General features: G+C 40.7%; 3 protein-coding genes across 18 annotated transcripts; 1 reads left to right on the plus strand and 2 right to left on the minus strand.

Moving 5' to 3' along the window:
- Positions 1–25,418: 25,418 nt before the first annotated feature.
- Positions 25,419–50,439, minus strand: CASP3 (caspase 3). The gene is made up of 7 exons (XM_036838741.1): positions 50,336–50,439; positions 36,282–36,349; positions 34,090–34,214; positions 30,464–30,592; positions 29,958–30,133; positions 29,496–29,616; positions 25,419–27,874 (listed from the first exon to the last, which is right to left on the minus strand). The coding sequence occupies exons 2-7, from the start codon at positions 36,332–36,334 to the stop codon at positions 27,651–27,653; spliced, it is 828 nt and encodes a 275-aa protein (XP_036694636.1). The 5' UTR covers positions 36,335–36,349; positions 50,336–50,439; the 3' UTR covers positions 25,419–27,650.
- Positions 50,440–50,550: 111 nt separating this feature from the next.
- PRIMPOL (primase and DNA directed polymerase) lies at positions 50,551–90,032 on the plus strand. Of its 11 annotated transcripts, none has more exons than XM_036838613.1 (15): positions 50,581–50,680; positions 50,812–50,906; positions 52,181–52,239; positions 56,513–56,751; positions 58,706–58,803; positions 59,690–59,819; positions 65,731–65,878; positions 69,531–69,818; positions 78,017–78,179; positions 79,969–80,057; positions 82,151–82,240; positions 82,318–82,426; positions 86,849–86,931; positions 87,011–87,057; positions 89,634–90,032. In XM_036838613.1, the coding sequence occupies exons 4-15, from the start codon at positions 56,572–56,574 to the stop codon at positions 89,877–89,879; spliced, it is 1,671 nt and encodes a 556-aa protein (XP_036694508.1). In that variant the 5' UTR covers positions 50,581–50,680; positions 50,812–50,906; positions 52,181–52,239; positions 56,513–56,571; the 3' UTR covers positions 89,880–90,032. The 11 variants fall into 11 exon arrangements, with proteins under 11 accessions (XP_036694510.1, XP_036694508.1, XP_036694507.1 ...); XM_036838612.1 differs by having other exon boundaries at positions 50,587–50,680; positions 50,766–50,906; XM_036838616.1 differs by lacking the exon at positions 50,812–50,906 and adding an exon at positions 51,160–51,243 and having other exon boundaries at positions 50,588–50,680.
- On the minus strand, positions 87,429–120,218 carry CENPU (centromere protein U). Of its 6 annotated transcripts, none has more exons than XM_036838624.1 (14): positions 119,889–120,106; positions 116,982–117,030; positions 115,097–115,214; positions 110,451–110,556; positions 109,395–109,446; positions 106,391–106,451; positions 105,777–105,947; positions 102,529–102,595; positions 101,201–101,309; positions 98,800–98,878; positions 98,527–98,574; positions 97,358–97,419; positions 95,139–95,295; positions 87,429–90,633 (listed from the first exon to the last, which is right to left on the minus strand). In XM_036838624.1, coding segments are annotated over exons 2-14 (1,146 nt in total). In that variant the 5' UTR covers positions 116,984–117,030; positions 119,889–120,106; the 3' UTR covers positions 87,429–90,519. The 6 variants fall into 6 exon arrangements, with proteins under 6 accessions (XP_036694519.1, XP_036694518.1, XP_036694520.1 ...); XM_036838625.1 differs by lacking the exon at positions 119,889–120,106 and adding an exon at positions 120,138–120,218 and having other exon boundaries at positions 90,403–90,633; XM_036838626.1 differs by lacking the exon at positions 119,889–120,106 and adding an exon at positions 120,193–120,211 and having other exon boundaries at positions 90,403–90,633.
- Between the last annotated feature and the right edge of the window lie 10,058 nt (positions 120,219–130,276).

A 130,276-nucleotide genomic window follows, 5' to 3' on the forward strand; every position in this document is an offset into this window, starting at 1 on the left:
AGGGACAAATCCAGGAAACAGGAGGACCAGCCCCTTCCAAGAACAGCCGCATCGTCAACACAGTCTCACTGGTGACCTGTATCAACGATCATGTAAGCACGTTTCCTAAGGGGAAAGTGTCCTCGACATTTAAATTACAACCTAAACTCTTATTAAAGAGATCTTTGGTTTGGTTTTATTTTTCTTGGAGGGGGCGGTCCCTTTGCCCTTTCCTCTACTTCAGTGTCTAAATTCCTCCTGTGACGCCTCACTTTCCTGGTTAAAATTTCCCCGAATTGACTGTGGCCTGTTGGGAGACAGGATGGAGGGAGCTGCTTATGGAAAATGAACAAGAAGGGGGAGCAGACCAGAGGCGAAAAGCTGCGACTAATTTTGACATCAAAGATGACAATGAACATGACAAAGTGCAAACAGCCCTTTTTACAGCTGACCATCATGCTGAAGACTGGGGACTCCAGATTTTCCTGGACAGTCCCATTTCACGTTTTTGACATGAGATTTGGGAACACATCCTTCTGGTCAGACCATTGTCCAGATTTAAGCTTCAGAAAATAGGGTCCCAGACCATCCACGGCTATGGCCAGGCCAGGGGCTACTTGTGTCGCCTGGGCACCTTGTGTGAATCCGGGGCCTCCTATGGGGCACATAGCACCCAGGTCCTGGGCGCCCATGAGAAGGGGCTCTTTGACAAGGCCAATCAACACCTCTTCTTGCACAGCCTGGCCCTGTTAGGGGTGCGCCACTGCAGAAAGCCCCTCTGGGCCGGGTTATTACCAGCCTCTAGAACCACCTTATTCTGCACCAGCTTTTACTAATGGCTCTGAGTGGAGACCCCTTTGCCCAGACTTTGGCCCCCGTGGGAGGGAGCCTGCTACCTGGGGCTGGCTTGCCTTGACTCTTTGACAGCTTTCTCCTGTTTAATTTCCGGCAATTTTTTGAGTTGGAGCAGGCAGAGGATTAAAAGAGAAAAGCAAATTTAAAAAAAAGAAAAAGAAAAAGAAAATAGGGTCACCATGCAATGGGAGGCCTAGTTCGGGTCATGGGGCTCTTCTTCCTCACAGCCTGATTCTGCCCTGAGGCCTTCAGCCACTCCTGACCTGAAGGTGAACCTGATCACCTCCTATTTCCCTCCACATTTCAAAACCAAAACTGGGGTGGGTGGCAGAGAGATCAGCCTGGGAAACCAATCGTCTTAGAGCTGGAAGCAACCTTAGACTAATCCCTCACTTAAAACATGAGATTCTGTCATAGGATTATAGTCTAAGGTATTGTATTGGAGTTTTCTATAGATTTGGAGAAAAGAATCCTAAAACCTGAAATGGTTGCACATTGCTATTTAATAACGTTTTCTACAAGCAAGGGGCTATTTTGTACAGACTGGTGTGGAGGGATCCTGCAAGGTGTAAACGGAGGGAATTGATTTCATTACCTGTGCTGCCCCCTAGTGGTGGAGGTAAAAAGGCACACCCAGGACAGGGCACAGGCATTAGGGCCTCCAGGAAACAGACATGAGAATAGACAATTACCCATCATTAGAAACAATGCTACAATAACCTAGGTTTTGTCCTCCTCTTCAGAAATTAGAATAGCATCCATATGATTATGAATAAACACCTTTTATGTACAAGCACTGGAAAATCACATTTTAACCTTCAACACAAGACCATGGAAAGATGTTTTAAATATTCCAAGTATTATTCAGCAAACATTTATTGAAATGAGCAATGAGCCAGGCACTGTTCTAGGCTCTTGGGATAGAAAGGTGAATAATACAGAGTTTTTGACTAAAAGAACTCACAGTTCTTGCCCCAGAATGGACAATCAACAAATCATTACACAGTGTGATGTGCACGATAATAGTATAATATTTTTCATATTTTCCCTCTAAACAACAGCAATTCAACAAAATGTAAATGGAGGAGTACAGGGATACTCTCTTCCCTCTCCTAATATCTGAAACAAACCTTCCATATCTGCCACTCCAGGCTCCTCTTTTAAGATGCAAACACCCAAGAAGGCTGATGTCCTTGTCAAAGCCTGAAGTCAGCCTGAGGTCACAAGATGCAACTTTCAGCAGATAATTTTCCCCATCTTCCATAAACTTTTAAATGTAGTCTTTGAAGACAAAACAAAACAAAAAACAGCAACCAAAAAAAAAACCCAAAAACCCCCACTTGCCTACTAGTCACATTTTAAAAAAACACCTATTAACTTTATCACTTTATTATTTTTCCAGTATCAGTGTAGAAGCAACAAATTGTCTTTTTACAGTAATATTATTAACAGCATCAAACATGAGAGATATCAGGGAAGAAAAACTAACTTGTTAGATATCGGATTGCCAGAACAAAACAATGGAAAGGCAAAACTTTTAAAATAGGCCAAATTACAAATTAAATAGAAAATAGTTGGAAGTGTGGTAATGAAGCAAACAGAAAAAACTTGGCAAGCAGTATTGGGAAAAGAAAATAGTGTCCAGAGCTTTGGGTGTCTTTGTCATCAAAATGGAAGATGGAAAAGAGGCAATATGCATTGATCCAACTGTGTTAACAAATTTCAGTAAAAAGCAAGTTGAGGGACTTCCCTGGTGGCACAGTTGTTAAGAAACCACCAGCCAATTCAGGGGACACGGGTTCGAGCCCTGGTCCGGGAGGATTCCACATGCCCAGGAACAACTAAGCCCGTGTGCCACAGCTACTGAGCCTGCGTCTAGAGCCTACATGCCATAACTACTGAAGCCTGCGTGCCTAGAGCCCGTGCTCCACAACAAGAGAAGCCACCGCAATGAGAAGCCCGCGCACCTCAACGAAAAGTAGCCCTGCTCGCCGCAACTAGAGAAAGCCCGCGCGCAGCAGTGAAGACCCAGTGCAGCCAAAAATAAATAAATAAATATTTTTTTTAAAGTAAAAAAAAAGAAAAAAGTTCATTGAAATATATTCATCCTCAGTAGGTAAACAAAAGGAATAATGCTTTAGATTTGGGCAAATTTGGTTAAAAATATGGAAGCAATTTTGAACCATTTAAAAAGAAAGAATCAGGCCAAAATTTAGGATTAATTTAATTGGGATTTAATTAGTAATTTAGGGGGAAATGTTACCTAAACAAGTGATAACCAACGAATGACAGGCACATTCTAAAATATCAAAAGCTAACAATGTCTTCTTGTCGGTGTCTCTGAGAAAGGACTAAAAATGATAGTTTTCACTTTTAAAGAAGGTTGAATGAAGTTGGATCACAGAATCTACCTCCCTCAATACCTAATGATATAAATCACCCCAAAAGAAACAGCATAATTTCCTGGGAGTAACCAACATGGAAAAGGGTATAATGCCATGCTATAAACTTCAGAAGGAGATGTTGGTTAATGATAGAGAAAAAACTTTTTGACAAGGCTCTGCCAGGTATCAAACCTACTCTCATCAACAAAATGAGTCCAGAGCCATTGGACAGCACAGGTGCAGAGTCTAGGACCGCAAAACCATAAGGACTTCCAAGAATGTTCACTGTTGTCTCAAAATGAAAAAAAAAAAAAAAAAGAAAATTAATAAAAATTTCATTGCTGTATTATTAAAATCCCTTCAAATATTTTTATAGGGAAATTATATGTAATGTGAAATATTTGATCCTTTTAACATGTTTGATATAGTAAAGAACAAGAGTGTCTCCAAAATCAAAGACCTGCCGTAATTTCTAAGAGGCCCTGCTGCTATTTTCTGTATTGAGAAGAAGGGAGCTGAGGGAATAGCTTTATCTTGTCATGGAGTGAAAAAAAATTGTTCTAAAGGTCAGCATTGACTTCACTTTTGCTTCAGTTATTTTTTTTCTGTTACATTCAAACAAAATATGACAACTCAAAAAAATTTTTTTTTAAATCTTGCTGGATAGGCTCAACAGGAGAGTGGAAATGACAGAAGATTAAAAACTTAAGAACAGTGACTAGAAATTACTCAATCTGAAAAACAGAGAGAAAATATACTGGGGAAAAAAAAAATGAACAGAGCCTCAGGGACCTGTGGAACAATAATAAAAGTTATACTACTTGTGTCATTGGAGTCCCAGAAGGAGAGAGAAAGAATCGGGAACTGAAAAAAACATTTGAAGAAATAATGACTGAAAGATGTAAACATATTGATTCACAGAACTGAATGAAATCCAAATCAAAGAAATCCATGCCAAGACACATTGTAATCAAACATTTGAAAACTAAAGACAAAGAAAAAAATCTAAATTCAATCAGAGAAAAATGACACATTTACTATAGGGGAACGGCAATTCAAATAACAGCAGATTACTCATCTGAAACCATGAACCATGGAGGTTGGCAGGAAGTGGCACAACATTTTTCAAGTAATAAAAGAAAGGAATAGGTGATGTGAATTCTGTGTCCAGAGAAACTGTCCTCAGGAAGGAAAAAGAAATAGACATCCTCAGATGAAAGAAAACTAAGACAATGTGTCATCACCAGACCTACCCTTAAAGAATGGTGAAAGGAAATTCTCCAGATAGAAAATGATAACAGAAGAAGGCCTGGGATTTCAGAAAGAAAAAAACAACAGCAAGGGGATGGGTAAAAATATGGGTAAATGTAGTAAGCTATCTTTCTCATGAGTTTCTGAAGTCATATTTGATGGCTGAAGCAAAAATTAAAACAGCACCTGTTTGGTGCTCAATATATGTAAAAGAAACACTTGAAAGAATTATGTTTTAAAAGTAGGGGGTAAAAAGGACCTAAATGGAAGTAAGTTTTCAATACTTCACTTGTAGTTAAACATCAAAATCAATAGATTGTGATGTCATGTATGTATATTGTAATACCTAGAGCAACCACAAAGAAAGGTATACAAAGCAATATGCTCAAAAAAAGTGAAAATTAAACAAGATGGAATCCTAAAAAAAGAGGCCAGGCACCCCACAAAAAAGCAAGAAAAGAGAAATAGGCAACAAACAGAAAACAAATAATAAAGTAGCAGACTTCAGCTCTGACATTTCAAGAATTGCTTTAAAGGGAAAGGGTCTACACATACTAATTAAAGGGCAGAGATTAGTAGAATAGATTTTTAAAAAGAAAAAGTGTAATCCAGCTACTTGCTGTCTACAAGAAACTCACTTCAAACACAATGACATAGGTAATTTGAAAGTAAAAGGATAAAAAAAGATTTGTCAAGCTAACATGAATAATAGTAAAAGCAAGAGCGGTGCTATATTGATAACAGAAAAAAATTAAAGGGACTTCCCTGGTGGTGCAGTGGTTAAGAATCCACCTGCCAATGCAGGGGACACGGGTTGGAGCCCTGGTCCGGGAAGATCCCACATGCCACGGAGCAACTAAGCCTGTGCACCACAACTACTGAGCCCACGTGCCACAACTACTGAAGCCTGCGTGCCTAGAGCCTGTGCTCCGCAATAAGAGAAAAGCCACTGCGATGAGAAGCCTGCGCACCGCCAATGAAGACTAGCCCCCGCTTGCTGCAGCTAGAGAAAAGCCCGCGCACAGCAACAAGGACCCAACGCAGCCAAAAATAAATAAATAAAATAAATAAATTTATTTAAAAAAAAAATTTTAAAGGATAAAGAGGGTTATTATATAATGATTTTAAAAAATCCACCAAGGAGACATATAGACACTAAATGTGTATGTACTAAACAACAGAGCTTTAAAATTCAATTAAATGTAAAACTTTTAATCAAAATTAGCATTATAGTGATACCATTTATTCAGAATTACTTTAGTCTATCCACCCTTCCGTCATCTATCTTTCAGTCTTCCTATTGATCCGTCTATGAGCCCAGAGGGTGAACGGCATGTATTTTCCAGTATTAACGATGGTTGTTTGTAGGCTGTGGGGTTGGGAATGGTTCTTTACCATCTTTTTTGTCCTTGCTATGATCGTTGATTTTTTATTAGATGGGCACTTTTTAGAACAGTAAAGTCATAGAAATAAGTAACTAAATTAAAGTAAAATAATATGTAAATTAATTTGTTCAGTGTTTAAACTTTTTATTGACATTCTGTTAGATTCAAATTAGATTTTGGAATAGTATCTCACAGAAGACAGATGTGCTCAACTTATGTTAACGCTGCCTTTGCCTGTGGTTTAATTTAAGTAATTTGCTTTTGTAAAGGGACACAGATCCAACCTATTTTAAATATATGTAAATGCTTATTTATTCAATTAAAATGAAATAGTGTCAACTACTCATTTGAATAACGCAGAGCATCTTGATCTGTGTTCTGGGGGACCGTGTGTTATACGTGTGTGGAGATTACTGATGCTCTCAGCCATCAGGAGGGCTCAGTGGGGCCTGGGGCCCTGGGCATTTATCTTAGGCCACAAGCATTGTTGTCCATTAACCCCCATCTGCTATAGAAATGTTATTTTCTGTGCGTGCTATGATTAAAAAAAAAAGGAGCTGGGAGATTTATTACACCCTAATGCATAAGTCATGTTGGTCAATGAAGGTGAAGCTTCTTCTGAATTAACAAGAAACCTCACTAATATTTATGCCAATTTAAATATAATTAAACAGAGCAATTGATTATTAAGTAAAACAACCCATTTGAATTGCAGAATTGTAAGGTCATAGGTTACATTTCATAGATCATAGCAATAATCTATCATTAAGACAAGAGCCAAGAACATCCAAGACATTATTAAAGAGGAAAGAGAAGAAATTTACCCTGCCAAACATCCGAACTTTTATGAAGCTACAGCAATTAAGACAGTGTGGTATTGCTACAAAGATAAACAAACTGACCAATGAAACTGGCCCATGAAGGAGAATACAGAACTCCCAAACAGTCCTCACATATTTAATCTTTGATATATGATACAGATGGCATGGCAGATCAGCAAGGAAAGGAGGGATTTTTCAATAAGCACAACTAGAAAAAAATGGTTATTGGTATAGGGAAAAAATAAAATTATAGTTCTAACTCCCTCTATATACAAAAATTAATTCCAGAGGATCATTCTTTTTTTTTTAACATCTTTATTGGAGTATAATTGCTTACAGTGTTTTGTTAGTTGCTGCTGTATAACAAAGTGAATCAGCCATATGTATACATATATTCCCATATCTCCTCCCTCTTGCATCTCCCTCCCAATCCTACCCCTTTAGGTGGACACAAAGCACCGAGCTGAGCTCCCTGTGCTATGAGGCTGCTTCCCACTAGCCATCTCTTTTACATTTGGTAGTGTGTATATGTCCATGCCACTCTCTCACTTTGTCCCAGCTTACCCTTCCCCCTCCCCGTGTCCTCAAGTCCATTCTCTACGTCTTTGTCTTTATTCCTGTCCTGCCCCTAGCTTCTTCAGAACCTTTTTTTTAATTTTTATATTCCATATATATGTGTTAGCATACGGTACTCGTTTTTCTCTTTCTGACTTACTTCACTCTGTGTGACAGTCTCTAGGTCCATCCACAGAGGATCATTCTTAAATGTCAGAAGCAAAATGTTAAAATGTTTAGTAGAAAGTAGAAGCAAGTGAGATGCAAAAATGCATTTAACCATTAAAGGAGATTAAAATTTTGGACTATAGCAAAATTAAGAAATTCTTTCATCAAACGGTGAAAAGAGAAACTATAAAATGGAAAAAGATATTTGCAGCACATAAAACCTTCAAAGCGTTAACATATCAGCACAGTTTAAGGAGCTCTTACAAATTAATGAAAAACAACAATAGAAAATTGGCAAAAGACATTAATAGGAATTTCACAGAAGAGGAAACATCTGGCCAATAAACACATAAAAATTGCTCAATCTCAGTAATTAGGAAAATGAACAGTGAGACGTTTTGTGTCTATTCTATTGGCAAATATTAAGAAGTTTGACAATACCAAATATGGAGAGATTGTGGATCAAATATGAAGAGAAAACTATTTATTATTTGGTCAGAGTTTAAATTAGAACCACCACTTTGGAAAACAATTTGGATTATCTCATGAAGTTGAGCATTCTTATACTTTACGACAGAAAAATTCCTCTAAGTATAAGCTGTAGGGAAACTTGCCCATGTGTACCAGAAGACAAAAAAAAAAAAAAAAAACCCTCACATAGTGCCATTCATAATAGCAAAAATCTGGAAATAAACCAAATGTTCATTCATAAGAGAATGGGTAAATTAACAGGAGAATGGATATAAGTTATACATTTAAAAAAGAAAAACAACCAAGCAATATGTTGCTTAAGCAATCATATATATACGATAAAACATTTTTTTGAAAGCCCAGGAATCATAAGCATAAATTCAGGGCAGTGGTTACCCCTGGGCTGGAGGGTATGAAGCAAGGAGAAGAACAGGGGTAGAACAGATGTTAGTAGATGTTAGGCCAGAGTTCTCGTTCTTGGGTTGTGTAGTGGGTTCACAGGTGATCACTGGTTTATTCAAATACACTCAAATATATTTACATAGAGGCCCAGGAACAGTCAAGGATGACCTATGAACCAAGATGTGCCATGAACCAAGGATTATGATTAATCCATTTAAGTCATTTTAAAAACAGAGAAAAGTAAACCAACAGAAAAGAATTTTTAACAAATGGAATATTGGACTTCTTGTCATTTTCTTATTCTACAATTCTTCATTGCCTCTTTAGCAAGGTTTTATTTTAAATTTGATTCCTCGTAAGATTTCTTACATTTGGTTCTTCAGATTTCTTTTACAAGTCTATTCTTAAATATATAGCGTTCACTATTTGTTAGTATCCAGGTGAGAAAATTCAGAATATGTGCTTTTATTTATTTTTAAAAATATTTATTTATTTATTTGTCTGTGCCGGGTCTTAGTTGTGGCATGTGGGATCCTTTAGTTGCGGCATGCGGGATCTTTAGCTGCAGCATGTGAACTCTAAGCTGCAGCTTGTGGGATCTAGTTCCCTGACCAGGGATCAAACCCGCTGCATTGGGAGTGCAGAGTCTTAGCCACTGGACCACCAGGGAAGTCCCCAGAATATGTGCTTTTAAAGGTTCAGTTCCTGCAACATGTTCTAAGTATTCATGTTTCATGTAAACTATTATTTCCTTTCCAATTGTAACTGTCGTCTAGAACACAGTGGCACTACACTTACTCTACAAGTGTTTGGGTGGATTTTTAAAGTAGCCTAAGGTAGGATTAAATGCTAGTTTCTAACGATACAGATTCATCAGTGGCCTAGCACACTAGTCTTCAGTTGCTAGTTATCTCTGTTTTTTTCCACTGAGTTGGAAAGGGAAAGTACAAACTCTGTGAAGTTAGACTATTTGTGTTACCCATAACATCTGGAGGGCTTTGTTCTTTCAGCCTTTTGCTGTTCAACTGTCACACGCAGCATCTTAGGTGAAAAGGTCCTCTTGTATGGGGATTTTCCCATAGTGCCTTGTGATGCATGAGCGCAGACCCTGCATTTAGAAGCATTTAAGTATTTTGTATATCAGTGTGACAATTAAAGGAACAAATTGTTATTGTATGTTTAGTTCCTGAAGATAAGACCACAGTGACAGTAATGAGGTCAAGACATGGTATCCAGAGAGGGTGAGACTTGGTCTTTAAGAGTGAATTCCCTCTACCTCTCTGCCATGACTCATTGACCAGAAAGTTTAGATGGAGCAATGCAGCAAATAACAGACATCCTGGTGTGTAATCACTATCGTGTGCTGCTGATACACGTGATGGTCACTAGACCTGTCTTCCTGTTGTGACAACAGGTAGGTTGAAAAAAAATGTCTCCTTGGGGATTTTCTTGAGTCTTTAAATTGTATCAGAATGAACTTAGAGTTCAGGAAGCTTGGAACACAGGTTGAATTTTAGTCTCTGGCAGATGTAGGTTAGAGTTACGGGCCTGTCCTTTGTCCTTGTAGCCTCAGGTCACCCTTGGGAAAACATCATGATGCCACTACTGATTTTGAACTTGATGGAGAGTAGGTTGCTAACCCCTGTGTCTAGGGAGAAAAAGAGACATTAATGTCAAGAGTTATGAAACGAGTGGGACTGACATCTGCTTATTATGGGAGGTAGGGGTTTAAGATATAAGAACTTAGGACTTGACAGCTATATTCGTTCGTGGGGCTTGAAAAAACCCTGTCCAGTGACCTTTAGGCAGTGTGAAAACTGATGAACCCAAATGTGAAACCAATGTAATTTCATGATCATCCAGATCAATTGGTAGAGCTCTCTTACTTGTGAATGAAATATCACACCTCAGAGGTATTGTTATAATCCAACACAGCACCATTCAGCTCATGTCTATTCTTCCAGAAGTGCCTGAAATACCCAAAATCCTACAAATTAATATTTCATATGGCGAGAGTGCCTGTCTTTTTTAAGCTATAGATTTCATGTTAAAAGAGCTACGGGTAGGGCCAGTTTTTTGGGGTTTTTAAAATTTATTTATTTTTGGCTGCGTTGGGTCTTCATTGTTGCACGCGGGCTTTCTCTAGTTGCGACGAGCGGGGGCTACTCTTCGTTGCGGTGCACAGGCTTCTCATTGCGGTGGCTTCTCTTGTTTCGGAGCCCGGGCTCTAGGTGCGCGGGCTTCAGTAGTTGTGACACGCAGGCTCAGTAGTTGTGGCTCGCGGGCTCTAGAGCGCAGGCTCAGTAGTTGCGGCGCACGGGCTTAGTCGCTCCGTGGCATGTGGGATCTTCCCGGACCAGGGCTCGAACCCGTGTCCTCTGCCTTAGCAGGCAGATTCTTAACCACTGCGCCACCAGGGAAGTACAGGGCCAGTTTTAACACAGATCATGGCAAGTTTATTTTTCAAAATGCAATTTTGATATTTTACTATTCCTGTTAGGTAGTGGAGGCATTGTTGATGTATAGGGCTTTACAAACTGTTTACACCATCCCATAAAAAGCCCACTCGCTCTTTATGGACAAGGTGTTTCAAATGTTGGAATAAAGTCTTTTAAAACTTGCTGATAGGGCTTCCCTGGTGGCGCAGTGGTTGAGAATCTGCCTGCCAATGCAGGGGACACGGGTTCGAGCCCTGGTCTGGGAAGATCCCACATGCCGCGGAGCAACTGGGCCCGTGAGCCACAATTACTGAGCCTGCGCGTCTGAAGCCTGTGCTCCGCAAGAAGAGAGGCCGCGATAGTGAGAGGCCTGCGCACCGCAATGAAGAGTGGCCCCCGCTTGCCACAACTGGAGAAAGCCCTCGCACAGAAACGAAGACCCAACACAGCCATAAATTAAAAAAAAATAAAAATAAAAAATAAAAAAAACAAAACAAAAAAAAAAAACTTGCTGATAGGTATTTGAATGTGAGCTGCTTCTACCCATCCTGAAAAGATACTAGAGCATATATCTATAAGGATAACATTTTATTTACTAGAGCATATATCTATAAGGATAACATTTTATTTACTAGAGCATATATCTATAAGGATAACATTTTATTTACTAGAGCATATATCTATAAGGATAACATTTTATTTACTAGAGCATATATCTATAAGGATAACATTTTATTTACTAGAGCATATATCTATAAGGATAACATTTTATTTACTAGAGCATATATCTATAAGGATAACATTTTATTTACTAGAGCATATATCTATAAGGATAACATTTTATTTACTAGAGCATATATCTATAAGGATAACATTTTATTTACTAGAGCATATATCTATAAGGATAACATTTTATTTACTAGAGCATATATCTATAAGGATAACATTTTATTTACTAGAGCATATATCTATAAGGATAACATTTTATTTACTAGAGCATATATCTATAAGGATAACATTTTATTTACTAGAGCATATATCTATAAGGATAACATTTTATTTGAATAGATTGTCTGAATAATTACAAATATCCTTCCAGGAGAAGGACGAGCTACCTTCTTTGTCTTTAAGGTTTTTCTCTTTTGTGAGCTTGAAAAATAGGGCGGTTCTGACAGCCCTGGTGAGCTCCACTGGCACAACTGTGGAGCATGTTACTCACAGCTAATTATTCACAGAAGCCCTTCTTTGTTCCTGTGTGCCAAGCTGTGAGTTAGGTTAGTGGGAGATGGAAGTAATTTTTTGGCAATACCGAGTAACCATCGAGGGAGTGCCAAAGATAATTGGGTGCAAAGTCACCCTAACAGGCTCCTGAGTATTTTCCCCCACTGAATTCAGTGTTGTCCGAGAAGACTGGTCATTGTTTTAAAATCCAGGGTCCAATCTGGGGACAAGGAATAGCAATGACTTGTGTTAGCGACCTAGCAATTTAATCATCACAGAGGTGGTCACAGAAGGACCATTTGGACCTCACCTCCTGCGCAAGTGAGACACCCTTGTGGTTTTATAACCATCATTAGCCATGAATTACCTCAAAGCATAGCCAGTGCCGTTGAAAATGTTAACAGGTTTTTTTTTAAAGAGGAAACAGTACTCACTTGAGGAAGAAGAGGTTCTGCTGCCTGGGTGCCCTTGGTGATCGGGTGGGTGTGGAGCGAGGTTTTTCCCTGTCGTGTTGGCTTGAGCGGGCTGGTTATTGTCTAAAAGTTTTCTGTCTTCCTAGGCTGCCCCTTTCTTTGGAAGCTTTTTTTTTTTTTTGGTTTGCACCCACTGCCCTTTCTGTATTGCCAGCTTCTCTGTTATTCAATCCAGGATGCATGAGACAATAAGAAAACTCAGGGAACTCACTGCCACATCACTCCCTGTGTTCTGAGGTCACTTCCCCGTCTTCCTCCTCCTCTCCCCTTTCAGAGTTTTCTATATTTGCTTTATAATATCCAGGCTTTCTAGCAGAAGGAATAGGAAGAGTGAATTGACTCCACCTTGGTCTCTATAGTATTTTTATATCAGTTAAATAGGAATTCCACTGGAATTGAGACACACAGCATAAATTTCAGAGGTCTCTAGGGATGCACAGAGTGATCTTCATCAGAGTTTTCTCCAGTAGAAACCCTGCACCTGGGTCATTCTTTAAAAATCAACTTTTGGGAATTCCCTGGTGGTCCAGGGGTTAGGACTCCTCGCTTTCATTGCCGAAGGAGCGGGTTTGATCCCTGGTCAGGGAACTAAGATCCCACAAGCTGCATGGTGCAGCCAAAAAACAAAAAATCAACTTTTGGTTGGTCTACTATTTGTATAACAGCGAATATTTTATACACAATTGAATGCACTTAAGACTCTGCACTTCGATGTGTTTCGACAAATACATACACCCATGTAGCCATCACCACCATCAAGATATCGCATATTCCCATTACCTCCTAAAATCTTCCTTCTGACCCTTTGCAGTTTCTAGAGTCCTAATCTCTTCCCCAGGCAAGTACTAATATGATTTTTCTCACTGAGAGCTTGGTTTTTTGCCTGTTCTCATCCCTTATGTAAATGGAACCTTATAGTATGTACTCCTGTCTGGCTTCTTTCACTCAGCAAGATGCGTCTAAGATTCAACCATGTTGTGTGTATTGGTAGTTTGTTACTTTTTACTGGTGATGACTATTCCATGGTACAACTATACCTCAGTTTGTGTATCCATTCACCTCCTGATGGACATCTGTGTGGTTTCCATTTGGGGCCCTTATGAATAAAGGTGCTATGAACATTCACGTACAAGTCTTTTGGTGGACATGTATCTCTATTTCTCTTGAGTAAACACCTAGAAGTGGAACGAGCGGCTCATATAATAAGTGTATATTTAACTTTTAAGAAAGTGCCAAACTGATTTCACAAGTGGCTGTCCAAGTTTGCATTACCAACAGCGGGGCATGAGAATCTGATTACTTCACATCACATCCTTGGGCTCTGGCGCGGGTCCCTGCCGCCAACATTGATGAGGATCCCTCCAAAGCCAGTATGGTTTCGGTGCGACGATCAGCCGATGGCACTTCTCCGTAAAGCTAGTCCATGCCCGCTCCCCACGGCCCCCCATCTTGGCTCTTTAAATTCCCTTCACTGGAGTGCTGGGTTAGGACAGACTCTGGGATCTTCTCTTGCACAACCCAGAACCACTCTTCCCATTTGACTTTTGACTCTGAGAGGTCTTTCTCAAATCTAACCCCACATTTTTTTCAGCACAGGGGAATCCTTTTTTTTTTTTTTTTTTAAACATCTTTATTGGAGTATAATTGCTTTACAGTGGTGTGTTAGTTTCTGCTTTATAACAAAGTGAATCAGCTATACATATACATACATCCCCATATCTCCTCCCTCTTGCGTCTCCCTCCCACCCTCCTTATCCCACCCGGGGAATCCTTCTTTAAGGGAAAACTAATACTGTCAGGTGTTGTTAAGAAGCTCAGCCTGAAAGAGATGTAAAAATCATTTGGAGGGGTACTAGAGACTGGTAAACCAATCAGGTTTCAGTGATCTGGATAGGAGGTAATGAACAAGATAACTTTGTAGCTGTTTTAATCCCAGTAGACCTGGAAAGATTTGCAAGCTACTTACTTTCAAAATGTGGTTTGTCTCCTGAAGCCTATTAATATTAATACAAAATTTTTTTCATTGCAAATGAGGAAAAAAGACTTTATGCAAAAGAAATATTCCTCAGTTAATTCCAATAATTCAGTTTCAATTAATTTGAAAATAACTTTTACCACCTCTTTCTCTTTATAGTGGTAGTCATCAGGACATTAAATTTTATTTGGAAAATCCCTCAACCCACCCCACACTGGCTAGTATTTTTTCCATTTTCTGGTGGTCACCTACTCATTAGACCACCTACTAGGAATCCTACTCAATTGATACGTCTCTCCTTAAACAGCAGGGACATTTTGGTCAGGACATCACTGCAAGAGGCCCAGAGCAGGGGGCCAGGTGAATTTAGTCCTGTATGGGCCTTAGTTTCCCCATATTTAGATTGAGAGTATTTTAAAAAGTATATCTCAGGCCATGTGACCTGAATTCTTATGAATGTACATTACAGCCTCAAGAAGTCTGCAGAACAGAATGGAAAGTGTCTGAGATGGTAAGAGATGCTTCCTCCAGGGCAAAACATTTCCCAAAAGGACAATTTTCTTTCAGGGTGTGGTATCCGGAATTTTTTTGCTGTAATTCTGTAGAATACGTTAATCTAGCAAGAAGAAAAATCACCTGGTGAACTTCCAACTGAATCAAAGCTGATTCACAAGGTGTCTACCAAGTGTTACTTCCGTGCTCAGCCCTCAGCCCTCACTTGGAGCTGGGCATGACCAGGCAGGCATAGTGGGTAGAATTCTCAGATGCCCCCCCCAATTCCTGCCCCCTGGTGTCCATGCCCTGTATGATTCTCGCCCCTTGAGCGCAGGCGAGACCTGGGAATATGGTGGGATTTCACTCCTATCATAGGTTAGGTTACATGGCAGAAGTGAAGGGATTTTGCAGATGTAAACTAAGGTCTCCAACTGGTTGCCTGTGAATAATCAAAAGGGAGATGATCCTGGCTGAGCCTGACCTGAGCAAGTGAACCCCTCAAAAGGGGGCCTGGGCCTTCTCTGGAGGGAGGAGATATTTGAAGTGAGAGATCCTCCTGCTGGCCTAAAAGCAAACAGCATGTCATGAACCTCCTGTAAAGGGGCCCTCGAGGCGAGGACCCAAGGGTGGCTCGTAGTTGCTGAGGGTGGTGTCCGGCTGACAGTCAGCAAGAAAACAGCCATAAGGAACTGAGTTCTACCAATAACTTTAATGAGCCTGGAAATGGTTTCTTCCTGAGTCAAACTTCCAGATGAGAACACAGCCCACTGGCACCTTGATTTCAGCTTGGTTGGCCCCTGACCTGAGGACCTAGCTCCACTGTGCCTGGACTCCAGACCACAGAAACCGTACGAGAATAAACATGTTGTTTTAAGATGCTGAGTGTGTGGTAAATGGTTTTGCATCAGTAGAAAATGAAAGCAGCAGGGACCAATCCATATTCACATTTCTGCAGCTTTCTGCAGAAGCTGCTTGCACCTTGAATTCACAGCACTAGCACAGCCGCCTTGCACGTACATACGTGCAGTGAATTCAACCTATTATGAGCTCTAGGAATCTGAGGGGAGCCATGGACGATCCCTTAGGAAATACATGAGCCTTAATGTAGGACAGAACTGATTGCTCGTGAAGTCCTAAGCTGTGTGCTTTATATGCATCCTCTAATCTTCCCAACCACACTGCAAGGATGATGTTATGGTTATAATTATTTTACGAATAAGAAAACTGAGGTTCACGGAGGTGAACGAAAATGCCCAAGGTCATGTAGTAAACGAGCAGAGACATCGGGCTTCGTGACTGGATCTTGCTGACCCCAAAGCCAGTGAACTTTCAATTTCACAATGCTCCTTCCTGTTTCTCACCTCCACTTTGTTTTTGAGTTCCTAAAAGCCACATCATCATTCGGCTTCCCAGTTGCCCGACTCTGTGGCATGCTCACGCAGTTACTCCTGCTTGGAGCCATTCTTGGAGCCCAAACTCTCCTTGTTGGTCTTCTTGCTCATGTATGTTTGCTGCTACCCACACACAACACCATGGACAGATGCTCCCGACTTCATTCCGTCAGCTATAGCAGCTGCTGCTGCTTTGCTTTCTGGATCCTAAGGCAACAGATGGGTGAAAGAAGAATGGAGTTGGATAGAAAATCGAAAAGGAAAGTAAAAAGAAAATTATGGTGTTTTAAATGCATTGCCAAGAGACTTCGAAATTTTTTAGTTAAGAAAACCAGTGTATACATCACAGGATAGGGGTCTGCCCATTTTCAACCAAATTTGACTCCAAATCTGTAGTGTTCCGGCTCTATCCTGAGGCTTGTTTACCCTCCTTTAAGGCGGCTTCTTTAAGTGATGCACTAAAGTATAGTTGTGGGCCATCTTGAGGGCAGGTTCTGGAAAAGTGAGTCTCTGCCATTTGTTCACATTGTTCATAAGGATCTGAGATCTTGTATTCTTCTGCTCTCTCCTCCAGCTACTCCTCCCCGCCCCACCAAGAAAAGATCCTTTCTGATCGTCTATCCCTTTGACCAACTCTCCATACACATGCTGCTTCAGCATCTCACAAGGACAAAGCTCTAAGGATCAGGTGTAAGGTGTTTTCCCATCTGTTTTACAGACACATGCTCTCTGCTAGATTCCAGGTGCATGCTTCGGCGTGTGTTTTTCATTTGGTGTCCTTTAAAGAAGTGAGTAGTCGGGGGATTGTAGAAAGAGCAACGACCTGGGAAGCAGAAATACCTGGATTCATGTTCAGGCACTACCAACCACGGGCTGTGTGACCTTAGGCCAGTTGTTTAACCTCTGAGATTTCAATTACAAAATTTCAACTTCAGTTAGCAAATTGAGATGATTATGCTACTTCCTAAGATTCTTGTGAGAATTAAGGGAGATACTGTTTGTGAAGAGCTTGGCATAGAGAAATTGCATAAGGGTAACTACTGTCATAAGCACATGTGGCAAAATCTGCATCCTCACTTCCTTTCACCCTGTCACAACCTCCTGTTCCCGCACTGTCGATTTGGCTGTGAGGCACAAGGCCTTCCTGGCCCCAAGGAGACTTGTCGCGTTAAGTTCTTGTGTTTTGATGTTTAACAGCTGAAGGCCAGGTGTGACACGGACAGAGAAGGCTCATCTGCCTCTTCCCTCTCTGTCCTCCCCGCCACCAGGTCGAAATCCTCTGAGCTGGGGAAGGGAGGAGACCTGGTAAGGAAAGAGCCGGGGTGAGTCAATGCTGAGGGCCTCACAGAAGGAGCCCTGCTGTGCAGCCCCTTAGATTTGGGGTTCTGCAACTTAGAACGGACTGGCACCCCATTTCCTGCTTGGATCCCTGAAGGAGAAGCTCCCGCCGTGCCCTCCCCATCATGGTAGCTGTAGAAAAGGCATAAGCTGTAGAAAGGGCTTAAGTAGGTGGGCTGAGGGCAGCCTCCCAGACACCCTGCTTGTCCCGCCAGGGCTCAAGAAACAGCTCAATAACCTTCCTCTGTGGTCTGAGATGCAGCTGACTTTGACAGGTGAAGGGCAGCAGCAGAATGTGCCGCCCTAAAAAGTACCTCTTTGGCATAGGATTCGTTTGAGAAACTACAGACACAGGAGAAGCTCTGAAAACAAAGGAGAAATTACTCTTTTGCAAGAGAAATGTACATTTACAAGGGAAATTTCCACTTGTAGGGTTATCTCCCTCTCCGTACCAGGAAGGGAAAGAAAACCCTTAATCACAAGGGACCTATCCACGGAGGAGGTACAGACTGAAATCTGTGTAACGAACTTACCCTTGTTTACCTTGCTCTTCCTGGTAACCGTCCCCATAACTGAGCTTCCCTCTCTTTTCTTTCTTTTGTCTTTAGTGAAGAGGTTATTCAAGCCAGAGGTTTAGGTCATGTTGGGGAGTTACTCAGTTTTGCTGGGTGTCTCCCATGTACACACAGGTTCATAAACTTCTGTTCGTTTATTGTCTTGTGAATCTGTCTTTTATTACAGGGACCTCAGCCAAGAACTCAGAAGGGTAGAGGGAAAATTATTTTTCCTCCCCAACAAGGGCCTCGTGACTGGGAATGAGAGGACGCAGAGTGGCCGCAGAGTACACCGTGAGAGCAGAAACCCCACGGGAACGCAAGTGTCCTGAGGGATGCCAGAGAGAGGAGGGGAGGAGGACAGCCAAACAGAATGACATTCATCTCAGCAGGACCCACGGGGCACCTGTGACACTGGAAGACCAGATACCTCCAACCTCCTCCTCCCTCGTGTCATGATGCTTCACAAACTTGCAGGCAGGGAGTGAGCCCCAAGTTGGATGGTTTAACTCTGAGTGGATTGGGTTTGCCCTAAACCGATGAGTTCTCCACTACCAAGCAGAATTGAGGTTCAAGTAACTTGACATAGTAACAGAGTGATAAAAACAGTTCACGTATGGGGAGCCTCAAAATGGAGGCCGCCCCAGTGACCCCATGTCTGTGACCCACGTCACAGATCTAAGCCTAAATCAGCCTGCTTTTACCAGAAACTCCTGCCAAGGAAACCTGACATACACCACTCACAATCCTCCAACTCAGCTTTAGCTAGTTTACCTTACCCTGGAGAACAGGACCTGCTAGTTTTGTAAGGAAATCCCCACCCTCCTACCCAGGCGTGCTGTTTCCACGTGGCCTCTTCTCTCTGTAAGCCTCCTTCTTGCTCAAAATCCCTCCAGGAGCGGGTTCCACTGCTTGCAAGACGCTGTGCACCCCAAATCCTTGAATAAGGGACATCAAACTCATTACTAACTCATTTTCGTTTTGTCATTAAATGAGAAAGTTGTGAGGGGAAACAGAATATGCCACCCCCAAATAGCCACTTTGACATGTGGATGTTTTGGCCTGAAGGCAATGAAGACCCAGCAGTCTCTGGAAAAGCTTTTTGCCTCTCCCTTAACTGCCTAAAGGAATTTAGATAAAGGGCTTGTTGCAGGAAAAGAGCTATTACTAGAGATAACTTTTATATCAGAAAGACTTATCTGCAAGGCAAGGCAAACATTTGTTCACCAGACATTTTTTTTCTTCTCCTCTTCCTGTGATTTGTCTTCCTCCCCTTTGAAGCCCAGACCCCTACCCCCTTCTTCTTGGCTCAGGATGGTTATGTAAGCCTCACTTAGAGTAGAAGGGGCACAAAGTTGAGAGCTATAAGTACAGATAAGTCAAGAAAGTAGTTTCCCTAGTTCTACTGTCATTTCCAACAACAGCAAACTCATGGATACGTAGACTAACCTGCCATGGTTCTCTAGAGCTTTACTCTGTCAAGACAACTTTTCCATCGTTATCTTTTAAAAAATTCTCATGTCACTACTACTGGAAGGAAGATATTATTGCCCCCATTTTAGAGAAAGAGAAACGAGTTCAGACTGGGGAAGAGGCAGCTAGTGAGCGGATTCCAGAGGTGGTACTACCCAAACTACGCGAAACCAACCCAGCGGAGGAAGTGGGCACGTGGGCGGTGAAGCGGGGCCGGGCGGTGGGGGGGGGGGGACTCTGAGCTGAAATGAACTGTGGCTGTATTTAGTGAAAAACATTTCTTAGTCATAGTTTACCTGTAAGTTTCACATGCTGAAAAAAATGGGCTGCCCAACATAAGACCTTCAAAGATAGTGCAGATGTCAACTAGGAATTTCCCAGAATTTACTTGATGCGATTCAAAATTATGCTCCTGTCCAACTAAGCAAGTTGATATCAGTGCAGTGGTTTGAAGGGACTTTTACTTCAGGGCTTGAACACAGAGTAGATGCCTGCAAGGCTCATAGATAAACTTTCACAATAAGCTTCCATCGGTGACTTGATGACTTTCAAGGAGAAAACCGTAAAGAGAATCTCTAACACTTTTAGTGGTTAACTTTAAGGATGTGACTGTGTTATAGTGGCTCTGAGTCTAGCCTATCTTTTTTGTTTTCCTTGGGCAAACCAAACCACTGTTCTGGTTCAACTATTTCAACCTATTAATTCTGCTCTATGCTTGAGGGCATGTGAGGAGATGAGGAGAGAACCCAGGGGGTAAATCAGGTTCTAATTTTGTCCCATTTTGTACTTACATGAGAAATTCAAATGAAATATAAAGGATATTTGATTACTTTTAATATCAGAGAGATATACCCAGAGTTCATATTAAATTTCTCACATTAAAGGTTTTTTGAAAAGAATTTGTTTAGAAGGTACCAAGGGTACCTTCAACAGGGATAAACTGAAACGAAAATAGGCAGATGGAATCTGTCCTTAATGGACAGACTTTTAATATTTAGATCATTTAATTCTGTATCAGCCTGGGTTGGGTCAAGGGTGTGATGATAAATCAGACCAGAGTTGATACACACAAGCCAGACAAATCTGATTTGTTTGTCAGTGCAAGGTCCCAAGCTCATAGCTGGGGACGGAGAGCCACGAGGAGGGGGAGCAGGAGATGGGGAGAGCAGGGTGAGGTGTGGGTGCAGAACAAGATTTTGGTACCCAGACTGCCTCCATCACTTACCCCCGCAGGAGTTCAACTCATTCTCACAGATTTACAAATAATTGAAACTCTCAACAGGCACCACTTGCAAATTTTACTGCTCAGTCTCTTCCGTCTGAATTTGCATCAGCAACAGTAGCTCTGGAAGCAAATGTTCAGAACAGAGACCCAGCAGCATTGGCTGGAAACAGGCAACTACAATTTCTACCTGGTGCTTTTGTCTATTTTATGTTCCAATTACAAATTGGAAACAAAAAAATATATTTTTTAAGGTTTTGAGCAGAATCATCGGTTATTTTTTCTAAGCTTTAAAAATGAGCAGGGACCTTGGAAAATGTGAGATTATGTCCCTCCTTATTTTGGGAGTTGAGGAGGAAAGGAAGGAGGTGGGAGTTAAAATGCCCTTTCTTTTATGAATGGTGATAACAGGTGGTAGTTTTAAACAGTGTTATTTGGCAAAAACAGAAGGTGGATTTTTAAAAGTTCCCTAAAAGCAAAGGTTTATAAACAAAACTACATTTTATCACATTATCTTATACTATACTCCTGCACATGGAATCTCATTTCAGCAAAACAGTGCCCATAGGGAGGAGGACACATCCAGCATTCTCACCCCTTAGTTCCATGACCTCAGTTCCAAAATGGTCTTTCGTACTACTTCATTCTTCAACTTAATCAGTCACATCTTTTTCATGATTGAATTTGCCCCACGTCCCATCCATTCTCTGACTACAATCTGCTTATTGTTCCACTACTTGTACGATGAGGGTTCTTCAAATTCATCAGGACCATCAGGCCACGGACCACTCTTCTTATTCCCTAAAATTACCCCCCTTCTGTGTTCATTGCCCTGTCTCTCCAGCTTAGCTTCCATGGTCCATCAGTTGAGTAGTAACTCATTTTGCAGTCTCCTGAAATCCGTGGCTCCTCTTTTTTTTTTTATAAATGTGGGCAAATACCCAAAGTTGGATGAAGCCAACACATACCAAGCAGCTGAATGTTCCTAGATAAAACCCCACAACAGGGCAGGCTGGTACCACTGTGATTCACCATTGCTGGTTTCAACTGGGTCCTAAACACTGCCCAGCGATCTCACTAAACTTCTCCAGTCAACTCACTCTCCAGCTCTTGACGATGATGGTTTCAAAGCTTCCTTATCCTTCTAACCCTTTGAACAGTTAACTTTGAGCAGAGTCATTGTCTTCTACTTCTTAAAAATTAGAGAGTATTATAACCTCCTGCTACAAAACTTACAAGCCTAGCTTTATTCACACCCAGCTTCTCATATTTCCTCCTGTTAAAAACAAACAAAAAGCACACCTCCTCTCTGCATCCCCACAATTAGCTCAGATTTAACCCTCTCTCATTTCTTAGGAACCCTACACTGTCAATTACTTTTCCCTCCAGTATTTTCAGTCTTTTTCCTGACTGGATTCTTGCCATCAGCATTTAAACATGCTCAAATCTCTCACACAACACAACATTTCAACTCACTTCCCCCTCTAGCTACTTCTTCCCCCCAATCCTGCCCTTCCTTCGAAGCCAATTTCTCAAGTTTTCTATACTTTTAATTTCCGTTTCCTCACTTGGCACTCATATATCAATCCTCTGTAAGCTGGCTTCTGCCTCAATATTTGCACAGAATCCCCTTTGTCAAGATCACCTGTAACCTCCTGTCACAAATCCAATGCATATTTCAAATGTTCATTTTCTCTGAATTTTCAGTAGTTCGTCCCAGCAGGCCACTTCCTTGGGAAGCAGTTTCTTCCCTTGGCTTTCTCACCCTATACTCTCCTGTTTTCCCACCTTCAGCCCTGGCAGTCCTTTTCAGTCTCCTTTCCTGGGTCCCTAGATGCTGGAGCCTCTTCCCGTTGCACCAGTACTCTGTCCCTAGGCGGGACCTGTAGGTACAGCACCCTCAAGGCCCCGCTCTGCTCCACCTCCCCGTCAGCCTCACCTGCTCTCCTGCCGACTCCCCTCCACCCACAGTGGCCTCCTCAATGCTCCTTAAACCTGCCAGGCAGAAATGAGTCTTTGGAAATATTTCAGTAAAATCAGTGAATTGGCCAAACATGCTTCCCACTTGGGAAACTGTATATGAGGCTGTTAGGTCCCTGAGCTGACATTTAAGTCACCTAAAACCAAAGCATAAGGTGTAGATCAGACATTGGCCTCTTAGCTCAAACACGCTACTTAATAGCTTTTGCACCAACTTTAAATCTGGAAGAACATTTTCTTGAAAGGGAGATGCTTTCTTTTTCTGAACATCCCTAAGCATGTCAGTTCCTCAGTTCTTTCAATTATCAATGTAGCAGACGGTAGAGATTCTGTGCACAAAAATTCTTTGATGGATATTTCTTGGTCTGCCTCATCATGTGATAATGTATTACAATCGTATTGCAAAGGATATGGATGGAACACCTAGAGAGTGAATTAAGAAACGAATGTGAATAGTCTAGTTTGCTCCTTGAGCTATAAAAAGCTGATGCTGAGTATTACTTTAGGCTCAAGTTCTAATATCAAGCATGTTACGATTTCTCAACTAATACCTACAGAGGTTGAAGCAAAGAAGAAAATAAACAAAATCCTGCAACATGGCTATGGACGGCTGTGGCATCCCTTCCAGCCCTACCCCCGTACGGATCCACGTCCTCATTCCTGAAAGTTTTGTGCCATCCCCATCCCCCCTTGATTTGATTCCATTTTTGAAGCCAGGTAATACATTGACATGATTCCAAAAAGTCAAAATGATATAGAAAAGTCAACACAAAAGAAATTTCACTTCCATCCCTGTCCCCATCCACCATTTACATTTGTATTAGTTTCCTTTATCCTCCTGGTGTTACTTTATGCATATTCTTATACTCTCCCCGCCTCCTAGTCCTTTTTTACACAAATTACAGCATACTGTCTATAGCGTTCTGTGTTTCATCCTTTCCCACCTGATCATACATGCTGGAGATCTTTATCAGTTCAAGAGGGTCCTCCTCATTCTGTTACAGCAAGTCATGTTCCACTGTGTGGATGTATCAGTGTATCTAACCTATCTTTTTTACAGCTGGGTTGCTGTATTAAAACAATGCTGAGGGGCTTCCCTGTTGGTGCAGTGGTTAAGAATCTGCCTGCCAATGCAGAGGACATGGGTTCGAGCCCTGGTCCAGGAAGATCCCACATGCCACGGAGCAACTAAGCCCGTACGCCGCAACTACTGAGCCTACGCTCTAGAGCTCACGAGCCACAACTACTGAGCCTGTGTGTCACAACTACTGAAGCCCGGGCACCTAGAGCCTGTGCTCCGCAACAAGAGAAGCCACCGCAATAAGAAGCCCGCGCACCGCAAGGAAGAGTAGCCCCCGCTCGCCGCAACTAGACAAAGCCCGCACACAGCAACGAAGACCCAACACAGCCAAAAATAAATAAATAAAATAAAATAAAAAAACCCAAAAAAACCAAAAAACAATGCTGAGGTGAATAATTGTGTATATACTTTTGTACATGTACGGGTGTATGGGTAGTTTGAGCTCCAAGGCCTGAGATTGACACTTCAAGAGTAAATAATCGGATATATATTGCTGGATTCTCCTCCACACACCGTTGTGCGCTCCCACCAACAGGGGATACATTTCCCCACAGCTCAGCCAACAGAATGTTGTCAAATGAGGTCTTTTGTCCGTCTGCTAGATGACAGATGACACCTTAGTTTAATCTGCATTTCTCTTGTGATGATTAAGATTTTCATCTGAGGTGTAAGGGACATTTGGTTTTTTTCTGTGAACTGTCTGTTCATGGCCCTTAGTCCATTTTTCTATTGGGTTCTTGTCCTTGGTATTTTTCTTTTTAATATTGAAGACTTCTTTATTTAGCAGAGATTAGAATGGGCTCTACTGTCAACATACTACAGAACTATAGCTTTAAAAGGGTCTTAAAGGAGTTATTCATGTCACCCTCTACTCCTTGGAAACAGGAATCCCCTAGTCCCATTTAGGAGAATTTTATTAGTTTTCTGACTTAAAAGTAATGTACATTCACTATAGAAATACTGGAAGAAATGTAAACCACTCATGTTTGCACTTTCTCATATTTCTTTTCTAAGTACATAAAACACAAAGGGGACTTCTTCCCCTGTCACAGCTCCTCTCCCAGAGCTGACCATCTGGGAACATCATAGGTTTTTTCCATCCCCCCCACCGCCCCAGTTCTTCCACCCACCCTCTGTTCGCCCTACTAAAAATTTATGGGTTGAAAATGATTAATTTCAGCAATATCCTTTATACTGTGCTACTCCCCATTCCTCAAAGCAAGGAAACAAACAAAAGTATGGTCATATTTAGGGGCTGTGATCTCTGCAAACTTAGTATCCTTCCTGGCACCATGGTAACTTTAGAAATGGTCTTCTGAGAGGGACCTGGGAGAAAAGGAAGGCTGCTTATCCTATTCGGTAACTGGCCACCATCTCAAAGTATTTGATTAAAGGGTCCTGTTGCATCTTCTCTGGCCCTTCCAAATCAAACGCTTGGTTAAAAATATTTTAATTTCAGTGAGTAGCACATCAGAAACAACAACAAGAAAAACTTGAATGTGATGGTAATTTTAAGTTAGAATTTATATTTGGAAATAAAAATTCATAATAACAAATTTTTTATAAAATTGTCACGCAGGAACACACTTTAAGATACTTCATTGACTTAGAAAAAGTTATAGACATAGCCAAAACAAATAGCTCCCATTTATAAATGTGAGTTCCTTTCTTGTAGCAAAAGAAAGCTCACGGGAAATGGGAGACTGAAAACCAGCGGGACACAGTGATGCAGGGACAGCCGAGCACCTCCTGAGCTAGGGGGCTCCTTGCCTGCTCCCCCCGGCTCGGGGCGGTGCTGCTGCTCCCCTCTGGCCTTCAGTTTCCCTGGGCACCAAAGGGGGGAAGACTGGATGACTGCTAACATCCTGGGTGCCATGGTCCTTTCATTCCAGAGAACCGTATATGATCATAACAGTATCATTCTCCTTTGATTATAAATGTCAACAAAATACCACTTAACATGCTCAAAAATTTTACCACAAAGAGTGCTATGATTTTTCCCATCCATGGCAAAGGATGGTTGAGGGCCCATATTATTAGGCCACACTCACCGCTTATATTGGAAAATGAGGAAATGCTAATGAAATTGCTTTTATGGGCTGACACTCATGGATGGCAGAAAGGGACATTCCAGAAGGAGTCCCGGATTTGCTCTTCAGGAGTACTTCAGCTCCCAAAGCTTGGTGGCCACGTGCACACGTGGCCACACCCATGTCTGCGTGCAGTCTGTCAAGGTCACTGAGCACTTGTTAACGCTGAAGGGGAATGAGAGACCTCAGGATTTTCCCCCAACAACACTCCGAGCCTCTTGTAAATCATACTCATATTCATACACTTAAGCATTAATTTACATACTTAATTTCTGACAGGCTGACAACTGCTGCAGCCCTTCTCCCCCTCGGTGTAAAGTGAGAAGTGAACTGTTATTCAGTGTATCCGGTACAGTGGTAATGGTGCTAGCTGTATTTTATATAATGTGCTATCTGCAGAAAGGCAGATAAGAATTTGATTTAACATCCAATTAAAAGCTGTCAAAAAAAAAAAAAGCTGTCATTGAAAAAATTGAAAAAAAAAAAGTGCTACAATTTTTATTATGACTCTCACCATCTTTTGAAAATTTCCGTTTCAGAAGTTTGATTTGGTTCAGTTTCTTGGAGCTTCTTGCCTGGGGAGCATCGTCCACGCACACCAGTACCTATGAAGATAATTAGCCAGCATTCCTTTTCCTGAAGCCGTAGTCTAGGGCTCTGCCTTCATCACATAGGCTGCGCTGTGTCCCTGTTCAGGCTCAAGCCATCTTCTACTTACGAGTGCCCAGCTGATTGACTTACTGTTTCTTCCTCACACCTCGCTGTGTATTCTGTAAGTTGTATTTTAGTATGTTCCTATAGAATTTCTTCAATTCACGCTGCTATCAGTGTGATCAAAGTTTGAGGTTTTGCATAAGGGCCCTTCAGCTATTCTGTGGGTATGCGAGGCCCAGCAGCTGGTGGGAAGAGTTGCATTTCAGCACCTTATAGTCCTAACTCTGTCTCCCTCTATTAATGTTGCATTTAACCTGAGAGAGTCAACTTAGTTTTCTTGCATATTCTCAAGTAAAACATTTAGTTCCTTTTTCAATACTAAAGATGATTTTTTCTTTTTTTTTTAAACAACAAAGACATGCTCGGGACAGACATCACAACACCATGTGCTCAGATGAGTGATGTAAAAATACCATTGTCTTGTCTCCAAATACTAATTCTAAGATCAAGGTCTTCAAGCATTTGACTGTGCACATGGACCACCAAGTTCGAGGATACATTATTCCACATCGTCATGTCTACAGTTTGACAAAAACCAGAACATGTTCTCTGAAACAAGAGCATTGTCAATATCACTGAAACACATTACAGCAATGTTTAAATTCTTCCATAATTCCTTGAAAATTTGTAGCACAGCATAATCACTTAAAACTTGCTAATTATGAGAGCTGTTAATTTACAATCATTTCCTCTCATAATGACTGTACCATTATCCATTTTTATTTATTCTTAATTAAATTCAATTTCAACTACCTGATTGTGTTTGAGGTAGCTTCACAGTAGTTTTATTGCTATGAAAGTGACATGTTTCCATGTATCAGCTGGGGGATTAGATTAGATTTAAATGAGAGAGGAAAATATGGTTTATCAGTCACACCATTTCCTCACTTGGCATACAGATTAAAAAAAAAAAAATCATCCATTTCTTCAGTGATTAAAAATACAGTTCTTTTGTGAGCATAGACACAATACAAGGAATCTGTTTCTTTGCATGAAAAGTAGAATCAGTGGAAAAGGACTCGAATTCTATTGCTACCTTGCGGTTAACACGAGTGAGGATATGCATGAGCTCAAGCTTGTGAGCGCACTGCTTCAGCACCGCACAAAGTGCCTGGATGAACCAGGATCCGTCCTTGGAGTTTCGCCAGGAATAGTAACCTACAAGGCAAAACGTAACCAAAATATCATGCCTATCCAGTGTCAGCTGATGTAGTAAATTACGACATAATCATGAAGGTAAAAACAAGCACAAACATCCATAGGTCTTATCAGCCATAAAAAGGAAATAATAAATAAATGACACCTTTGATTCCAGGGGAAAACAAAACAAAAACCAAATGGGTGCTTTATGTATACCTCTGCTTTGACAAGGAAAAGAGTTGTGGACTAACTTCACCACTGAGTTACTGAGAATTTTACTTCCTGGGCTTCCCTTCCAATAGGGAACAACAGGGTAACGTGCAGAAGATGCAAAAGCGAAGAAATAAAAAGGATCATTATAAGTAGCATCGTGTTGCAATCAGATTATTGGCTTATCCAAGAAATAACCTGCTTACATATGCACACACATTTGAGTGTCCTAAATTTGTCTACAGGGCATCTGAATAGAGTATAATAAACACATTATAGTATATTCAAAAGTCCAAAAAGGGGAAACAGTGTATTTATTGTTCTTTTCCCAGATTAACTATTGGATCCATTCCTTTTTTTCAGCTGTGCCGCGCGGCTTGTGGGACCTTAGTTCCCCGACCAGGGATCGAACCCGGGCCCGTGGCAGTGAAAGCACTGAGTCCTAACCACTGGACCGCCGGGGAATTCCCTGGATCCATTGCTTTTAATTTGAAATTACTTTATCTGGAAAGATGCCTGGAGGTTAAAAGAAATCACATTGACTATATTTTAAAATGTAATACTGTTTAAAAATACATTTGCCCTATATTTCCAAACTTTGCGACACCCTGAGTTAGTTGTATAAGTAAACAACTGTATGATCAATAAATATTTATTTATATGATGACGCGTATAATACAACCACAAAAAAGTGGAGGTTGATAACCTCTTCATAAATCATTTTTAACTCTATTTTCCCTCATTCCATTTCTACCTGCGCATATGCTATTCATGCTTATCCTTTCAATTTCCTATCTTCCAAAGAATTCCTGGAAAACGCAGTTCTCTCCTATTCCAGGAAGTGGGCAAAGCTCTGACTTGTCCTATGTTTTAATACAGTTTCCATGTGGTATCAAGTTCATGAATGACACTATGTAAGTATGCTTTCTTATAGATGCATATTTTCTAGCCCAACTTTGCTAAAGACTACTTTTTGAGACTTGCCTGTGGTTAAGGCACCCTAAAATACAGACAAGTTGGCTTTTTATGGATATCAGAATCATGGCAGCCTTTGGAACACACTCTCCGTTGTTTAAAATCTACATATAGGGCTTCCCTGGTGGCGCAGTGGTTGAGAGTCTGCCTGCCAATGCAGGGGACACGGGTTCGAGCCCTGGTCTGGGAAGATCCCACATGCCGTGGAGCGACTGGGCCCGTGAGCCACGATTACTGAGCCTGCGCGTCTGGAGCCTGTGCTCCGCAACGGGAGAGGCCGCGACAGTGAGAGGCCCGCGCACCGCGATGAAGAGTGGCCCCTGCTCGCCGCAACTGGAGAAAGCCCTCGCACAGAAACGAAGACCCAACACAAAACAAAAAAAAAAAAAAAAAAAATAAAAAAAAAAATAAAATAAAATCTACATATAATGTTCAGTATGTGTAAGTTCCTTACCAGGTGCTGTAGAATATGCATACAAGAAGTCTGCCTCAACGGGTATTTTCTGACAGGCCATATCATCCTCAACACCACTGTCTGTCTCAATACCACAGTCCAGTTCTGTGCCTCGGCAAGCCTAGAGGTTAGAAAATAAACATTTATTTAAAAAGTTAAAAAAAAAACGAAGAAAAAGAAACTAAACATTTATTTAAAAAAATATGTGTGTACATGCATCACTGTTATTTCTAAGAAATGCAAAGGCTCTGTAAAAATTGATGTTAATTATGCAGAATCCTTTTGCTAGAAGTCTAAAATTAAAATTTATTCTCTATCTCCTAAGTGGTAGTTTAAATAAACAAAAAACTAACAATAGTTCAGTAGCTTCAGGGAAAAAAATAAATTTTTTTGATAATCCACAGTTGAGTAAATTAATCCCTAATGAATCCTCAATAACCAAGTTGCTCAGTTATATATTACCTGAATAATGAAAAGTTTAGGTTTTCCAGTTAGACTTATACAACAATCCCCTCTGAAGAAACCTGCTAATTTTTTCAGATCGACAGGTCCATTTGTTCCAAAAATTTTTCCTTCCTCGCCATGGCTTAGAAGCACACAAATAAAACTGCTCCTTTTGCTATGATCTTCTTTAGAAACTGGGAAAACGTTTACAAACAAGAAAAACAAACAGAAAACCAATGCAATTTTATTCAACCATCTCATATGCACTGTATGGGAATAAGATGAAGAAACCTGAGAACAAAACTAAGAGATCGTGTAAACCCAACTTGGGGCAGAGCAACACACCTCAAACCACTCTAGGGAGTTGGTATGAATAACTTGTTTTACTTACATAAAATATATAGGGTAGGATTGTATACAGTTTAGTTCCACAATTCTCATGCTTTACTTTTATATGTGTATAATTACAGCTAGATTGTAACATAAACTGGACAACGAAGGTCATCCTGTTCATTATTTCTTACCACTGTACATTAATTCCAAAATTTCTTCACATGTAAGATCATTTTTATTCCTAACTTCATATTTCAAGTTCGTGAAGGTTTCCCAGAGGTTGGCTGCATCTACGTCTGTACCAGACCGACATGCCATCCCTTGAACAGAAAAAGTTACTTTTAGTTGCATTAAAAAAAAAACATTTGACTGAACCTGGTGGCGCAGTGGTTAAGAATCTGCCTGCCAATGCAGGGGATACGGGTTCGAGCCCTGGTCCGGGAAGCTCCCACATGCCACGGAGCAACTAAGTCTGTGCACCACAACTACTGAGCCTGCACTCTAGAGCCCGTGAACCACAACTACTGAGCCCACATGCTGCAACTACTGAAGCCCGCGTGCCTCGAGCCCATGCTCCGCAACAAGAGAAGCCACCGCCATGAGAAGCCCGCGCACCACAACTAGAGTAAGGTCGTGTGCAGCAATGAAGACCCAACGCAGCCAAAAATAAAAAATATATAAAAATAAATAAATTTTAAAAAAAAACATAAACTGCTTTGAAATGAACTATTCAGTGATTCACATAATCCACAGTAAACCCTTCCTTGCAAATGCTAAGAAAATTCAATATTCTGATCGTGGTGACACAAAGTCTCTTTCATTTCTTAGCATATAAGACACTTCATAACATAAACTGTTATAGTGCTACAGTCACAAAGACGTCTTTCACTGCTGCTTAGATAGTGAAAAACAAACTTAAATGCCTAACAAGAGAGGTTTGGTTAAATAAATTAAAAGTCATTTATATAATGGGATACTATATTGCCACTGAAATTTTGTAGACAAAATTTTGGTATGGGAAAATGGTCACTTAAAAAAAAAAGAATAGGATCCTACTTTAAAGAAAAAATTATAAGTATATATATATATATATATATATATATATATATATATATATATATATATATATATACACACCCACACCCACACCCACATACATATTGTACATACACAAACACACACATACCACCACACACACATATGTATCAATACACACCTCACAAACTCAGAGGAACTATTTCTTTGATTTCAAGTTCCCAACAATTCTAAGATACATTAGTACTTTCATAACACCTTTTCAGGAAAAACCCCACAAACCACTAGCCACTTTAGCACTGTTCATCAGGCATTCTGCTCTGTGTGGTCTCCATTAAGCCTTCTAACCACCATGAGACCGTTATCATGACTGGCTTCATTTGCACAGATGTGGGAGCACAGAGGAGTCCAGGAACTTGGACAAAGTACTGAAGCTGGTGTGCGGACTGTACCCAGGAGTCCTGGGCTTTCCTCATGCCTTTACAGCGCCTTCCACATACACGTGCGGATTGACTGAACAGTGAATTCAGATTTAAAAATCCTAAAGTGCTGCAGGGGGAGGGCACACATTGAGTAAACTTAACACATATGCACAGAAAAAAGACTAGATGTTTCCAGCTCCAAATTATTGTTGTTTATCTGAGTAGTGTCATTAGGAGTGATTTCAATTTTTCTTTTGCTACTCTGTAATTTCTGAAATGTATATTATGGCCATATATTATTTTTATAAAATTAAAGTAAGCTCATCAAGGTTTTGACATTGGAAAGGCTGAGGACGCCATGCAGCTGTGTGACAAGGTGACTGAATTCTGGTCCTGGTTTGTGAGCCACTTAGTAGTTGAACAGAAAATACCAGGCTGTCAGAGACGGTTGTGAGAAACTGACCTTCAAATTTCAAAGCAGAAAAGGGGCTCACTCTAAGGCTAAAGCCAGACTACAGGCCTAAGTATTTTTGGGGGGAGAGTAGAACAATTTCCCCCCCCCCCTTTAAAGATAAGTAAGTACTCGAGATGTACTAGAGAGACAACATACAACGTGATAAACATAATTAACACTGTTGTATGTTATATATGAAAGTTGTTAAGAGAGGAAATCCTAAGAGTTCTCATCACAAGGAAAAAAGCATTTTTCTAGCTCTTCAATGTTGTATCTGTTGGAGTTGATGGACGTTCACTAAACTTATTGTGATAATCATTTCATGATCTATGGAAGTCGAATCATTATGCTGTACACCTTAAACTTACAAGTGCTGTCTGTAAATTATATCTCAATAAAACTGGAAGGAAAAATAACTCCAGTAAGTTCAACAATGAAAAGTTCTATGGGACGAGGGCATTATAACTAGCAACGTGAGGCAGAATACCTAAAGGTTGAAGGTGGTATCTCAACTTAGAGCCGAAAGCAATACAAATGGTGCCGTTGAGGTTTAGACACTCATTTTCAATTACTTTTTCCTCACTCCTTATAATGAATCTAACATCAAATCCGGCTTATCTTTCCAGTGGAATCTGGCTTCTTTCCCTTTTCACCAGCACTCTGGTAGATAGCCTCCGAAACTGAATCAGCAGATTCTAGTTTCTTTAACTAAAATTAATTCTAATACGATTAATATGCAAATTCAAAGAATTATCACAGCACCAATTTAAAAATGAAAAATGAAGAAACAGCCAAAGTGTTCATTCATATGGTAAATTATGCAAGTCAAGTGAACGCTATATTTAGGGAATGGGATATTATATAATCATTAAAATAACAGATATGAAAATTATACAGCAACACAAAACACGCTTATATTACATTAAATGGAACAAGCAAAATACAATATTGCTTACTATTATGGATAAAATTAAGCTTTGAAAGAAACTGTCAAGGAAAAAATATCAAGTAATACAGTAAGATGTTAAATAGCTTTTTAGGATCGTGAGGGATTTTATTTTTTACATTCTCTTAAAAAAAAAAACCTCTGAAAGTATTATTAGATTCAAGCCATACATAGTATAGAGACTGAGAAGGGGATCTGGTGATCAGGCTATGGTGAACCTAACAGCAACTTCTACAGAGCGGTTGAGGTAGAAACAGAGAAAACAGGATCAAAGGGATGGAAAGAAGTGAAGATGGCAAGTTTAAAGTATGTGTTTTTAAGATTTAGGGAAGGAGACAAAAATCAGATCAAAGCTTAAGAGGCAGCAGGGTAAAAGAAAGGTCTCTTTAAGGGTGGGGAGTCTGCTTTTCAGGGGAAGAAGAGAAAGTCAACAATGAATGAAGGCACAGGTGAAGTGGCACAGAAAGTGGATTCAGAGCACCAATGCTGAGTCCCAGTTCTGCTACTAAATCATCTGTGGGACTCTGTGGAAGGATTTTTAACCTTTCGGCATCTAATGGTGGTTAGTTTTCAGGGTTGCTCTAAGAATTAAATAAGACAATTTCTGTGAGGTGCCTTGCACAGTTCCTGGAATGGAAAAATACTTCTACTTACTATTTGTTGAGATCCTTCCATTAACATGAAAGAGGGAGCAGGAAGATAAAGAAGCAAGGGTTACCCAGAAGTCAGGGCAGAAGAGATAAACATACAGATAGAAGAGGGAGAGATTTTGATGATGGGCAGAAGATTAAGAGTTCATGTTGAATTGTAGGACCCGTTGGGTCCTGCTCTATCTCTACTTCATGGCTATTCTGTGTCATTAGTTTACTAACTAATAACATCAATTCTGTTTTTATACTACACCAAATATAAATGGTACAAATACTTGTAAAGGATTAAAAACTATCTTATGATACATACCAGTACTTTCATGAAAGTTCTTATTATTAATTATTATACATAAACCCATTTCAGGATAATCCATTTTGTAACTATCATCCAAGGATATTCCAGAGTCCATTGATTTGCTTCCATGTAAGATCTTTCTGTTTGGAAATCAAACAACAGTTTACAAAGAGAGAAATGACTAATGCTGCTGTTCACATTAACACAACTTCTCTAACACATAAGGACAGTTAACATTTGTTGAATATAATATGCCAGGTTGTGTGCAACAGGCTTTCCCTCACTAAAATTTCACAAAAACCCATTTCACAGATGAGGAAGTGACCACTATGAGGCTGATGGTTATGCAGATACAGTGTCAGACCCAAGGCGGAAAGCATCTGTTGAACTTCAGAGTTCAGACTTTTAATCTCTATATTTTGCTTTCCTCTAAATTTTATTAAAATTTCATCAAATACATTTTATACGTAAATTTTTAAAAACTTTCTAAAATATTTTATCCTTCAAGGTAAGAGTGAAATCATAAAAATTACCCTGAAATGATAAGGAAATCAACAAAAGGCAACTATGACTCAAAACACAATATTGATCACAATTCCTAAATTGTTCCTTAAACCCTGTGCACTGAACAAACTAATAATTTATTGCTACATAGAATCACTGTTGTAAATAATTGAAAATACTCGTCTGAAGGTCACTTATCCAAAAACCTCTGTTATCTAGACCAGGGTCAATAAACTTTTCCTCAAAGCGCCAAATATTAAGGATTTTAGGCTGGCGGGCTGTACAGACTCTGTTGCAGCCCACTCCATCCAGCTGGTGGAAGTCACCCAGGACAATATGTAAGCGAATGGGTGTGGCTATGCTTCAATAAAACTTGACCAGAACAGGCTGCAAACCTGACCCTTGACCTGGACCAGGAATCAGGAAACAACAGCCAAACACTGATGCCTAACGTCCATGTACCCACACACTCAACCTGGGAATATTTCACGTTATATGCAATTCTAAAAATATTGTTGGAAAAGGATAGTAAATTACTAAATTTTAAAATGGTAAATTACGTTCTGTATGATAGGAAAAGGTAGGAAAATGTGTAAATCAGTTTAAAAGGGTTTAAAAAAAGGCAAGAAACCTCTAAAATGAGACTGCCTTTCAAAAGGTTAATTTCTAGGCAAATTCCTTTGCTAAACAAATATTGCAAAAATCTTTATTGGTAACCTGTTAATAGTTCTGCTGTAACAGTATTGTTTACTACTAAAATTAGTTAATAATTCCCTGGGTGGTCCAGAATAATAATACTGGACCCCAGAAATAAACTTTTAGAATTAAATGTACCACAGGAGATCCCAAATGGATAATAACAGACATGAATTAAGAGTGTTTGGGGGCTTCCCTGGCGGCGCAGTGGTTGAGAATCTGCCTGCCAATGCAGGGGACACGGGTTCGAGCCCTGGTCTGGGAAGATCCCACATGCCGCGGAGCAACTGGGCCCGTGAGCCACAACTACTGAGCCTGCGTGTCTGGAGCCTGTGCTCTGTAACAAGAGAGGCCGCGATAGTGAGAGGCCCGCGCTCCGCGATTAAGAGTGGCCCCCACTCGCCGCAACTAGAGAAAGCCCTCGCACAGAAACGAAGACCCAACACAGCCAAAAATAAATAAATAAATTAAAAAAAAAAAAAAAGAGTGTTTGAGTTCTATCTTTTCCCTTTCTCCACCTGCTGGTTATTGGAAGCATTAATGAGCAGAATATTCCAAAAAGGAAGACTGAGACAAAGGGTAAAAGATAATCTATAACCAGGCAATTCTTCCCCAGACTGAGAACTGGCATTTTATTTTAGCCTTAAAACTCATAAATAAACAAGAGGCCAAAAGACTCCCCCAAACACAAAACCTCTCATCCTGCACAGAGGTTCGGAAGGTGCATCTGCCTCTCCTGGGTCATCCTTCTTCTACGAGGGCAGGGTTTCTGACTACACGTCAGGCACCCTCCAACCTCCCCGCAGTTCCGTGAAAGTTTTATTTTAAGGAGGAGATTCAGAGAGGATAATTTAACATGTGTATAGACATGCAGCTGTCACATGAGGTAGGAAGTCATCTGGGCCTCTCTGGCTTGAAAGCCCATATTCTTTCTGCTTCCTCAAAGTTTGCTGTATTACATACACCCATCTTTCTCTGCTTGTATGAGATTCCATTTAAATACTCACGTCTCTGAAGTTTTAATGGATTTTGAATCCACTGAATTTTCATTGTTCTCCATGGATACTCCTATTAACTAGAATATAAAGAAAATAGATGTTAATCAAAATCAGTCATTATAAGATCACTGCATTAATTATTCCAATGATTATTTCTCTATGTTAATCAAAATCAGTCATTATAAGATCACTGCATTAATTATTCCAATGATTATTTCTCTAAATAAACACACTATATGGATATTTTCATATTAGCAGTACCATCACTCTCCCAGCTTCACCTCTACTGTTCAAGGCTTCTGTGAGTCAAACCTGAGAACAATCCTTTGTAAAGGTATGTATAAGGTCGCCCATTTCTCAATCTCTTTCGTTTTTAGTTGAGCTATGAAGTACACATAGTGCACAGATAGGAAGTGTGCAGCCTGATACACTTTTACATTTGGATACCCCACCAGATCAAGATACACACTGCAACTTGTTTCTATTACAACAGATCTGGTCATTGGTAAGAACTTTGCCTTCGAACTCAACACAGTTAAAACAAAAACCAAAAACGGTATACCTCACATAACACTATTCTACGATGCTTAGATTCCCAAGAGATTCAGCACCAGGAAGTTCCAAACCTCCATATAATCTTTACTCTTAAACTAGACATGAAAATCCCACTTTCTCATTTAAGGTGGTGGACCGGCTTTAGGAAACCTGGAAGTAAAAACTAAAGTTCCTCCTTTCATTCTTCTGTCAGACAATTCTGTTTACCTCCCACAGTGAGTGAGTCCTTCTAATCAAAGCAGCTCTCACTTACGGAGCATTTATTATACAGCAGGTACTGTGCTAGGCATCTTATCTTTTATTTTCCCAACAATCTGAAAAGTCAGGAAACCCAACTCCTAGTGATTAAGTGACTTTGTCCACAGACGCAAAGCTTAGTGATGGAGGCCCTCTTCTTCCCACTCTTCCCTACTGCCTCTGAAGAAGCCAGTTCCTTACTACCTGTCTGGAGTTCTACCATGTCTTCTCTAGCTTCCCCAAAGCAAAGGTACTTCATGTGGCCTCCCTAAATAAAGAATACAGAAAAACAAGGACAGAAAATTTTTCTCCAGCCTCTAGAAGTCCTGCCTATCTCAAAAATTCCAATCAAAATAGAACTTTTAACCTAACTCCCATGCTAAAATCAGACATCTTAAAAAGAATACACACCCCATCAACAGGTCTCACTCAACCACAAAAGCCTTTACAGAAAGTCCTAGGCTCCCTCCCCCTTTTTAAATTTAAATTTTTAAAATTGTGATAAAATATACATAAAATCTATCATTTTAACCATTTTTAAGTGTACAGTTCAGTGACATTAAGGACAGTCACAGTGTTGTATAAACATCACCACCATCCATTTCCAGAACTTTTTTATCTTCCCACACTTCCCCGTTACCAAAGTCCCCCCTTTTGAGGTCTCTTGAAAATTAAGGAGACATCTCTTCTCTTCTCCAAAGCTCAGTTCCTTCCTCCTCTGTCCCTAAGCACTGTGTGCACCTATCGTGGGGGAAGGTGGAGAAAAAAATATGGAGAGGAAGTGTCACCATTTTGGAACCACCGAAGGGGGTAGCGTTTCACCTTCTCTCAAAGTCAGTCTTTGCTGTGCATTTCTACAAAAGCTCTTTGCTTTTCTATCATCTTACTTCCTGCGGTTTTTCTAGAAATCTAAGGGAGGACACTGTGTACAACTGGGATGAAGCATCTTGCAGTCGATGAGCAAATACTTCGTGAGCACATGCTTTGTGCCAGGCGCCATTCTAGGCTCTAGGACAGAGTGGAAGACAAAATTCCTACCTTCAAGAAACTTTCATTCCAGAGAGGAAGAAGAATTACAGACTGATAAGATTTCAGATACTCATAGGGGCTATGAAGGAAATAAAATAGGGTAGAGTAATAGAGAGACTGGTAGTGTGAGCTACTTTAGCTGAGGAGGCTGGGAAAGCCAGCTCTGAGGTGACATTGACAGAAAGAGCTAAATGACATAGAGGCCACCCAGAGAGGCTGCCTTGCTGGGGAAAGGTCTGGCAAGTACAAAGGCCCTGAAAGAGTTTCGTGTATTCATGGTGCAGGAAAGAAAACCAGTTTGACTAGTGCGTGGAAAAGGAAGGGAAGGAGTGAAGGGAATTGAAGTGGGAAAGGCAAGATCATATAGGGCCTTAGGAGCCAAGAGGAGCTTTGATTCTATCCTTACTGCAAGAAGGAGAAACCACTGGAGTGCCTGAAGCACAGGAGGGACAGCATGCTTTAAAAAGATCACTCTAGCTGCTGAGTGGAGAATCCACTGCGGAAGCACAGAGGCCAATGAGAAGCCCTCTGGAATAGTCCCGGAAAGAGATGATAAAGTTCGGACTACAGTTAAATAGTGGATATAGGTAATTAAGAGTCTGGAACTCGGCGAGAGAGCAGGGCTGGAGATATACTGGGGCACCCTGATGATTAGAGGGTTACTGGAGGAAGTGGAGCCAGCAGGAGACTAAAGAGAAGTGAGTGAAACCGGGGGAAATCAGGTAGCTGGGGTGTACCAAAATATGCAGAAGTCTTCCAAAGAGTGTTCGATCATTTCAGATGTTGCTAAGAGGTCATTTCAGCTGAGGACAGAAGACCATTAGCTTTGGCAAGAAAGTTATGGGCATAGTGGGGATTGTCAGGAAAAATTGTCCCAGACTTGGAAATGGGCGAAAGAAATTACTGGATGTTATTTCAGGGTGGTACTAGGCATTGGCTAGAGAAAGCTTGGGGATTATCCGATTTTACAGGGTGTCTTTTGTTTTCATTTTAAGACTTTATTATTTTTAAAAAAATTTTTTTGGAGTATAGTTGATTTACAATGTTGTGTTAGTTTCAGGTGCACAGCAAAGTGAATCAGTTATACGTATACATATATCCATTCTTTTTTAGATTCTTTTCCCATATAGGCCATTACAGAGTATTGAGTAGAGTTCCCTGTGCTATACAGTAGGTCCTTATTAGTTGTCTATATATAGTAGTATATATATGTCAATCCCAATCTCCCATTTATCCCTCCCCTAACCCGTAACCATAAGTTTGTTTTCTATACCTGTGACTCTATTTCCGATTTGTAGATAAGTTCATTTGTATAGGGTGTCCTCTTTTGACTGACCTTCTCCTGACTAGGCTATTTTACAACTTTGTAGGAAGTTAAGCCACAAAAAATGGAAGCCGTGCAGATGATTCTTACTGATAGCAATGAAAACAAGTTTTGTCGTGTAATGACGTAACGGATTTGCCACTTGTAGAAAAGATGACCCTCCCAAATTACACTTTATTGCCCTATAGGGTATTAACCAGTTTTGCTTCTATTAGCAAATTCATTTCATTATACCCAACCATTTACATCTATGTTTATTGTTCAAAGTCTCCTTTGAACTGGTCCTAACAACGGACTGGTTCTATTATCAATTAATTGAATAAAATGTTTGACATATTTTATATTTACACAACAGTCAAGTTTCATACTTTTTGAAAAGTACACTTTAAAAGGATCAATGTTGCTGCAATGGGTTGAGGAGAAAATGGGAAAAGAAAAATGAGTAAAGACAACAAAAGTGAGTCAACATAGTTTTACCGTGAAGGGGCAAGGAGAGGGGATGGTAGCTGAAAGGGGACCAGGGGTAGAGGACATTCCTTGTTTGGCTTGGTTTTAAAGATGAGCCATTTAAAGCATGATTTTATGCTGATGAGAATGATCCATAGAAAGTGAGAAATTAATAAGGCAAGAGGAGAAAGAGAGCGAAGTTCTTGGAGGCATGAGGGGGGTCTGTGAATCTAGCTCACATATGGGGAGGTATTAGCCTCAGATAAGAACAAGTGAGGGCTCATCCACTATAATAACGCAAGGAAGACAAATTGTTTGGGCACAACGTATGAAGGCTGGCGAACTGGATGCAAGGAGGACGAGGCACTTCTCACGTGACGGCACCCATTTCCTCTCTGTTTAGAAGAGAGAACTTTGAGACAAAAATCCCCAAATGTCCTATCTATACCTTCATGAGTACTTATGCATGCATTTTACCAAGTAATACAAAAACTAATCATGCATACGTCTAGCAAAGCTGTGTGAGACAGGCATTCCCAGACATGAGTAGAAGGGACATAAATTGGTATCACCTCCCGAAACATGTCCCTCCCACACCCCTCAATAAAAGGCTTGACATCTGCTCTAGGAAACTTACACTTCTAAGAATGCAGCCTCAGGAAAAAACTCTAGGGATAAGGGAGAGGAGGGAAGGGGAAGGATATGTATTACTCATCAAAACATTGAAAATCTGTGCAGAGAAATAGTGAAGTCATGGTGTATCCAATACACTGGTTCTATAGTATCTTTACCTTTTAACCTGTTTATTAACAGTGGCTATCTCTGGGTGATGGCATCACTGGCAACTTAATTACTCCTTAATATTTTTCTATATTTTCTATAATGTCTACTTTTTTTAAGTTAGGAAACTGTAGTAAACATTATTTTATAAAATAATATCTTCCAACAATGGTAGACTATACCAACCAGTATTGTGTTAGCCAGTTTCAACTCTCAGCCCTGTTTCGAGAGCGATAAAAATAGTGGTACTTTACTACTATGAAAGCAGCAACCCTTCCTTGACTGCTGTGTACCACGTCCCAGTCTATCTGTCTTTCTCTTCTTCTTTCGTGTGTATAATAAACACATTAATAGGCACATGGAAATCTCAAACTTCCTTCAACCATAAATACAGAGGCCAACTTGCCCCAACGCAAGTCAAAATAATTATCCATCCGTGGTTGAAAAACAAAGTTGTTAACTTGACTAATTGAGAGAGTACAGGTTGGCTAACAATTCTGGAAATGCAGGCAGATACATAATAAATGGCTTACTGATATTATTATATTATAATCCATGAGAAAATAGTGTTATTTATGTTTCAAGACTTTCTGGCCAGCCTGTGGAAAATCTGGAGTGAAAACACAGTGGGATGGGAAAAAAGACTTAATAAAATTTCTGAAGGTGAACCCAGAGCCCCTGCCAGTGTCTTTCTGGCCCCAGGGTTTTGCCTCAAATTGGCGCTTCGAATGAGTTTGCCAAATGTAGGGTGCACAGTAGCTGTTCAGGAACCCCTAAAGGCTGCTATGTTCCCACCAATGATCAAGGGCATAAGACGTCTTACCAAACACTTCTGCAACAGCGCAGTGATTCTTGGACTGAAATACTAACTTCTAACAATCTTTTATTTCTTGCCAACAATAAAGCTGTGGGACAAGGCGATTCTATCCTTAAGACCGGTAATAGAAGGTTTAGATTTAAACAGTGGCAAGCTTTCCAGAATTTTAAAATACAGTTGACTCTTGAACAACTCAGGTTTGAACTCTACAGGTCCACTTACACATGGATTTTTTTTTTTAAACACGTGGCTTTTTAAAAATAGCAAATACTACATCACTACACCATCTGAGGTTAGCTGAATCCATGGATACAGAACCATGGCTGTGGAGTGCCAACTAAAAATTATACACTCAGATTTTCGACTATAGGGAGGGTCCCCTAACCCCTCGTTGTTCAAGAGTCAATTGCATTTGGCTTCTTGGTTCATACCAGGGTTAAGATGTAACCTAAATATAAGGTGACTTTCAAGTAGTCATTTCCTTTTCATACATTTAATCAACTTTCTTTAACCAAATCATTTTTAAAAGTTAAAAACGTTTCAGCCTGATTAGCCTTAATACAAGTACTTGTAATTAATAATTTCCAATATTAGACATCAAACAGACAATTTTGTTTCAGAAGGTACTTGATGGCTGAAAGAAAAAAAAATCTGAATTTTTAAAGACTAGTATTTAAAACAGTTTCTCTGATAAGGATTTCTCAGGAACAAATACTATGATGTATTTTGTTCCCTTTGTGTGTGTTTTTTTTTTTTTTTTTTACCAATGACGACTTTATGAAGTCATGTGTCAGGGTCAACAAACTCACACTTTTACATAAACAAGAAATAAACCCCTTCCTTTAAAGTCTTTCACAGAATCATACCTGATCCACCATGCCAGAATTAATCTCTTCCACCTATATATTTACTTAGCATGTAATTAGAACCCTTCTTGTATTTTCATTTTATCCTGTTTTGGATTGGTTTTTTTTAAAGATTTATTTATTTATTTATTTTTGGCTGCACTGGGTCTTCGTTGCTGCACACGGGCTTTCTCTAGTTGCGGTGAGCAGGGGCTACTCTTCATTGCAGCGCATGGGCTTCTCATTGCGGTGGCTTCTCTTCCTGCGGAGCACGGGCTCTAGGCCCTTGGACTTCAGTAGTTGTGGTGCACAGGCCTAGGTGCTCCGTGACATGTGGGATCTTCCCAGACCAGGGCTTGAACCCGTGTCCCTTGCATTGGCAGGCGGATTCTTAACCACTGTGCCACCAGGGAAGTCCTGGATTGCTTTTTATGTGTGTGTATTTGTTACTCTCATAACACTATGACACAGTGATGGTTTTTCCTCTTTCAATTCCACCAATCAGCAACTAGCATGCTATATTCCAGTCCCACTGGATTCTTTGAACGGTTTAAAAATAATTTTCTCTCAGGGTCTTCACATTTGCTATTCCCACTACCCAGAATACTAGTCTCACTGATGTATTATGTTATACAATATTATACAATATGACTTATTTCGCTCAGGTCTCTATTGAAAGGTCACCTCTCCCAGATGTCTTCCCTCATCCTATTTCACTTTCTTTACTCTGCTGATATGCAATCAACAAGGATCCTGGAGCAGAAATCTTGAGGAATTGCTGAGACAGAAAGTAGGAAATATCAGGGAAAGATTCCTGAGGTGATGGGAATGATTTTGGGAAACTGAGCTGAGAGAACATAGGTAGAAGTGGAAGGAAGGAGAATTTTAGGGTCATCTCTTGGTGAGCTGCATTTGGAGCAGTTGAGGGATTGTCCCTTTTTTTTCTTATGGTTGGCTGAATAGTGAGTAGTCAGAGTATTTCCCCACAGGTTTTAAGGAAAAAAAGTGTACATTGAAACCTGGTAAACAGAGTACCCACATTAGCAAATAACACAAACTGGAGTTTGGCATCCAACTTGTTTGCCAAACCCAACTGATTTGGCACCTAAACTCCGAAGATAAGTCCAGCCATTCCAGTGTCCCATCACAAGCAACACAGGCAGACAGAAAAAGAGAATAACCAAGAATAATTGACTGTTCAAGAAAAACTGACACCATGAAAGAGACACCAAACTCAACAAAAATATTAAAACAAACAGAAAAAGAAGTAATTATGAGTTTTTCTGAGGCTACTGTGTGTAATTTAAAAACTAGAAACACTGGAAATCAGCGAGAAGGCAGATAATGACTAGAACAAAAAAGTCATTGCTCAGTTTTGGGTTTCAAAAGAGATTTAAATTCCAAGACTGAGACAATGGTTTGAAAGCCAAACATATTTGACTTTAGTTGAAAGAAAAGGTTGTCTGCTGCCAGTGTCCTTGTCCTCACGGTGAGACACAGCCGCCCCCCGCCTCTGCAGGAGACCCTCCACCACTAGCAGGTAGGTCTGGCTCAGTCTCCTCTGGGGTCACTGCTCCTTCCCCTGGGTCCCCATGCGAACACTACTTTGTGTGTGCCCTCCAAGAGTGGAGTCTCTGTTTCCCCCAGTCCTGTCAGCTGACCTTCATATACTACTAAAAATTTATGTAATGAGAAATAAAATCCTCACGGCATCAGACTTGCGCACATTTGCTTTCTGCTTGTCACCACCTGCTTTTCCCACATGAAAGCACCAAATCCACACACTTGGGAGCAGAGCTTTGGTTCCTGCAGAGCTTACTTAAGAGTTACACTCAGCATTACCTCACCTCCATTAGCTAATGCCTGGCTGAATATAAGTTATTCTGGACATGGTGATCTCATCTCAGAAGGATAAAAAAAATTGTCCCCCAAGGGAAAAAGTGCCCTATATGATGATGAGAGTTTAAGTTCTTAGAACACTTTCGTTTGACAAAACACAAATAGGAAAATATACAATAGGGGCTTAAAAAATATATTTTGTGTGTGTGTGTGTATACATTTTATATATATATATATATATATATGATGAATTACTACTCGGCCAGAAAAAAGAATGAAATTTTCAATAAATCCATAGAAACAGAAAGTAAATTAGTGGCTGCCTAAGTTTAGGGGTTTGGATAGAGATTGGGGATGACTGCTAATGGTTATGAGGTTTCTTTTGGGGTGATAAAAATGTTCTAAAATTGGTTGTGGTGATGGATACATTATCCTGTGAATATACTAAAAACCATTGAATTCTATAGTTTAAATTGATAAACTGTGTAGTATGTGAATTATGTCTCAATAAAGCTATTTAAAACGTAAAAAAAGATAATAATAAAAATAACAAATATATTGTAGCCCCGCAATGGACTTAACACTAATTGTTTCTTACTGTACTGAGTATGTAATTCCTTCCATCAATTCAGGATGCTGATGATAATAAATTTCTAAACATATATTGGATCCCAGAGAAGTTCTAAGTAGATAAATTGACATTAGATGGCAACCTGGAACCTGGGTCTTAGAATCAGGTCTCTGAGTTCCTAGATCCCTTTAATACTTGCCACTGAAGCTACAACAGTCAGATTTTTCAAAAGTTAAAAAATGTTGTCAGTACAAATTTACTGTCACTCTAAAATACATAAGCATTTCAGGCTGTGTTTTCCTAAAGTGAAAAGTTGCAATGATTTCCCAGTTTTTATTGTGGTTTGCCAACTAAAGGGACCGTTGCATAATGCAATAATGAAGTTAAGCAGAATAAATTATCTACAGAGTTCAAAGAGAGGAATAAAAATTAATTTCTAAAATTGAAATTTCTATATGAAGTTACAAAGTATCAACATTATAGGAAAAAACACCCAACAACAACCTGTTATTAAAAATGGCTTGAGGACTTCCCTGGTGGTGCAGTGGTTAAGAATCTGCCTGCCAATGCAGGGGACAGAGGTTCGAGCCCTGGTCTGGGAAGATCCCACATGCCGCGGAGCAACTAAGCCCATGCGCCACAACTACTGAGACTGCGTCTAGAGCCCACAAACCACAACTACTGAGCCTGCGTGCCACAACTACTGAAGCCCATGCGCCTAGAGCCCGTGCTCCACAACAAGAGAAGCCACCGCAATGAGAAGCCCGCGCACCACAACGAAGAGTAGCCCTGCTCGCCACAACTAGAGAAAGCCCATGCTCAGCAACAAAGACCCAACGCAGCCACAAATAAATAAATAAATAAATTTATTTATTTTTTTTAAATGGCTTGAAAGTTGTGTCTATAGTAGAGATTTCAAAATGAGATATTAAATTAGGATAACCAGTTTAAGTTATTCCTACTTAGTTAACCTGTCACCCATCAGTGGGTTGTTCTTGGTGCCTGTCCTATAAGGAAACTGAGGTAAGGTCTAAAACCTGGTCTTTGCCCTACCAAACGGGTTTTAAATCTCAAAATGAGACATAAGAACCAACATCACTCACTTCTGAATCATCTCCACAAATACAAGTATCTTCAAAAAAATTATAAGTAAAAATTTACCAAAACAGGTAGCCAAAGAAAAGCCCAAAGAATCATAACACAATATGCGACTTGAGTGTTGTGTACTAACAGGTCCTCTTACTGTTGGCTAATAGGGGCTAGACTCTGAGCTAAAAGGTACATTTATCTATGCATGTATTCATTATTTACGTATTTCTAGTTAGTCCTTCCAACGATGTTTTGAGGCATAATGAGATTTCCATTTTATAGTTCAGTTGACTGAGGCTGAAAGCAGTTAAGTAACTTTTAAATGGCAGAACCTGGATTCAAACTCAGATCTGTCAGCTTCCCACACTTCTACATGGCTTAGTTCTACGTAGGAGGGGTAATGCTATCAATAATTTCAAGAAAGGGAACAAAAATCCATAACCTAGAAACACTAAGATGAGAGAGGAAGCATACAAAACCATGATAGAAACTGACTGCAAGGACAGTGAAATAGTATAAAGTGCACTCACTCCAACTCACGAAGAAACCAGGAATGATGTTTATGGTGTATGGGGTGCCACTGGGTAATTTACTTCTAAAAGTAAAATTACTCACAAAATATGAATAACTTTCATATTAAGCATTTAGGATGTCATTAAGACACTTTTTTCTATGTCTCTATTTGCCTCTAAAGGAGAGGTGAAGCCTTTTCACTATGACCTGTGGGGAGATTATTCAGTCCTCCCTCAGTATCCATGGAAGATTGGTTCTAGGACACCCCCCTTGCTCCTCCTTCCAGGGATACCAAAATCTGCAGATGCTCAAGTCCTTTATGTACAATGGTGTAGGAGAATTGGCCCTCCATATCTGGTTAAGAACCTACAGACAAGGAGGGTGGCCCATACTTCGGCCAAAGAACTTGAAAAACATCAGGATTATATTTATTACCAATTAGAGAGGACAAAGTCTCAAAAGCAGTCGTGTTTCCAGATTTGGTAAGTGAAACAGAAAGAAGAAAATACTTTTTTCACAACAGTTTGGATAAGAGGAGATTTCTGCTGTGACGTACTAGAGGTTTTATTGAAATCATTTCCCATCTGGTCCCTGCATTTCTTTGGGAAGAGTCACCAAACTGGATATTGTCATTGGGCCTGGTAAAAGTCAGACTTTTAATATTTATTTTGTAATAAAGGCGGAATCTCACACATGGCAAGTAAAATTAAATACAGAAGAAACTTAAATAAGTTCAGTTGTGCTACACAAACAAAACCATTCTTTCTTTTTCTCTGGCAAGGACCACACCACCAGGAAGACACAGACAGGAGGGCTTCCCCACTACTCAAAGCCACAAGCCAGAAAGGACACAATGCTTACTAAGTGCAAGGGGCCCGTTTCCCCTCACCTGAAGTCTTGTCCTAAGATGGTATCTCTGGAGGGGCAGAAGGAGAAATGGGAAAGTCCTTGCAGACCTAAATATTGTGTTATGAAATAAATGTAGAATGAAGGATCTTGGATGCCTTTTATAAAAACTATAGATAACCTGTAAGGCCTCCTCCCTCCCACTGAGAGTCACTCCTCTGTAGAAGTGATTCAGTTTTACAACCACCTGCCAGAGAAGGTCTGAAACTGCGAAAAGCCAGGGTCAGTAGTATTTATTTATTTGTCATTTGTGCCATAACAATTGACTGAACACCAACTGTGTGCAGTCGTAAACCCTGAGTGTTTGAAGTAGTGGAGACCAAGATTCTACCCCTATGTGTGACTTGCACCAGAGCTCACTGTATTCAAAAGTGGCTCAACAAGACAGATGCCAGTGTTCAGTACAAAATAGGTAACTTTATTTTATTCTACCCTAATGCAGAAACTCCATAAGCAACTTGAAGATCAAAACAGGCAGAGAATTAACAACATTACTTAGAGATTTACAAGGCACTGTCACAGACATTATCTCATTTTATCCCTATAATAACCCTGCGAGGTATGTATATTACTCCTGCCTAATTTATGGATGAAATAGAAAGTGTTGCCCTTGGGATGTGGCCTCGGGTCCTATGACAGCAGCGTACCTATCCCCCTCCATTACATTTGTATTTGTTAAATGTGTACACAACAGTATCTAACAGTCTAAGAATTCCACATCTTTTTTTTAGATCCAACACCACTGCTTCCCATCTTTGAGACAGAGCCTAAGGAACTATCTGATACTAGGCACCAGAACTGACCTAATGCCATTCATGAAACTGAAGACTGCTTTCCAGCATCAGAAGGGGGATGAAGCAATAGGAGATTGTGTTAAATTGGATTTGAAAGCAAAACTGAAAAAAAGCATTATAATTGCCTCTATCAGATGTCAGTCTCTTAAAATCACAGGAGGTAAGACTTTTTTTTCAGGAAAGCAAAAGCAAATCTGATGTAATTGGATACAATGTTTCACTTCATTCTTACTAGGAACAGGTTTTATTGCTACACTCCAATAAACTGTTCATTCCTTCATTCATTAAAACACATTCTAACTTTCAAAAGCCTCCACTGCAAAAGCACAAAGCAAAACCATCAGGTTGGGATAGGGGTGATTTAAGCTTTGTATTTCATTCTTAGAGATCACATAACCACAATGCATTCAAAGTGGCTGAGCGCATTTTGACACAGGCTGGTCTATGCAGCTTGCTTAGCACCTCCTAATACGATCCTGCATACACACATTGTTACAGCAACTCTGCATTTCACCTCTACCATTCCTTTCTAGTCCGCATCATTTAATTATAATTTGCTAAGCAACCTTAAAATAGTTTTTTTTTTCTACAGAGGGCATAATTATTAAAAAGCATAATACTGTAGTATTGGCATTCATTTGTGCCAGGCCCCAAATATGGGGAAAGACAATACGGAACAAGATAACGAGAAAAACACAGTTCCTTGTGGAATTTGCTTAGGAGCTAATAGGGGAGAGTGTAAAAATAAGCAACTGTAAAGGATATGACACTTTCCTCTTAGGATGAGACGGATGTCAAAGGAACACATAATAGATAGACTTAACCTTGAAATGTTTAATGAGAACAGAAACATAAATAGGAGTTCCTCAAGCAAGTGTGTGGTGACGGGAAGAGAGAGGTAATGCAAGAGTGTTTGTTCCAGGCAGAGAACAGTTAGTGTTAAGATCAGCATGGCTGTGCAGAAAGTGAAACGGTGCCATAATGCAAGATAAGGCAGGGGAAGGGGACCACGGAGCCAACCTATGCTTGGCTTTGTTAACCGTGTTAAGGGACTGGGTTATCCTATGACCAAGGGAACAGCTTTCTGGATTTTTATTCTGTAAAGATCCCTCAGCCTGTGCTATAAAGAACGGACTGGAGAGGGGCCCAGAGGGGCCTCCTGTAGGCAGGTAAGAGCTTAGGGTGGCTTAGATCTGAGATGGAGAGAAGGGGACCAGATCCAGCGGATATTTAGGAGGGCCGGGAGGCTTCGTGGCTAACTGGAGGAGCCAGGAGAGGAAGCTGACAAGGTTGCTTCCCAGTTTCCTGGCTTGGGAGCCACTTATTGAGAACTGGGAAACAGGCAGCTGCCTTGGGAAGTAAGGCTTGAGAGCACAGCCACTGAAAACAAGAGTGACTAACATGCGCTGAGGGGATTTCAAAGCCTAAGGGATTTGGGCCATGGATACACAGTCACCCGCAGGAGCTGGAAGGATGCATGGAGGCCTTCAGGTCTGAAAGCGAATAGGAGTTTAATACTTGAAACTACCTCTTTGGAAAGCGGAGTCACCCGTCAACCTGATAAAATCTAGACAAAGAAGGCAGCAGAGACCAAATCCTCACCAGCAATGGGAGGATAAGCCCTGAGGGCCAGAGCCCTTAGGACAGAACCAGCCCGCCTCCTGCCCTCAGGTCATCTTTTCTCCGCGCCCAGCCTCCTCACCTCCTTCCCGATTAAAATTTCAGCCTTCGATCCCCGCTGCCTCCAGCTCCCGGGTCCGACCTCCTAACCCCCGGCCTCAGCGCCCCCGCCTGGGCCTCCCGCGCCTCTCCTCCCCCGGCTCAGCGACCCGTGTCAAGCCTCCTGCTACCAGGCTTCAGCGAGCCGACCCGGGTCTCCCGACACCCCCCATTCTCGGCCCGGCCACCTGTCCCCCGGGCTCGGCGTCTCCGGCTGGGTCTCCGCTCCCCAGCCTCCCGCTGTCCGCCCTCCACCTCCCACGCGGGTCTCCCACCACCCCCGTCCCAGCCTCTCGATCCTCGGTCCGGCTCCCCCGTCCCCCAGGCTCGGCGTCTCCAGCCGGATCTCCACTCCGCGGCCCGGCCTCCCGTCCCCGGGCTGGGTCTCTCGATCTGCGGGCTTCAGGGCTCGTCCCCGCCCCCGTTGTCGCGCCAAAACAAAGGATCCGCCGTCCGGACCAGGCCCGTCTCCTCCGTCTCCCCGGGGCCGCTGCAGGCCGGTGCAGGCCCCCGGGGCAGGCGCTGAGCTTGGGAGAGAGGAGGGAACCAGCCCAGGGCCTATGGCACCAAAGCGAGAAGCGTCGAGGGCATATCTCACCTCTCAGCCCACACGCCGCAGCCACCGGCTCGCTCTGCTGGGCTCGATTACTGCTCTGCTTCCGCCGCAGCCGCGCTCAGAGGTAGGCGCCCGAGCAGGCCCCGCCCCGCTCTGGCCCCACCCCGGCCCCGCCCCTCAGCTCTGCGAGCTCCGCGACGCGCCGACACGTCCATCAGGCCCCGGCTCCCCCCGCCCGAGAACACCGCCCCCTCACAGGCCCCGTCCCGCCCGAGAACACCGCTCCTCCCGAGAACACCGCCCCCTCACGGTCCCGCCCCGCCTGAGGACGCCGCTCCGCCCGAGAACACCGCCCCCTCACGGGTCCCGCGAGCTCCTGGCTTCCAGGTACGCTTCCGGGCCATTCTAGGCCCTTCCCGGCCCCCGCTCCCTTGCAGTCCGCGTCCTGCCCCAGAACGCTGTCGTCTCACAGGCACGCGCTCTCCCCACTTCCCGCCCCGGCCCCGCCCCCGCGCCAGGTTTGAAGACTCGGTCCCGCCACGGTGGGCGGGTCGTGTGTCCTGCCAGCCGCAGAGGACCCATGGCTTCCCGCCCACGGCGAGCGCCTCTGGAGGTAAACGGAGGGAAACCCGAAGGCCTCGCCGGGTCCCGGGGGCAGGGAGAAGGGAGTCACGGGCGGGCCCTGCGGGAGGACGGAGAGCGGGTCGCGGCCTGCCGGTAATCCCCGCTTCTCCTCGGGCGACCGGAGGCCTTCCCTTAGGTCACCCCGAATTCCCTGTCCCGAAACCAAAAGCTTTAACCGCCCTGCTGGGCCTCCGCCTGTCTTGGGTCACGAACTCTTTTCAGACTCTGAGTCATTTTCGCAGAAGAATGTACCAACCCAGTTGAGCACGAAATTCTCCATCAAATTTCAAGAGGTTCAGGACATTCTGACAAGTCAGGGGCCCCAGGTGAAGAACTCGCCCACTTCCAGCACATTTGTTTACTTGGGTATAAATCAGGGCGCTGTTTTGTTCACAGATACACATCGTTCTGAGTATGGCTACCGTTCCTTGAGTGCTTATCTGTGCTCTTACATTGTGGCAATGCGTTTTCTTTTTCTTTCAGCAGCCCCTGCAGGTAGGAATTCCAGTTTCCACCTGGGCTTAATTAAAAAGGCTAAGTGGTTTGCTCTTGTTAAGGGCTACACGAGTTAAACTCAGATCCCAGAAATAAAACCCAGGCCTTTATCCCTCCCAAGTTGAGAGAGGACCAGTATTTGGCAGTCCTTTTTCTGCTGCAGTAAAACTGAAGAATAGGACCCGCTTCCAACCTGCGCAGTGGTTGGCATGCAGTTATTTGTAAGGCAGGCACTAGTGTACTAGTTTTTTTTTTTTTTTAAAGATGTTTTCTGGCTTTATTTATTTATTTTTGGCTGTGTTGGGTCTTCGTTTCTGTGCGAGGGCTTTCTCTAGTTGCGGCAAGCGGGGGCCACTCTTCATCGCGGTGCGCGGGCCTCTCACCATCGCGGACTCTCTTGTTGCGGAGCACAGGCTCCAGACGCGCAGGCTCAGTAGTTGTGGCTCACGGACCCAGTTGCTCCGCGGCATGTGGGATCCACCCAGACCAGGGCTCGAACCCGTGTCGCCTGCATTGGCAGGCAGATTCTCAACCACTGCGCCACCAGGGAAGCCCTGTACTAGTTTTTTTTAACCAGTACTATTACCCCGTAGTGATGCTCAAACCCCTTCCTGTGCTAAACTTTCTTGCCAAAATTACGCTCTAGTTAAAGCAGCAGCAGCAGCAGCGGTTTTCTGTTTTTGTGTAGGTTATACTTATTAGTCTGGAGAAACTTTAATTATAGTAAAATAGCTGGCTAGAAGCAATGTTGGAAGTTTCGTTTTACAGAGGCGTCTCGGAGGTGGCAGAACCTGATCTGGGCCTGGCAGGGGAAGACTTCAGGACAGGTGAGTGGGGCCTTCCGGGGGAGGGAGACGTGCAGGAGGGCTGCTGGAGTGGGCCAGGTGCAGGCAGTGGTCATCATCATTCATTTGGTGAGAAGGCTGAACAAGAAGAAATCGAACGGTAAGTGGTTGAGGGCCAGATTCTGGAGAGTTTGGACTTCTTGAGGTAAACTTTAACGTGCATTAAGTGATGCTCTGAATCATTAATCAGTGTCCCTAGGAAAAGCTATGAAAATGGTCTTTTTAAAAAAAATTTTATTGGCGTATAGTTGATTTACAATGTTAATGAGTTCGTTTCAGGTGTAGAGCAGAGTGATTCAGTTACACCTGTATTCATTCTTTTTCAGATTCTCATATAGGTCATTACAGAGTGTTGAGTAGAGGTCCCTGTGCTGTACAGTAGGCCCTTGTTGGTTATCCGTCTCGTAGATAGTGTGTGTGTGTTCATCCCAAGCTCCTGATTTACAATCCCCCCCAGCCCCCCGTTTCCTCGTTGGTAACTGTGAGTTTGTTTTCAATATCTGGAAGTCTGTTTCTGTTTTGTAAATAAGTTCATTTGTATCATTTTTTAAAAAAATTAGATTCCACATATGAGTGATATCATATATGTCTTTCTCTGACTTCACGTAGTATGATAATCTCTAGGTCCACCCATGTTGCTGCAAATGGCATTATTTCGTTCTTTTTTATGGCTGAGTAATATTCCATTGTATATGTGTACCACATGTCTTCATCCATTCTTCTGTCGATGGACATTTAGGTTGCTTCCACGTCTTGGCTGTTGAACGTGGTTTTAAGGTGATTAGTCTGGCAGAATTAGGCTGTTTGGATGGGAGATCCTGTGGGGATGGTAGAAAGGTGGAACTGGAAAAAACTGTACCACTGGATGTTTTCTTCCTTATAGGAGACTTCTGGGAAGTTTAAATATGAGTTACTCTGTTCAAGCATAGACAGGCAAGGTGACTGAAGTAGGAAAAAAAAAAAAGTCAATTAGTATATTTAATAATTTTGTAAGGTGTTATTCATCTGGGAAGTAAACTGTTATTACTGTAAATGAAGTTTAATCACATACTTTATTATGAATACTTTAGCAGTGGGAGAAATAGTGTAAATGTATTACAAGAGGCCGTAAAGGGAATTATATTAAGAAAACATTGCCAAGTACCAGAACATTACTAAATGGTAGAACTGGAACATATATGCAGAAAACACAAGATACTGTTGAGTCAGTCTGTTCTCAGGGCAGAGGGAGAAGTTCGAGTTGGGGAATAGGAATTGACTTGTGATTAGACAAGAGAAGAAACTAGGAGAACTGGGCTAGAGAGAGCCATGCGAGGCAGGCTTCAGCTGTCCCTAGAAAGCAGTAGTCGTGAACCATGGGCCGCATGGCCCAGCTGCTCCTGGGGACCAGGCCGTCAGTGTCACCGACGAACAAGTCTAGGCATAAACGTCTGGAAACCAGGGCTGCTTAGGTCAGCTGTCTGAGTCATCTCCTCACCCTCCCTCTCGCTGTCCCTTCTCCCACTATAGTTACTCTAAAAAGACTAAGCCAACCTTTTTTCTAGCCTGACCACCTTTACTTGTAAAACTGGTATCAAAAATGGTTAAACAATCATTCCCATGCAATGCTAAGAAATAAATAATAGAGCTCTTAAGCCTGCTATTTTAAAATACAACAAATATTTTTCTTTGGGTCTTGGAAACTGTTACAAAAGTAGTTATGGTCCCTGTGTGAAAAGGGGTTTTCATGTGTAATTATATGTATATAGAAAAAGACAGCACTATTTCCCCACCAGCATTTCTGGAATGGTGATATGTTCTCCCAGGGGGTAGGGATGAGGAATATGATAGTCCAAAACCAGAATACCAGATGCCTTCCTGTTCTCCATTTCCTTTGCTTTTAATATTCAACCCTGCTGCTTGAATAGTCTAAGCCCCAGTTGTCTTTCAGCCCAGCTGTTAAAATTTTAAAACTGTGCAAAGAACAAGGGGGCATAACATATTTTGAGCTTCTCTCTTTTTTTCTGTTGATGTGCATGGTTTCCTCCGTCCAGTAAGTGTTAAACTGGTTTTCCATTGTGACTTTCATATATGATATACTCCCATGGTCATACCAATATTTTTACAAAACCAGAAAAAATTTTCCCAATGTCATTGTAACTAAGTGTGAATATCCACATGGTTATTTCTAGTCAGTTATTTGCTAGATACTAGAGTCATAATTCACCTCTGATCGCATTATGTGTTTATTGTCTTCGTTAAGTAATTGGTGGGCTTTATTAAAGTTAGTCAGTTTCTTAGAAGAAAGTTTCTCAATTAGGTTATCTAAATGGAGGGGATTTTTATCTGTGCGTGAAGCAGATTAAATAAACTAATACTCAGAATCTATCTAACAATAAGGAGCCCTGTCACATATATTGAAAAATTAACACAGTTGTATTAAAAATTGCCCCATCTCTTCAATCCAAAGAAATTGTATTCCTTTCCTAGGCATATCTGTTAACGAAATTTATGTTGATAGCTTTAGAATTTTATTTCTATTTCTTGGTTTATAATTTATAATATCCATGTGGATTAAGTGTAATTCAGAGAGTATAATCTTAAATCTGTTATGGTTGAAGTCAAATTTGAAATCTATGGATAATATGCCTTTTTTTCTAACAATGCATGAGGATATTCCTACCCTCTCTTAATCTTTTTGGGTGATTCTGTTTTTCTTTCCAGGGAGTATTTCATTTGCCAATGAGTTTATGTTGCAAAGTTTTCTGCTAAAATTCAAGAGCATATTTATCAATGCAAGTACTAGCTAGATAGGCATTGACAAAAGTAAATAACGATTTTACCCTCAAATGCTTTAGCATATGATATTATGTCACTTAAAACCTAATATATCTGTCTTCTACATACATAAATTACAACATAGTTGATGTTAGTGAAGAAGCAAACTATTAGTTATTTCTATTTCTGTGTAAAACCCAGGCCAAAACTTGCTGGCTTTAAAAACAACAAAATAATTTTTTCTTAGAGTTCTGTGGGTTGCCTGGGCAGTTTGCTGGATCTCTCACCTGAACTCACTCAGGCTTACTCAAACATTGAATTCAGATGATGGCTGGATGATCCAAAATGGCTTAACTCAGGTGTCTGATAGTTGGTGCTTGCTATCAGCTGGGGTACCTTGGTTCTTCTCCAGAGAGCCTTTTATCCTCTGTGAGGCTAGAGTTATAGCATGATGATCTCAGAGCAGGACTCCATGATAGCCAAATCTAATGCAAAAGCACTTATTAAACCTCTGCTTGCTTCACATTTGTCGATGTGACATTGGCCAAAGCAAGTCACATGGCCGAGAGTCTGTATGGGAGTGGGCTTAGATGGCATCTCTTGATGGGACGAATGCCAGAGAATTGTCCCCATTTTTTCTCTATACTGGAAGCTTTTCCCCCCTCTTCTAAAAACCTATCCTTTTTCCTTTGTAAGTAAACCGTAATCCCAAATTGGAAAAGTATTGCCTGGTCCCCTTACTTTGGCATGGCTAACATGGAAGCATTGTATGCAAACAAAAACATATATCATTAGGAAACAAGGGTTAAAATGTAATCATTTCAATTGACTCATCACAAAAATAGTCATTAACAGATTAACATTTATTCTTTTTTTTAAAGTCATGCTTATGATTACCATACATCCCAAACCAAAACTAGCCGATATTGTAATTCCCATTCATACACTGGTTATCCTCCCAGCTGGTAGTTGTTTGAGTAGAAAAGAAGAGCAATGGGCAGGAAAAAGAGGGAAAGGGAGCTAAGAGCTAGACAGTGGTGCCTAGAATTGAATTCTACACTAAGAAATAATAGCACTGGAATGATGTCCACCATCTGGGTGAGGTACGTGGCACTTGATGCAACAAAATGGTTATAATAAAAACCATAGTGATGCAAAAAACACTCATATTTACATGAGGCATTGGAATTTGCAAAACATTTTCATGTCTTATGACATGTATCCTCAAGATAACTACATAAAGATCATGTTGATCCCCATTTTGCAGCTGATTACAATTTAGGGAGCTTCATTAACCTGTTCAAAACTGTAGCACTGTTAGATGGACGAGCCAGGATCTAAAGATTTCTGATAACCAGCCCTGTCCTTGTTTCACAATAAAACTTCACGCAAAACATAAACTGTAAAGCAAAGAAATAAGCAGAAATGAGCTTTGAAGTTTTACCAAACAAAATACATCTTAAACAAAGAAACTGACGTCCATGTTTGTTTGTTTTAGTAGTAATTGACAGACATCCTATGTGGGATAGGATTTAGTCTCCCCATACTTCTGAACCAATGAAGAGAAAATGGGAAGCGAAACTGAAGCGAATTGAAGAACGAGCATCCCATTATGAGAGGGAACCATTGTCCTTGGTGTACAGACCAAGATTGTCTAAGCCAGAAGAACCACCATCCATTTGGAAACTATTTCATCGGCAAACTCAAGCTTTTAATTTTGTTAAAAGCTGTAAAGAGGTAATTTTTCTCATCTTTTTTTAGGGCTACTATAACTTAAGATTTCCAGAAAAAATCTATAGTTTGTTTTCATTTCAGTCCACATATTTTACCAGAAGAATTTAATTGCAGTCTCTTTGTACTATTTAGGAAAGATATCCATGAATCATTAACCATTTACTTTATATTAATAATGAAAAAAATGACATGTCTAGTGCCAAATAGTTTGAAAAATCTGTAATGACATAGAAATGAAGCTATGCTTAGAGGAGAAGTGACTGTATTCATGGACTGAAAAATAATAGAATGAGTGTAAGAGTTAAACTAAAATAATACCCACAGAAATATCAGGAAATGAGTAAGTAGAGTGTGAGATTTTTTTTTTTTTTTTTGGTCTGCATTGGGTCTTCATTGCTGCGTGCGGGCTTTCTCTAGTTGCAGCAAGCGGGGGCTACTCTTCGTTGCCGTGCGCGGGCTTCTCACTGTGGTGGCTTCTCATTGTGGAGCACAGGCTCTAGGTGTGTGGGCTTCAGTAGTTGTGGCTCACGGGTTCTAGAGTGCAGGCTCAGTAGTTGTGGTACACGGACTTAGTTGCTCCGCGGCATGTGGGATCTTCCCGGACCAGGGCTTGAACCCCTGTCGCCTGCATTGGCAGGCAGATTCCTAACCACTGTACCACCAGGGAAGCCCGGAGTGTGAGATTTTAAGGATGAAATTAGGGATTGGAGATTTGAATTTAAACAATAGCAAATGAAAATGTCTCAAATGTCATAGCTTAGAGTTAATAAGCCCTGAAACTTAAATCATAGCACCAAAGCACACATGTTTTTTATCTTTCTACTGTCCCTTTTGTGCTTTGGAGTAGTAGAGTAGATTTATCATAATTTCCAACACATTAGGAAAGTGGGAGGAAGAAGTGCTTGCTACATCCTAGCCTCACAAAGGGAATGGTTCTCAAAAATAAACAGGTGTGTATTGCACATCTTTTTTTGTTGGGCACTGTGGGGAATATAAAGAAATATAATGAAAAGATGCATCTATCTAACATAAATCCAGCATAAATAAATTGTGATTCTGAAAATTGATGATATATAAAAACTCAAAATGCTAAAAGTATTTAAGGAGGAGGACCTTCTTTCCCTGGTAAAGAGAAGCTTGCTCACATCAGAATAGTTTAGGAAATAGAAGAAAAGCCTTTTGTGTGCATTTTGTGTAACCCTAATTCAGGTATCAGAAATTAAAATACAGATTCGTTTAATCTTGACTTCAAAAAAAATATAGCTGTATGATTGCTGGATTTACCAATCATCAGTTTATAAAATTTATCTCGAGAAGATTTTTAATAGGGTCGGGTAACTTAGTCTTTTTATGATTTCTCTCATGAAAATGGAAGTTTAGTTCCTTTGTAGGCTCAACAGCTACCTTTAGCTAAGTGGAAACAAAAGAACTTGTGTATTCCTTTTCCATGAGAAACAATAATTTATAGTTACTTGTTCTGCATTTTAAAACTTTCCTTAAACTTTTAAGATTTACCTACAAATATATTTTTTAAAACGGTTCTCATGTATTTTTATATACTCTAGGAAATTTATTAACTTTAGTCCAAATTATTTACAATAATGTTCAGGTAGTTTTAAAAAATAAGTTCTTTTTCATAAACTGGCAGATAAAACTATAATAGGAAGTCAAACGAGTGACTGAAAAATGATTTCTTTTTTTTTTTCTTTTTAGTCTGGATGTTCTAATTGTTCCTGCCTTGAACATGTATTACTTGAGTGACTAAATATAAATAAATACAAATAACTAGATTTTGATTGGCATAGATTTAGTGATTAATTTTCTTGTTTTCAATAATACAAATGTTCCAGGTTTTGAAAATTTGAATGATAAAATCTTTATGAACATTTAATAGCTACAGTTGATTTTAAATTTGCATTTTACTAATTTTTTGAATATTAATTTTGGTTTTATAAAGGACGTTCATGTATTTGCTTTGGAATGCAAAGTGGGCGATGGACAACGTATTTACCTCGTAACAACGTATGCTCAACTTTGGTTTTACTATAAATCCCGGTAAGTAGCTTTTAAAGGACAACACATTAAAGTATATTTCCTTCATCTGGAAATGCTTGTGAAGTTAAATCAGGCTGCCTTGGCTTTCATAGTTCTCAGTCACGCAGTTAGTTACTACTTTACTATTAGAATTGAATTCTGGAGTTTCCTTGTGATAGCAACACTGAATTATCTCACCAGGTGCTAGGAGAGAGAAATTGCGTGTGTTTTGAATTCCTGTACCACGTGATGACACAATTCCCACCATCACTTTTCTTTGTTCAAATTACTGTAAACCTTTTATTTGTATATGATGCCACTAAGCAGTTTATCATTTACTAATCAGGTCAGCATCTCTTCTTAATAACCCATCTTAAAGTCATACCTCTATATACCAGTGAGAATGAAACTGCACATGTGAGCATTGAAAGCTCATTGAAGTCAGGTGATTCAGAATGTATGTAACCAGTGTTTAAAATATTCCTAATGAAAATATGGAACTTAAAAATTCTCATTAAAAAATTCATGGAATCCCAAGAATATGTGATTGTGGGATCGCAGTTTGAGAAAGTTCTTAAAATTTGCTTCATGGTGATACCGAAAACAAATGTAGAAGTGTTACCTGATATCAAAATTATCTGTGAATAAGTAGCAGTATGAAGTTGACTATATTTTCCAGTTAAATAATGTTACAGAAAATGATTGTTACATCTTGTTTGATGGAAACTCTTGATACTGTGTTCCGTAAACCTGTGGTAAGCAGTTGTTCACTTTATCTTGTCTTCATTATGTCATAGTTATTTGTCATTAAATCACAGTTAATATACTATCTTGAGATACAAGAGCAACTTCTGTGATTTAAAAGGTGTGAGATATAAACCTAACAATCTTGAATTATTCAATTCAGAAGAACTCTCTTACACTGTTATGAAGTCATTCCTGAAAATGCTGTGTGCAAGCTCTATTTTGATTTGGAATTTAACAGACTTGCCAATCCAGGAGCTGATGGGAAAAAGATGGTTGCATTACTCATTGAGGTAAATTACAGACTCAGGTTTTTCTCCTTATATCTACCTGTATATCTTTTCATTCACTCATTCAGTCATTAAAGGAATCCAACCTATGTAACATATAGGTTCTGTGTTTCTCCTCCTTTTTCTTGTTACTCTTCCTTTTGACTTCGTTTCTTAATGTCACTTCTCTGAGTAAACTTCTGGAAAGGAGGAAGGTTCAGTTTATGCCCATATATTTCGTAATATTGCTGTATCAAAAAAAACTGAGAGGACTTCCCTGGTGGCGAAGTGGTTAAGAATCCGCCTGCTAATGCAGGGGACACGGGTTCAATCCCTGGTCCGGGAAGATCCCACATGCTGCGGAGCAGCTAAGCCCGTGCGCCACAGGTACTGAGCCTGCGCTCTAGAGCCAGCGAGCCACAACTACTGAGCCCGCGAGCCACAACTACTGAAGCCCACGCGCCTAGAGCCCGTGCTCCGCAGCAAGAGAAGCCACTGCAATGAGAAGCCTGTGCACCGCAACAAAAAGTAGCCCTGCTAGCCACAACTAGAGAAAGCCCGTGCACAGCAACGTAGACTCAATGCAGCCAAAAACAAATACATTAAAAAAAAAACTGAGAAAGGTGGCAGTTTGGGAATTTTCCATTTCTTAAGTATATATTCTTTTACATTACAAATAGTTGACTCTGGTGAAGATTAGGTGAAGTAATTTTTACTGAAAAATTGAGTACTAAGATAAACTTCAAGAAAATTTTGATAAAAATAGTATCAGAAGTTTCGAGCTGGCAGAAATTTTGGAAACTATTCTGTCTTACATCATCATAAATGAGGAAGCTAAAGCCTAGAGAGACTTATTTCCAACTCCAGGTCCAACAACTAGTTACTGGCAAAACCTGGTCTAGAACTACAATTATCATTTCTCCTTGTTTTTAACAAAGAGAAAAAGTGTAGTTCTAGTATATATTTTTGATTTAGCAGTGTCAACCAGGAAGTTAGTAATAAAAGGAATATGGGCTTGTGCAACTAAGCTCTATTAGGTTCGTTTATAAAATCTTTTAAGATTGTAGTGTATTAAGGTGTACTAAGATTATATTGACTATTATTTGGCCTCAGAGTAGGTATTAACATTAACTATTTTTTGTTCTAGATGTTAACTGTAGATGACTCATTTTATAATGTTAAAAATACATCCAAATTAAAATGTTTTTGATTAAAAGTATCTGCTGATTTTGTCAGATCTGTACATGTTTTATTTTAAATTTATTTGAAAAATGTATGCAAATACTGTTTTTTAAAAAAACATGTTAGCTTTCTCCTGACTTTGAAGCAAAAGAAATGTACATAAGTTCCCCCCAGCCCTCCCAAAAAACAACAGAAAAGTTATGTTTTTCTTAAGATAGCCATTGGACCCTTAAAAATAAATTTAAATGTTTTATTTCATTACAGTTGGTAAGTTGTATTTAATTTTTAACCTTAATTACGTTTTTAATAATCCATAGATATTGACTCTTTACTAGTGTATGATACACTTCTATGGTCTAAGGTAGGATTTGTTATGTGGGTTCTGTGTGGCCAAGAAGGAATTAAGATTCAGAGATTTTCACTAGCACTTTAATATGGTGATACTGTTAAAAAAGAAGTATTAGTACTTCATTGTATTAGAAACTAGAAACTTATCCCGAATGGAATCAACACTAGTGCAAATCCCATTTGTAACAAGGATTAATAAACACTGGTATGGCAAAGATCATGTAGGTGTTTAAATTATTTTCCTGCTAATTCTTTATACAATCTTATCCAAGTTAGTCTTGAGCAACTAATCTTTAACATCAACAAAAGTTGGAAAAAGTTGTAGAAATCTGAGTTTAAAATTATACAGCATTTTTATTTAACATGCTCATGTTGGTAGAAAAGTTATTAGGATTATTTTACTTAATATAACCTTTACAAATGATTATATTGAAATTAATTTCATTTACTGGTTACTTTGTATGTAACAAGTGTATAATACAATAAGTTCTTTTCCTTTAGCGTCTCTGCGTGAGGAGGCATAAGTTAGGTTAGCTGTTATCATAACAGATGGTTAATAAATAACTGGCTAATAATAACTAGTGATAATATGTAATGCCCTTTGATACAATTTTTAACTGACAATTCCAGTAAGCCACTTCTGCCAGATGGAATGACTTCTGGTGCTAAAGCATTTTATAAAACTATGTTGACAGGTAACATTGCTCAAATAATCATATATTTTTAACTTCTGGATTTTACAACTGAAATATTTAAATAAATAAAAAACTTTTAAAGTTGAGGTATAATTGATTTATGATATTATATTAGTTTCAGGTGTACAACACAGTGATTCAAAATTTTTACAGACTATACTCCATTTATGGTTATTATAAAATATTGGCTATATTCCCTGTAACTTAAAATTTTATTTAAAATTTAACTTGGGAAAAAGAACTTAAGGGGACTATGATTACTTTTATTATCTACAGTTACTACATTTATTCTGTATAGCTCCAAAGTACATAACTAGACTTTATTCATTTATCAATATTTTTTCAGCCTCTTAGTGTCAGTGTGCCTAGGCATTAAGAATACAATGGTTAGCCCAAAGAGACATGATTTCTGCCTTCACAGAATTTATCATGTAATGGAGGATAATAAGTTAGGATAAGATTTAGCTGCCATAATAAAGACCTAAAATTAAAGGGGCATAAACAAGATAGAAAGTTATTTCTCTCTCATGTAACACCTGGATGTGGCTCCATTGTATTAGGGGACTAGGCTTGTTGCTTTGCTGTTCCTAAGATGCCATTATTTACATTGTCCAAGATGGCTCAGCACCTCTGTGTCTACATTTTAGACAGTAGAAAATGGGGAAGGGGCGAGCATGCCCCTTTCCTTTAAGATTATAATGTAGAAGTGGATATTTTCCTTCTGCTCACATCCTGTTGGCCAGAACTTAATCACATGGCCACACCTTACTGCAAGGGAGTCTGGGGAACATGGTCTTTATTCTTGATGACCTCATATCTAGCGAATAATCGGGGTTCTATTTCTACAGAAGCAGGAGAGAACAGATCATGAGGGATATTCTCTATGATATAGAGGAAACCTATCAAAATAATCACACAAAAATTGCAGCTGTGTAAGTACTACAAATAGAGGTAGAATATATATGGGGCAATTTGATGTAGATAAGGAAACTGAGGAAGCCTTCTCTGAGAAAGAATTTACTGAAGAAGAGTAGGATCAGAGAGCATGATGGGAGGTGGTATGCTATTATAATACCAAAATAACATTATAAACACAATTTATTGCATAACTATTAGGTATCTAAGTGTTTGGCAGTGTACAGACATTTTTGGTAATCCCAAGATAACCCTATGTGGTGTTTCTTTTTTTTTTTAAACATCTTTATTGGAGTATAATTGCTTTACAATGGTGTGTTAGTTTCTGCTTTATAACAAAGTGAATCAGTTATACATATGTCCCCATATGTCTTCCCTCTTGTGTCTCTCTCCCTCCCACCCTCCCTATCCCACCCCTCTAGGTGGTCACAAAGCACCGAGCTGATTTCCCTGTGCTATGCGGCTGCTTCCCACTAGCTATCTATTTTGTGTTTGGTAGTGTATATATGTCCATGCCACTCTCTCACTTTGTCCCAGCTTACCCTTCCCTGTCCCCGTATCCTCAAGTCCGTTCTCTAGTAGGTCTGTGTCTTTATTCCCGTCTTGCCCCTAGGTTCTTCATGACCTTTTTTTTTTTTTTTTTTTAAGATTCCATATATATGTGTTAGTATACGGTAGTTGTTTTTCTCTTTCTGACTTACTTCACTCTGTAGGACAGACTCTAGGTCCATCCATCTCACTACAGATAACTCAATTTCGTTTCTTTTTACGGCTGAGTAATATTCCATTGTATGTATGTGCCACATCTTCTTTATCCATTCATCTGTTGATGGACACTTAGGTTGCTTCCATGTCCTGGCTATTGTAAATAGAGCTGCAGTGAACATTTTGGTACATGACTCATCTTGCATTATGGTTTTCTCAGTGTATATGCCCAGTAGTGGGATTGCTGGGTCATATGGTAGTTCCATTTTTAGTTTTTTAAGGAACCTCCATACTGTTCTCCATAGTGGCTGGATCAATTTAGATTCCCACCAACAGTGCAAGAGGGTTCCCTTTTCTCCACACCCTCTCCAGCATTTATTGTTTGTAGATTTTTTGATGATGGCCATTCTGACCGGTGTGAGATGATATCTCATAGTTTTGATTTGCATTTCTCTAATGATTAATGATGTTGAGCATGATTAATGATGTGGAGCATTCTTTCATGTGTTTGTTGGCAATCTGTAAATCTTCTTTGGAGAAATGTCTGTTTAGGTCTTCTGCCCATTTTTGGATTGGGTTGTTTGTTTTTTTGATATTGAGCTTCATGAGCTGCTTGTAAATTTTGGAGATTAATCCTTTGTCAGTTGCTTCATTTGCAAATATTTTCTCCCATTCTGAGGGTTGTCTTTTTGTCTTATTTATGGTTTCCTTTGCTGTGCAAAAGCTGTTAAGTTTCATTAGGTCCCATTTGTTTATTTTTGTTTTTATTTCCATTTCTCTAAGAGGTGGGTCAAAAGGGATCTTGCTGTGATTTATGTCATAGAGTGTTCTGCCTATGTTTTCTTCTAAGAGTTTGATAGTGGCTGGCCTTACATTTAGGTCTTTAATCCATTTTGAGTTTATTTTTGTGTATGGTGTTAGGGAGTGTTCTAATTTCATTCTTTTACATGTAGCTGTCCAGTTTTCCCAGCACCACTTATTGAAGAGGCTGTCTTTTCTCCACTGTATATTCTTGTCTCCTTTATCAAAGATAAGGTGACCATATGTGTGTGGGTTTATCTCTGGGCTTTCTATCCTGTTCCATTGATCTATATTTCTGTTTTTGTGCCAGTACCATACCTGTTAGGTGTTTCTTAGTACCTTCGTTTTGCAAAAGAGAAGACAGGCTTCAGGAGAAGTGACTTGTCCTGTGGCTGCACAGCTAATGCTTTTAAGCAGTTACATGTGCCAAGCATTGGGCCAACTCTTTACTCTCATTTTCTCTTTGCTCCTTACAACAACCTGAAATGTTAGGTTCTATTATTATCCCATTTTGCAGTTGAGGAATGTTAGGTTTGGACTTGACTAAAGCGACAGAGCTGGTAAGTGGCAAAGCCAGAACTCAAACCTTTCTGACTCCTAATCATGTGCTCCTAACCCTGCGCTCACTACCTTCCTATAATGCGTAACTGCTTTCATTACTAGCATCATCTAGCCCTGGAGGCCATATTCTTGGACGTAGATTTGGGCTCAGTGTGCCTGAGGAACTTTTTGAAGACTAAAACTGTAAACAATGGAATTGTGACTTTTTAACTCAGAGATAATATTTAAAGAGATGCTTAGGACTTCCCTGGTGGCACAGTGGATAAGACTCTGTTGCTCCCAATGCAGGGGGCCTGGGTTCGATCCCTGGTCAGGGAACTAGATCCCACATGCATGCCGCAACTAAGGAGCCCACCTGCCGCAACTAAGACCTGGTGCAACCAAACAACAAACAAATAAATACATAAATACATAAATAAAATTTATGAAAAGAGGTGCTTAAAAAGAAATATTTTTATTGTGATTTTAGAGATTAATGTATAAGATAAATTGAATTCTGAGAGGCCTTTAACCCTGAGAGCCTATGCATTTTTGAACATAAACATGTATAATAATTTAAATATGTATATTTCAGTACATAAGTAATTCAGTAAAATTGTGTAATAATCTGATATCAAAATAAAAAAACATTAGACTGACTTGTACCAAGATATTTGAATTTTGCTCATGGAAAAGTTTTAAAACAAATTAAAAAATACTAATTATTTATGTTTTACTTGTGTTTTCAGCATGTTTGTAAAGCACTTCAACAGTTTTACAGGGTTAGTTGTTCAGCTGAAGATGTTCTCAACTTGGATTCTAGCACCAGTGAAAAATTTAGCCGCCATTTAATATTTCAACTCCGTGATGTGGCATTTAAAGATAATATTCATGTTGGTAAGTGTACTGTTTTTTTAAAAAAATCACAATTATATTAAAAACTTATGTTTTCCTTTCCTCTTAAAGTTTTGTATTTGTCAGGTTTTATGGTCATTAACCTGTCCTAAAAAATGAATCATGATTTTTCATGTTTTCAGGATTTGCCTTTAGTTCTAGACCTATCTTCCTATTCTAGGTACATTTTAGACACATTAATGTGCTCAGGATATCCTTGGCATTAGTGCCTCTTGCTGTAGATATTGGGATGGCCATGCATGCCCTGGTCCTGGTTTCTGTTCCAACAGGAGTCATTGCAGAAGTTTTCTGGGTAATGCAGGAGAGGCCTAATTCAGGTCTTATCTGTGATGCCTGAGATCTGGATTTCTGACCTTCGCTTTAGCCTTGCCTTAGCTTTTAGTACATGAGAACTGGGCTTGGGTTCCAGGCCACACTCACGAAGCCTTGTTTATTGTTCCAGGCCAAACCTTAGGGTTGGAGAGAAGTGTAGATGTGTAAGCCTGAAAGTGTAACCAGAGGATTAATTCTAGTACTGGACATTTAGAGATATAGGCCAAGGTATAAAATGAAGTCAGTCCAAAGGGGAACAAATAGGCAGAAAGGGAACACTGAAAACCAAGGTCTGAATAAAAGGCAAAATCCTGAGTGTATACCAAAGCAGGGGTAGGGCAAGCAGATGATTGCCTGAAGTTCAGGTGACAGGTGATCCATTTCCGAACAAGTGTCTGACCGTTTCCAGGGCGCCAAGGGCAAAAGGCAGGAACATTTGTTGAATCTGTCCTTGTCCCTTCGTTCACTCCGTCTGTAACCTTAATGATCATCCACTGTCATGGCTTCAATTCCCATCTGTGTGTTGATGACTCTCAAGTCTTTATCTGCAGTCGAGACTGTTCTCCCATTAAACATCCCCACACAGACACTTGAAACTCAGCATGTCCTAGACTAGACTCCTCATCTTTTCTCCCAGACTTGCTCTTTCTCCTGTGAGGTGTATATCCGAGTGGTATGCCCATTCACCCAGTTACCCAAGTGGAAATGCTGTGTCTTGCTTACTTCTTTAGTCAGCTAGCTAGAGTGATTTGATTATACCACTGTGTGCCTCAAACCCTTCCAGGATTATTCCTTGCCTTCAGGGAAAAGTCCAGGTGTCTTAGTTTGCATGATGAGGCCCGTTGTGCACTGGCCTCATCTCTCACCACTTGGCACTTCTAACTCTGTCCTTCACTTAGCTCCCACGGGGGCCACATTTTCTCTAGTCCTTAGGCCTCTGCACTTTTTGACACTGCTGTCTGACCAGTTCACCTGGTCTGTTAAGACTCAGTGTAGGTATTGTCATCTGAGAAGCCTTTTCTGTCACATCCCAAACCCTAAGACTTAGGTTCGTGTTCCCTCTGGGTTGCAGAGCGTGCCCAGTGCCTATCATGTCAAAGCGTTCACCACTTCCTGGGGTAATTTCTTGTTTTTGTTTTTGTTTTGTCTTCTCTATTCTACTTAATGTTTCTTTAGGGCATGGATTGTTTCTTATTCACCATTGTATTTCCAGAGCTTATCAGATAGTAATGTCTTTATCAGTAATAATAATATAACAGTAGCAGCAGCAGCTACCATAAATACAAGAAGTCATTTAATATTTGCCGAATGAATGACTGAATGTTAGGTGGCTCTGCTGTCTGTGCGGAGGGGTAGAGTCCTAAGCAGGCTATTTCTTTGATTCCTATTTACTCCTCATAGTCTGCTCTGAGTCCTAGCCACGAGGCTAAACGTGGAGATTTGTTGCTAGGAAGAAGAGGAGAATGGAAATTTGACCGGTAATTAGCAGTGTCTGCTACAGATAGCTTCTGAGGGCAACTGACATTCAAGCTGGGCTTTAAATGAAATTCCATCAGACAAAGATAAGAAAGGTTTTACTGTCAGAACAGCATAAGCAAAAGTATAGAGGTAAGAGTTCGTGACTAATTTGGGGAGCAGTGGGAGTCCAGTGTGGCTCGAGTGAGAGACACAGTCAGACCTGATAAATGGGATGCCATCTGCAGCTTCGATCCTCTAAAATTATGAACTGTCAGAACCAGAGATGCAGAGATTATGAAATAGTCCAAATTCACCACTTTGGTTCCCCTCCCTCAATGTATCTCTTGGTGACATTTCTACTTCCTATTGTCAACCTTTCAGAAAGAGGAATTAGGAAGTGTAAGATCATAGAATGTTAGCAAGATGTACAAATTTGATCTCCTTGAAATACTTTCCTACCAGCCTGCCATAGAACCTGAAATTTCTATGATCGATACGTTCTTTTGAGTTATTCCCAGCCAATAAAATTGTCCCTGTATTAATGATGAGGTGAGGGTGATACTATTGGGGAAGGGCAGCAGAAAGCAGAGTAGTTTGCTGGAGCCAGTGTTAGTATTAAGGTGGTTACACCATCCATCGTCCTAGCCCGGCCTCCTAAGCACAGTCTTGGCAACTGGTTCTGCAGCCATGCCTTCTTGGTGTCAAGTAGGTGTAATTTTACATTTCCAGGAAAATTTACTTTATCAATTTATGTTTGGACTGCTTTATTGTCCTTTGATATATCATGATTTCTTTTTACTCAGTATTTACCTTATTTCCCTCATTCCAGAGATAATCATGTCTGTATATGATTGCAAGGATCAAATGCTTCTGCTTTCATTTTGATTTTTAGTGTTTTACAAGATAGTGGATTTGTTTCTTTGAGGAGGGAAGTAATTAGGTCTAATTTGGAGAAAGAGAATCTTGAACTTAGAGCATGTGTATCTTATGATTTAAGGGTTCAAGCTGTCTGGTAAATAAAGTGACAAACCCAGACTATACCAATTTTAAAGACTAAAATTAAGTTTTTCTTATAGTAGTGCATTTCTCCAGTATTGTTATACATGAAGCAGCTTAACCAGATTGTTACTTGATTTTATCATATAAATTATGAGAGTTTAAAGAAGCTCTGGATTGTCATACCATCTTTTCTATGTAAAGATAGCGCCACTCATATTTAGAGCTCTTAGAATAAATGTTGAAATACAACAGATGTCTTTACTTGCTTTAGTTCTGGACTTTAGTTATTGGGCCACAACCCAGCTCATGACCAATTATTGGGAGAGGTAGGAGGAGCAAGAACCTTAAACTGATGGCTGTGAATGTCGAGGTTCTTGGGGTATGTCATGCGAGTAAAGGAGAGAAAGTAAGTCCTGCGAAATTTGCTGACATCCTGACATAGGGAGAGTGTGGCAGAGCTTGGCAGCACTGTTTACTTGTGTAAACCTTGCATTCTTTAATCATTGATTGTGAATGTAAATTCTACTCAATTTGTATTCATTAAAATGGTGCTTTTTGGTGACAGAGCATTTGGCCCAGGCCCATACTAGCAACATTGACAAATCTTCTCACATTAACCTTCCCTTCTAAGATGATTAGTTTACAAGTTACACCAAACTCCCCTGTCAAAGGGAATTTAAAAAGTAAAAGATTACACAAGAGGAAGGAAGTATAGGAGAGGGGTATTACAGTTTATAATAACAACTCAGTTTTAAAACCAGAAATAGAAGCCTTACTGTGTAAAATTGTCCTGTGTAGACTTGTGCCTAGATCTTGTTATAGTTTTCAGAAAAGGATTAGATTAACCTTTTTATTTTTTCTTTAGGTAATTTTGTGAGAAAAATTTTAGAGGCTGCTTTTCACTTAATTGCTAGTGAAGATGATGATATGACTCCAGAGACAACGGGCCATGAATTTTCGCATTTTTCTGAAACACCAATTAAACAAGGAATTTCCTTTAGCAAAAAGTCCACAGATGAGGATATAGGAGAGAGCTGGACAACGAATTCAGAGAAACTGGAGAGGCTGGGGTCAGCTAAGCAAAGCAGTCCTGATCTTTCATTTTTAATTGTGAAGAATAACATAGGAGAAAAGCATCTTTTTGTGGATCTAGGTAAGTAGAATTGACAGCTCTCTGTTGGACTGTCCTTGTGTACTTCTGTGAGAGACCAGTCAGTGCCCACTTGTCACTTTGCTTAGGATTCTTACTACCACCACTGCTCCACAGCGACTGGGGTCACTAACAGAATGTGATCAGTGAGCTCAGGTGCGGGAAATCTAGTAGGTTTCTGTTAGGAGATCTTAAAGGGGTCCTGTGGGACATAAGCAGCAGGCTGGCCTGAGCTCCAGAAGAGAATGGTTGTGGCTGGCTCCTGCTCTGAAATGGTCACAGGATTCATGACAGGGGACAGTTGGATAGCAGTCTCCAATGCTGCTGGCAGGTTTAATTAGATGAAATAAGTTGTAAAAATCGGTACAATGTAAAAATGGAGCTATTAGGTGGCAAAGTAAGCCTGGCGTTTTCTGCACTGAAGAGCTTTGCAGGGGTTGTTTCATCAACTTCCTACTATGATAAAACTGGTGGCTGCTTCAGCTGTGCTCTCTTCTGCCCTGCTTGCTTCTGGTCTCTGAATCTGAGGATATATGAAGCACTGGCACAAGACCTCAGCCTGTTTAGGTAACACACAGGCCAGTCAGGACCCCTAATTCAGCTGAGCTCCAATTTGGTGAAATGAACCTCATTTTTATGTTGAGTTCTAGCTTGTGATTTGAAAAGCCATAAGAGCAGCATTTTTGCCATTGATGGTTAGAGCAACTCAGAGAGCTTCAGTGTCTACAAGTTGAAGAAAAGTAGGTTTAAGCTATAAGCAAGATTACCAGGCCAATCAGGCTGAGAATAGGAAGTGTTCCTGCTGTATTGCATATCTTTCTAGCACTGTTGACAACCAAGTATAAAAATTTGGAAATAAAACAGGCATACCTTGTTTTGTGACACTTCACAGGTATTGTGTTTTTTACGAATTAAAGGTTTGTGACAGCCCTGAGTCAACCACTGATACCGCAATTTTTCCAACAGCATTTGCTCACTTTGTGTCTGTTTCACATTTGGTAATTCTTGCAATATTTTATACTTTTTCATTATTACTTGTTTTGATGATCTATGATTAGTGATCTTTGATGTTACTACTATGACTCGCTGAAGGCTCAGATGGTGGTTAGCATTTTTTTAGTTATAAAGTATTTCTTAAGGTATGTATATTTTTAAAGACTGCTATTACACCCTTAATGACTATAATATAATGTAAACATAACTTTTATAAGCACTGGGAAGCGAAAAAATTCGTGTGACTTTATTCTGATATTTGCTTTTATTGTGGTGTTCTGGAACTGAACCCACAGTAGCTCTGAAGTATGCCTGTAGCTTTCAGTGTACAGGTCTTTCACCTCTTTGGTTAAATTTATTCCTAGATACTTTGTTCTTTTTGATGCAGTTGTAAGTGGGATTGTTTTCTTATTTTCTCTTTCAGTAGTTTATTAGTGTATAGAAACACCACAGATTTCTGTATATTGATTTTGTATCCTGCGGCTTTACTGAATTCATTTATTCTAACATTTTTTTGGTAGAGTCTTTAGGGTTTTCTACATATGATTCCTGACTTAATGATGGTTTGACCTACCATTTTTTTTTCCCACTTACAATTTTTTGACTTTACAGTGGTGTAAAAGTAATATATTCAGTGGAAACCATACTTCGAATTTTTCAGTTTTGATCTTTTCGTGGTCTAGTGATATGTGGTATAATACTCTCGTGATGCTGGGCAGTGACAGTGAGCTGCAGCTCACAGCCAGCCATGCAGTCATGAAGGTAGATCAGTCACAATCATTTTGTATCCAGACAACCATTCTGTTTTTTTACTTTCAGTATACTATTCAATAAATTACATGAGGTATTCAGTGCTTTATTACAGAATAGGCTTTGTGTTAGATGATTTTGCCCAACTGTAGGCTAATGTGTTCTGAGCACATTTAACGTAGGCTAGGCTAAGCTATGATATTCAGTAGGTTAGGTGTATTAAATGCGTTTTCAACTTATTTGTTGGGATGTAACCAGTTGTTAGTTGAGGCAGACCTGTATAATATCAAGTATACAAGTATACAATATATCTGCAAACAACGACGGTTTTACTTCTTCCTTTACAATTTGGATGCCTTTTTCCTTTTCTTGCCTAAGTGCTGTGGCTAGGACTTCAAATACTACATTGAATAAAAATGACGAGAGTGTGCGTTCTTGTCTTGTTCCTGATCTTAGAGGAAAAGCTTTCAGTTTTTCACTGCTGAGTATTTCTAATTGTGGACTTGTCATATGTGGCCTTTATGTTGAGGTATGTTTCCTCTGTATCCACTTTATTGAAAGTTTTTATCATAAGCGGATGTTGAATTTTGTCAAATGCTTTTTCTGCATCTGTTGAGATGATCATATGATTTTTATCCTTCATTTGTTAATGTGTTGTTACATCACATTGATTGATTTGTGGATGTTGGACTGTCCTTGCATCCCTGGAATAAATTCCACTTGATCATGGTGTATGATCCTTTTAATGTAGTGTTCAAGTTGGTTTGCTAATACTTTCTTGAGGATTTTTAGATCTATGTTCATCAGTGATATTGGCCTGTAATTTTCTTTTCTTATGGTATCTTTGTCTAGTTTTGCTATCGGGGAATGTTGGTCTTGTAAAGTAAGTTTGGACTTGTTCCCTCTTCTATTTTTTGAAAGAGTTTGAGAAGGATTGATACTAATTCTTTGAATCTTTGATAGAATTCACATTTGAAGCCATCTGGTCCTAGACTTTGCTTTGTTGGGAGGTTTTTGTTTACTGATTCAGTGTCCTTACTAGTACTTGGTCCATTCAGATTTTCGATTTCTTCATGATTCAGTTTTGGCAGGTTGTATGCTTCTAGGAATTTATTCATTTACTCTAGCTTGTCCTATTTGTTGGCATATAATTATTCATGGTAGTCTCTTATGATCCTTTGTGTCAGTTGTAATGTCTACTCTTTCATTTCTGATTTTATTTATATGAGTCCTCTCTTTTTCTTGGTGAATCTACCTAAGGTTTATCAATTTTGTTTATCTTTTCAAAGAACCAGCTCTTGGTTTCATTGATCTTTTTTTTTAGTCTCTATTTCATTTGTTTCTGCTCTGATCTTTTATTTCCTTCTGTCTACTAACTTTGGGCTTCATTTGGTTTTATTTTTCTAGTTCCTTGATGTATAATTTTAGATTGTTTATTTGAGATTTTTCTTGTTTCTTGAGGTAGGCCTATATCACTGTGAACCTTCCCTCTTAGAACTGCTTTTGTTGCATCCTGTACATTTTGGTATGTTGTGTTTCCATTTTCTTTTTTTTTTTTTATACATTTATTTATTTTATTTATTTATTTTTGGCTGTGTTGGGTCTTTGTTGCCGTGCACGGGGCTTTCTCTAGTTCCGGTGAGCGGGGGCTACTCTTCCTTGTGGTGCGCGGGCTTCTCATTGTGGTGGCTTCTCTCGTTGTGGAGCACGGCTCTAGGCACGCGGACTTCAGTAGTTGCAGCGCGTGGGCTCAGTAGTTGTGGCTCACGGGCTCTACAGCACAGGCTCAGTAGTTGTGGTGCACGGTCTTAGTTGCTCCACGGCATGTGGGATCTTCCCGGACCAGGGATCGAACCCGTGTCCCCTGCATTGGCAGGCGTATTCTCAACCACTGCACCACCAGGGAAGCCCTCCATTTTCTTTTATCTCAAGGTATTTTTTTATTTCTCCTTTAATTTCTTTGTTGACCCATTGTTTACTCATTAGCATGTTATTTAATCTCCACATACAAGTGAATTTTCCAGTTTTCTTCTTGTAATTAATTTTTAGTTTCACACCATTGTGGTCAGAATAGATGCTTGATGTGATTTCAGTCTTCTTAAATTTGTTAAGACTTGCTTTGTGGCCTAACATATAATCTGTCCTGGAGACGGTTCCATGTGCATTTCAGAAGAATGTGTATTCTGTTGCTTTTGAATGGAATGTTCTGTAAAGTCCATCTGATCTAATGTGTCCTTTAAGGCTAATATTTCCTTACTGATTTTCTTTCTGGATGCTCTATCCATTGATGTAAGTGGGGTATTAAATTTTTCTGCTATTATTGTATTGCTGTCTATTTCTCCCTTTAGGTTTGTTAATATTTGCTTTATATATTTAGATGCTCCTATGTTGGGTGTATATAAGCATTTACAAATGTCCTTTTCTTGTATTGATCCCTTTATCAGTTATCATTACATAATGCCATTCTTTGTCTCTTATTACAGTCTTGGTTTTAAGTGTATTTTGTCTGATACAAATATAGCTATTCCAGCTTTCTTTTTGCTTCCATTTGTTCGGAATACCTTTTCCTACCCCTTCACTTTCAGCCTGTGTTTATCCTTATGTCTGAAGTGCATCTCTTGTAGGCAGCATATAGATAGGTCTTGTTTTTTTATTCATTTAGCCACTCTGTATCTTTTGATTGGAGAATTTAGTCCATTTACACTTAATTATTGATAGGTATGTACTTATTGCCATATTGTTAATAGTTTTCTGCTGTTTTGTAGTTCCTCTGTTCCCTTCTACTTTTCTTGCTCTCTCCCTTTGTGGTTTGATGCCTTTTCTAGTGGTATGCTTAGTTTCCTTTTGTCATTTTGAGTATTATCTACTATAGGTTTTTACTTTGTGGTTACCATGAGGCTTGCATATAACAACTTATAACAGTCTATTTTAAGTTGATAACAATTTAGGTTTGAGCACATTCTAAATCTCTAATATTTACTCCCACTCCACGCTTTTGATGTCACATTTTATATCTTGTTTATCCCTTAATTATTGTAGTTATTTTTACTACTTTTGTCTTTTAACCTTCATACTAGTTTTATATGTCTTTTTTCTTTTTTTATAAATTTATTTAATTTTTTTGGCTGCGTTGGGTCTTCGTTGCCGCGCGCGGGCTTTCTCTAGTTGTGGCGAGCGGGGGCTACTATTCGTTGCGGTGCACGGGCTTCTCATTGCGGTGGCTTCTCTTGTTGTGGAGCACGGGCTCTAGGCACGTGGGCCTCAGTAGTTGTGGCATGTGGGCTCAGTAGTTGTGGCTGATGGGCTCTAGAGCACAGGCTCAGTAGTTGTGGCACATGGGCTTAGTTGCTCTGCGGCATGTGGGATCTTCCCAGACCAGGGCTCAAACCCGTGTCCCCTGCATTGGCAGGCGGATTCTTAACCACTGTGCCACCAGGGAAGTCCCTAGTTTTGTAAGTCTTAATCCACTACCTTTACTATATATTTACCTTTACCAGTGAGATTTATACTTTCATTTTTTTAAAAAAGACTTATTTATTTATTTATTTTTGGCATGTCAGGTCTTAGTTGTGGCACGCGGGATCTTTGTTGAGGCATGTGGGATCTTTGATTGTGGTGCATGGGTTTCTCTCTAGTTGTGGCGTGCGGGTTTTATCTCTCTAGTTGTGGCGTACAGGCTCCAGGGCACGTGGGCTCTGTAGTTGTGGCGTTTGGGTTCCAGAGCACGTAGGCTCTATAGTTTGTGGCACACGGGCTCTCTAGTTGAGGTGCGTGAGCTCAGCAGTTGTGGCACACGTGGGCTTAGTTGCCCTGCGGCATGGGGCATCTTAGTTCCCTGACCAGAGATTGAACCTGCGTCCCCTGCATTGGAAGGTGGATTCTTTACCACTGGACCACCAGGGAAGTCCCCATATGTTTTCTTGTTACTAATTAACACCCCTTTTATTTTTTCAGTTTAAGAAAGTCCCTTTAATATTTTTACAAGGCTGGTTTAGTGGTGATGAACTCCTTTAGCCTTTATTTGTCTGGGAAACTCTTTCTTTCTCCTTCAATTATAAATGATAACTTTGCCAGGTAGAGTATTCTTGGTTGGAAATTTTTTTTTATGTCAGCCAGATTGAATATATCATACCACACCCTTCTGGGGTAATAGTCTTATGGGGGTTCACTTGTATGTAACAAGTTTTTTCTCTTGGTACTTTAAGATTCTTTCCCTTTAACTTTTGGCATTTTAATTATGATGTGTCTTGGTATGGGTCTCTTTGGATTGATCTTATTTGGAACTCTCTGGGCTTCCTGTATCTGTATGTCCGTTTCCTTCCCCAGGTTAGGGATGTTTTCAGCCATTATTTCTTCAAATAAGTTTTCTGTTCCTTTCTGTCTCTCTCTTTTTTTACCCTAGGACTCCTTTAATGTGAATGTTAGTCTGCTTGATGTTGTCCCATAAATCCCTTAAGCAGTCTCACTTTTTTTCCATTCTTTTCTTTTTTTGCCGCTCTGATTGGGTGAGTTCCTCTGCCCTGTGTTCGAGTTCACTGATCCTCTCTTTTCCTTCATCTAGTCTGCCGTAGAACCCCTGTAGTGTATTTTTCAGTTCACTTACGGTATTCTTCAGTTCTTTGATTTCTGTTTGGTACTTTTCTATATTTTTCTTTGTTGACGTTCTCATCGTGTTCCTCCATTCTTTCCTGAGTTCAGCAAGCATCTTCATGACCATTATTTTGAACTCTTTATCAGGTGAGTTACTTTTCTCCATTTCATTAAGATTTTTTTCCCTGAGGTTTTATCTTGTTCTTTCATTTGGAATATATTCCTGTGTTTCTTCATTTTGCTTGACTCTCTGTGTTGGTTTCTATCCATTAGATGAAACAGCCACTTCTCCCAGTCTTGAAGGGTTGGCCTTGTGTAGAAGATGAACTTTTTCAGTCCTGTCCTAGCTCATGTTGTCACAAATCTCTGTGCTTGTCCAAGCAGCCTATTATATTTTTACTAGCTCCTAGTAACTGAGTGTGTGCCAAGACCAGTCAGTGCCCCAAAGGGGAGGATCTCAGTCAGCACCTAGATTCAAGCTGATTGGAAGCCAGACCTTCAGGCAGCAGCTTTTAAAGAATGCAAATATATACACTCCTGTGGGACCACAAGTTTAAGCCCTGCTAGTCACCAGAGCCAGGCCGTCTGGCTGGGCAGGAGTCACAAAAATTGGGGCTCCAGATGAGTGTATAAGCTCCTTTCTGAGAGATACTGGTGAGCTGTAGTGAGGTGGAGGGAAAGTGCAAAGATGGTGTCCACTGGCCTCCATTCCCTAAGAGCCCCTAAGCTCCAGGACAAGCAAATAGGCCTCTTTGTTAGAAAGACTGGGGGGGGGGTGTTTAAGTCTGCTGTCTGTGCAGTACTCTGGGAGTGGTAGTCTACCAAGAGCTGTCTCTCTGATTGTTAAAGCTCCGTGGGACCCAGGATCACAAGCTTCCCTAACCTCTAGAGCCAGGAGATCAAGGGGTATCTGGATGGTAGCCACAGAAACCGTGTCACCAGATGTGAAAACCAGGGCAGCAGATGTGTGTAGAAGCTCCCCTCTGGGAGCTACTGGCACTCTGGATCATGGCAGAGGGAGAGCACAAAGATGGTACCCACTGCTGGAGCAAGGCTGAGGGGTGGTATGAAGACGGTACCCGCTGATAAAATAAAAAAGAAAGATGAAAGAAAGATGGCTCCCTCCAGCTTTAGCAAGGCAGAAGGAGAGCCCACCAGGCTCCATCCTTATCAAGGAAGGTGGTGCCCACCAGCCTCCATCCTTAGAGAATATCCCAACAGGACCTTGCCCCTCAGACCAGTGCTTTAAAATTAGTAAATGAGTCTCTTTCACATAACGAGTGGGCTCTCTTCAACGGGCTGCTTCCGCACTTGACCCTGGGGCAGGTGAGTCTGCATGTGAGCCCTTTAAGAGCCGTTTTCAGTTTTCATGGCCCTGTGGGTCTTGTGGGTGTGAGCCCAGTTGGTCTTCAAATCCAGGTGTTTGGAGGGCTCATCTGTCAGGTGCTGGTCTTAAAAGTTGGGGTGCCTGATGTGGGGTATGAACCCTGTACGCCTTGGGGAGAAGTTCCGGGTTTGCGTTCCCTTCTGACTGCGTGCTGCCGTGCCTGGGGTGGGGTTTATGGTGAGAGTGCCTCTCAGCCTTTCCTATCTGCTTCTGTGTGACTTCCCTCTCGTTTGCCTGATGTGAAGGGGCCATTCCTCCGGTTTTCAGATTTTTTTCCACAGGAAATTGTTCATGTACAGCTGTAGATTCAGTGTGTCCCTGAGAGAAGGTGAGTGTTCAGGATCTTCCTATGTCACCATCTTGAACCACAACCAGGTGTTTTTTCTAATAATACTATACAGAATTAACTTAATATTTGCTGACTATAAAAACAAATCACTGAAAACATGCATTCATATTGTTTTATTAATTTTTGATATAGGAGTTTATACAAGAAATAGAAACTTTCGACTGTATAAATCATCAAAAATAGGAAAGTATGTGCCTTTGGAGGTTGCTGAAGATAACAGATTTTATCCTATACAATCGAAGAATATTTCCATAGAAAATCAATATTTCCTCTCTGCTTTGGTCAGCAATGTCAGGTATACAGGACAAGAATTAAATCATTGTGTGTTCATGAATATTTATTAAGCAGTGAATGGCACTGTATGTTACTAAAATGTGAATTGTATAAATTTTTTATATCTTGAGTAAAAGAGAGTCATTTCTTAAAAATTCTAGGTTAACTTCTTTTTTGTCCACTAACTAAATAATATATTAAAAGTTATTTTTTAACCACTTATTTTTCTCTTTATATCCTTTTATGATTATACTTGATATATTTTCCAGTTTTTCTAAAATGATTATAAGAATGAAAAATGACTTGTATTGCATTTGGAAATGTAATTACTGTTAACATTTAATTTTCTTTTTATATATGCACATACAGAAATATAATTTACATAGCTCCTTCATTTAAAACATATTTCTTGAGATCATTATTTATATGGTTATGTCACCTGTTTTATCCACTCAGCATTATGTCATGAATATTTGTCAAGTTAATTACTAACAGTAAATTGTAAATAAAATTGTTGATGTCTATATAATTTTCCATTATACTGATATACTCTATTGTCAGTTCTGTTAATGAACATTTAAATTCCCATGTTTCGGTCATTTTTAAAAAGTGTGAAAGACATCTTTCAACAGAAATATATGCCTTTATTCCCCTTCACTCTGGGCTGGCAATTTTTGTTAGTGTAGGACATGTGGTTAAAGATTAGACTAAATTGCCTTGCTGAATTAACTTGTTCTGATTCTTCTCCTTTTTGCCTTTCCTACATATAATTTTAAAGAGAAATTCCATAGAGATAAATCTTAATAAAAATACTTAAAATACACTGCCATAGGGAAAGTTGTATCCAAATGTCGACTTGATAGCGGTTACTCAGGAGGGTGGGAAGATGTGTTGTTTTTCTCTATATATTTATGGACTATTTGAGTTTTCATAACAAATCTTAGAAGTAACATCAAAGTCTCAGTTTCCTTACCTTTAAAATGGAAATAATATTAACATTTATTTCATGGAGTTGTGAGGATTAAATAAGAGCTGTATGTGTGTGCTTACAGCAGCGCCTGACACATGGTCTCTGCTCAATAAGTGTTAATTATTCGTCATATCTGAGATTCTAGAGGTAGTATGGTCCTAAAAATTACATGATTCTTGCTCCCCACTGTTGTTGGCACCAGAATAAGGTCACATTCTGTCAGGTATGGGAAAAGTAACACAGTTGGTCTCTAATGACAGCCTGAAGTACAGGTAATCTCTTGATTACCAAATCTCATTTCTTTTGTAGTTTCAATATTAATTTTACAGAAGTGGAGAGTTCTTCTACTGAGTAGAGTTATCTTAATTGTCATTTGTGTATCCAACTAAATATCAGGTATTTTTCTTTCTGACATAAAGGCTAAATTCTTTATGGTTATGAATGTATTTTTGCTTTCAGTTAATTTTAATCTATTTTCCCTTTGCTTTCATCCCTCATTTTTTCTTCTTATTATCCAGACTTTTAAAATTATTGTTAACATAAATTTCAAAGGCTCTGTATGTTTGGGGAATAGTTCATTCTGCAGCTTCAGCAGTCCTAGAGTCTTCTGATTCATTCTGTAGTAGAGGAAAGCATCAGTTTCAAATGATCACCAAACTACTCTTTTTTTGTACGGGTTGGATTGGTGCTTTTATAGGCAAATGTGGCATAAATATCCTAGAACAGTTATCTGTTGAACAAAGGATTTTATTATGAAACTATTTGAAATTGTGTCCTTTCTGTAGTCACGTCTCTTTAATTCTAATATGTTACTTTTTGTTGTACATATTTTCTTCTTCAGATTCTCAGATACTTTACGAATTCTGACATGTGACATATCTCAAAATAAACAAAAACGAGTTGAGTATTTTAACCATACCAGTACTTCAGGTAATTTTAAGAAAACAATTTCTTATGGAAATTTAAGGATGAAAAATTTATTTTGCTTATAAATCTTAAATCTTAAGTATTCATATGTACTGATCCTTCAGAACAACTGGGTTTCTATCCAAAATGGAAAAGTGTAAAAATTGATGTATTTTAAAGCTTCTTTACTAATTTTCATTTTATGGTGTTTTGGGGAAAAATATGAAAATGTAGATTGTTTATATAAAATAAACACATATTAAAATGAAAAAAGTTCTCTTCACCCCTCTGTCCACAATCAAAGATGGGTAACCACTGTTAATAACTGCCTATTTAACCCAGCAGAACTTTTCCTATATTTCCAGTATATGGAGAGCTTCTGCATTCTTTTAATGGCCATATAATTTTTCACAAAATCTATGTGTTCTTCATTCCTATGCTGAAGAAAATATAGATCTTTTTTTAAGATATATATAAACTCTCCAGTAAATATTTTTATACACATATCTTGGGCTATCATTATTTATAATAGTGAGACTGAAAATTTAAATGTATAACAAAATGGGATTGGTTACATACTGTAAAATACTCTGTAGCCATTTGATTTAAATTTATAAAGCCTATATAATATGAAAAATGCCCACTTATGACGTTAAGACTCAAAATTATATGTGAGGTATGATCACAGGTTTATTTTAAAAATATGGATAATATTTTATGTTTATTTTCCTCTGGTTGTTTAACAGTTATTTCTAGACATTGATTTAGAGTTTATTCCTCTCATTTCTGCTGTAATATATTTCCCAAAATTTCTTAAATTATGTGTACTATTATTTTTTTTTAATTTTTATTTATTTATTTATTTTATGGCTGTGTTGGGTCTTTGTTTCTGTGCGAGGGCTCTATCCAGTTGCGGCAAGCGGGGGCCACTCTTCATCGCGGTGCGCGGGCCTCTCACTAGCGCAGCCTCTCTTGTTGCGGAGCACAGGCTCCAGACGCGCAGGCTCAGTAGTTGTGGCTCACGGGCCCAGTTGCTCCGCGGCATGTGGGATCTTCCCAGACCAGGGCTTGAACCCTTGTCCCCTGCATTGGCAGGCAGACTCTCAACCACTGCGCCACCAGGGAAGCCCCTGTGTACTATTTTCGTAAGTGAAATCAGGCTTTAAGAAGTGTATTCTGTCTTTAAATTTAAGTAAGATTTTAAATAAATTATTTTTAATTATTCCATTAGAGTCTTAGATAGAAAATATAATGAATGTCAGTGCTCTACAGCTAAAGAGCACTGGAGAACACACCTGTGGTAAGCTGAGTTTATTACTGGTCACCATGGTGGAGAATCCTGCACACCATAGGAAACTGGGGGCATCTCAGTGAAAGGGTGTTAGAAAGGACTTACAGGATTCAGGCCTCAGTTAGATGCTTTTGAAGTCTCCAAGGAAGTGTGTTTGTTTTGAATTGGGTGCTGTCAGTGACAATTTTATGATTAAATATCTTGATAAATCTTATCTAGAAGGAAGGCCGACTACAGGGAGACTAAAGCTACAATTGGTAAAGAAGGAGCAGCTACTTACATTAGACAAGATAGGTGGGCGTTTGGTCATTTTTGTGGTTTGGAGAATGTTCATGTTTTGTCTGTGTTCACACATGGTTACAGAGTGGTGTTCATTTTTGTCTTGAATCATCATGGCCACAGAGTGACCTTATCTGATGAAGTTCTATGAAATAGTTTATGATTAATAGGAGAACACCAGGGCTGAGCTGTGAGTCCCCAGCCAGCTTGTAGCAACACCAAGGCCTCAGTGATAATACTAGGACAGCTCCTGGATGCAAGGGGCTGCTTGTCTCTTTATCAGAATGAAGCAAGCAACTGAAGTGATACTGAATGCTTTTTATGCAAATTAGCTAAAATTTGATGTAATTGAGAGCTCTGAATTTTACCTGCTTCCTTGTAAGAATCCATGACTGACTAAAAGACAAATTGCAGAGGAGGCCAAAAAAACCCAAAACAAACTGGCAGGGGCAGGTTGCAAAACCCATAGTTGTACTAAACAACTTAAAATTTAACTCCTCATCTTTTAGCCGTTATGATTTATAATTAATTTTTCTTTTTGTTGCAGTAGAAACCATTGAAGGTTTTCAGTGTTCACCTTACCCTGAAATTGATCAATTTGTTCTCTTGTTGGTGAATAAAAATGGCATTAAAGGAGGTAAACATAATCTTATTCTTAATTAACTGTTATATGATACAATAATAGTATCTTTAGAAACATTATTTGTGGTTCAGGAATTCGGCGTTGGAACTACTTTTTCCTGGAAGAATTATTGGTTTATGATATTTGTAAATACCGCTGGTGTGAAAACATTGGAAGAGCCCACAAGAGTAATAATATCATGTAAGTAATATTGTTTGTTAATGAGTTCTGTGTGTTTAACCAGTATTATATTTTAAATGTTTATAATTTTTAAAGATGAGAATATAAAAATGATTTTGTTATAACAGATTTAGTTGTAACTCAATTTATATTTTATTTGGTTTGTGTTTTTTAATATTTAATTTGAGTATCTTATTACCTTGCCTCTAGCACATATCTTTATCTGTACTTTATTTGGTAAAATAATCCCTTAAATAAATAGTAAAATCTTGAGGAAACTAAAGTAGAATTAAGTGGGGCTAGAAAGAAAGGAGAGGTAGTAGCCATTGGCCCTTGACACCTATGGAGTCTAGATCAAAAGTGAGCAAATTTGGGCAAGAAGGAAACTACTCCGTCAGTGTTTAAGAATTGGAGTTAAGGTTATGTTAACATGTTCAAGACAAAGAATGGTATAAAAGGGAACCAGTATTTATTGGGTGCTTGCTGTATATGCCAGGCCCTGTTTTTAGAGTTTTCTTTTAAATGCCCCTGGCAAAAGGAGAGGAAGTAAAGGAAGAAGTAAAATCAGAAGAATTTTAAATCATATAAGGAAATATTTAGAATAGGGATAAAATAGAAACCCAGTAGTTATCATTTATGATGTGAGAAATTTTGCTATGTTTTAATACATAATGTCAAAGCTCAGACTTCGATATATCAAGCTTTTATAGCACATGGGGCAGATGTGAGAAAATGATCATGAAGCTTTTGTTAGAAAGCTGGAAAACATCTTAGATATTATTATTCAGTGCTATCCTATATATGTAGATTAATTCAGTAAAGAAAAAAAACTTTAAAAACTATATGCTCAATGCACAAAGCTATAACAGAAAAACACAAAAGAAAAGACCACCCATAGTCCCAGAACCAGTAATAACTATGGTTAAGATTTTGGTGTATCTTTCTAGTCTTTTTTCTATGCATGAAAGTTTGCCAGAAAATCATTATCATACAATGATCATCTTTTAACTTCTTGAGATACTCAGGTTGCTATATATTTCTTTCTGAAGAATTACCAGGTTGTATTATGTATCCACAATGTATTCTTTCTCTTAACTGTGAGATACATCATATATATAAAAGTGTGTATATAATGTATTGATATATGTACATTTTAAGAACTAATACTAAAACGATAACGTGCCATATCTGCCACTCACCATAAGAAACAAAATTTATCCAAACCTCAGAAGCACCTTGTGGGCCCAGCCCCCGTTTCTTTAGAGATTATAGCTATTATCCTGGATTTTGTGTTAATCTTTCCCTTGCTTCTCTTTATGGTTTTTCCATATATATTTGTATCTCCAAACAATGTATTTCATTTTACATTTTTTTGAATCTTAGGTAAATTGCATCCTTTGACTTGCTTTTTTTGTCAGCATTGTATTTGTGAGGTTCATCCATACTATACTGCAGCATGTAGCTGTTGCTTATTCTTGTTTTCATCATTGTATATGATGTCATTATACAAATATAAATATACCAGTTCATCTATTGTCCTACTGTGGACATTTGGCTTGCTGCTATAAACAGTGAAGCTACAAATAGTCTTGTATATATCACTTAGTGCACATATGCAAGTTTTTCAAAATATTTCTAAAACTAGAACTGCTGTGTCATAGAATATGCACATGTTTAATTTTATTAGATAATAAATTATTTTCCCGAATGGTCACGCTACTTTACACTCCCACCAGCAGTGTTTTCAGATTTTGTACTGCTCCATATTCTTACCAAAACTTTATTATTGTTAGATTTTAAAAATTTGTTTTGCTAATCTGGTGAGTTTAAAATGGTATTATGGTTTTCATCTGAATTTCCCTGATTACTAACAAATTTGAGGATTGGATTGTCAAACCTCACTCATACGAATCAGAGATCTTACCCAATGATAAGCTTTACTAGTAGCTTTAAAGACATAAGGAAGCAAAGGCACAGGTGAAGCAAGAGTGGGGCCTGGGACGTCTGGCACGGCGACCCGGGTTGTTCCTGCACTGGATGCTTTCTCTAACTCAGGCTGAAAGCTGAGGCAGAAGTGAGCAGTCACTGTACACAGCAGGGAGCATTGAGGTTATGAAACATCTTTTATATTCATAGTTACATAGCATGTGTGACATGTCCAGGGAACCATGCCTCATATATCCATAGACTCTAGGTTTGTTTACCATATGCAGAAACATCCTGCGAAGAACATTCTACGTAGATAAGGACTCTCAACTTAGCAAATTGCCATTGGTCCCAGACTCTGTTATGTTGCCCTTAGTATCGTAATAATTTTTTCACATTGCTCCAAGGACAAAAGAAATACCTAACAGTTTGTTTATTAATCAGTTTCAAGCAACTTAGTATTTGTCCTAATAATTTAGTAGCTCTTTGAAAAAAAATGTTCATCAATTGAAAGAAAATATTTGTATTTCATTTTTTTAAATTGAGGTATAATTGACATAACATTACATTAGCTTCAGGTGTACAACATGATTGCAAAATGATCTCCACAATAAGTCTAGTTAACATCCATCGCCATGCACAGATGCAGTTACAATTTTGTTTTTCTGTGATGAGAACTTTTAAGATTTACTCTTACCAATTTCCAAATATGTAATACAGTAGTATTAACTATAGTCACCATGTGTACATTATATCCCAATGACTGACTGACTTATACCTGGAAGTTTGGACCTTTTGAACCTCCTTAAATATAATTATTAATGGGATGTGTGTCCTTTTGAGCATTGCATAAACTCTTAAACCTTGGAATTAGGCTGGACACTGCCACCCTCACCGTCACGTCTCATTCCACATTTATGGTACTTTTCATCACAGCCACCACCAAAAAACCCAGCCTCTACAAAGATAGGACATCACTGAAAGGAATGAAGAAAGGTGATAAATTGAAGCTATGAATTACAAGCAAGTAGTTTGCAGGGTGCTTGACAGATGTGTTATCAGAGTTTCCCCAGAAAGATATAAATATCCTACGTCACTCTGGGGCACTTTGGTGTGCAGTTTGGGAACTGTAGCATTAGTCTGTTTATTAGGAAGTCTATTATTGGAATGTTTATGGGGCCATTAGACTGGGTTTCCAGCATTTTTCTCTCCTTGGTAAATGTCCCAATACCACATAGACTGTTAACCATTTTATGTTTCCTTTTCTGTGAAATGTGGGAAGATTTTAAACTACTTAATCAAATTAAAAAAAATTTTTTTAGTGGTTATAGGATTGTTTGGGTTTTCTGTAACTTTAAGTTTGCTTAGTTTGGTATATTCTTATCTACTACTTTGTCTCTTCTACCAGAATTTTCAACATTACTGGAAAAAGTTGATAATAGTATATTTTTAGTATATTTTGCATTTGTAGTTATATCTCAATTTCTAATAACATTTATGTCTTTACCTTTTTTTGTTTAATCTTGAAAGAATTTTATTAGTCTTCACATTTTGTCCTTGATGATTTTTCTAAATTTTTGCTCTTTATTACTTCCTGCCTTTTAATTTATTAAGGTTTATTCTGTTAATTCTCTGAGTAAGTTGTGTTTAGCCATTTTTTTTGTAAATAAGCTTTTAGGATTCTAAATTTCTTTCTAAAGATCACTTTGGCTCTGTTTCACATATTTTATTTTTTATTTCTTTTGGGGGGGTGCCCACCATGCGGCTTGTGGGATCGTAGTTCCCTGACCAGGGATTGAACCTGGGCCCTCGGCAGTGACAGTGTGGAATCCTAACCACTGGACTGCCAGGGAATTCCTCTCACATATTTTAATATGTAATTTCAGTTCCATTCAGTTCTAAGCATATTCTAATTTCCATCATGGTTTTTCCTCGAGTCATTTGGTTATTAAGAAAAATGTTTTAAATTTCTAAGTTATGAGTTTTAGTTAGCTATCTTTTTATTGCTTATTTCTAAATTTGCTTTGTGGTCAGAGAATGTGTTGTGTGAATGAGTACTTTTAAATTTGATGATTCATATTGTACTTAGCATCGTCAATTTTTATAATTGTTTTAAATTCTCAAATTTTTGATATCCTGAGTTTTGGGGAGTTGTTTGGTATCAATTATCAAAAGAATGGTTTTTTTTAAATCTTGATTTATGGTTGAAGATTTGTTTACCCTTGAAGTTGTCAGTTTTGCTCACATATTTCGAGGCTTTCTTATTTGGTGGAAAGAAGTTGGGAATTGTATATTCCTGGGAGGAACTTTTGTCAGTATGTAATTTTTGCCCTGAAGTTCATTTTGTGTGATACTTTTGGCAACCGTGGTTTGCCAAGTGTCTATTTTCATCCTTTTACTTTTCTCCATCTCTAAGTCTTAGGCATATCTCTTGTAAATGGCATGTAGCTGAATTTTGTTTTCTATCAAGTCTAGATAGTAAATAATATTTTCTTCTTTTCTTTTTTTAATGTAAAGGATTTTGGTTGACCTGAAAAATGAAGTTTGGTATCAAAAATGTCATGACCCTATATGTAAAGCAGAAAACTTCAAATCTGACTGTGAGTTACTAATTTTTACATTTAACACAAAGTAAAAATTAGATATTTATATAATAGTTCTACTGTTTTTCTGATTCAGGTTTCCCATTACCTGCTGAAGTGCGTCTCCTATTCCTTCTCAAAGAGGTAAGTGCAGTTTTTAGTTTCCTTCTCATTACTAACTAGTTCTTGGTACAATGGTAAATGAGCTAATGCTGTCCAGGTGTGTCCAGCTACTGTTTAAACACCCTGTTCTGTACCTTGTTTTCACTTAGGAATATGTTGTAGTGATTGTCTCATCTCAGCACAAATCTGATAATATGAACCTCATTGTTTCCCACTGCTGCATAAGAAATTAATGTAGCTAGCTATTTAACCAGTTTCAGACATTTAATAAGTTTCTCATTTTTTGCTTTACAAAGTATACCAAAATATATATTTTTTAAACTATAAGAAGAATTTCTAGAAGTAGAATTGTGTCAAAGGGTACGTGCATTTAAAATTTTGGTAGATATTACTAGATTGCCAAACCAATTTTATTTACCCAAGTAATTCACATTCATTGTAGACAAACATTAGAAAATACATAAAGCACAAAAGGAAAAAAGCATCGTCACTTATAATTTGACCACGCAGATAACCGATGTAAATGTTGTGGTCTATATCTTCCAGAATTTATATCTGTGTACCCTCATGTTTTTTTAGTCATAGTATACGTACTATATTGTAGGCTTTTTTTCCTACTTAAACTATCACAGATATTTTCCATACATATTACCAATTGCTCTCCAAAAAATGATAGGAAATTAGATTTCAGTTTATGGGAGTACCTATTACCCTGCACTTGCCAACATTGCTTGTTTTTGCCTTTTAATCTCTACCAACCTGGTAGGCATAAAGTGGTATTTCAGGTGTTTTAATTTACACCTATTAATGCAGTTTAACTTTCATCAGATTTACTATGTGTTTCTATTATGGATTGCCTGTAACTGCCCTCTGCTATATGGGGTCTTATTAATATCTTACAAGAACTTTTCATTAAGTACTCTTTTGTCATGTTATTTTCTAGACTTTTTAATTTTTTTTTCCCCACATCTGTCAGCCTTTTTGTTTATAGTGTTACGGTTAGAAAGAAATTACCTGCTACAAGCTGAATTAGTGCTTGAGTTTACAATCTAGATAATTGACTGGTACCTATTAAATTTGATTTTAAAAAGTCTCCTGAAAAAATTCATACTGAAATGGTAGAAATCTCATTCTTGATCTGTAGGAGCTGGATATAAAATAGCTGATAGCCAGATTCTCTGGTGAACTGCTAGGTTAAGAGATAACCAAGAAAAGAGATTTTTTAAATTGTGCCTCTAAGAATAATATTTTATCCTTGTTCATTTGGAGTGTTATTTTGATGCATGTTTATGGTTTCAGTGGGTTTCTAAAACTGATTTTTTTTTCCTGCCTATCCAGTAATACCTCAGAAATGCCAAGTTGAAAGTACTTTTGGTGTACAGTATTACCACTGCTTGGATTTGTCTTTTTATTTAAAATAAGAACAGTATAATAAACCTATCACTTAGTTTTAACAGCTAATATTTTGTCATTTCTACTTCATCTGGTTTTAAAAGAAGTTTCAACCTACAAAAATGTTGCAGCAGAACAAGGAACCCTCCTGTACACCCTTCCTCTAGGTTTGTTAAACATTTGGCCACACTTGTTTTCTCCCTCTACTGTACACATTACACATCATCATTTTTGATGAATCTTGTCTAGGCATTTCAGGCTGCTATAACAGAATACCTTACTTAGACTGAGTGACTTAAAAACAACAAATTTCTCAGTTCTGGAGGCTGGACAGTCCAAGATCAAGGTGCTGGCAGACTCAAGTCAGCTTCCTGGGTCATTGAGAGCTAGCTGTCTTCTCACTGTGTCCTTCCCTGGTAGAAGGGATCACAGAGCACTCTGTGGTCTTTTATAAGGGGGCACTAATCCCATGCATGAGGGTTCTGCCCTCATGATCTAATCACCTGCCAAAGACCTCACCCTCCTAATACCATCACATTGAGGGTTAGGATTTCATCCTAATGAATTTGGGGATGGGGGTACATAAACGTTCAGTTCATAACAAATCTCTTCAGAATAAGTTGCAGACATCAAAATCCTTCTTATTCTCCAGCTACGTACTTAAGAGATGAAGAACATTCTTACCTATAGTGAAATTATTAAATTCAGGAAATTTCATGTTGATACAATATTATTTAATATACAAATCCACGCTCATACTTTGACAGATGTCTCAAAACTGTTCTTCATAACTTTTTTCAATCCATGTTAATTTTTAAAATACTTTAAAGATGGAGAAATATGTTAAGATAGCAGATACATTTTAAAAACCAGTTTGCCTTCAGCTAGACTATCCACTTTTTAAAAAAATCAGTCTTACCTTTGCTGTAGCCCCATGTGTGTACATTGAAAACAATGTACCACAGGAACTGCAGGCATTTCTAAATTTGGAGTTTCAAGAGTGTGCCACAAAGGCAGCAGCAGTGAGCCCATTCCCATGGTGACTGTATTGGAGAGAATATCATCCAGTGTTTTCATTTTAATATCTGTTGAACTGAATACTTTAATTCAGTAGAGATCGACTATATGGTGGAATTATCATACATTCTGTCTGAATAAGCAGTATTTTCTTCCTACTCTACTCTCCCTCCCCTTTGGAACTAAAGGAAGAGGAGTTTACAGCAGATAAAACAAGGAACAGTGAAACCAAGAATCCTCGTGAACCATCATCTAGTGCATCGTCAAAAGGTACATTTTCTGATGCTGACTGGGATAATGGCATTGATGATGCGTATATTTTGGAGGCTACAGAAGATGCTGAATTGGCAGAAGCTGCAGAGAACAGTCTTCTGGGTTATAATGGAATTGATGAAATTCCTGATGAACTAATTATAGAAGTATTACAAGAGTAGCTAATTATGGACACTTACATAAGTAGGCTGTAATTTGCTTGAAAACAGATTTAATAACAAACTGTAGTAACTTATAAAGCCTGTTGTATCAGCTAAGTTTTACTACTTTGCTTCCAAATCTTATTTATTGAAGTAAACCACTTTTATTGAAAATTAGCTCCAGTGTGCTTAAATTCAGTGTAAGTCTCCTTATTTGATTAACCAAAGTTATTAGTCTTTGTTCATGTCGGCTTAATTTTGCATGTTTATTTTTACGGTAAAACTTTTGTATGTCTAGGACTGATTAGGTGTCAACATTTTAAAACATTTTGAAACTAATTACTTGACATTAACCAGAAAAATTAACTATGGCCTCTAAAACTACTATACCTAGCCATTTAATTTTAATGACAAAGTAAGATTAAATTCTGGTGACAAGACCATACAACCAGCCTGAACAATTAGACAAGTTTACTTTTTTTAAATGTACCTGAGAATGTTGCTATAACAATTAAAAGAAATACTCAATTCAAATTAAGAGTAATAAAGTTTGGGGTTTTTTTCCCCCATCTCCTTTGTGGAAGAATACATACAGTTTCAGAAGGCAACAGGCAGTAGCATGAGACTAATCTTTATATGTGCACACTTTAGTAGACTGGTCTCATTTCTGGTCAAGGAGCTTCTCTAATTGATAGTTGATATTTTGCAGATGGTTTTCAGCTCCCAAAAGGGGTCTTGCTTTGAATAGCAGAGCTGGAAGGCTGGATGAATCATACTGTTGAGGGAAAATATTTAGAATAACAAATATCAAAAACTTCTAGAACCCTATCCATTTTACGTAGCTCAATGTTATGACCAAATGCCAATATTAATAGAGGTTTCCCTGAATCACTCTTCCTCTCATTTTTTTTTTTTGATAAATTGCCTTAGGACAACTGATAAATAAGGTTGCAAGGGAACTGCTCTGCAAAGCTTGAGCTAATTCATCCCGGGAGATAAGTTGGCTCTAAGAACTGTGGCATCTGAATTATTTAAAACAAAATCATCCCTGGGACAGGGTAAGACCTGGTTTGGGCAAGTCAGCTAGAGCTCTGTGGGGTCGGCTTGATCTCATGCTATTTTAAACACAGGAAACCGTATGGAAGATTTACTTTTACTTTTACTGTAAGAACCGATGGAACGAGAACAGCAGGTCCCTAAAATTCATCATCTGGAAAAATTACTGGGAAGATCAATAAAGTGTCTTGAAAGTTGCCAATCCAAACTGTCCTTAATGATTAAAGACAAAATTAAATACAAACCCAATGTAAAATAGAAAACAAAGCTCGACTCATGATTTTGAAATAATTAACAAAGCCAAATATCACGGTGCAATTTGTATCTAAGGGTGAGTGACTAAAATCGCCTGACAGCTGTATCATACTTATGATAGTTTGTTGCTTATGTTTTCAAGGTGATTTTCTTGGAAGTGAAATTAAGCAGAAAAGCCGTCAGACTGACTACCATCCAATAATAATGGAATTTTTTTCTAGAATATCACCATATTACTAGGCAATTCAGTTTAACAAGTATTTGAGAGCCTAATGTGTTCAAGCTACCATGGGGCACCTGCTCTCAGGGAGGGTGGGCAAGGGGAAGAACTAACATTTGGTGCTAGATTCTTAGTTTAGGAGAAGAGGTAAGACATATACCCCAGTATCTACACTCTGAAAGCATAACGCACAGCTGCTACAACGGAAGTCCAGAACGCCTGAAGGCTTGCACAGAACAAGATGTTAGTAAGAGTCATGTATTCCAAACAAGGCAGTCACTAAGTCTCAGTTCTCACCAAAGTTATAATGTTCAAATTCAACCAGTGCTACTGTTAATAACCAAAACCCCCAACTCCAAATAAGCTTTTAAACCAGTTGGGTTACTGTCAAAAAAAATTAAAAACATTCTATTTCCAGATCTGTAATATACTGAATATAAACAAATCTTTATTCTCCTGAGCCTAACTTCTAGATCAGTATCAACACTTTGAAGTTGAATTTGGAAGTGAAGAATAAGATGTATGTATACATTATATATTTGTATATCATAATTTTATATAAAATATACAAATTTTTCCTATAAGTTAAATATTTCTATTAATCTGAGTTGGTTATCATAACAGTAGCAAAGTCTGCAGCAAAAATCAGAACCAACTACAAAGTTTACTAAAACTGAACCAAGCAAGAAACAGGAAATATGAACAGACCAATTACTAGTTACTGAAATTGAATCAGTAATTTAAAATCCCCCAACAACCAAAAGTCCAGGACCAGATGGCTTCACAGGTGAATTTTACCAAACATTTAGAGATGAGTTCATACCTGTCCTTCTGAAACTATTTGCAGAGGAAGGAATACTTCCGAACTCATTCTGTGAGGCCACCATCACCCTGATACCAAAACCAAAGATATCTCAAAAAAAGAAAAGCACACGCCAGTATCACTGATGAACACAGATGCAAAAATCCTCAATAAAATCTAGCAAACCAAATCCAACAATACATTAAAAGATAATCACACACCATGATCAAGTGGGACTCATTTCAGGGATATAAGGATTTTTCAATATCTACAAATTAATGTGATATACCTCACTAACAAACTGAAAAATAAAAATAATATCATCTCAGTAGATGCAAAAGAGCTTTTGATAAAATTCAACATCCATTTACGATAAAAACTCTCCAGAAAGTGGGCATAGAGGGAACTTGGCTCAACATAATAGAGGCCATGTATGACAAACCCACATCTAACGCCATACTCAATGGTGAAAAGCTGAAAGCATTCCCTCTAAGATCAAGAACAAGACAAGGATGCCCACTCTTGCCACTTTTATTCAGTGTAGTTTTGGAAGTCCTAGTTACAGCAATCAGAGAAGAAAAAAGAAAAGGAATCCAAACTGGAACAGAAGTAAAACTGTCACTGTTTGCAAATGACATGATACTATACATAGAAAATCCTAAAGACACTACCAGGAAACTACTAGAGCTCATCAATGAATTTGGTAAAGTTGCAGAATACAAAATTAATATACAGAAATCTGTTGCATTTCTATACACTATGAAATATAAAGAGAAATTAAGGAAACAATCCCATTTATCATCACATCAAGAAGAATAAAATACCTAGGAATAAACCTACCTAAGGAGGCAAAAGACCTGTACTCTGAAAACTGTAATATGCTGATAAAAGAAACTGAAGAGGACACAGATGGAAAGATATACCTGGTTCTATACCAGATACTATAAAACTCTTTATAGTATTTATAGAGGAAAACGTAGGCAGAACACTCTTTGACATAAATTGCAGTGACATCTTTTTGAATCCACCTCCTAGAGTAATGAAAATTTAAAAAATAAACAAATGGGATGTAATTAAACGGAAAAGGTTGTGCACAACAAAGGAAATAATGAACAAAACGAAAAGACAACCCACAGAATGGGAGAAAATATTTGCAAACAAAGCGACCAACAAGGGATTAATTTCCAAAATATACAAACAGCTCATGCAGCTCAATATCAAAAAAACAACCCAATCAAAAAACGGGCAGAAGATCTAAATAGACATTTCTCCAAAGAAGACATACAGATGGTCAAAAAGCACATGAAAAGATGCTCAACATTGCTAATTATTATAGAAATGCAAATTAAAACTACAATGAGGTGTCCCCTCACACCGGTCAGAATGCATCATCAAATAGTCTACAAACAACAAATGCTGGAGAGGGTGTGGAGAAAAGGGAACCTTCCTACATGGTTGGTGGGAATGTAAATTGGTACAGCCACTATGGAGAACAGTATGGAGGTTCCTTCAAAAACTAAAAATAGAACTACCAAGTTATCCAGCAATTTCGCTCCTGGGCATATATCTGAAGAAAACCATAGGGCTTCCCTGGTGGCACAGTGGTTAAGAACCCGCCTACCAATGCAGGGGACACGGGTTTGAGCCCTGGTCTGGGAAGATCCCATATGCTGCAGAGCAACTAACCCCGTGCGCCACAACTACTGAGCCTGCGCTCTAGGGCCCATGAGCCACAATTACTGAGCCCGCGTGCCACAACTACTGAAGCCCGCACGCCTAGAGCCCGTGCTCCACAACGAGAAGCCACAGAAATGAGAAGCCCGCTCACCACAACTAGAGAAAGCCCGCGTGCAGCAATGAAGACCCAACGCAGCCTAAAATTAATTAATTTTAAAAAAACACCATAATTTGAAAAGATACTCCAGTGTTCACTGCAGCACTATTTACAATAGCCAAGACATGGAAGCAACCTAAATGTCCATCCACAGAGGAATGGATAAAGATGTGGTAATATATATACAAAGGAATATTACTCAGTCATAAAAAAGAATGAAATAATGCCATTTGCAGCAACACGGATGGACCCAGAGATTATCATACTAAGTGAAGTAAGTCAGACAGAGAAAGACAAATGTCGTATGATATCACTTACATGTGGAATCTAGAAAAATTATACAAATGAACTAATTAACAAAACAGACTCACAGACTTCAAAAACAAACTTATGGTTACCAAAGGGGAAAGATGCAGTGGGAAGGGATAAATTAAGAGTTTGGGATTAACATATACATACTAACAACAAGGACCTACTGTATAGCACAGGGAACTATATTCAATATTTTGTAATAATATATAATAGAAAAGAATCTGAAAAAGATTCTTATATACATATATATGTATAACTGAATCACTTTGCTGTACACCTGAATCACTGTAAATCAACTATACTTGAATTAAAAAAAAATTTACCACATTTTTCCCTACTACATGCCTTTTTAATATTTCTCAACTTCTAAAATTACACCTACCATTTACATGGGATAATGGCTAGTTTTTCAGATACAAAAGATACTAAAAGTATGGGCTGAACAAAGAACAAGAGGTTGATCTTTATAACATGTATGAGTGGTCTTACGTTGATGACAATTATAGTAATAAAGCATAGTTGTTCACTTGAGATTTGTACACAGAGGATACACTTCCCTTAAAGAAATTCAGTTCTCTGAAGCTTAAGTATAATACCTTAGTAAAATCAATGTTTCTGGATTTTTCTTTACTCCTCTGGCCTTAATTAATTAGCTAAAGAAGTGGTGATAACAAATTTTCACCAATTTATAGTGATGCTTTTTGGGTAGACACCAACGCTGCCTTCCCATAGCTCTTGTGCTCTAGCACGCAAATGCCCTGCGTCTTCTGAAGCATAGTGAAAAGTGAAAACTGAAGTTACCGTTTCCTTTACATTTGGCTCTTTCTCTTGAATATCTGAATAATCTTGATGAAGCTGTTTTAAATTAGACAAGAAATTTGCTGCATTCCTAAGGGAAGCTTTTCTCTCCTTAAGTTCATCATACTTTATTTGTAGTTGTTTCAGCTCTGGTTCTAACCTAAAACAACAAAAAAATTTTTCCCGAAAATAAATGACATAAAGTATTACAACAGCCTAATAAGGTATATGAGATGGAATATGTCAGGATACTGAGTGAAGTTTTAAAAGAACAGGGGAGGTGGCCTAGACGGTCTGAGGTGTCTTTAGCTCTGAAATTATAAACGTGAACGACTCTGGACTGAATTTAACATACAGGAAAAACTCTGAGACATGATGCACGACGAGTGCTCAGCAATGAAGCCCACAGACGAATATGCCTTACATGTCCTAAAATTCATCAAGTCATTTTTAAAGTCTTGGGAACTATTGAATTAAAACATACTTGGGTAAAGATTTTAGCACCCCAGGCGGAAGCAGACAGGCATTGCAGTTAACAGTAAAAGTATGGACAAAAAGCCTTCCCTCTGCCCCTTCCTCTTGTTGAAATTTTGTCCATTTCCAAGGTCTAATAAAACCAGTGGAAAAACTCTCAGTGCCTGGATGAAATGTGTGACCTTGGGCAACCTGCTTTCTCTCTCTCAGTAGCTTATTAGTTTCTTAACCTATAAAATAAAAAGGGATAACTTGGGTTTTGTGGGCCAATTTATAAAAGAATGGGGAGAGGCTACCATCTTTTATTCTCACAAATAAAGATATAAAAAAACAACCATGCTCTAATATCATTTTACAAAAGAAAAGTCCTCATAACAGTTCCGTACACTGAACAAGTGCTGCATTCTGGAAAACTCACTGTGCCATCTGGGTTGTGGGCAGGAGTGCTCGATTTGGAGCCAGTCGGCAGACACCAGACCACGGCTCCCTCACTTCCTAGGCGGGTGGCTGAGGGTCAGTTACTGCCCTGGGCCTTAGGTCTTTCACATGTAAAGTTAAAATAATGACATACATTTTTCTCTTTCTGTGCCTTTTCAAAATACTGTACTTCTCAACTTCTAAAATTCTATCTAGAAAAGGAACAATAGATCTCAAAGACAGATGAGTCTTCTGTAGTTGTCTTATATAGCCAAATAACCTACCTCACAGGGTTACAGCGATGAGTTAGTATGTAAAGCATTTATAGGACAGTGCCCAGCACACACAGCTAACACCTTAAAAAGCTTCCTCTCATTATCTTTCTTAGTTTGGCCTGGGCCAATGAAAGCTTTAGCATGGGCCAGCAGCACCTGTCCATACACTAGATTTGGAATCCAAAGTCCTAGACAACCCATTTTTCCCGCTTCTAAACTTCTGTGGCCGTCTCATCTTTAAAACTTAGTACTTAATTATAGGTTGTCTTTTCTGATAAGACCACTTTTTCAAGCTATTTTAAACTCCTTAAGAGCAGAGAGCGTATCTGATACTGCTTATTCTGCTGCTGCTTTACTACCAACCCTCCAGCTCACACAGCAGCCCTGTCTGAATGGAAGACCACCAAAAAATACTAGTTGGTTGACCAGCTGATGTATTGTGCTCCAGTCTTCCTAACCAGAGCATGGAGACAGCCCTGGTGGAAACTGTCCTGGCCCGACACTTGGGAATGGACCCACACGAGTGCCATGCCAAGCTATACCTGTCAACAACATTCACAAGAACTGTTAACACTTACTACAAAACTTACTGTATCCCAGTCTCCGTGAGGCACTTTCTGTATATTTATTCATTTAAATCTCACAACACCCTGTGAGGTATAGTTATCATTGTGCTCATCTACAAATGAGGGAACTGAGGCATTGAGAGGTTAAGTAACCTGCCCAAGGTAGCACAGCCAGTAAGTGGCAGAGCCTAGATTCAAAGCCAGGCAGTCTGGTTCTAGATAGAGTCTGTGCATGCACTAAGTCTCTAATTCGGCTGCCTCTCGGGCCAGAACTGAGAGCTCTCATGGGGGGACGGGCCACTGCTGAATTCCCCTCCGCTCACAGCTTCTCCACTTGGCAGCAAAGCCTGCCTTCACTGAGCTTCCAAGCTCAGAGAAACCTGGGGTTTAAACGCAGCACAGCAGCAAGTTTTACAACAAAGCCTCGCATGGCATATCGTGATTAAATCCTTCTCGTAAGTTCTCAAAGAGGATTTTGATATTATCTTACCGAAGCAGTTCATCCTGGACTTCAATCAAACGTTGCCTTTTCTTTTCGATATCTGAGATCATCTAAGTAATACAACAGTTAGTTAAATTAATTTTATAAATATTTGAGCACTGCCTTGTGCACTGTATTGGAAATATAGTGGGAAACAAACCCCATTCTTACCATCATGGAACTTTGGTCTAATCGGGAAGATAGACATTACATACAAACAGGATGTAATTACAACTTGTGATACATGCTATGAAGGGAAAGAACAGGGAACTCTGAAAAAGAACAGGGGTATCAACTTGAGGACAACTTTAAAGAGGAAGTGGGGTCAGATCTTTACTACCCTGTGAGCTATAAAGTAAGGAGTTTCCATTTTATCTAGGTACACTAGAAAAATATTGAAGCAGGGGAGTGTTATGACACAATTTGTATTTTAAAAAGGACATTTCAACATAATACACTATTATCTCAACTATCACTTTTAGTGACTACCTCATATTCCACTGCTGGACATTCAGACTACTCCTGCTTGCTTATAAGAAATGCAGAATTGACCAACGGGAGATTAAAACTGAAAAACAACGAAGGCTTATAATCACCAGAAGGAAAAATGTATTCATTTCAAATCCATTTCTGTTATAAATGTAGAGGGGGGAGCTGTGCTTCCACACGTAGGTTCATGCAAGTTTGAAGCTAGAACATCGGATGTCAAGTGGTCCAACTATAAACAGATGGGCAAGGAGGGCCTCATGTTTCCTTGCAAACTAGTGGCATACAGTGCATTGAAGGAACAGAACCAGGACAAGAAAGGAGGTCTCCTGACCCTTAACCCAGGATTCTTCCCAGGCTGCCTTTTTACCTGAGACATAAGACAGTTCTTTAGTCTAAAAGGTTTTTGACATACACAACAGTGATAAATATACATTACTTAATACTTATCCATGTAAGTGGTCATTTTGGGCTTGAGAGCCATTTTTAGGCTAACTAGGATCCCCAGTTCCTCAGCTTGCAGGATACTCATCTGATCAATCACCAGATCAACCAAAGAAAAGCCTGACTAAAAAGATAAAAAGATCTTATACAGACTCTCAAGGTCATAAAACCCAGAGTCAGGTCTTTACTTAACTCTACATATGTGCATGTTCTGAAGGACTGTGTTTCTAATCACATAAGTGAGTTACCTTAGTGTTCTTCCTTTTCAGAGTTTTCAACATCTGGACTTCTTTCAGCTACACAAAACAAAAAATAAATATTCGCCTGCATTTTCCACAGTTAACTGTTTATCAGTTTACAATATAACCACATCTAGTTTAAAAACAACATGTGAAATATGTGTAGTTCTAATGAGTTCTTTACCACATTGCCAGCAAATGCAAGCTTTTCTAAGATAACAGTATGCTGCTCAGGATTAGTAAAAAATATCTAGACCAACAAATTTATGTCAATGAACTTACCATTTTGATGAGTTCTTCTTTCAAATTAGAATGAAATTTGTTGATTGCTTCCTTACAAATTTTAGAGTCTGTTTTTTGTCTGTAGCAGAATAAAGAAAGTTAAACTTAGGTGTTACATAAAGGATTTTGAAAGGTGTGTTGCATTTGTTTAGCACACCCATAGACACACACACAGTTTGGTATGTGCCCTTTTGAATATCTAAGATGGCATGGTCAGCTTGCAGCCCTTTCTCAGATTTAAAAAAATACTGGAAACACCTCAACAAACAAAAGAAAAAGAACAGGAAATATTTCGCCCAAACCCTCATGTATGTGGTCCGCACTCCCTGACACTGGCCACATCCACAGGTGACACTAAGCCATGTAGAAAGCAATGTTTACAGCCAATCCCCGTCTTTTTCTGCTGCCTGATCCAGTGAGCAGCAGACTTTAGCCCCTTCCTTCCTCCCTCCCTGCTCTAACTGGAGAAATAATTGTATAACACATCTGGACTAACCAATGAGTAAGTAGCCAGAAGCCAGCCATTCAGTTCTGCAAAAACTATAAAGCTGACCCAAAACTGGCTCAGGTCCCTGTCATCAGGGACAAAAGAGCCCAGTCTCCCGTCTGGCTCACTCTGGCTGGACACAGACCCACAGCGACCGTGCAGGAGCAGCGCGCACACTGCCAGGGCGGCAGCTAGCCTTGCTCTGCCTCGGCGCAGTGCGACACCATAAAGTGTGCTTCTAATCGAAAATAAATCTCTTGTGTGACAGTTTATCTTATAGTTACTTTTTTCTTGGGGCAAGTCCATGAGGAAAAGTCACCCAGCATAAGGGGACTAAGCCCACGGCCTAATTCTTCAGAAGCTAAGCATAACATAAGAGAAGGCCTACACATTTGAATACAGATTTTTGTAGAAGTTTTCATCAAAAAAAATGGAGTATTTCTAGTGACATCAGAAGACGGTGGAATAGGAAACCCCAGACCTCATCCCCCCACAGGGACACCAACTTAACAACTACCTACAGCCCGAAAAGCCTTTATGAGAACTCCAGAAACCAGCTGAGAAGTTGCAGTACCCTGGCAAGTTCAAAGTCAAGAACCCACGTTGAAACAGGTAAGAGAAGCCATTTCACATCAACTGTGATAGCCCTTCTCCCAGAATTAAAGTCTCTAGGTATTATAAACATGATGGGTTTTGGGGTGGGGGAAGGGTGAGAAGACTAAGACATGAGAGCTTGCCAAAATTCTAACCTTCTTGGTGGGAAGCTGTAAATTCTATTTTTTTTTTTTAAAAAAAGTTATATAGGATTAAAAACATCAAAAAGTAAAAAAAAAAAAAAAATTTTTTTTAAAGTAAAAACAGTGGATCAGTACATTCTTCTAAATATATGGATAATTAAAATAGATGTAAATGGACTAAAGTCAACAGGTGGAATTCAAAGATGGACACTTTGGATTTAAAAAAGATTTTATAAGAAATAATAAAGTTTAAGGTGAGACAAAGGTTGGAAATAAAAGTTAAAAGAATATAAAATCTGGCAAATACTAGCAAAAGAAATCTAGTGACATATTAGTATCAGATAAAATAGATTTTAAGACAAAAAGCATCTTTAGGAATGGAAGGGGTCACTACATAAGGATAAAATGTTCAATCTAAAAGAGCAATTTTAGGGCTTCCCTGGTGGTGCAGTGGTTAAGAATCCGCCTGCCAATGCAGGGGACACGGGTTCGAGCCCTGGTCCAGGAAGATCCCACATGCTGTGGAGCAACTAAGCCCGTGTGCCACAACTACTGAGCCTGCGCTCTAGAGCCCGTGAGCCACAATTACTGAAGCCCGCGTGCCTAGAGCCCATGCACCGCAATGAAGAGTAGCCCCCGCTCGCCACAACCCGAGAAAGCCCGCATGCAGCAACAAAGACCCAACACAGCCAAAAATAAAATAAATAAAAGAGCAATTTTAAACATGATATCTTAAGAAAATAATCTCTCTATATAAATAGCATAAATTGATGGAAGTACCAGGAAAAACTGAGTAATACTGATTCTACATAGATCCAATAATTAAGAGATTCTACATAGAACCACTAATTAGAGCTTTCCCACAGATTATGTGCCAGGCCATAAAGGAAGCCTCAATATTTCAAAAATAGGTATCACCAGTCCATGAAATTTGACCGTAACTATTTAAGATGGAAGGTTAATACAAAAATATAAATTAAAACGTCACATATTTGGACATACAAAAACATACTACTTAATAATTCACAGACTTAAAGAAAAAAATCATAATGGAAGTTTAAAAATACGTAAAACAGTGATAATGAAAATTCTACATATCAGAAGCTGTGGAGTGAGTAGAAGTGCTATTTCAAGGGAAATTTATTAGGCACATATATCACAATATCAAAAGACTTACTTATACTCTAGGAGGATGTTCTCAAATGCAGACAAAACGACATCTAACTCCATGATGTCACTGGTTTTCTTTTCTTTTAAACACCAAATAGGTAAACAGTCGGAAGTATCTACAACATTAGGATAAGTCAATTTAATCTACCGATTATCAACAGTTTAGCTCTAGGTCCAGGGTTCTGAAAGCCTACAACGAAAGTAGTTCCACCAAATTGCTAAAAATAGCGAGAACTTTTGAAGAAGCACACGGGAGGAGACATGCTCACTTCTTCCTCTCCCGGTCAGTCTCACAAACCCCTGTCTGTACCTCACCCTCTAACTGCCATCTGCTTGGTTCTCCCATTTCTGCTGAAGCAGCCTAAAGCACTGCTGCCTTTTCATTACCTTGCTGTGTCTTTAACAGTCTGCTCTTATTGGTGATTGAGATCTTTAACAGTCTGCTCTTATTGGTGATTGAGATCTTCTTTGTTAACTGTATTTTCATAGTTTTAATCTACCTGATAGGCCACTTCTAGGACACATAAGGTTACTGAGTGTATTGATTCAGATAGCTGTAGGAATATAATAAGAGATTAACTAAACTATGGTACATTTGTGAACGAAATATTATACATGCATTAAAATGTTATTGTAGAATATTTAATGACAAGGACTTGAGCCCACTTAGTGTGAGAAAAGCTCAGTAAAAGAAATGAAGAGTAAAGACCAAAAAACCTGGTAGTTATTTTGGGGTGATGGAATTGTAGGTGATTTTATCTTCCTTTCCATACCTTTGAAATTTTCTAAAATAAGCATTTTTATAATAAGAAAAATGTAAAACTTATCTTTTAAAAGAACTGAAGGAAAGAGAGAAAATGCTTTATTTTCAATGCTTTATTTTCCTCCCATTTTTCAATAAACTGTGTCAATAAAAAATGATGTAAAGATGTTAAAAAAAATGATGCAAAAAACATGGATGAATCTCAAAGTTATGCTGAGTGAAAGAAGCATTCTATAAAAGAGTACATACTATGTTGTATGAAGAGTATATACTGTTATGAAAAATTAAAATAGATTAATGAATAGGTGCTAAAGCAAGTATAATAAATTTTGACAGTAAAATCTAGGTAGTGGGTATATGAATATATATTGTACAATTCTTTCTCCTTTGTTGTATGTTGAAATTTTTCATGATAGATGTTGGGAAAATCAGTTACTCCAAAGTCACATATTTTTAACTTTTTAAAGTAACAATTTTATATACTTAAATTTACTACTTTATCAAATTAAGAAATATATTTTTAAAAAAGAAATTCTTGAATGATTGACTATGTATAAAACACTATTGTATACCCAAGTCTGTGGCTTCACTTCTGGGTTTCTTCCTTTTGCCACGAAACATCTTCTTTTTCTGAGTTTTCTTAAAAAAACAAAAAAAAACACAGCAAAGATTTTTATTTAAGAGGAGTCTCTCTTCAAACAAGAATTAAGACAGTATTATCAGACACTGTCAATATTTTAGCTACAATTCTCATTTCGTTCTAAGTTAATAATTATATAAATTATCTAAATTAATATAAGGAAATGCTGAAAAAAATAAAACCGTCTCAGGATAAAAAGTAATTAAAACTTTCAGTTGGCTTGTACAGTGGGTGCCTTGGAGGAAACTGAACTTATTATTTAAGATAATAATGTGTGGAATCAGCTCAATTTCTGCCCCAAGCTAAGAGGAAGGAACAGCTTCTGAACTAGCTCTCTTGCCATAAACAGCCATAAAGCGGGGAGAGGGGTGGCACCCTCATTCAGGCACTGGACAACAGGCGAAACAAGCCTGAGAGACTCAGAAGGTGGACCCTGGCTGCCCGCCTTCCCGCACGCCGGGGACAGCTGAGACGGCAGCGCAGCAGGCCCAGTCCCAGCAGAGAGCGGTAACCCTCGTCCGCGGGAGGCAGAGACCTGCGGTAAGCTGCTCAGGGAGAAGAGCAGAGGTCTGGGTGTGGGTCCCCGACAGCCCCTGACCGCCTACTCCACATGCGCGTGAGGCTACAGAGAGCATACTGGAACGGGGCTATTGTGGCATTAAGAACGTAACAGGTAATAACGGACAAGAAATTCTGGGGGAGATCAGATGGAGAAAATGCAGAGACCTCATTAACAACTAGTTAACAGCTGTCTATCCAGCTGAACTAGGGGAGAGACCACAACTTAGGGGTAAGAACGGTACCCTAGAGCGTGCAATCTCAAACAGGGTGAAACTGTTCCTAAGGGGGCAGGCCAGAAACTCTCAGATAGTACAATGGTTTGTGACCCTCCGAAGTACCTCGTATATACACAGATACACAGTGTATTTATGATATTAAAATTTAACTGCAGGGGGATGGTTAGGAGGAAAAATGTCTAAAAAGGCTTCTTAGGGAGGACAACAATGGAAGAGGGTTGAGAAGCACTGCTCTAGAGTAAGGCCTACCCTAGACTCACCCTAACAAAGCCTAAAACCAATCTCTGGCCAGATGCACCAGGGAGACAGAGACGGGAGGGTGTGGTAAGCAAGATCCCCAATGACTTGGACAATTCCCTCCCCTTGAGTGTGGGTGGGTGGCTCCTGTGAATATGATGGGATGGTCACTCCCTTGATTAGGTTACGTTTCATAAGAGGCCACTGCAGCAGACTGGAGAGATTCTCTGGCTAGCTCTGAAGATGTCAGCTGCCATGTTGTGAGAGGGCCATGTGACCAGGACCTAAGGGCAGAGAATGACCCCGCTTTAACCAGAGAGAAAACAAGAACCTCAGGCCTACAACGGCAAGGATCAGAATTCTACCAATAGCTTGCATGATCTTAGACGGGGACCCCGGGCCTCAGATGAGATTTCAGTCCTGGCTGGCACCTTGACTCCAGCCTGTGAGACCCCGAGCAGGGAATCCAGCTAAGGTGAGCCTGGACTTCTGACCTATAGAAACTATGAGGTATAAATGCATGTTGTTTGAAGTCACAAAATTTGTGGTATTTTGTTATGCAGCTACTGAAAACTATTACAGAGGTTGAGTCCCACTGAGTTAGAGAGGCTTGGAAGACACCTTACGCTTTCCACAGATTGACCCTAACGAAGGATAAACCACACTACAGAAGTTCAAGATGATCAGCCAATAATTAAGATACCTATTGGAATGAAAGTCAGCATTCAGAAGAAAACACAACTCAAAATCTCAACAACCTATCAACAATGTGGAATACACAATTAAAAAGCATTAGATAAAAATGTTATACAAAAAATGTAACCTATAGTCAAGACAGAAAAAGTACTCAAAAGAAGCTGACCCTGAGACAGCCCAGATACAGTCATCCCTCAATATCCAAGGAAGATGGTTCCCGGATCCCCCATGGATACCCAAATCCACTGATGTTCAAAGTCCCTTTTATAAAATGGTGTAGTATCTGCATGCAACCTACATACATCCTCCTATAAACTTTAAATCATCTCTAGATTACTTATAATATCTAATATGATGTAAATACTATGAAAATAGTTGCTGGTGCCTGGCAAATTCAACTTTTGCTTTTTTGGAACTTTATGGAATTTTTTGTGAAATATTTCCTATCAGCGGTTGGTTGAATCTATGGATGTGGAACCTGCAGATACAGAGGGCTGACTCTACCTGACTTAGAAAACAAAGACCTTAAAGCAGCTGTCATAAATATGTCCAAAGAAGGAAATGATGGTCTTAATGATTATGCAGATCGGGAATCTCAGCCAAGAAATAGAAACTATGGAAAAAAAAAAGAAATTCTAGAAATTCTAGAACCCAAAAGCATGCTACTAAAAAGGAAAAGTCACTGGGTGATGTTTTATTTCCTGTGGCTGGTGTAATAAACGACCACAGCTTCGTGGCTTTAAACAACAGAAATTTCTTCTCCCACAGTTCTGGAGTTCAGAAGCCTGAAATCCATTTCAATGGGCCAAAATGAAGGTGCCGGCATATTATGACATATTAAAAGCTTGATTAAAAGATATTATATATTGATATGTCAAGAATCTTAAAATAGAATACATATGACCCAGAAATCTTATCATAGCAATTTCTTCTAAGGAAATGATCAAGGATGTGCACAAAGATTTAGCTAGAAAAGAAAATCATCAAAGCACTTACATTTTAAAAATTACAATTGCTCATTAGTAAGAGATTAAACTATGGCACGTTCATGAATGAAATGTCATGCATTTATTAAAATGGTATGTAGAATACTTAATGACAAGGATATGGTTCCACTTAGGGTGAGAAAAACTCAATAAAGAATTGAAGAGTATAGACCAAAAAATGTGGTGGTTATTTTATTTTTGGGGTGATGGAATTATAGGTGATTTTATCTGCCTTTCCATACCTTCCAAATGTTCTAAAATAAACTTATTTTTATAATAAGAAAAGTATAAAACTTGTCTTTTAAAAGAAGTGAAGGAAAAAAAGAAAATGCTTTGTTTTCCTCCTAGACATTTTCTATCAACTTTTTTTCTCTCCAAGGGGGTAGCAGACACTCTCCTACCAGTTGACTTTCTGTTTCCAGGGTCTCTTTTTCAACAGAGGGCTTGGCACCAAGGGGTCCCACCTTTTTAAGCGTGACTGATTCAGCTGGTTTCTCTGAAGGTTCTGAAGATGCTGTAGCTGAAACAGCTTCACGTTGTGTACTTATGTTGTCTGCTGGTTTAACTTTTCTTCTTACATCACTTTCTTCAGTGCTTTCAGATTCATCACTAATGGGCTTGAGTTTTCTTCCTGGCTATGTCAAGAAAACAGCATTACTGTTTTGAAAGTACAGATGCTTATCATTCCTGTTCTATTAGATAACCATAAAGTCCACATTTCTTATCTCTAAACTTCAAGACTGAACATAATAGAAGATGGCAACACGATTAGCAGATAGGACCTCGACTAAAGGGCTCCAAGCAGACACTCCCAACAAATCGCTCTGCCTTTGTAAACCACCATCTAAACACATTACATGAACACTATGAAAACTGACAAGGTACACAGAGATTTGAGATCTCTGTAATAAAAAACACTTCAGATATAAAAATATTTCATTTTTTTATTAAAAAATCTTCTAAAACATTATATACTCTTTATGAAAAATGTTGCTACAGAACATTTTCTCTATTTGCATCCCACATAAATGGATATGAAATATCTTACAATTTAAGATAGGAGAACACGCCTACATACCTTTTTTGCACTAATTTTTACAGACTCATTTTCACTTGCTTCAACGTCAGAAGTGTCCGAACTGTACCAAAGAACAAACCATCAATATCTTGCACACATTTCATTTTTATTGACATATGTCTTCTAAAAGCTGCTCCTCCAACACAAAAACAAGCTCAATTTATAAGATTTCCCACCTGTCATGGGTGGGCCTGCCACCTTCCCAGATTTACTGATCATCTCCACACCTTCCCACACCCAGGCCACATCAGTTTAGTGCTGGCAGGCAAGTAAGTGTCCCATAACTGCAGTACCTCATGGTCCTGTCTGAGAACCACTCTTTCCTCCCTGTCACCACTCCCAGGTGTATGGGCCATCATCTGTACTAATCCACAGACACTAGGCGCATGCTCAGGGGATAGAAAAGGGAATACCTTCTTTCATCCTTTGAAAAGGAAAAAATAACCCTCAATTTCTGATGAGAGTTCTTTCATTTTTTTCATTCAATTCAATACAACAAACATTTATTTAACACCAACCTCAAAATGCAAGTACAAGGAATAAAATTACTTGAAAAATGAGGAGCCTTCCTTTAATGGGTTCACTGACTAGCAGGAAGGCCGAAGAAAGCGAGTGCAGAGGAGATGTGGATGAATGGCTGGGGAATCAGGAAACGCACCATGGTTATGAGACTTGAGTTGACTTTTGAAAACACTTTTCCAGGCAAAGAAACAAAGGGAAGGGGATTTAAGGAAGAAGGAAAAGTAAACATAAAAGCACAGGGGTGTAAACAGCCTGGCCCATTCGACGTACGGGAATCAGAGTACAGAGCAAGTGTCTTGCTAAAGAGAAGCTAACACTATGGAAGAAGCCAGAGGCTAGGACCGGGGAGGCACCGAGGCGGCCAGAGGCGTCCTGCTCAGACCCGCCTGTGCTTGGCCGCCGTGCCAGGGTGACCCTCGCGTGGCAGCCTCTGCTGCCCGGCCTTCCCCAGAGCTGCCCACCACCTCGGGGCAGCCAGAGCTGTGAGAGCTGCGCTGCGGCCTGAGGCCATCTCTGCTCAATCCGGATTCTTCCACCTGTAACTTTCCCTGATGTGGCTAATAAATCTCTTCAGTTCTCACTCTGCCTCAGGGTCTACTTACTCGAGGAGCCAGACAGACACAGGGGCCCCCATACCACGCCTACAGGTTGGGGGTGAGGGGGCCAAGGCCTCCATGCTAGACACACGCACTGGAAGTGGGGTGGGTGGTGGTGATCGCACAGACAAAGGGACCAGCGGCAGGTGCCTGAGCTGTGCCCACAGGGAGGCGGAGGGTGTATGGAGAGAAGAAAAGCAGATTCTCAAGGGAGTCACAGGCCAGAACAAAGGAGACCGGTCAGAGAACAGAAGGTACCAGGAACAGTTCCCAGACAGCTTTGTGGGGTGACTGGGTGACAGCAGGACCATCAAGCTAGAGAACACCAAAGGAGCTTGTTGACACCAGACGAGGGAGGAATGATGGAGCTTGGTTTCGGCTTTGCTGAACCCGAGGTGCCGATGGGCATCTAGGGAAACGTGGCCGAGGTGCAGGACAGCCGGGCCTCGGGAGAGGCTGGGCAAGAGGGAGAGCTGGGGTCAGCGCTTATGGGTCGTTAAAGCCACGAGAGGAATACGGGGAAGGGTGGAGAGGAGAGGGTGAAAGCAGACTTGCCGACACAGAAAGAGGAGAGGAGATCTGGGAACAAACAACTCGACAGCCCTGGACAGGCCCGGGGCCTGGCTGCTGATGGCGCCATGAGTCCTGGGAAATGCTGATGCGCGCTCCCTCTCGCTCCCTCTCTCCCCACGCGCGCCCCTCCCTGTGCATCCCTTCTTCCCAGACTTCCTTCTGCATCCATATATAAGCCCGGTCTAACTTACCCAAATAAAGTTTTTTGTCTGGATGTATCACACCACCAAAACCAAGATTACCAAGAACACCCACCCTGTTAAACCAACCCACGTGTTCAGCCTTTCCCTGACTGGCGTTTGATCCTCCCGAGGACACACACTTACTCACTCCCCCCGCCTCTCCCGAGAACAAACCCTCTCCTGGCTTCCTTCTTCCCCCTCTGGCCACTGGTCTTCTCTCTGCTTTGCAAGCTCCTTCTCCTCCACGTGGACAGATGCCAGGTTTTCTTGCAGGGTGGTCCCAGGTCCCCGCCTCCTCTCAGCCCACCGTCTCTCCCTGGGAGTGCTCACCTGGGCCTACACCTCCTGTACCAAACCACTGCAGTCTGAACTCCAGCTCAGCCCCTCCTGGGAGCGCCAGACCCAAGTACACAGCAGTCTCCCTGACATCTCCACACCAAGTTCATGATCGCCTCACGATGACAGCAGTACTCAATCTCCTAGGTAGCCCTATCCTACTCAATGGCACAATCTCAATCCACTTACACGACAGAAAGCCAGGAGCTGTCCATGACAAATAGGATTAATTTCACTCATGTTTAAATGAAGTCACAGAAGTCAAGAAGAAAATGACCAACACTAGAAAAATGGAAAAAGGATATAAAGAGTGTGCAAAAAGAAATTCAAGGACTTGTAAAACATATAAGAGATGCTATTTAACTCAGTCATGAGAAAAATACAAACTAGAACTAGACTGAGACAGCGTATCACACTGGCAAAACTCCAAGTCTGATACCACGCTGGTGGGAACGTGGCAATAACTATGAAAATTGCTAACATATTTCATTTGAGGATTTCCCTTATGAATACATCCACAGAAATATAGGCACATATGTGAAAAATACAGGCACGTGTGTGAAACGGCATATGTGCCAGGTTACTGACTGACTACAGCACTGCTGGTGACAGCAGAAGGCTGGAAACAACCCAACTGCCTGTCGATCCAGGACTGGGGAAGTAAACCATGGAAGATCCGAACTACGGAAAGCCTGCGACTGTGAACGGAAGCACGAGGAGGCTCCACACGCTCTGATACGGAAAAGCTCTCCAAGGTACAGAGCGCGGAAGAAGCCAGGCAGCAAGGTATCCTGCCTTTTCGAAAAGGTCAAAACTCTGTATTCTTCCTTTGATGCGCACGAAGAAGCTGTGAAAAGACATATAGGAAATTAATAGTGGGGGAGAAGGAAGAAGTGGATGCAGGAGCTGGGTGATGGTGGAGAGGACATAAAGACTGTTATTAACCTTTTTACATTTTTAAACCATGTGAATGTGTCACCTATTCAAAAATTCTTCTTGAAAAATTACATTCACCACCATTTAAAACGAACTGTGTGATTTTCCAAATATTTGGCTTTTGTTACCAATTTCCAATAACATCTCATAGAAAAACTGGAGTCTCCCAAATAACCAAGTACCATAAGGTTTCCCCAGTGCAGAGAACCTCAGAAAGATGTCCTCATTTAGATTTCTGTCCCAGTGGGATATTTGTTTTAAAAATACAGTTTTGTTACTTTCAAAGTATAGTCAGTAACTAGAACTGACCTGTTACCTAACAGAGGTCCTTAAGTCAAGGATTTGCTCTAGCTAATAATTTTTAGTTAGTACTACAGCTACTGAAGAGTTCTTCATTATATGTGTTCTCGAGTTGCCTCTGTGGTGTCATTTTTACAGATTTTCCTGACTCAGGCCTCCACATAAATCTGAAAACTCAAACCAGTGGAGCTTAGGGACCACGCAGCTGAAATTTACAACAGACTGTGTTTCCTTTGGGATTATCAGCTTTTCTTCTTCCCTATTCCCACCCTGAACTAGAAAACATATCTTTTGTGACAATTAAGCATATTTTTAAATTAAAGGGACCTCTCAAAATCATCTAAAATTCTATGCTCCTAAAACCTTTCCCCTCCTTCTTTGTTCTATCTCAAAGCTAAACCACCTTCACTGGTATGTTTTCTAGGATAATCAGGTGTTAGTTACAGTTATTGTAAGTAATGTCAATTACTGAAAAACTGCTTTTTCATGTCCCAGTCTTCTTAAGGGAAAACATAAGTTGGCTCAAAAGACCTTTAAAAAGTTTTGGTTTTATAAGCTTCTATCTCAGAAATCCCATTAACCATGAGTAAACAGTTGCTTGAGATCCACCCATACCTTCTTTTTGCTTCTTTTCCTTGAGGAGTTGAGGGGAGAGATGACCCGCAGTGCTTGGAGAATTCTTCCTCATCAGCATATATAGCAGTGCTGTGTAAAGGAGGGTCTACAAAAGATTTTTTTAAAAGGGCATTCAGAAGTCTGGCTGTCTGAGCAGTATTCAAGTTTGTTCCTTTACATTGGAGTATAAAGCAACCTGTGTTTAAATGGCTAACAAAATCAAAGCCAATTACATATGCTACTTATGATCTCACACCTCAACAAGAAAAAACGTAAACCATTTCACCAATAAATACATGGATAGTTAAGCTATAACCTTACTGCCCTTATATGTTATATGGAAACGTTTAAATGAGCTAAAAGATAAACAGGAGGTCTGACATTCCTTCCTCACCTGATGGAACATCACACATCTACCCGGGAGACACAGCATGAACAATAAACTCAGAGGTCTGGAGCGCCGGCCCCACTCCTGCAGCTCCATTACCCCACGGAGTGCCTGGCGCAGGGTGGGTGCTCAACATCTGTGGACGACTAGCTCTTTGCGGAGGGACCCCAGTCCTTCCGCACTTCCCCTCCTCTCTCCTTTACTCTAGAGCCTTGAGCTAAGCATAAAAAGTTAACTGGAATGGGGACTTCCCTGGTGGCGCAGTGGTTAAGAATCCGCCTGCCAATACAGGGGACACGGGTTTGAGCCCTGGTCCGGGGAGATCCCACATGCTGCGGAGCAACTAAACCTGTGTGTCACAACTACTGAGCCTGCGCTCTAGAGCCCGCGAGCCACAGCTACTGAAGCCCGCGCGCCTAGAGCCCGTGCTCCGCAAGAAGAGAAGCCACTGCAATGAGAAGCCCGCGCACCGCGATAAGGAGTAGCCCCAACTAGAGAAAGCCTGGGCACAGCAACGAAGACCCAACACAGCCAAAACTAAAAAAAAAAAAAAAAAAAAAAAAAAAAGGTTAACTGGAATGAAGATAAAGGAGATAATGAGATAATGAAGATACTGGAGACACGGAGATAAAGGAGGGGAGACCACGTGGCCTTGGTGGGAGGATGCTCCCACCTGCTGAGGAAGGGGGTCACAGGCGAGGCCTCGGCGCCCCGGCCTGGGCTTGTGGTGGGGAGGGAAGGGGGTCACAGGCGAGGCCTCAGCGCCCCGGCCTGGGCTTGTGGTGGGGAGGGAAGGGGGTCACAGGCGAGGCCTCAGCGCCCCGGCCTGGGCTTGTGGCGGGGCAGGGAGGAGGCCAGCAGCGCGGGGCGAACGGCTGCAGGCGCGCCTGGTAAGACCAAGCACCCACCTCTTCACGCTCAGGCTTTAGCGCGCTGCACACATTTAAATGTTCTCAGATTTAAACGTTTCAGCTGCTTATATAATGAACATAGCAACTGCACAATTTTAAAGTTAGTAATATACTTTGTATTGGCCTCAACGAGGCAAAGGGGTTTATTTACTTCACTACTGGGAATAACAAGGAAAGAAAAGAAAACTAGACCAATTTTGAATCTCCATATGGAACCAGTCACACAAGCTGTACTCTTACTACTCAACAATAAAAAGATAAATAACCTGATTTCAACCCAAGTAAAGGATGTGAACAGACACTTCTTCGAAGAAGATACAGGCGTACCTCGTTTTACTGCACTTTGCTTTATTGCGCTTTGCAGACACTGCATTTTTTACAAATTGAAGGCTTGTGGCAACCCTGCATTGTCAGATGATGATTAGCAATAAAGTACTTTTTAATTAAGGAATGTATATTGTTTTGCTACACATAATGCTATTGCACACTTAATAGATTACAGTGTAGTGTAAACATAACTTTATACGCACTGGAAACCAAAGAATTCGTGACTCACTTTATTGCAATATTTGCTTTATGGCAGTGGTCTGGAACCGAACCTGCAATATCTCCAAGGTGTGCCTGCATACAAATGGCCAATAAACGCACTGAAAAGATGCTCAACATTAGTCATTAGGGGAATCCAACTCAAAACCACATTGAGATACTACCGCACATCCATGTGAATAGCTATTATCAAAAAAAACCAGAGAACAAGTAATGGTGAGGATGTGGAGAAACTGGAATCCTTGTGCATTGCTAATGGTGCAACTGCAATTCCTCAAAAAATTTAAACCCAGAATTATCATATGATCCAGCAATTCCACTTCTGGGCATATACACAAAAGAAGGGAAAGCAGGACTGGGACAGATACCTGTACACCTATGTTCAGAGCTGCATTATTCAAAATAGTCAAAAGGTAGAAGCAACCCAAGTGTCCACTGACAGGTGACTGGATAAACAAAATGTGGTCTATACGTCAAATGTATACACCACACCGTTAAAAAGGAAGTTCTGACACATGCTACAACATGGATGAACTTTAAAGACATAATGCTACATGAGAAAAAGGATACAATAGTACAAATACTGTACGATTCCTCTCACATGAGTGGTCAAATTCATAGAAACAGGAAGCTAGAAGAGGGAGAGGGGAGCAAGGTGCCGTCGGCTAACGGGCAGAGAGCTTCATTCAGGGGACAGGACAAAGCCCTGGGGATGGATGGGGTGATCTCTGCACAACGATGTGCACACTTAACGCCACAGAAGCAGACACTTCAAAATGACTAAAATGGTTCATTTTATGTTATGTATATTTTACCACACAAACACAATGAGATACCATTTTATACCCAGTAGGATGACTAGAATCAAAAAGTCAGATAATAACAAGAGTTGATGAAGATGTGGAGAAACTGGAACCCTCATACATAGCTGGTGGGAATGCAAAGTGGTACAGCTGCCGTGTAAACATTTCCTCAAAACGCTGAAGCAGAATCACCACATGACTGAGGTGTACAGTTGGCCCTCCATATCCATGGGTTCTGCATCCACAGATTCAACCAACCATGGATTGAAAATATTTGGGGAAAAAAAAATTCCAGAGTTCCAAAAAGCAAAACTTGAATTTGCTGCACACAGGCAACTACTTACATAGCATTTCTATTGTATTAGGTATTATAAGTAACCCAGAGATGATTGATAGCGAACAGGAGGATGTGTATAGGTTATACGCAAACACTATGCCATTGTTTGTTTGTTTTTTGTTTTTTTCCTGGCCACACCATGCACCATGTGGGATCTTAGTTCCCTGACCAGGGATTAAACCCGCACCTCCTGCCTCGGAAGTGTGGAGTCTTAACCACTGGACCACCAGGGAAGTCCCCACTATGCCATTTTATATAAGGAACTTTAGCATCCTCGGACTATGGTATCCAAGGGGGGTCCTGGAACCAACCCCACATGGATACTGAGGGACGACTATATTCCCAAGAGAAATGAAAACACATGTCCATACAAAAAACTGGTGCATGAATGTTCACAGCAGGATAACTCATAATGGCCACAAAGTGGAAACAATGCAAGTGTACATCAACTGATGAATGGATAAAAAAATGAGGTCTATCCACACAATGGATTATTGAACTATAAAAATTTTTAGGAATGAAGTACTGATACTACCACGTAGATGAACCTTGCATATACTACACTAAATGAAAGAAGTCACAAATGACCACATACATAGTGTATGATTCTATTTAAATGAAATGTCCAGGATAGGCAGATCCACAGAGACAGGAAGTAGATTTACGGTTGCCAAGGGCTGAGAAGAAGAATAGGGAGTGATTACTCCTGGGCACGCAGTTTCTTTCTGGGGTGATTAAAACGTTCTGGAATAGAAAATGGTGATGGTTGTACAATTTTGTGACTATACTAAAAGTGAATTGAATTGTACACTTTAAAAGGGTGAATTTTATGGCAAGTGAATTACATCTCAATTTTTTTAATTATGATTTTTAGATGAGTAGTTAAAACATTTTTATCAAGTCATAATAAAAGGGGTATTCTGGTAAGGATTACTTTTCACCTTATAAAATGTACAATATTTTCTTTTATTAACAGAAATTAGACTAGAAATATTAGATGCCAAATTAAAAATACGTGAGAAGTTACATGTTTTCAAAATTCCCTTAAAACTTATTCTGGCAAAAAATGTCTGATTACTGCTGTTCTAGATGTGGGCGCACACGGCACATTCTGTATCACTTCTGGCCTCTAGAGTGGCCAGTGACACACTGACAGAAGCTGTCCCATCTGGACAACTCACATCCCCCTGGTCAGCCAGGTACCAGTCCTGTCTTCCTAACACTCCCAGGAACACAGGTGAAGCTCTCCTGAAGCATCCTCTGCCTCAGTGTGTTTAAGAAAAGGAAGCATTATCCCTCCGCTCCTTCCTAAATTAAAGCCCCTTACCGAACGACTACTGGAGGTGTGAAGTGAGAAATACATTTTATATTCCTCTTGTTACAAAGGTCTACAGCAGCTGTCCTAATGTGGCTGGCTTGTTGACAAATGCTACTAGGAGAGCTCCACTTGGACAACACTTAACAGAGTTCTTAGTTCCAACGTACCTAGAAGTGAGAAAAATTAATTCAACTTATCAAATACTCCCCAGAACACTGTATTCATGTACAGACAACCTCGCTTTTGTATTTGAAGGCATTTCTATATTTTTATTAGTAACTAGCCTAAACGCTGTTGCTTGAACCACTTTAAAGATTTTAGGATAAAGATTTAAAATACTAACCAAAGGTTTCATAGGGTTCTTCATCTTTCTCATTTTCACCCAGCCTGCCGATGCTTGAGATCCCAGAATTATCAGGAAAATCAAATATATCGGTAGGCTTGTGCTTTTGGCCAGCTTCCTAAAAGTGAATAAAGTTCAAAGTCATTGAACTGGCCCTCCCAAAAAGAACATCACAAAGCTGATTTACGTGGCAAGGATCCCATCACCGCTGCCTAAGAAGTGAGCCTTCACATTCCTGGAGGGCAGAGGCTCTTCTGATCATCTAAGGCAGGGGTTGGGAAGCTTTTCTATGAAGGACCAGGGGGTAAACACAGCTGACCACTGGACAACGCAGGGCTCAGCGGCGCCCACCCTCCGCGCAGCCGAAAACCCGTGTGACTTCGCAGTCGGCCCTCCCGATCCGGGGTTCCACGTCTGCGGTTTCAACTGCAGACAGTGTAGAACCTACTATTGAAAATAATCCGGGTAGAAGTGGACCCTCCCAGTTCAAGGGTCACCAGTATATTAGACTTTGCGGGCCGTGGGGACTCTGGTGCCACTAGGCAGCGCAGCCGTCGCAGTGTGAAAGCAGACAGTGGCAACGCAGAAAGAAAAAGCACGGCTGGGCTGCAATCAAGCTTTGTGTATGGATACTGAAATTTGACTTTCATATTTTCACCCGGCATGAGACAGTCTTCTTTTGATTTTACTTCAGTCATTTAAAAATATAAAAACCACCCTCAGCTCGCAGGGCTTTACAAAACCAGCAGGCAGGCTAGATCCGGCCCAAAGGCCACAGCCTGCCAACTCCTGAGCCAGAGTGGGCCCTCTCCCCAGAAACATGCCCATGAAAGTTCCTAAACACAGAGGTTAAAAACTCCTGATTGCAGGACAGAGACGAGGGTTTGCAGTGCAATATACTAATAAGCCCCAGGAAGACTGCTCCTCAAATCCCAATGAAAGACAACATACAGAAAACGAGAAAAACGTCCACAGTAGCTCTGAAAAACGTGGAGGGCTGCCATTAACAGACAGGAAAATATGAAGAAATTCTGGAAGATACACAGGAGATGGAATAAAACTGAGAGACAAAACAAAAACTACCACTCACAGACCCTCAGGGAAAAATTATTCACGGAGTGTGTGTGGGTAGAACGAACGCCCAAGAGGAGCTGACACCCTCCATCCTCCCCGAGCAAATGGGCCTGGGTAAGGCAGCTGCCTTCCTGAGGAGGGAAGAGGGCCGGAAAGCTGAAGAAGGCCTTCCAGAGAGGAAAAGGGCCCCCTCCAAACGGGGAGGGGGTTAGGGGGGCAGAGGGGAGAGACCCCGCGAAAGAGAGAACCGGGGGCAGGGCACAGAGCAGGGGGAACTCCCGACGCCCGGGCACCCCCAAGCAGGCACTGTCAGAGGTGGTTCATGTGAATTTCCAAGGCCAACTGGACAAGCCGCTGGAAAATACTCCGAAGGGAGCTAGCCAGAGGGTTAGACAAACGCACCTGCCTTTCACAGACATTTACTTCTAAGACTCCACCCTGAAGTAAAAATACCGTGTGAATGCGAAACTAAATGGAATATTATGAAATCGTAAACTGTGGAAAACTATAACAGCATGGAGAAATGGCTCTAAGTGACAAAAGCAAAATACAGAACGTTGTACAATTGTTCAACGATGTCGATTATCCAAATGAAAATGAAACCAGCCTAGGCCCAGAAAAAAAGATTCAAAACGTTAACAATGGCCATTTTCTCCATCATACTGGGAAGAGCAGGAGGAAAAGGAATGTGCTTTTTCACAAGAAAACACTGAGCTCACCAAGTCTACGAAACTCTGAGTCTCCTATTAAACGTTATTTTGTATTGTCCATTACGAGAAAATTATATTAAAATATAAAAAAGATAACTTACATCTTTCGTGGACTGTGTTCTTCCTACAGTGTTCTTTGAATATCTCGGACTAGGAAACAGCAAAAACACACACAACAGTAAGGAAATACTTAAAAATAACTGGGGGAAACACCAGAATTACACCTCAACCAAGCATTTTCTTTCCAAATTACATTCCTTGTTAGTTGCACTAACAATGTGCACATGATGAAATTCAGGTAATGGCAAAATCCTTTTAGAAAGCAGAACCCATATCTCACACATTGAATTAAATTTTTTATAGGTCAACTCATAACACCTACGTATAAATAGCATAGCTCTGTCCTCAGGGACACAGAAAACTCCTAACCCTGCTGTCATCCTTGTCCCTGAAGTCGCAATCAACAGCAACGACGGGCGTTCTGCAGAAATGAGCGAGAGCAAGACCTCTCTTTCTCAAGCACTGGACCCCCGTTCCATCCGTGCCTGGCTCTCTTACACACATTTTCTCATTTAGCTCTGAAACAGTCCTCAAGGTAGAAGTGAATCCCACGTTCCAGATGTGTATATGCCCAAAGCCACACGCGGCCAGGAAGGAGGGAAGCCTGCGTTAACATCTGCATCAGTTCAAACCCAGAGCTGCCCTCTTTCCGCCCTTCAGGCTCCCCCCAGTGGGCATTAGGATAAAAGGATAAAGTTGCGTACCTTCAACGGAGCTTAAAGTAAACAAGATATGACAACAGTGACCAGAAGAAAAAGTGGAAATATGAGGCAGGAAATAATCCCGCCAAAGACTATGCTTTGAGTATCCTCTGTGGTCCAGGCATGGTGCCAGGGCTGGGGGGATGCCCTACACCACCACGCACAGGCCCTGACTTTCAAAAGTGCCCTGCAGACACCCGTTAGCAGGCAGCAAAGTCCGTTTAGTGTCTGAACGAGTATTTCTTTGCGGAACAAGTATTTCTTTATTTGATATAATTTCAAACTTAGAGAAAAGTTGAGAATACTCTAAGAGCCTTCTGTATACCCTTTACCTGCTTCACCAACTGTTTACATTTTGTCTCACCTGCTTCCTGTGTGTCTGTGTATGGTAAACTGGGGACACTGCAGTGTGTCTTTCCTAAGAGGGCGTTACCTTGTGTAGTCACAGGACAACTTCCGAATCAGGAAATTTAACACTGACACCATTATCTAATCTACAGTCCATATCCAGGTTTCATCAACTGCCCCATCATGTCCTTTAAGGTTTTCCCCCAGCATTTAAAAAAAATAAATACATGAGAATATAAAACATAAGATTTCTTAAACCTTCGGTTTTATTATGTGTGTGCGTACGTGCACGTTCGTGTACCCACTGTGATGTAAAACATCATTACTGTGAATTACAGCAAAAAAAAAAAAAAGCTGGAAAACTGTTAGAGCAGTGGTTCCCAATCCTCAGGTATCAGAATCACCTGGAGGGCTGGTTAAAACAAGACTGCTTGGCCCCAACTCCAGAGCTGGTAATTCAGGAAACCTGGGGTGGCCGCTGAGAGTCTGCAGGTCCAACAAGTTCCCAGTGGAACCGCATTTGAAAACCACTGCTCTATTTGATTCTCAGACCCAAAAAAAGAAGGTAGAGCAGATACTAGTTTTACGGCCTTTATGATTCTGGGGTCCAGAAAAGTTAAGTGACATCAGTGGTCACACAGCCAAGTGATAGGACGAGAAACCAGATCACATAACTTCTTAACCCACTCTTTCCACCCTTTCTTGCCTTGTCTGTGCTCAAAAAAGTGGTCAAGTTTCCTCCTCACCTTAGGCTAGGAGCAAGGTGAGGCTCCCAAAAGATGGAGACCTCGGTGATAACATACGTAAAAATTTTGGTGTATGCGCATGAGTGCGTTTTAGGGGAAGGGATAAACAGATTTCAGGAGTCTCAAAGGCAAAAATGTTATATGTACGTATATACGTGTGTGGGGGGAGGAGGGAGGGAGAGAGAAAAAACCCCACTGGCCTATCAGATAAAGTTCACTCTTGTCGGCTGAGTTTCAGGCCCCTTATTCTTTCCCAATCCTCCTCCCCACTGGCCACGGGAGCCTAGTCTCGCTTTACCCAACCGCCCTGCTTCGTCCTGTTCCAGCCTGTCCCCTACGCTGTTTGGCTGCCTGCACCCTCACCCGCATCTACAAATGCACCTTCTCCAGACCGCCTTCCCACGGCCCAGGTGTAACTCCTACGGCCTTGAGTACCAGCCGGAGCGCGAAGCACGCCGAGGCCCCTCCAGCCAGGACCACGCAGGGCCTTGGATGCACTCCAGACACCGCCAGCGAGACATGTGCCCATTGAGTCCATGAAGAATAACATTTCAGAGAGCAGTTCTGAAACCTATTTTAAAATGCATGCCCTTTTTGATTAAAAAAAAAAAAATGCTTGACCCATCCCGGCTGGAGGCCCTCTTTAAGAATAACAAGCGGCAGCTTGGGCCCCCGCGGCGGGAGATTTAGTTCAGCTTTACAGTCTGTGGTTTGTGTTACAAAAACAAGCAGGGTCTTGAAAATAAGAATACTGACTACCAGCCAGAGTGTAAGCGTCACTAGAACGTAATGTCTGGCAAGCAGTAGGCACTCATTATTTGTTGGATAGTTTGTTTCAAAATATTTGGAGTCTACTTTAGGCTACACTCACCCACACAAAGTAATGCTGACACTAGCCAACGTTCTCCCCTCCCCGCCGGCCACGGTTTTAAACTGACTCCTTTAAACTTCACCGTAATCCTTCCAAGGTGGGAATATTATTATTCCCATTTTACCGACGGGGAAACCAAGGCCCTGAGAGGTTAGTCACTAGGACAAGTTGCACAGTTGCAGAGCCAGGGAGCACGAACAGATCCGAGAGGCCGAAGCCCGGCGGAGAAGGAAAATAAAGCGGCACCCCCGGCCCGGCGCTCCGAGAGTCCCCAACACTTACCCCGAGCGCCGCACTCGCCGCGGCGGGGCCATCTCAGCCCAACGCTCACTGCGCCGACGCAGCTCCCGAAGCTCCCGCCAAATCCCGCGCTGCTCCCAGCGGCCAATCCGGGCCGAGCACGCGGGCACGCCCCCCCCCCCCCCCCCCCGAGCTTGCCTCCTACAGGGCCAGGGCTCCTCCCCGTCCTAGAGCGCGAGAGAAAACCCGGCCTCGCACAGCGCGAAAGCGGAGCTGGAGTTTACGCCTTACAAGCAGTTCCTGACGGGTCCACGAGACGTCAAAGATTTCCCGGGTTTTCCCTCACCCCACGTCCGCCGCGCACGTTTTCCGCACTCCTGAGCCGCCAGGGCCCGCCCCAGGGGGCGAGGAAGGGGAGGAGCCAGTGCCGGAAAGTCTGAGGGCGCTCTCCCGCGAGGGGCGGATCCAAACCCAGGGCGGGGCGCGCTGGGTGCTTAGGCGCCTGCGCAGTTGTCTAGTGTAATGCATTCGGAATAGGCCTTGACATTTACCCCGCTGCTGCCCTGAAGCAGTGGTGTGAGCTTGGCTTATTATTTTATTTCTGCCCCAGTTTCTTCATTCGTAAATGGAGAGGGCCCCTTTTAATATTCTCTGATTCTTTGCTTTGTGTTTAAAAATGTACTATCCTGCAAAAGAATGATGTTGGACCTTTATCACACCATAAATAAAAATGAACTTAAAATGGATCAAAGACCTAATTGCAAGAGCTAAAACTCTTAGAAGAAAACATAGGGCAAAAGCTTCACGACACTGGACTTGGCAATGATTTCTTGGATGTGACAGCCAAAAGCACAGTTTGGGATGATGAAAAAGTTCTAGGTGGTTAATGGTGGATGGTTACACAACAGTGTGAATTACTAAGTAACTGTACACTAAGTTGTACAGTTAAAAATGGTTAAAATGCTGAATTTTATGTCATGTACAGTTTACCACAATAAAAATTATTATACTTCATGCGTACTAAAGAATATAACATATATAACGTAAAGATAAAAAGCACCTGTGCTCACCACTGGGTTAGGAAAGTAATAACGGTCATTCCTTCCACGGATAACCACTCTTCTGATTTTGTGTTTCTCATTCCCATGTTTTTCTACCTTGATATATCCCTAAATGATGTATTAATTATTGTATGTTTTTAAACTTTATATAAATGATATTTGGTATGCATTTTGGAAATGCTATTTCTTACTCAAAGCCATGATTTTTAGGTTTTATCCACATTGATGCATGTAGCTGTCATTCATTCATTTTCACTGTCTTTGGAATGCATTAAGTAAATACACCACATTTTATTAATCCATTCTCCCGTGTATGGAAACATCAGTTGCTTTCAGTCATTTTGCTGTTACCAACAATGCCATGCTAAACATTCCTGTAAGTGTCTTGCAGGGCACATATCTAAGAGACAAGGATAGACTCAGTAGTACTATTATTGCCTCATGGGATAAAGACATTTTCAGCTTTATATGACAATGCCAAGTTTTACACATCGTTTTATAGACTGTAGACTTTATAGCCCTATCAGCAGTATATAAAAGTCCTCTTGGCTCCACATACTTGTCAATACTTAGAATTTTCAAGACTTAAATATTTTTCCCTGACGAGCAAGTTGAAATGGTATCCTATTGTTTTTGATTTGCATTTCCCTTAAGTTGATCATCTTTTCCTTGTTTATATGTCCTTCCTGATTCCTCTTCAGTGAAATACCTGTTGACCCCATCCAGGAATCATTTGGGCAATTGCCACAGAAGAGTAAATCACCTGTGAGGATTTGAAGGTAAGTTCCCCACTGATGCATAGAAATAGGGTTCCTGGAATCACTGAAAGTTGTCACTCGTAAGAGTGTGGAAATATAGCTCCATTTCCCAGGAAAGGGGTTACAGTCAAGCCTTTTGTGCTTGTGCTTCTTGTCTTTCTGTTAAGACAAGAAGAGGTTCAGCACTCTGGATGGAAATAAAATCTCAACCCAAGTAGGTTTAAATGATAATGGAATTTATGAGCTCGTGTCACTGAAAAGTCCAGCGGTAGGATGGCTGTCAAGCTCAGTTGGATCTAGAGGTTGGAGAAGACATCAGGGCTCTGAACCCATTTCCTTGCTCTTCTTGTACCTCAGCTTTTTCCTCAGCCTGGGTCCTGCCATCATCACCATCATCATCATCATTGCCTGGACTTACTGAGCATTTACTATGATCCAGGCATCGTTCCAAGTGTTTAGTATAATGAAACCATTTAACCCTCTCAATAACCCTCTGTGGTAGGCGCCAGAATCCCACTTCGCATATGGGGAAACTAAGGAGCAGCCCCACAGGAAGTAAGTGACCGTGGCTGCACGAGATCTAAGGATTCCGGCCCAGAGCCCGCACCTGGCGGCTCTTCCAAGTCTCCCGTCGGAATTCCACCCTTCAGAGAAAGAGAGCAGCTATGCCCCAGCACTCCTGCTCCAGCAAAAGGCCTGGGACTTACTCTAACTGGACCAGCTTTCGTGACCTGCCTACCTGTATTAGTCAGGGTCCCAGAGAGCTAGAACTAACAGGACGTGCCACTGGGGTTGTGAAGAAGTAGGGACGGTGCTCAGGACGGGGTGGATGGGGGCAGAAAACACAGGAGTGGAGCCAGCGGGTCTGGAGCCCCTGGGGAACCCGGAGCAGCGCGGGGAAGCTCAGAGGGACTGAGGGACCTACGAGGCGGGTCGTTAAGTTATGTAATGTACTTTCATGTTTGGGAAATGAAAAACAAACAAACAAAGCTACTGCTTTTATCATACAAATACAGAAAATAAAGAGCTACAAGACATCCTGGATCCTTGGGGTAAACTGAGTGGTTGGGTATGGACACTTCCCTGCGGAAATATATCTTCCCTGTGGAGTAGGTTGATCTATATATTAGTTCTATATTTTGGAATTATTAGCTTGATGTTTAATGAAAATATAAATGAGAATATTATTATTTATCTTATAGGATTACCGTGAAGATAAGAGATAAAGAATCTGGAGGTCCCTAGACAGATAGAAGGGCTTATCATTTCTTTCTGTGCCTCTTTGCTTTTTTTTCTAGCGAGCTCCTTCTGTTACATGTTCTGTTCAGCGCTGTGTCCACTAGGGGGCAGAGGAAGAATGGGCTGGAGATTGGAAAACGTAACCAGAGACCAGAGCTACTTACCCATGTTCAGACATTGTCAATAACGTTTACCGTCAGTTCAAAGTGGGTTCAAGATTAATAAGACTAGACATCTTAACTGCCTTTGCTCAACTCATTTTCTCCTTCATGTGCGTGATCCTCTTCCATAATTTATCAAATCCATTCCTGTAAGTTTCCCTTAAGGCAAAGGGTGTAATTTTCTATTGTGGGAAAGAAAATCATTTATTTCTTCAATTTTCCGACTTTCTTTTTTAACTTCTTACAGCACCTGCGAATTATTGGGTACACAGTTATAACCCACTAAACTTGGCAGTTCTCATTGGGAAGAAACTAAAGTCGTTATCTGTTTCAAACAGACCAACGGCTCGACATCTACAACTACGACACTGCAAAACAAACTCGAAACATCCCAGGAGGGCGAGCCGGGGGGGCCCAGGAGGAAAGAGACCTTCCCTTGGATGCCCCCCTTTAAGGAAAAGAGGAAATAAAAATTCAGAAAGGAAGTACTATTCGGTGTCGTTTAAGTTGGAGGGCAGAAAGATTTTTCCATCGGGGCAAACTGCAATGACATTAGCTCCCTCCCCAGGTCATGTGCTTTCCAACACTGCCCTGGCTCTGATACCCGGTTACTAAACTTGTTTGCTCTGTAACTAATGATCTACTTTTTCCAGACCTAATTGGCACTTCTCCTACCCAAGTTGAGATCACATGGCTAAGTAGGTCTGATCACTACATCCTGACGGTGCTGTGTCTCATGTTTCAGATTCCGTTCCCAGTTCCCTGCAGGACTCAGAGAGTCTGGTGCAGGAACCCTGGCAGGAACATTCTAGCAAAATCCAGGATTTCACTAGCCAAAAAAACCCCGACTTCCAACCTGTGAAGGGAGTAACTTTATAACTTGTACAAGGATCAAAGGAGCACATAAGCGGAGAAAGAGAAAAGAAAATGAAAGAACACCTCAAAGGAAAAGATTTTCTTAAGGAAAAAAGGGACATAACATTTCTACAGTAGAAACGTGTCTCCATGATTCACTTTCAAGCTCTGGTCAAAAAAGAACTTTCTGGAAAAAGTTTTTATCCTTGTGATGACCTTGCTCACTCGGACATGACTTTCGGGTGGCCTGAGGACACACATAGTTGTGAGGCTGACCTGGTTCAGAACGTTCGGGGCAAGCAGGGTCCTTTCCTCAGGGATCCTTTCTGCTCAGCGAGCAGGGAGGAGGGGGCAGTGGAAGAGCCAGGGACACTTCAGACAAGCTCAGGTCAGACAGGCTTCCCTCCAACCCCAGGTGACACAAAAATCTTCTTCCTAGAAATTTCTGTAGGAGGAAACGGCTCTCCCCGCCCTCTGGCTGCCACCCTGTACCTCATGATCCAGCTCACTCACCCCGTTGACCTTGTGCCCTAGCATAAAAAGATCTTTATCACCCTACCCCTCCACCACACACCACTGCCAGGCCACAAACATGCTCTACAATTTGTTTTCTGGGCTTGGAGAATCGGAGAAGGCTTCCTAGAAGAAGTGACATCTACAATCTCACTGAAATAAAGGACAGGAGCCAGCCACGGGGGGAGTAAGAGAGTGCTCGAGGCAGGGTGCATGTGCAAAGGCCCAGGGGCGAGTGAGAGCATCATGCATTCTGGGAGCTAGAATAAGCCCCGTATGGCTGGACGAGTCGGGGAGGTGGCCAGAGATGAGGCTGGGGAGACAGGCAGGGCCCTCAGTTCCTTGCCCCTCAAGGTGTAATGCACAGGCCAGCAGCACTGGCTTCAGCCGGGAGCTTATTAGAAATGCAGAATTTCAGGCCTGATTCCAGATTTACTCTCCCCCAGGGGGTCTGATGCGCAATCACATCTGCCAAGCCTTCCTCTAAGTACATTCAGCGGTTCAGGCTTGAGAGCCATAGGCAACATCGGCATGATTAAGCAGGTGAATCACGTGATTAAGACACATGACTCAGAGAAATCATTCTTGCTGCAAAGTGGAGGGAAAGTGGGTGAGTTAGTAGAGACCAAAATCGAAGGCAAGGAGGCGGAGTAAGAGGCTGGTGCGGTTGTCCTGGCAAGAGACGGCGGTGCCCTGCTTGGGTGGGAGGACTAAGGGATGCAGGGAACTGGGTGAATTTGATGCACAGCAGGGGACGCAGCAGCAGGGGCGGTGGCCGAGCTGCCTGGGGCAGCCCTGGAGTTTCTCCCAAACGCAGCGCCTGGTGACCGCTCCGCCCGGGCAGGGCCGGGCAGCCGGCAGGAGCCCACAGGGTAAGGGCAGCAGTATCGTGGGTGCAGGGAAGCAAGAGACTCGAAAACAAGAGTCCCTCTGTGTCTGCGCACGTGGCCCGACGCAGCACGTGAGCCAGCTGGTTCCGCACCGGCGCCAGGAGTGTCGCAGCCGAGCGGGGGCTCCAGCGCCCCTGAGCAGCACCGCTGTCGCGCCCGTGATTCACGCTCCAGTTCAGTAAGCCCCGTGCAAAGCAGGAAGCCTGCTCAGGGTTCTTAGGGGAAAATCCAGCAGCCTTCGTATTTAGCAAGGACGATTTCTGTTAGAGAAATGTGACAGCCCAAACCGTCCCCTCCCTAAAAATCTCAACAAAAGAAAGTGGCTAAGAACTTACATGCAAAATATATTTGTGGAAAAAACCCCTGCTTCCAGGCAAGAGCAGAATCTCTCTGTACCTGAAGAACGGTGCCAAGAAGCAGAATTCACCCAGCAAGACTTCCACAATTTGAGCAAATCAATAGCAAAGGAGTTAAAAGTCAAAAGGAAAATTCTAGATTTCTTTTTATGCCAAATGTATGGATAATAAGTAAGGTGGGTCAGTCTTCCAATTCCTCTTGCTGGGTGAAGGGGTGAGATCAAGATGAGCACAGGTCTGAGCACCCCCTGGAGGATACAGGAGCGAAAGGCGGCTGGGTGAGGGGGTTCGCTCTGCTCAGAGAAGACACGGAAGGTCACCCTCAGTGCTGTGAGCCACAGGAGAGTCCCCTTCAGTCGCACGCACAGCCGTGGCCGCCGTCCGTAATGACCGCGGAGGGGGTGGAGGCTGGAGGACGGCAGGGGTGCTCGGGGCCTGGTCGGCTAACAGACCCACGGCCTCACCTCTCACGGTGCTGCCACAGCCTCTGCCCTCTGTCCACCTGCTCTGCCCAGCAGTTGGGGACAGACGGGCAGCTTCTCTTCTGCTGCCGTGAAAAGCAACAATCGCTGGGAATATGGATGAAACACAAAAAGGCAAGTCCAGTGTCCCTGGCATTTACCCTGCGCCTCCTCATAGCCTGCCTCAAAGCGCACTGGAGACTGCAACTGCACCCGATGCGCTAATTAAGAAAACTCATCCAACATGACGACTGGGCCCCTGAGACGTTCAGGGCAGCGGGCACCACGCCATGCAGGGGGGCGGCCAGCAGGGAGGTGGCCCAGACACAGAGAGGCCCTGGAGTCAGAAAATCCAGCTCAGCCGCGTACTAGGACAAGTTAGCCGATCTCTCCAAGCCTCAGTTTTCTCACCCATGACAAGGAGGTGATACTTCAATGAAAAAAAAAAAAAAGAAAGGAGAGGAAATATTCAGATAGGAGCTCCCTAGTTGTTCTGCATCAATCACCTTGGATCTACCTGTATCTACCCCCGCGTTCCCTAGCCCCCTTCCTGTTGCAATGCGAGAATCAGCCTCTTGAAATATCCCATCAATGGCCGATCTCTGCGCTTGACTGTGGGCTCTAACCCCTCCCGCTCTCCCCTAGTTGCTGCGTCATCATTTTCTGTGAGGACAGGTCATCATCATCACATCACATCATGACGCTCTGTATCTCTCATCTTCAAAACCACCACCACCAGCAAAGAAAAGCAAACCTCTCCACCTCCCCTTCTTCTCCAGTTACCATCCATCCACTCACCTGACTTCCTTCACGGCAAAACTTCAAGACGGAGCTGTCCATCCTTCTTCCTGCCTCCCTAAGAGTTCAGGCCTCAACCCACTCCAGCAGGCTGCTGGCCTCCCCACTCTGCTGGACACTCATTGCCGAGGGGGACGCCATTGCCAATCCAGCAGACGCTCCTCCTCCCCACCTTATTCCCTGCTGCAGCAGCACACCACATAACCGGCCCGCCCCCTCCCTCCCTTTCTGAAACACTTTTCCCTCTGGGCTTCAGGGATGCCACGCGCTTGGTGCCCACCTTCCTCATGGCAGGTGACTCTCAACCCCCGTTGCTGGCTCTTTCATCAACGCCCCACTATGGAGCTCCCCAGGGCTCCGTCTGGGGCCACCTCGATTTCCTATCCAGGTTTCCCAGTCCCCAGGTTGCCTGATAAAGCCCCTCAGCCTGAAATACCTTTCCTGTGCTGCGGACTTTGCAATCTGTTGTCTCCTGACTCGTCTTCTGAGGCAGTGGCCCCCAACCTTTTTGGCACCAGGGACCGGTGTCCTGGAAGCCAATTCTTCCACGGACCGGGGAGGGGAGGGGGATGGTTCAGGCGGTAACGTGAGCAACGGGGAGCGGCCGATGGAGCTCCACTCCTCGCCCATCCGCCCGCCACTCGCCTCCTGCTGTGTGGCCCCCGCTCCTGACAGGCTGCGGACTGGTGCCGGGGCTTGGGGACCCCTATTCCGAGGCGCAGACTCATATCTATCTTTACGTGGTTGTCCAGCAGGAACCTCAGATGGAAATTGCCCAAATCCAACCTCTTGATTCCCTTCCCAAAACCAACGCCCCGGGGTCTTCCCGTCTCGGTAAGTAGGGCTCCACCGTCCACCCAACGGTGCTCACCCCTGAGCCCTCCCTTTTCCTGATTCCCCACGTGACGGGTCCCACCCGTCTTTCGCCTGTCTTCTATCTCCACTGCCACCAACCCGGTTCAGGCTGCCTTACGCAGGTAAGCCTGTCCTGACCGGGTTTCGTGCTTCTCCTCTGATCGCTCTGCAGCCACCAGGAGGGGTTCATTCAGGGAGTGAACTCCTTGTCTCAAAACCCTCCTCTGGTTTCCTCCCGAGAAAAATCCAGGTTCCATTCTGGGCTGCAAGGCCTGGTAACCGGCCCTCCTTCTCCTCTAACTGCTTTCTGTTCCACTCCTTCCCGTGCTTATGACGCCGCAGCCGCACCGGCTTCCTTTCAGGGCCTGGACTAGAGCGAGCTCTTTCTCACCTCAGGGCCTTTGCACTCACTGCTTCTGCTATTTGAAACCTCTTTCTCCAAACCTCTGCAAGGCTGGTTCCTCCTTATTCTTCAGGTTATCACCTCAAGTGTCACCTCCTCAAAGAGACCTTCTCTGACCCCAACACTTAAAATAGGCCCTCGTGGCCCCTCTCTAAGACTCTATGTGTTGTTTTCAAGGCACCCATTGCAATCCGAAGTTGTTCATTTGCTTTCCTGTTTACTGTCCATCTCTCTCGGCTAGAAAGTTAGCTGCCCCAGGGCAAGGATCTTGTCTGCTGCGCTCATTGCTGCGTCCCCATAGCACAGAACTGTGTCTGGCACTTAGCTGATGTTAGACACAGAACTATAGGTTGGTCACCCGCCTAACAGGGGTTTTGTGAGGATTAAATGAGAACATAAGTCAGAGTCCAGAATGCTAACCATCACACCACGTAACCCCTCTGAGAATTTAAGAGCGCAGCACAGCTCACCACCCAGAGCGAGCCCACAGCCCCCTATAGCTGTTACTACCTCCGTAGCTGATGATTCCTAGGACGTCCGAGGGACCTCATGAACATGCCACAGGTCTGTGACCCAGCTCTACACCTACTTTCCTCCTGAAACAGAGCGGCAGGTTCTACCTAACTTTTCGTCCTTGATGGATTTGGGGTTTCCAACATCACAGAGAGCAACCATATTTAATTTTTGATGACCCATGAACCAGAATAAAACTGGGAAGTGGTACTGGCCTCTGCTATGACAAAGAACAATCATTAGCTAGGAATCAAAACCGTTTGGACCAAAGCTTAGAGGCATAACTGCTGGCACCAAGAAATAATCCAATGACACGTTTTGTCAGGAGGTTACTGACGCAGGCAGACAAGAAACCTCCACGGCGTGAAGTTGAAAGCTCAGTGTCCAGAGGCAGACTGCCCAGCTCCAACTCTGTTCAGTGTATGACGCTGACCCAAGTCGTGTGCTTCAGTTTCCTCACTGTATGATGGGGACACCAGGAGCATTTGGCTCAGAGGGTTGCAAACGTGAAAAGGTCACCTGTGTAAGATGCTCAGAAGAGTGCCTGGCACGTGGCAACGCTCAATACATTCCAGTTCTTCTTCTTCTTCTTCTTCCAAGTAATCTAAAAAGCAGAAGCGAGGCAAAAATACTTTAACTACCAAACGCCAAATATACTTAAAAACAAACTGTTTTTCTGAGTTTAGACCCAGAGTGAGGGTGTGTCAGAGCTGGACCTGTGGGGAGGGGCAAGGTGAACTCTCAGGGCAGCAGGGTCACTGCTGCCCGATTGAGACAGAGACCCCTGGGCTTGAGGTGTGGTTTTGATTCGGGGGATGGAGCGCCATTGTATATAGTGCACCATGAAAGTTAAGAATTGGAAACAGTGTTTAGGGGTTAATATCCAGAATATATAAAGAACTCCTACTGCTCGAGAACAAAAACCAATTTTTTAAAATGGGCAAAGGACATTTCTCCAAGGAAGATACACAAGTGACCAATAAGCACACGAAAGGATGCTTGATCTTATCATCATTAGGGAAATGCAAATCAAAACCACAGTGGGATACCACTTCACCCCCATTAGGATGGGCGTTATCAAAAAAAAAGAAAAGAAAACAGAAAGTAAAGTGAGGATGTGGAGCAACAAAGACCCAATGCAGCCAAAAATAAATAATAAATAAACAAATTAATTAAAAAAAAAAAAAAAAAAAAGACTTCACCTTCCAATGCAGGGGGTGTGGGTTCGATCCCTGGTTGGGGAGCTAAGATCCCACATGCCTTGTGGCCAAAACTAAAACATAAAAACAGAAGCACTATTGTAACAAATTCAATAAAGACTTTAAAAATGGTCCGCATCAAAAAAAAAAAAAATCTAAAAAAAACAAAACAGGGTCTTCCCTGGTGACGCAGTGGTTAAGAATCCGCCTGCCAATGCAGGGGACACGGGTTCAAGCCCTAGTCTGGGAAGATCCCACATGCCATGGAGCAACTAAGTCCATGTGCCACAACTACTGAGCCCGAGTGCCACAACTACTGAGCCCACGAGCCACAACTACTGAAGCCTGCGTGCCTAGAGCCCATGCTC

The sequence above is a fragment of the Balaenoptera musculus genome, chromosome 21 (genome assembly GCF_009873245.2).
Source record: "Balaenoptera musculus isolate JJ_BM4_2016_0621 chromosome 21, mBalMus1.pri.v3, whole genome shotgun sequence".
NCBI lineage: Eukaryota > Metazoa > Chordata > Mammalia > Artiodactyla > Balaenopteridae > Balaenoptera > Balaenoptera musculus.

Excerpts from the sequence above, each read along its gene's own strand:
- CASP3 (XM_036838741.1), bottom strand. The coding sequence starts at position 36,334 with ATGGAGAACAATGAAAATTCAGTGGATTCAAAATCCATTAAAACTTCA. Across the intron at positions 29,617-29,957 it reads CTAAACTTTTCATTATTCAG|GCTTGCCGAGGCACAGAACT; the intron begins GTAATATATAAC and ends TCTAACCTCTAG. Across the intron at positions 27,875-29,495 it reads TGCATATTCTACAGCACCTG|GTTACTATTCCTGGCGAAAC; the intron begins GTAAGGAACTTA and ends TTTGCCTTGTAG.
- PRIMPOL (XM_036838615.1), top strand. The coding sequence starts at position 56,572 with ATGAAGAGAAAATGGGAAGCGAAACTGAAGCGAATTGAAGAACGAGCA. Across the intron at positions 65,879-69,530 it reads TAAAGATAATATTCATGTTG|GTAATTTTGTGAGAAAAATT; the intron begins GTAAGTGTACTG and ends TTTTTTCTTTAG. Across the intron at positions 82,241-82,317 it reads TAAAAATGGCATTAAAGGAG|GAATTCGGCGTTGGAACTAC; the intron begins GTAAACATAATC and ends TTTGTGGTTCAG.
- CENPU (XM_036838622.1), bottom strand. The coding sequence starts at position 119,920 with ATGGCCCCGCCGCGGCGAGTGCGGCGCTCGGG. Across the intron at positions 115,215-116,981 it reads GAACACAGTCCACGAAAGAT|GAAGCTGGCCAAAAGCACAA; the intron begins GTAAGTTATCTT and ends ATTCACTTTTAG. Across the intron at positions 102,596-105,713 it reads TGGAAACAGAAAGTCAACTG|AAAACTCAGAAAAAGAAGAT; the intron begins GTAGGAGAGTGT and ends TGTTTTTTTAAG.